The sequence below is a fragment of the Uloborus diversus genome, chromosome 1 (genome assembly GCF_026930045.1).
Source record: "Uloborus diversus isolate 005 chromosome 1, Udiv.v.3.1, whole genome shotgun sequence".
Lineage (NCBI taxonomy): Eukaryota > Metazoa > Arthropoda > Arachnida > Araneae > Uloboridae > Uloborus > Uloborus diversus.
Window position 1 is genome coordinate 211,642,091 of NC_072731.1, and position 142,354 is coordinate 211,784,444.

Consider the following 142,354-nt stretch of genomic DNA (forward strand, 5'->3'; position numbering starts at 1 on the left):
TGTAGTGTAGCGCACTACTTTTTAAAAAAAGTAGTGTAGTGAGTAGTTCGATACAAAAAAATAGTAGTTTGTAGCGATTTCTGGAAACTCCTTTTTAATAAAGTTTTTTTAAAATAAACAATTAGGTTCAAAGATATTATTGTTCCAATACTGTAAAAGCACCTATTTTTGCGAAAAGGAAGATATCGGTGATTTTGCGGGTTGAAAATTTCGTGAATTTTATATGAACAGACCGAAAGTTGAAAAACAGAAATATTTCTAGAAGCTCAAATTTTCGTAATTACCGACGGGCACGCGAAAATCACGAAAATTAAAGTATCGCCAAAATGAATACTTTTACAGTATTCACCAAATAAAGAAGCTACTGTAAATGTTATAGAAGAGGATGATATATTGAAGTTCCCTGGCTGGCTTACATTGAATAAGAGCATCACACTGATTTTATGATAACGAGCGTTTTTGGAAAAAGAGAAAAAAGAAATAATAGATAATTCTTAGTAATATTCCATGTTCATATGTGAGTTAATTTATCAATCTAAACTTTTGTTCGTTTAATCCTCTTACGGCGCCGCGCCTGTGTGTCTGTGTGTGTACATATTAGGGTGCCTCAATAAAATCTAAAGTTGATTTTTCAAGTCGCACACCCCTCTCATATTTTTCCTTTGACGTCAAAACAATTGTAAAAAAAAAAATCATATAATTTGAACAACGGCAATCAGTGCCAAATTAAAGAAAAAAGAAACTTTTTTTTAGAAACTCGAAATTTCTGTTGATAAAAACTTTTCCCCTATACCCAGCATACACCACAAAAACATTTATTCTAATTAAAAAAACATTTTGTTTGTTTGTCCCACAACATGGCCTTTTTTCGAAATTTTCAAGCTGAAAAATACCTACAGCAAAATAGTGATTAGCGTTAAATAGAAATTTTTGCTCTCCTGCAATATTGAAGTCTCCCGCATAATACTCAAAGATATGGATTTTTTCAAGGTTTAGTTTTTTTCATTTTAAAACATATTATTTTTTATTATTCATTTGCAAATGTTGATCTGAAAATGTGTTCGCTAATAATCTTTGAACTTGATATTTTATTTAAATTTATATGTATTTTTTTTTTAAGAAAAATTGAAAAAAAAAATCAATTTTTTGAAGAAAATTATAATTTTTAGGCCAAATGTAGGGTATCTTAATGCTTTTTAATTTGAATAAACATTTTTGTGGTACATGTGGGGTGTGGGGTATACGCGGGGCCAATGTTTTATCAACAGAAATTTCAAGTTTATTTATTTATTTTTTTTTCAATTCGATTTGGCCACGCATACAAGTGCTGGTTTACGCTTTCAGACGCAAGTCGGAACGGGATGCCGTTGTTTAAATAATATATATGAAAAAAATTTCCACAATTGTTTTTACATAACAGAAAAAATGTAAGAGGGTATGTGACTTGAAAAATCTGCTTTCATTTTTTGTGAGATACCCTAGTCTCACTCATTTTTTCGTTTATTTACTTATTTTTTCAAAAAGTAGCGAAGTAGCGACTACATTTCAAAAGTAGTTTGTAGTTGCTACATTTAAAAAAAGTAGTTGTAGTTGTAGTTAACTACATTTGTAACAAAGTAGTTGTAGTTGTAGTTCGCTACAAAAAAAAAAAGTAGTTTTTCCAACCACTGCATAAACAGTGGCGGATCACCGCATAGGCGCATGAGGCGATAGCTGGGGCCTCCATCAAAGCAGGGGGCCTCCGAGCAGCGAAGTGTTACATACTCAAAACCAAAATGTTTTGCTTTAGAATTTGCCATGGAAAGTCATAATTTTGAGCGCAAAATGCTCAAAACGCATGGAAATTGACAGTCACTGGATTTTAGGCACGGGCTCATTGCTCCCAATAGGGCCACGTTTAAGGGGGCCCCCGGGCTTCAGGTGCCTTTGTTTGGATTTTTTCGATTTTTTTCAGGGGGAAAAATTGTTCGTTTTGAGGATTTGTAATAGAAAGTCATAAATTTGAGTGGAAAATGCTCAAAACTCACGGAATCGACTGTAAGTCATGGATTTAAGGCGCGGGTTTGCTGCTCCCAATAGGGGCCCCTGCGTCTAAAGGGGCCCCAGGCTTCAAGTGCTCTTGTTTGAACTTTTACAGGAGAAAAAATTGCTTGTTTTGAAGATTTGCCATAGAAAGTAATCATTTTGAGTGGAAAATGCTCAAAACTCATGGAAATTGACAGTTAGTCATGGATTTTAGGCGCGAGCTGATTGCTCCCAATAGGGCCCCCCAATAGGATTGCTCCCATAGGGCAGCGTCTAAGAGGGGCCCCAGGCTTCAGGTGCCTTTGTTTGGATTTTTCCAGGAGAAAAAATTGTTTGTTTAGAAGATTTGCAATAGAATTAAAGTCATAATTTTGAGTGGAAAATGCTCAAAACACATGGAATTGTCAATTAGTCGTAGATTTCAAGCACGGACTGTCTGCTCCCAATAGTACCACCCCATGCGTTTGAAGGGGCCTCAAGCTTCAAGTGCGTTTGTTTGGATTTTTCCAGGAGAAAAAGTTGCTTGTTTTGAGGTTTTGCCATGGAAAGTGATCATTTTCAGTGGAAAATGCTCAAAACTCATGGAAATTGACAGTTAGTCATGGATTTTAGGCGCGGGCTGATTGCTCCCAATAGGGCCCCCTAATAGGATTGCTCCCTATAGGGCCGCGTCTAAGAGGGCCCCAGGTTTCAGGTGCCTTTGTTTGGATTTTCCCAGGAGAAAAAATTGTTTATTTAGAAGAGTTGCAATAGAATTAAAGTCATAATTTTGAGTGGAAAATACTCAAAACTCATGGAATTGTCAATTATTCGTGGATTTCAAGCACGGACTGTCTGCTCCCAATAGTACCCCATGCGTTTGAAGGGGCCTCAAGCTTCAAGTGCGTTTGTTGAGATTTTTCCAGGAGAAAAAATTGCTTGTTTTGAGGTTTTGCCATGGAAAGTAATCATTTTGAGTGGAAAATGCTCAAAACTCATGGAAATTGACAGTTAGTCATGGATTTTAGGCGCGGGCTGATTACTCCCAATAGGGCCCCCTAATAGGATTGCTCCCTATACGGCCGTGTCTAAGAGGGCCCCAGGTTTCAGGTGCCTTTGTTTGGATTTTCCCAGGAGAAAAAATTGTTTATTTAGAAGAGTTGCAATAGAATTAAAGTCATAATTTTGAGTGGAAAATACTCAAAACTCATGGAATTGTCAATTATTCGTGGATTTCAAGCACGGACTGTCTGCTCCCAATAGTACCCCATGCGTTTGAAGGGGCCTCAAGCTTCAAGTGCGTTTGTTGAGATTTTTCCAGGAGAAAAAATTGCTTGTTTTGAGGTTTTGCCATGGAAAGTAATCATTTTGAGTGGAAAATGCTCAAAACTCATGGAAATTGACAGTTAGTCATGGATTTTAGGCGCGGGCTGATTGCTCCCAATAGGGCCCCCCTAATAGGATTGCTCCCTATAGGGCCGCGTCTAAGAGGGCCCCAGGTTTCGGGTGCCTTTGTTTGGATTTTCCCAGGAGAAAAAATTGTTTATTTAGAAGAGTTGCAATAGAATTAAAGTCATAATTTTGAGTGGAAAATGCTCAAAACACATGGAATTGTCAATTAGTCGTAGATTTCAAGCACGGACTGTCTGCTCCCAATAGTACCCCATGCGTTTGAAGGGGCCTCAAGCTTCAAGTGCGTTTGTTTGGATTTTTCCAGGAGAAAAAGTTGCTTGTTTTGAGGTTTTGCCATGGAAAGTGATCATTTTCAGTGGAAAATGCTCAAAACTCATGGAAATTGACAGTTAGTCATGGATTTTAGGCGCGGGCTGATTGCTCCCAATAGGGCCCCCTAATAGGATTGCTCCCTATAGGGCCGCGTCTAAGAGGGCCCCAGGTTTCAGGTGCCTTTGTTTGGATTTTCCCAGGAGAAAAAATTGTTTATTTAGAAGAGTTGCAATAGAATTAAAGTCATAATTTTGAGTGGAAAATACTCAAAACTCATGGAATTGTCAATTATTCGTGGATTTCAAGCACGGACTGTCTGCTCCCAATAGTACCCCATGCGTTTGAAGGGGCCTCAAGCTTCAAGTGCGTTTGTTGAGATTTTTCCAGGAGAAAAAATTGCTTGTTTTGAGGTTTTGCCATGGAAAGTAATCATTTTGAGTGGAAAATGCTCAAAACTCATGGAAATTGACAGTTAGTCATGGATTTTAGGCGCGGGCTGATTACTCCCAATAGGGCCCCCTAATAGGATTGCTCCCTATACGGCCGTGTCTAAGAGGGCACCAGATTTCAGGTGCCTTTGTTTGGATTTTCCCAGGAGAAAAAATTGTTTATTTAGAAGAGTTGCAATAGAATTAAAGTCATAATTTTGAGTGGAAAATACTCAAAAATTATGAAATCGTCAATTAGTCGTGGATTTCAAGCACGGGCTGTCTGATCCCAATAGGGCCCCCATGTGTCTGAGCGGGCCCCCAGGCGCCTTTTTTTGGATTTGTTTCAGGTGAAAAAATTGGGACATTAAAAAAAAGTATGTTTTTTCGTATGTACAAGGTGCAAAGTTTCAAAATATATTAGTTTCTTTCCTCCGTAATGCTTCATCAAAACATGCAGCATATTTCGTGTAGTTCCACCGCAGTCATCACTTTTTCTGAGATCGGAGAGTTTTCTTCAAGGTCGTGTGTCCCCTAAAGAAAGTGGGGTGTTAGATAAGGAGTAACAAAAGGATGGGCATTATATGGCTCAAGTTCCACGTTGGGAACAAGAACAGGGGGGTTGACCTTGGGAAAATGACCGGGAGCACCGTTCTTCTTCCCTGCAGTGTTATCTTGTCTTGCAACAGTGGTCAGAATTTTGTTAGTTTAATGAAAGAAAAAAACCTTCTCCCTAATAAAACAGCCCTGGAAGTTAGGTGAGCAATCAAACTTTTTTTCTCTAATGCCTGAACTTACTTTTTAGTCCTAAGTTTACAAATCAAACTGTTTCAAAGAGTCGGCAAAGTAGTAAAATGTGGGGCAAAGTGAAATGTTTAAGATCACTTACTTTTTTCAATATGAACAAATTGGAATTTTGTTCTAAAATTTACGGCTCATAAACTAGGAACAATATATTTTATCATAAAACTTGCACTGAAACATTATTTTTAATTTTTGGCTATAACTTTGCATATTCAAAAACAGGTCGACATTTTTACTTTTTTTTCTATGGGGCAAAGTGAAAATTGAAAATTTTTCGAATGAAGTTTTTATTTTTATTAAAGATATCTTTGATCAAATTGAATAAGCAAATAAAAGAATGAATGAATAAAAAAAAAGGAAAGGAAAAAATATGCAAATAAAAAGTTAATTAGTTAATATACGAGAAAAATTAAATGAGTGAATAAAAAAAATTAATTTGAATTCTGAAATTTTGAATTCAAATTATGTGTTTCGCGCTATCACGAGTTGCGACACGACCTTACTCATTGGAGTTAGAAACGGCTCCTGTCCCCCCAAGGTCCCAAGCCTGCCCCTCCTCCTGGGAGATTACGCGTGCATACTTGTGTGTGTGTGTGTGTAAACGTGTGTGTATGCACGTAGGCGTGTGTAGGACATGGACGCCAGTGACCAGAAGAAGCAGATTCCTGGGGAAAGTGCTCAGGAACAGAGGAGCCGTGACTGCAGAGGACGGTGGGAGGTAGTGCTGCGGAGGAAGGCCTGGGGGGGGGGATAAAATCAGAGTAAGATCAAGGACAGTCAAATGAGAACAATAAGCAATCGTGATTGCTCAATAGTGAATGAATAAGAAAATAAATGAATGAATGGATAAATAAGGTAACTATTAAATGAAAGAATGTAAATGAAATAATTAATAAATAAGTACGCAAATGACTTTATGAAGTATTGAACAAGTCGACGAAATGAGCTATTTCACTTTGCCGCATCTACTTTGCCCCGCATGCACTTTAATAATTGTACAAATTATTTTAAACAAAAAATACGCTTAATATTAAACAAATAAATACTTTGCCGAATATTAGTAGATCTCAATTAATATTTAAAACGTTAATAACAAGAACTTTATCATCTAATAATAACAAAAATAATTTTTGACTTACAGCAAAATATTATAATATGAGTATATCAATTTTTGAAATTTGCTTTCATCATATTCATATTCTTTGATTTTTAGGGGTAACTTTATCTGTACTGAAATAGACTACATGTGTTACTTCTATACAGTTAAAATATTACCAGATAGGTGGCGCAAAGAGCGGAGTAAATATTTCACCATTTCACTTTGCCCCACATTCCCCTACTTCTTTTTGACGCAATGCTCGTACGCATCATTTTTTTTTTTTTTTTTTTTTTTGCGCACCAAAGTAAATTTTTGTAGTTTGCTTTCAACTGTCGCGTCTCGCGTAGGGTGCTCAAGTAATTATATCATATTAAGCCAAAATTTGTGTTCCTTGAATAGAAAGGCACGAGTTTTCCTAACAGAAGTTTCTTATATTCGCAAATGTTTTTCCCCGTTTCTGAGTTAACGTAATGAGGTTGTTTTGGTCAAGTTGATACATCGTGCGCAGATCAAGTTGATACCGAGTAATACTTAGACTCAAAATTTTTAAGGGTTATTTCCTTTTATCAGAAATGCTTAGAAATGACTCCTCCCCCCCCAAAAAAAGAGCATCTATCAGTCACATTTGAATTTCGACGGCTTGAATTCAAATTATGTTTTAGCAATCAGGAATTGCGTTAATACCCTACTTGTTAGGTTTCTTGTTTTTACAAATAAAATGGAATGGTCAAGAAATTTGCACCCGTCACCTTATAACTGGTGATTTTCTAGAATTGGTAACACGAGGCATATCCACAAAAAAGAAATGGTGATTAGGATGCAGTAATACAAATGAAGAATTTATAACCGATATCCACCAGTAAGTAAACTTATCATAAAGATTATTTGCAGCGTATAACGTTAATATATTTTAATTTCTTATCAGTCTTAAATGATGTGATAGGTAGACAGAGTACCAAGTACGTACCGAGTACCCGATACCACACTAATTACTGCTATTCTTTAACCACTATTCTAGAAAAATTTATATAATTATTGTACATTACTAATTCTCGTGGGCATGTTCTACGTAATACATTGTTTTAAGCAGCTCCCCCCCTCCCCAAGGCCATAGCGAGAGGAAGGGAGGTCAGGGTGTCAGACCCCCCCTCAAAATTTTAAAAATCTTGCATGCTATAAAAAGCTGTCAAAAAATTTTCACACTTCAACTCGAAAAAATTAAAGATGTCCCCCCCTCCCAATATTACCAAAGATCGTCTAAATTTCCGTTTTAAAGGCTTCAATTTCAAAAAAATCTCCGCTGAAGCGCCCCCGAAAATTAGCGAAGAAGCGCCCACAAACCCCTCACTATCATTACCGAAGATGTTCTAAAACATGCGTTTTAAAACTAACTTCAAAATTTTTTGCAGGAATATCTCACTGCCCCCCTTTTTGTTTCACCAAAATCATTAAACATTGTCTTTAATTTAGTTTTTATGGCTTACATTTCTAAAATTTTCCGGAGGAGGGCTTCCGAAAACTCCTCCCCCTAACAGCATTGAAAGTCAACCAAAATTACGTTTTCGGAGCTTCAATTGGGAAAGATTGCCAGTCCCCTTAACGTTACCAAAGATGATCTTACAATCGTATTCTGAAGATTTCAGTTTCAAAAAAATTCCCGAAGATTGACATCGAATCTCTCTCTTTCCTAACGTTACCAAAGATCGTTTAAAACTCCGTTTTTGCAACTATAATTTCGGAAATTTTCGGGGGAGAGCCGCCGAAACCCCTTTTTCGTAGCATAATAGGTGATAATTGACAATAACATTTTAAAGGATACAATTTCAAAAAGGACCAAGGGAGCGCCCCTGAACCTCTATTTACATTATCAAAAGTTGTCTAAAATGCATTTTTAAAACTACAAATAAAGAAAATTTTCGTTGTCGGGCCCCTGGAATCTCTCTTCCCCATAACATCACCAAATATCTTCTGAAACTGCGTTTTTAGAGCTATAATTTAAAAAAAAAATTCGGTTGGTGAGCCCCTGAACCGCCTTTTTATTAACATTAGAGATATAACAATATATATTGCGGTTTTACAATAATCTTCATACCTCTTATGCTTCTAATATTACCAAAGATCGTCAAAAATGCATTTTCAAGACTGCAAATCCTTAAATTTTCTGGGGCAGAAGCCGCTGTATTAAAAACACTTATGATATAAAAAAAAGAGGCCTTCAATTTCATACACATCCTATTTATTTTTTGACTTCAGAATCGCCCTGAGAGTCGGATCATGCCACGGCAGCAACTTCTAACACTTACCACTGGTCCAAAGGAGGGTTTTAATCCTTTTGACAAGATCAAAGCTAGACGAAAATTAGGTTTTTACGATCTTAATTTTGGAACATTTTCGAATCAGAGTCCCCACAATCCCTGCTATCCTCCCAAAAATCACTTAAAAGTGCATTTTCAGAATTTTGATTTTGAAAATTTGCGGAAGGACAGCAGCTGCTTTACCACCCCTTATGCCGTTACCAAAGAGAACTTTACAATGTGTTTTAAAAAGGGAAAACTCCTAACTTTCCATCTCCTTACCGTAAACTGACCCAAAAAAGATTTGGAATGGTGTTTTTAGTCTTATTGTGAATAACTTGAAATCCCCTCGAACCTCTTCTCTTCTCCACCAGCATCAGCAATCGTAGACCTTATAACTTCAAAAAATTTCCGAGTTAGAGCAACCACATCTACCTCTAACCATCTATGCCCCTAACATTTCAACATGCTTCTCAAAATTGCGTTTTTAAAACTTCAATAACAAAATTTCCCGGGGTCAGCCCCAAATGCGTTTTTAGGACTCAAAAATTTCCTGGGGAGCGTCCACAAACCAAACCCTTTTCCCTGTGTTTCTACCAAATATAGCCTGAAATTGCGTTTTAAAAAATGTCTTTTGAAATTGCGTCTAAAATGAGATATCAAACCCAATGTCAGTTTTACAAAATATCAAAAATACTTCTGGGTCTGCTTCTTTCTTATAAACAATAATTTAGGTGCTCCTGACCTTCAAAGCTCATGAGAAGTGATTGTTGGTTCATATTGTTATTTCATGTTCTAATTTGAGGGCCAATTAAAGTCCTCATGCCATTGGTATCTTTTTCACAATTGCGACATTTAAGACACCACACATCATTTTCTGTACCAACAAAACTTGTACATTATTGAATTTTGATTAAATGATATAATAATAATAAATTATTTGGAAAGTAAGAAAAAAAATCATTAAAAAAAAAAGCCTTCAAGACGGCCGAGAAGATAACCAGCAGTAACAGTGCATTTTTTTAAATAGTATAAAATATTTAATATAGTTTCGAAATTTTTGGAATAATGAGTGATAATCATTACTAAGGATCGCATTAAAACTTTATATTTGATATCCTAAAGTTATAAATAAAGATTCTCGATCCTGTTGGGGAAAAAAAAATCAGGACTGTAATTGCTAAGGGGGCACCTAGGCATATCAAAATGACCGTTACGTAACGTGTCAGAAGTTATTTATCAAATTCGTACTCCAGTTACATTTCGTTCTCCAGCTGAGCTTTAATTAGGCTATGATGTGCGCAAAATTAGAAACGCTTGTATCTGTCTAATATTAATTGAGCAAATTGTAACGAACTTCATCTTCTACAGAAGAAATGCTCTTTTCGATGACGTAAAATATTAAGGAGTGCGTATGTCAATTTAAAAAAACCAATTTTTGATATTTATATGTAATTACACTAGTGGCGCAATCAGAGGGGGGGGGGATCACAACCTCCCCCTCAGAGTGCTGAGTTGAATTTTTTAAAACTATTTTTTATTATTGAACTATTTTTTATTATTGAAGCGAAGAAAAGAACACGTCATGGGAAAACACAGTGATTGTTAAAAGAAAAAAATAATGATGGGAAAAAATCTAAATTTCTCTTTAAAAGAAATCTTTGAATTAAAAAAATTCAACAGTATAGCTTACTGTTCTTATCTTTCCCTCTTAAGTTTTAAAACTGCCACTTTTCTGAAGCCCCTCCCCCCCTCACACACACACACACCGAAAGCATTATGGAGAGAAGAGCGAGCATCTAAGAAATTCCGTTTTTGAAAATCTTCAATTTCACAAAAATTCCAGGGGAAAGCCCCCTAACAACATTTAAAATCGCTTAAAACTCCGTTTTTGGAATTTTAATTTCGAAAAATTACTGGCCCTAATGTTGCAAAATATGGTTTTAAAAATCGCGTTTTTAAGACTTGAATTTCAGAAAATATTCGAGCAATGGTCGCTGAACCGCCTTCTTCCAATGTCATAAAAAAATAAGTTTTTAAAATTACACTTAGAAACAGTTTACGTGGAATAGCCCCTAAATATACATGATTAAGTTTTTAAGACTATAATTTTGAAACAAATTTCCAGGGGGAGAGGCTCCAGAACCTCTTTTCTGTAAAATTATTTAGCCCGTAACGTTTGTCTACAATTACGTTTTTGAAACTTCAGTTAAAAAAATTGGGAAGGAGGGAGGAGTAATTGATTTCGATCTATTAAAAGAAAAATCGATTGGAGGCAGTTCCTGAGCTCAATTCTTTACCCTAACGACAATAAATATGGGCTATAATCGCGTTTTTAAGGCATCTATTTCAACAGCTTTCCGCTGAGACCCCTGCACGTTTTGCCCCCTATCATCAGCAAAGTCTAAAATTGCGTTTTTAAAACTACAAGTTTCAAAATTTTCCCAGGGGTAGCTCCCGGATCCTCTCCATTTCTTTATCTTCCCTATCGGATCAGAGGTTCCCCCCCCCTCTCTCTCTTTTTTTGCCAATCACGCCCCCCCCCCCCCCCCAAAAAAAAACTTTTCTCTGGTTGCGCCACTGAATTACGCGCATTGGAAAACTGGGTAATGCTGGGATTTTGCTAGAAGATGCCAGAAATCGGGGTCGAATCTCACCCCCTGCACTAACTAAATTACGAAAAAATAGAGAAGACAAAATTTTTCGCTGTAAAGTTTTTTTTTTTTTTTGACGGAAATGTCGTTTTTCTCCTTTTAAATAAGGATGTAACCGCCCCCCCCCCCCCCAAAGCTAGTTGATTCAAAAAATTTAAAAAGTTATGATTTTCTACATTGTTAATATTAGTAAACTATATCACTTTTGTCGTGTCAATTAGAGGGCCTCCGGATCAAGTTGCGCCTGGGGCCTCAAAATCGCATGATCCGCCACTGTGCATAAACATAATATAATCTACCTTTGATGACGTTTTTTTTTTTTTTTATGGAAACGGATGGAAGTCAAGATCTTTCCCTTGAGCTTAACCCAATTTTCCGCTAAAAGTGACGTAAAAGGAAGAGAATTCGGGGACCCAGTTCCTAGTGTAGTGTTTCCTCTTATCTCCTTGACTACGTCCCTTAGCCTTTTTATTTATTCTTTTGAGAAAAAATGTTTCGAGAAGACTTCCTCCAGCTTTTCTATTCCAAAAACCAATCATTTTGTTTATTTTCTAAAGATTTTTTCCAATTTCAATTTTTTTTCATTCCCTCTTTCCTTTGAAAAACAAATGTTTCAGCCTCACCGGTAAAAAACGTTAGACATTTCTGCCTGAATCCTGAATTCGCATTTTTCAGAGATACCTTTTAGGTCACTTTTCCACTTATCATTTATGCCAACGCGAATACGGGAGGGGGGGGGGAGAGGTTGACAGCTCATTACCCCACTTGAAGAAAAAAAAAATACGAAATACATTGTAAAAAAAATACAAACAAATTGTAAAGCCTTCTCCCACAGAATTTTTTTAAAAACAACTATAAAACCGTTTCTTAAATAAAATAAATTCAATTTTTTTTCTAAAAGGAATCAAACTGCAGTCTTTGAATGTGATAACCGGGCTGTCTGGTATATTGCATGTAGTTCTGCCTTAGCCCTAGCTTACGGGCGGTAACTTACTGCTAAATATTGCCTTCAATTCACGAGTCCAACCGCACCATGCTGCACACACTCGCTGGTGAGATAAATTTATTTTATACACCAGTTTGTTTGCACTCTCAGCTTATTAAGGTACAATTTACCTCCAGTCTCATTGTTCCATAATCCAGACTGATACATTCTAATAAGAACGAAACTGCAGTCTCTGGTTGTGATAACCGGGCTGTCAGGGGCGGATCCAGACAGAATTTTCGGAGAGGGCCATTTGGAAAAATATGATGCTTTGGAAATTTTAAAATTTTACAAATATCAATATAGCCCACCTTTTGACCAGAGCATTTTTTAGGAATTTTCACTAGGCGACACAAAGTGAACATAAAGGCTGTATAACCTTCCCAATAATTTTCCTCTTTTCTTAACGAACGTGTTCATATATCGTCGCCTCAAAGTGATATTCCTGTAATCAGTACTAGTAGTTTCTGAGGCAACTGTATAGGACTTTGTTTTAAGAGGAAGCCGATATGAAGCAACCGGAAGTAACTCCGAAGTAAAGGGGGTCCGGGGGTTCGAATTTTCGAATTTGTAGTCTTAAAAACGCATTTTAGACGATCTCTGGTAATGTTAGGGGAGAAGAGATTCGGTAGCGCCCCTCTGCACATTTTTCGAAATTGTAGCTCTAAGAATGTAGTTTTACACGATCTTTGATGGTGTTAGAGGGAGGAGAGATTTGAGGGCCAATCAAAGGAAATTTTCTGATTTGTAATCTTAGAAATGCATTTTAACTGTCTTTCGTAATATTAAGGGCTCGGGTGCGAGCCCTTAATATTACGAAAGACATTTCATTCCCCATTTTTTGAAATTGAAACCTTAAAAACGCAAACATTATCTCCAATAATGTTAAGAGGGAGGTGCGGAGGTTCTTTTTTTGCAATTGTAGAGCTAAAAACGCAGTTTAGTATGTTCTTTGGAGATGATACGTGGAGGAGATATTAGAGGGCCCACACAAAGAAATTTTTCTACGAGTAATTTACAATCTTAAAGATGCATTCTAGTTATCTTTGGTAATGGTAGGGGAGAAGAGGTTTGGAGCGCTCCTCCGGAAATTGTTTGAAATTGTAGCTCTAAAAAATATGTTTTAGACGATTTTTGGTGATGTTAAGGGGAGGAGAGATTAAAAGGCCCACCCAAGGAATTTTTTTCAATTTATAGACTTCAGAACGAATTCTAGACTATCTTTGGTAAGGTTAGGGGTTGAAGAGATTCTGAGGTTCACTCCCAAAATTTTTTTAAAATTGAACTCTTTAAATTAGAAATGTAGGCAAGCCATGATTCATGAGTAACTATTAGAGGACCAGCAATTTTTAGAAACTGAAGCTCCATAAACGTAATTCTTGAAAACTTTCAATGACGTAAGGACGGGAGGGGGGGGGGAGTTTTCCCTCGGAAACATTTTGAAACTCAGGCGCTTAAAACAAAATTTAGGCCGATCTTGAACGATGTTGGCGAAAAGGAAAGGTGGGGAACCCTCCCCTAGAAACTTTTACAAGATACTTTTTTAAACGCGGTTTGTAGACGATCTTTGGTAATATTAACAAGAGTGGTTTGGGGATTCCCATATTAAAAAGGGAATGAAGAATAATTACATAGCACAGCATAAAGCCAGGTTAAAACTTAAATCTAACTAACTTAATGCGCAATCATTAAATGTATTTTATTATTAACTTTTTATTAACAAATTTTCGTTCGTCTGTTCGGATGGAATATTAAAGCAGGTAGTATATCTATTGATAGGCTAGTAAAAAATATTTTTTAAATATTATATAGATAGAAAATGTTTCTTTAAAAATTTCTGTACAAATTTCTTTGAATCTTAAGCTAGGAGCTATTTTTATTTCCAATGTACATAAGCGTAGGTTATTAACCGACTTCAAAAAGGAGGCGGTTATCAGTTCATACCGTATGTATTTATTTATTTTTTTGTTTGTCCACTCACAGCGTCTCACCTAGTGAACCGAATTTGATGATTCTTTTTTTTAATGGATAGGGGATGGCTCAACTTAGGTCCCATTACTTTGTTTGATCATATTTGTTCTTTAGAAAAAAAGTTATAGGCGAGAAACAGTAAATTTTATGCAATTTCCCTATTAAATGATTAAAATGATATTGTATCGAAGTTCGCACTTTTCATCCGTGGATAACGGTGGCTCAGTGGTAGAACTCTCGCCTCCCACACGAGCGACCCGGGTTCAAATCCCGACTAGGACAAAGTGAATTTTACTAAAATTTCGTTTCTACTGTTTCCCGTATTTTCTCGAATGTTCTATTAATTTCTGTATCTTTCAAAGTCTGGAAAGTTCCAGCACTTTCTCAAGTTGTATATAAGGAGATGTAACGTTCATTCGTGGTTCTGAATAAAGATCTCGAGTTGAGACTAACGAGTATTCGCTTCATTTGGCTTTTACATTGTCTTCGCTATCTTCATCTACGCAACAATATGAAACTCATTGCTATAAAAGTCTGGTGCCATATAACATTAATAGTAATTGTAATGATAATTTTGAATAAAGGCTTTTCTAAAGCAATACAGTGATATAGAGCCGAACTTCTTACTAGGTAACTTCTTACTTTTACTGAAATATCTACATTTACACTAAAAAGAATGAAATAAAAAATTTTTGAAAAGAAAAGAGAACCGACTTCAAAATTGCTCTAAAAAGTGAAAAATAATTTATTCTTTAAACACCATCGATAATACTTTTAAACATAATTTTTGAAGTTGGCGCAAAAAGGATAGATAAGATCATTCACAGCCATAACTCAACTACAACTATAAGTTTAACCAGGCCTAGTTTCTTCATTACCACATACATTATGCATTGATAACAGCATATTTGAGTAACGATATAAATGTTTCGTTCCTAACTTTGGTTGATTTTCTGAAAAAAAATGAACGAAGCATCGTTACTCTGGATTTTACTTTTTGTTTTTGCGCCAACTTCAAAAATTATGTTTAAAAGTATTATCGATGGTGTTTAAAGAATAAATTATTTTTCACTTTTTAGAGCAATTTTGAAGTCGGTTCTATTTTCTTTTCAAAAATTTTTTTTTGCAACGTAAATTTGTAAGAAAAATTCATACTTTTAGTTTGAAAATTGGAAAAACTAAGTTTTTGAAATGAAACACATTTAAAATATGAAAAAGAACAACACAAAAGCGTTATATCATACAAAATCTTCGGATCTATTTGCGCTTATGTTTTTTTCTCAAATTGGAATTCCCTTTAGTTTCAACTTAGTATTGCATACGATATAGTTAATCTGTGTAGGTGTTAATTACTAAAATAATTTACCATTTCTTAAACTAATGGCTGAAAAATAGTTTTCGTTTTATCCAGTAGAGAGATTCGGTGGTGTGAATCTATCATATTTTTATTTCGAATTACATATGAAACTAGACAGAATTTTTCTCTAAATTTCAAAATCGTGGTTATTTTTTTTCTGACATAGCAAAAAAATATGCGTACCTTCCAAAGAGATCGGAAACCATCCGGATATTATTGCTCGCTTTGTGGGAGACAACACGGTCATAAGTGCTAAATGAACTCAAATATTTGGTATACACTTGATATTTTTGAAATTTTCGTGTGGTGGCCATGACTCTCCTCTGGCACTGTTTCCATTTCATGTTAGACTTCACATGAATTACAATGAAATGAATTTTTTTTTTTCAATTTAAGCGAGGAAAGAGGTTTAAAAAACTATACTTGAAACTTCCTCCAGTGTGGTTTTATGGCTTCTCGGCGTTGTTTTTATATTCATATTAGGACTTTGAGGAATAATAAGGATTTTTTTAATATTCAATTCTGAAAAAGGTTTTTAACTATTTTTGAAATTTTCTCAGAGTAGCGATGGCCCCTCTCTCATTGTTAGACTTTGTATGCATTATAAGGGAAGTTTTTTGCATTTATGCTCAAAAAAGGTTTTTTAAAACTATTCTTGAAATTTTCCCGGGGGGGGGGGTCCATGCCCCCCCCCTGTGGATCCGCCCATGCGGGCTGTTTGCTACTGTCTTACCACAGGCCTCTTACTGCAAAATTCTGATAGAGTTTTCTTCGTATCTCCCGCCCTCTTAATTTTGCTCGTTGTTATTTGCTGCACTAGATCTAGGGGCTCGTGACCCGGGTGTCAACTTTGGTGGGTGAGAATTTGACATAATCTCCCATTTAGAGACTAAAGAGAGGCTATATATGTTTATTGAAAATTACCTTTGTAGGACAACAATTTTGAAAGTTTTAGAGGAAAACCACTTTCCCGCCTCTTCTTCCCTAACTTGGTCAAACAGAGCCTAAACTAACGTTTTTTGAAATGAATCCCAAACAATTTCCGGATGGAATCCTCTCCCCCCGCTCTTGTCCAACATCGCTAAAGAAAGATTTAAAATGTGTTTTAGGTTTTGTTAGGTGTTGTGCTACAATCAAAGCGTTTTCTAATCTAACACTCCCTAACGCCCTAAAAATATGACTTAGATAGAATTGTATTTTTAGAGCCTCAATTTTGGAAACCTCCCGTTTCTTTTAAAACTCTCACTTGAAAGTGCATTTTCAGGCCTTCAATTTCAAAAAAATATCCAATTTTTCTATCCAAACCCGCTCGTTTTCCCAGCATCTCAAAATTATTATTATTATTATTATTTTATCATTGTAAGGATCTCAGATAGATAAGCAACATTTTTGAGTGGGGCCGGATTCCCTTAAATCCTGGCTTACTGCCTCGGGGCCTCCACAACAAAATTTTTACAAAATATCCTAACTTTCACGAGTCGAAAATATCGAATATATACATATACTAGAGGACCCGACAGACGTTGTTCTGTTCAAACTTTCTAAATTGAAAAGTTCAATAAACTTACTGAATAAACTATCAAGTGTTTGAACCAAATTGTTGATAAAAATAAGTAAAAAGAAAATGTTTTAAGCTGCTTGGCGTCAGAATGCGTATATTTATTACAACTTGATTTATCTCATGCCCACTGAACAGTTGTTTTATTAACTATTTTTTTCTCCAGTAGTTGATAGTTTGTTCCTAAAGTCATATTCAAAGGATAAAAAGCGTTCTCAGGTTATTAAGGGTAAAAAACTAACTACCCATCTAAAACAAACGGCAAATCCCGCTGCAACGTCCCCCATATGAAAAAGAGTAAAACAATCGAAAGGATATCATTAAAGAAAAAAAAAGTTTCCTGAATAATCTAAAACCGATCACCCTCCCCCCCCCCCCTCTCCCGATGTAAGATAACCATTCTTCAACTAACACTCTTTAAAAACCAAAAACAATTCTTTGCAATTTAAAATATTTCGCGAAATAAACAAAAATACAATAAATTACATTAAGAATAGCTTTAAAATGCAAACAAATAATCCCGCAACTCTACTGTTCATGGCCAAAGTCGTCAAGCCACCACGTTACTGTAATCCAGCCGATCAGTGAGCGAAACGAATTCCGACCGATTAGCGGTCCGATCTTTTGAGCGAAAACTTTTAGATCCTGCTCTTTCGCTCAGTAGTTCTCTCACTTACTATCTTTCCTTGCATACTTGAATAATCTTCATATATTGCCTAATTTGTTCTTTCCGCCAAAGATAAAAAATCTTCCACAGCACAGATCTTTTGTGTACAGAACTACCCTGTTGTAACTTATCTGGAAAAAAATAAAATTTGATTCGTCTTTAAATTCCTTCAATAATGTACTAATTAGTTTGATGATCTTTAAAGTATTCTTGCCACTGGTGCCAAAACTCGGATGGATTTGAGTTGAGAAACAAATGTTGCTAGGTACGGTACTTTCTGATCATTTGGTTAGTGAAAGAGAGAAACCTGGTTTCTTCCAGTACTCAACTGTAAAATAGTATTTCACAGGACCTAAAATCGCTGCTTTCAAGAGAATTAAAGGCTTCACTCTCTCATTCTACGTTTTGTCTATTCTCAATTGACATATCACAGTAGGAAATTTCATTAAAAAATCAGAGCTGGCTTTCTTATTGTCCTTTGGCAACAGGTTAAATATTTATTTCAATTCCTGCTCAGCAATAGGTTAAAATAAATATTCATTATTTGGGAGATATAACCATCCAATGTTTAAATTAATTAACAAAAACGTTTCCGATTCAATCATGCTTGCCACAACTTAATTACACACAAAAAATTTGATCAAAATCGGTCCAGCCGTTTAAAATCCTTATGGTGGCAAATGTCCACACAAAAGATTTTTATATATCAAAATATCCGGATACATATCAAAGTATTGGATATTTTTGAAAATATGTTGATCTTTTCGAACCCTGATTAGGGGCCTCCACTCCTTCGTTGCCCCGGAGGCCTCCACACTTCCAAATCCGGCCCTGTTTTTGAGAACGACATTTTCTCAATTTATAAACATTTTCATCAAGTCTTTGTGTGCCACTTTTACTGCTCTGCTGTGCTACACTGTGGCACGAGCACCATGTTATTATCCCTGATACAAAACATTAAAATTCTCAACACACTGAAAACAAAAAAAATTTAATTTTTCTCTTTGCCCCATGGAGAAAAGTGAAAATGTTCCACCTTTTTCTGGAGGTACAAAGTTACTAACAAAAATAACTTTAGAACAAATTACAATTTTTTCATATTGAAAAAAGTAAGTGAAGTGACCTTAACCATTTCACTTTGCCCCATGTTCCTCTACAAGTAACCCTGGTAGGTGCCACTATATAGCATGGTTTAGAAGGACTTTTCAATGATACCCTGCCTAGAACTGAAACTTTAAACATATTTTACTCAATACGTGAAAATGTCCACTTTGCTTCTCGCTGCCTCACTTGTAAATTAAACATTCATTTAAGTCAATGAGCGATCAAGAATTGTACTTTAGGCAAATAGACCAAGAAAATTCAGCAATATTTTGGAAATTTAACAGAAACAAGTAAAATTAACAAGAGAAACTTAGAATATTTTTAATAAAATTTATTTAGAATCAAAATATTTCTTGAATAACATAGAAACATTGAGAGTAATAACCAATTTATATCTTTGATTATTTGAAGAAACGTCAGGATCTAAGTATATATTCAAAAATTTAATGTGAATAAACAAATACATTTATAACAAACAGCCTCAAAAAGAGAGGAATATCACAGCAAGAAAATGACAACAAGTGAAAACCCGAAAAATGTAAAGCACAATTGCCCCATGAAAATGCTGTATAAGTACAGATAAATATAAAATAAGCCTCACAGTAAATGCAAGTGGAAAATATGTTTCTTAAATCCATGTTATAAATTCACGAACATTTTAAATTTATGATGGAGAATTTCATCAGAGTTGAGCAAAATGCATTTCTTGGACGAACAAAAATTCACTTTTTATTGATAACTCACTGGTGCCAAACTGGGGGGGGGGGGGTATGCAAAGTCTATGAGGGGGATGGCTAACTCGTGGATAATTAGTCACATTTGTATCATTAATAATAAGCAGTAAAAGTATAAACATTGTCACAAATTTACTTGAATTAATGTTCATACAATGGTTTTATTTATCTTTTTTTACATTAAAGATAAATTAAAGATCACCCAATCGTAGGTTTAAGTAGATAGCTATTTTAATGTAATTTTAACAAATAAATTTTTATCACTAAAAAATAAATAAGTAAAATATAACAAAAAAATGGAAAAGAGATAAATCCTGTGGTATACGGTAAGTGTTGAGCACACACCGTTTTCCAACAGTGTTGCCAGATGGTCAAATCCAGATTTCCCCAATTCCCTCCCAACTTTTCCCTAAAAAGCGATGTTTTCTATCAAAATTCCCCAAATACAAAAACTATTTTTCCACTAATATTTTTATAAAATGAATCGATTTTCTCTGATATTTTTGTCTCTTGAAATTTTTTTTTTCTCCCCAAATAGCCAAATTTTCTTATAAAATTCCTCAACTTTTTTTTCTTCCCATTTTCGCTTTTTTTTTTTTTTTTTTACTTTATCTTTTTTTTACCTTCTTTACTAATAATAAAGCTGAAAAAATCTCTCTCTCTCTCTGTAAGGATCTCTGACGCGCATAGCACCTAGACAGTTCTACTGATTTTTATGAAATTTGGCAAAGAATCAGTTTGTAGCACGGAGGTGTGCACCTTTAAGCGATTTTTCAAAAATTCGATTTTGTTCTTTTTCTATTCCAATTTTAAGAACATTTTCTCAAGCGAAATTATCATAAGATGGACGACTAAACTACCAAGTTATCATAATGTGGAACCGTAACATGGGCAAGCCAATTGGCGAGAAATTCATCATGCATTATTTGTAAATATACAGGGGAACCAAAATACCTTTTAATTTTCTACTACGGGCAAAGCCATGCGGGAGCCACTAGACAAGCGCCTGTCCGAGAGATAAGAAATAGCCAAAAAAAAAAATTTTCTACTCGCATTTACTATTCTGCTTCTGTATGTGCATTTAAACTATGATTTTTGTATATATTTATCCAAGGGCATTCTTCGTATACTTATTTTTTGCCTGTTTCACGTATCAACTAGTAACTCAAGCAAAACTATTAATGCAAATTCCGTAGCATAATATTCCACATAATACAAAATGCGAATTCCATAAAGTTGAGCAAAGCTAAACCAACGCTGCTTGAAAGTAACTACTAGATGTCAAGACGCAAATTTAATCAATTTTTTTCCCCCCAGGTTTTCCCCAAAGAATTCCCCTCAAAATCCATTTCCCCAGAAAGCACCAGATTTCCCCAAAATGGGGAAATTTCCCCCAATCTGGCAACACTGTTTTCCAATCACATGGCTGTATAACCCTCTTTTTAAATTTGGCTTTTAGAGTAATCCAACAGCACTCAAAAAAGAAAGAAAGAAAGAAAGAAATAGGTGTGTTACAAGGTTTCTGGTGTATAGCACTGAAGATCAAGCATACCTACATAGATATGAATGTGTATACAACTAATCTATGAACATTAAAGTCAAGCAGAACATTTGCAATCAGTTTTCAGTTTGTTGCCACTCATATTGTTGAGGACTAACATGAAAAGTCACTAACAAACGAATAACATATTTAGCCTCATATGCTTGAAAAAAATTGCTTATGCCTTTCTTAACAAGCTTTCACTGCAGTTCACAATTTTTACGCAAAGTAACTCTGTCAATTAAACTAAAAGATTAGTTTAATAACACTAGATAAATGACTACTAGATAATGCAATAAGCTTAGAATATGTCAAACATGTTGATCATTACAAAATTTTCTAAACACTCAAAAATCGTTTGACATTTTTATATTATTTGACAGCTTTAAGTATACGTTTAGGAAAAGAAAGAATATTCATCTTACAGTGAGATGACTTTAACACAGCCTAAAAATATCACATTGATTAAAGATGATCCTTGACTGAAGACGAGTGCAAACATGGAAAAAAAAAAAAAAACGGAAGAAACAGGGAATATAAAGGATGATGTCAAGAAAGGGAAGTATGAGAAGATACTAAATTACAGGTCAGGTATTTATCCAGAAAATAACTTTTGTAAAAATGTTAAACTTTGTAATTAATTCTGAAACTTGCTGTTTTTTGAAAAACATGATAGATAAATGAGCATATTAATGAATTCAGGGGTGCCAACCCCCCTAAGATCAAGGGCGCACCCCCCCTAAAAATGAGAAAAATTCCCTCTCAAAACAACCCCCCTAAAAATTTCAATGCCGCAGTCTGCACCATGACCTCCCTAGGTGGGCACCCCTGATGAATTGTAAAACCTTTGGAAAAGTTGATAAATGCATGCCAGCCTTAGCAAAAGTGGGGCCCCGATTGAAAATTTCTGGTGGGACTTTTTTCAGAATGATTGTATTTAATTTGAGACACAAAAGGAATTGAAGTGAATTAAAAAAATGTAAGACATGTTTAACACAGAAATACGTCAAGTAGTTGTATTTAGTGCTTTGACCAAAAAGTTAAATTTCAAATGCTACAAGACTGTGGCATAGAGTAGTCAGGGTGCCCATTGATTCAAAATGTTTAACTGGCCAGATATTTAAAAATTTTTTCCAGAAATTTATTTGACTCAAGTAATTTTGGAAATATATATTTTGCTAACTTTTAACTCCTTATGTTTTTAGCAAATTGAAAGTTAGCTAAAAGCTTCAAGAATCTCCCCCCTACCCCACTGATTGAACTAAAACTAGCTCCACAGTTCCAGATTAAACAACAGTTAAATATTAAATCTGAACTTTTTACTTTTATGCATTTTTTCATCTTGTTCATCATCTAAAGAGAAAATTTTTTTTTTTTTTTTTTTGCTTTTGGTCCCAATTGGGCCCAATCGGCCTAAGGCTGGCTCTGTATATGATGCATTAACATAAATACACATAAAATATTCTCCCAACATAAAACTATGTTTTTAAAAATGATACAATAAGGAATTTTAGGCATTGAAGCGAATTCATAATTTCATACAAAAAAACTACTAAACAAAGATAGAAATGATTCAAAAATGTACATAAACATATAAAATAAAAATTGCAATTTTAGCATCAAATTAGAGATTTAATTAAACTATAAAATGTTTTCGAACGCTTGCTTTGTTAAAACTTGAAGCTATAAAGATTTAAGAATCACACTGACTTGGTTAAATCAAAATAAAAATGAAACTTGATTAGATAGGTAGACAAACTGAACTTCAGCAATTGAATGTGGAGTTTGCTCGTTCAACTAAAGTGTTTCAGCTCTGAAATTTTCATGAACTTCACAATTGATGTTGAAAATCTTGTCCAGAAGGCACTCAATGATGACATCTTTATTGAGCCTCACAAACTTTGTCATTTCTACCAACAGCTTATCAGTATCTTTCTCTATTTTTTGAAGAGCACTTTCCTGAGACCCTAAATACTGAGAAAGGTACACAAGTTAAGAAATGTTATCAAGTGAACAGAGACAACACTAATAGATTTATAAAGAAAAACAAACATAATTTCATTATGCAATACACCAATAGCACGCTTATCCTTATCCTTGGCTCAACATTGTGCATAGGTGGCTGATGCGCAAAAAAAGTGGGGCATCAAAAGAGGTGTGGTGGTTGGGAGCGGTATCCCAAAAGTTGGTTTTCCCTTCCTGTTTACGTTAAATTGAGCTATATTGTTTTATTCGATTTTCACATTACTGATTAAGTGATCTTTGAAAAATGTGGAATGTGCCATAGGAAATCGGGGCAAATGACCACCCTTCATGGGCGCCCATATAGGGGGGCAAGTAGGGGGCTCAAGCCCCCCCCTTAGAAATTAGAACTTCCTTGCTTTTATTACTTTTTTTGGGCAAAAATGTAAAAAAAATTCTTCTCCAGCCATTAATGAATAAGTTATTAAAAATGTCAAATTTTAATAACTCTAATCTGTACTGAAATCGGTTTCCATGGGTGAAAATATCCTGCTAAACCATGGAGAAAATATAAGAGCCTCCTTAAAATTTTGCACATGGGCGCCCATGCCCCCTGCGAATTAAAAGTTAGTCTTATGCAATTGTGTAAGAAAAGTCCTCAAAATAAATCAATCTACTTGTAAAAAAATCATTTTTTAATTAATCATTAATTTTCAACTCTAAAAAGTGAGGCACAAGAACATTTTATTCTTGAAAGTGAGAGGGGGGCTGCCACCCTTGCCCTCCTGTATGAGTCGCCTATGACTTAATGCTTAAAAATAATTTCAATAGTTTACAAAAGGTTCTTATATTTCTAAGTATATTGTTTCCCTATTCATTTTTAGGAGAGTGTTGGCCCTATCAAAAAGGCAACCATTGATGCACCTTGCCCCTTTGAAGTTATCAACCCTTGGTCCCAAAAGTACATCTTTAGTTTTAAAGGGCAAAAATTTCGGCAAGTCTGATCCTTATAAATATGAAACTTCTTCATTTCTCTCGTCCACTAGAATGATGTGGGAAGACAATAATCACATATTGGTACCAATGTAATTTCAAATGCATGACCATGGACAAATAGCATCTGCTAATGTAAATTCATTAAGAAATAGTTTCTGAATATTAAAAAAAAATTAATAAAATAAAATAATAATAAAATAAAACCTATAATACTCTAGGACTTTCTTAAACATGAGTCATTCTGTAGTCTAAGCAATAGCCATGCTTAAAAAGATGAGGATTAACACACCTAGACATTAGAAAATTATAAATAAATTTATTAAAAGCTCAACAAATGCTATGGGTTACTTGCTGATCTAGTTTTTGTGTTGAATTAACATGCTTTGAAAGATATGTAGGTCCTTATTCAAAGTAAATTATTATACTGTCACACTTGTTTATTATAAAGCCATAAAGAACAAAGAGGGAGGGGAGATATTTGGACAGCACAGTTTTCCAAAGCTTAAAAAAGGTGAAAATTATGGAAAAATTATACTTCAATGGTAGTATTATGAACCATTTCCCAAGAAAATTTGAAGCAATTGGCAGAAGAAATTCCCCAGTTATGTCAAGCAAGCGGTTTTGAAAGATAAAGGAAATTTATGATGGATTTGTTTGAATGCAAATTAATGGATCTTTATAGAACATAATGAAAATTTAAAATTCTAAAGTAAATGGCATGTTTATAAAATATAATGATTTATTAATTAGATCTGCAAAAAAAAAAAAAAAAAAAAAAAAAAAAAAAAACTAGGCTAGGATGCTGGGTTTCACAAAACATTATAAACATTTAGCAATGGGGCAGAGTTGGACACTGTTTTAGGGGCACATATGGGGTGGAAATGTGTCCTTAATGTTTTATATTTATAAGAAATGTTAGCTTTAAACTTCATAAAATCTTGTCAAATTGGTACAATATGGCCTGTCTTATGTTCAAGCGAGAATGCTTACCTATAATTATGCAGAAGCTTTAGATAAAAAGTTTCCTAATGCTTGGAGAAATAATAGAATGGTTGATATCAAATTATGGAAAAAGACAAACAGCTACTACATGAAGCAATGCCCAAACTTTTCTTTTTCAAAACCAGAAAATAAAAGTTTAGCTAGAGCCTTTAACATAGAAAATATTAGTAGATTAAAAAAAAAATGTGCAAATGTTATGGCATGAAACAAGTTCATTCCAAGCAGATTTCTAAATTTTGACTAGTCAGGAATCCTAACATTCCTACTCAGTCCAAAAGTAATTTTTTCAGCAAAAAAGTTTAGTCAAGCACTTTTGGGAAAATGAAGAGAGCTTAAAATGTATGTGAATTCAAATCCTTGCCATTGCAATTATTAATAGGGGGATATTGGGTACGTTGGACTTTGTGGTACGTTAGACTGGTCTCAATTATTTTAATACGATTAATATTTTTTATTTTATTTTATGACCAACAAATAGCACCTATGATCCCACAAATCCTATAATGAAATCACATGGTAGTTATATTGAACAAATTTTACTCCAGAAAGTGTTATATCAGTAGTCCTGAGTAATTTTCAGAAAACTTTTTTTTCTTTAACGGGTCATTCCATATCAAATCAACCAATAAAAAATACATTTTGAAGGTCAATGTTTTGGATTGTTATGATTTTTTGTCTGTTTATTATACTTACCTCCAGGATGAAAAAAACTGAAGTTTCAAATTTTTTCAACAATTCTTTGCAAAGTTATGCATTTTTTAAATTTTGGAGGAATTTGAAATTTTGCATTGATTAAAATCTTAAGATGGCTATTATTAGAGTACTATTTGACTTAGAAGTCTACCATTGGTGCTGTTTTGTTCAGTCTTTTATGAGGTTTTCAAAAATATATAACAAAGCCCAGTTGCTAAAAAAAATGTTTTTATAATTTTTTTAATAAAAAAGTTTTTTTTAATTTGTAAAAATTCAAAATCGAAATTTTTAATTTTCTTGAAAAAAATATATGTTACTTAGCCTTTTGTTAGCAACATTTGTTCAAAATTTCAAGATGGCATTCTTTTGGTATCATGCAGAAATTTTTTTTTTTCCTCTTTCAACAGTGCTTTAATGGGTCATTCATGTCAAATCAACCAATAAAAAATAAATTTTTAAGGTCAATATTTTAGAATGTAATGATTTTTAATCTGTCTATGATACACACCTCCATGATGACAAATCTGAAGTTTCAAATTTTTTCAACAATTCTCTCCAAAGTTATAAATTTTTTTAAATCTGAAAGCATCATACATTTTACATCTTTTAGTAATCTTTAAAAGGCTATTATCAAAGAACTAATTGACTTAAAAGATTAAAACTTGTGCTGTTTTGTTCAGTATTTTAAGAGGTTTTAAAAAATATATAACAAAGCCTAGCTCCAAAAAAAAAAAAAAAAATCATTTATTTAAAAAAAAAATTTTTTTGTAAAAATAAAAATAAAATTTTTTAATTTTCTTGGAAAAAAAAAAAAAAAAAAACAAGGTACTTAGGCTTCTTTAAGCAACATAAATTCAAAATTTCATGATGGCATTTTTGTGGTATCACGGAGAAAAAAAAATTTCTCTTTCAAACAGTTGCTTCAATTTTATTTGTAAAAAACATTTGTTCTAATGGAAAGTAGTTAAAGTTTAAATCGGGACTATTGCGCAGAAAAACAAGTACTTGGCAGTATTGCAAGCATATTAACAAGTTCAAACAATTTTTTTGGTGAAAAAATATTTATTATTGAATAAAAAATCTAAATTTTATTTAAATTTGAAAACTTCAATTTAAAAGTTACTGAAGCTTTTTTAGCCATATTTTAAAAGCAAATTTAAGTTTTATTTATATATATAATTTAATTGCTACAATATAAAATTTAATATTTTTTTAAGCCCATTAAGAAGCAGTTTGAGATGTGTGTAACTCACTTTGCTACTATAGAACTCAATTTGTAAGTCCTAGTATAGATATACTTTCTTCTTATGTAAGATTTCAGTTGCTTTTCCCATCTCCTCTTTCGAGACTAGGTATGTTCTGCTTGTAGCAGTGACAGGATGTAATTTGCACAGAACAAAATTTTTAGAAAAGGTCAAAATGTCTGCTTTTCTTGGATAAATGAATGATGATGATGGTTCGCAAGAATGAAGGAAAGAAACCTGGATTTCTTCTTCTACCTGATCTTTTGAAATTACATATCCTATCCACCATTTGCTGTCATAGGCACAAGCAATATAGCCCACAATTTCTTCAAACTTTACATCCCCATTATGAGGGCTCATGAACTCGGGATCCTCTGTACTAGAGCCTGGTTTTGGATCTTTGCTGAACTCACTCATAGCATCATCGGTTTCAGGAACTGAAGAATGTTTTTGCTTACTTAATTGTATGCGACAAGCAGTACAAATTTTCATTCCTTCTTCAATGCCATATGTTAGTATTGTCATCCACAAGCTTGCAGTTCTTAGATCTTTTTTCACCCAATGTCCTTCCTTTTTAAATGGATTGCAGCAAAATATGCTCCATTGTTTATCCATTTTCAACTGAAAGTTGGCTCTTAACAACAAAAATATGCATACATTTAACATTAAAATAACAATAAAACTTGGAAAAAAATTTCTCAAAGAAAGCAAGCAGTAAAATTTAGAATGCCACTGTCCAAGAACATACAAAGTATTGAAGATTTCATTGCCTCTGTAGTGGGGGAGAAAGCCTAAGGGTTCGTTACAGCAGGCAGCTGATGAGTAAGAGTGGCTACTTAGGGGATGGGTAGCAGGGATGTAGGTGCTGAAGCATGACTCATGATGGTCAAGCTCTTGTACTGTATCAATCCATGAATATAGGATTGAAAAAATGTTGATTGGAGACCTTTGCTTTACTGAATTATTTCAACATTTTCGATTACGGACCATTTGCCATCGATAAGTAGACTAATATATTTTCAGTTAGTAAATTTTAATTCTTGTCTATTTAAAAAAACCTGCATATATATATATATATATATTTCTGTATAAATAAACATCTATATATATATATATAAAGGAATCAAGCCAAGGGTGCCAATAACACCTCCTCAAATACTGTACAGCCCCCCTCCCCCCCACAGGGATGAAACCTCTTTACAGAGAAAAATGCCCCTTAAACATCCCCTTAAAAATCTTAATGGCACAGTCTTTGCCATCCCTCCAACCCCTTTGGATGATCCAGCTGGTCAAGCAGTATGAATTGTTACATGAGTAAAGATGTTGAAAGAGGAAATATTTTTTTTCTTATGATACCACAATAATGCCATCATGAAATTTTGCATAAATGTTGCTAAAGTAAGATTTAATAACATAAATTTTCAAAAAAATTTTAAATTTCGATTTTGAGTTTTTTTTAATTAAAAAATTTTTTTTTTCAAAAAAATGTTAAAAAAAAGAAAAAGGAAGAACTAGGTCATGTCATATATTTTATAAAACCTTATTAAATACAGAACAAAACACTACCAATTTTAACTCTTTGAGTCAAATAGTTTTTTAATTACGGCCGTTTAAAGAAAACATGTCAGGAAAAATTTTCAACTTCATCAAAACTTCATAATATTATAACTCGAAAACAAATGAGTGAAAAAATCCAAAACTTTGTATATTTTCTCTGTTGTGGTAATTCTCCATTGGAACAAAAAATGAGCAAAATCTAAAGACATGACGTTTTGACCATTGGTTGATTTGATATGGAATTACCCTAACGGCTTTCATCAAGATTGAAGGAAAAAAATTAAAATCTTTTCTTAAAGTAAGTTTCTTTAGTTCATATTAATTGGCAATTTTTTCATTTTTTGTCAAAAAGAAAAACAAATATGACGGCACTTTTTCAGACCAAGAACTTGGGGTAGGTTGGTCCCTTCTTTGTGGGGTACGTTACCACACGAACCTACCCCATATAATTTAAAATCTTTTTTTCTTCTCTAAAACCTCAATATTTATAACAATAAGATAAATAAATACCTTTGTGCTGAACAGTAAAGTAAGGTTTTTTTCATTCATTTCATGTTTCAAAATAATAATAAAAACTTAGGGCAAAAAAGCAAAGATATGTATTATAATTATTGAACAAAAGTTATATTAAATTAATTTTACCAAAAGATTTATTTTATATCTGCACTTTTTTACTATTTATCTTTTCAAATATATACTTTTAAATTTTTGCAGACAATTGTTTTCTAAATATGTAATACATGCTATAACAAAATTCCTCTATTAAACAATTTTTTTTTTTTTTTGTGCTAAAAAAAGCATTCTACATAGAAACAAAATAAAACAAATAACTTTGATTTTAGAACACAAAGATATGCTATCTTAAAGCTGTCAATTTTATTTTACTTTTTCTATGAAATATATAGTATTAGTATGACAGGATTTTTTATTTTTTTAATTTTTTGTTGCTGCTGTTTAATGCAATGCAATGAAGAAAAAAAGAGTTTCCCTCATAGCAAATATAGATGTAACTTTGCACAAAAGTAACATATGAATTATCCTTCCAAACCCAGCCCAATAAAAGTGCTACTTTCAAAGCTCAAGAAGGAGCACTTTTACACCCCAGATATCATTTAATGCATCTTTAACTTTAATCTGCATTAATTGTCTCATAAGTATCCAATAATTGATTTTTCTTTTGATTTTTAAAAAATAATTGTGTACTAATGGTGAATGCTTACTGCCGTTTTAAATAAAGATGATTTATCAATTAAATCAATTTAATATGTTATTTTAAACTTTATATTTTGCACTCTACACACAAAAGAGAATAAGGTAGGAAACACATTTAAAACAATAAAATGTTATTTGAGTTATGCGGTCCAACGTGCCCCACCAGGCGGACCAACGTATCCCACCTGTGAGGTATGTTGGGCCACTTTACGAGGTTCCGTTCAAAAATTAATATAAAAGAAGTTTATCAATTCAACAATTCCAAAAAATATGCGGTGTTCAGAAATGTTTAGTGAAACTTATTGTAGAAAATCGATCAGCTCATTAAATTTTTTAATGAGACAAAAAATGATAAGTGAAAAAGCGGACTAATGTGCCCATCCTCTCTTTACTGATTTTACCTTGACCATTTCATATGTTATCGTGTTTTCAACATAATTTTCTGCTGGTCCATAAAAAAGGCTAGTATGCTTATAAAGTTAAAATATTTCGGATTTCATGTTATCCTTTTACAGAAAGTCCGCTAAATATGTTTTTCTACAAACAGATCAATATAATTTTTCATCTACAAGACTCACACACTTTTTTTAAAACTTCTATTTTTTTAGGATAAATTTGTTTTATAGCAGTTTGAAGCCACTCTAGAATATTTTTTTGTTTTATTTAATTATTCTTCGTCTGCAAAAGGGGTTGAAGGACTAGAGGTGCCGACTCTCTTGAAAATTTTGCGGAAGTTAGTGATGCAGTTTTGTCTCATCACATCATGAATTCATTCAATGTCAGATTTACTACCCGCTTTCGATGATAATATTGAAGAAATAATTGAGGGTGTTCCCACAGCTGATCAAGCGATCCTAAGCTCAAAAGCTATTTTTATTTGACAATGCCAGTTGAGAAGCAAATTAGTGAAAATTGTTAATACAGATTGTGTCACTTTCAATGCAGTCCTGATTGTATGTTTTCCCACTTGGAGCATTTTTTGTCACTAGTCTGATAGATAACTTAAAATTTGGGTTCTACTGTATTGTTTTATTTACGGTGTACAAATATGCCCCAAGCATGTTCAAACCTACCCCATGTATGGGGGCACATATGGATAACTTGTGTACATGACTTTCTAATTTTGTCAAAACCTTTCAAGAACTTTTTTATGAAACATTTTTCAATGGGGAACTGGGTTTACGTCATGGTGCCCCCTCCAAAAATTATTTCTAGATCTGCCTTTGTTTAAAACTTTTTGAAATGTCTTTCTGCCAAGTAAAATGAGAAAATTTCGAAAATGTGCGACTTATATTTTACTTTGATATTTTTCAAACAGCATGAAACAAATCTTTTTAAATAACTGCATACATGCATTCATATTTAAACTCGATTAAAAACTATAAAATTAAATTCAAGCTTTCCAGAACTACTTACTTTAGCTTCGTATTCCTTGAATTCCTTCTCTTTCTCTGCACGAAAAGCTCCAATTTCCAATTGTGCTTCCTCTTTTGCTTGCTTCAGACGAATATTTTTACCTGAAAATCGTAAACTTGAACTTCAATTAAAAGTTAATGTAATTAAATATTTTCATTGGTTGTAAGTTTCCCTACCATGCGAATATTCAAAATTGAAACTTGCAAATGAGAACTATTTTCAAGTATTGTTTCGGCTTAAAGAGATTCTAAAATATATTAAAAAATCATTACGACAGCTTAATTATGCGAAGTTGTTCGAAGGAGAGGCAGTTTTTACGTGTCTTACCCTCTCCAAATTTTGAATCCACCCATGAACTATTACCATTTCTAGCATATTCAGAGCTTTAAAGTCAAAAGCTCTGAAGTTGAAAATCATTTGAAAAAAAAAAAAATCATAAATGTTACTGAAGCTTGAAAAGATGAATTTTCAACCCTGTAAGTTTCGTATTAAGAACACATATATGTTTACAAAGCATTATTCAAATAACTTTCGAAAACACAATCTTACGCTTCCGAGCTTGCTCAATTTTTTCTGCTGCTCTTTTCTCGGCAATCAATAATTGCTTAATCGATTCGGAATCGTGAGTAAACATTTTAAATAATAACTTAAAAAATCCCTGCGATAAAATTCTCTCGAAACTTTAGAAAGAGAAAGCAGACAATCATATGATGGCGGACATTAATTACAGCTAAATCCTGGCGATTTTTACAGGGAAATTTACGGCAACCTTGACATTTGGCGACGCAATGGTTTGGCGCGCGAACAAACGGTAGATAGATACACGAGGGGTCCTGAGGATTTAGGTGATTGTGAGGTACGTTTTAATGATTAATTTGAATTTATGTTTCACAAAAACACAAATTAACTCTTGAAATTAGTAATGTTGCAAGTTTCATTTGTTATTTCAACGAATATTTATTCAAAAACAACCTAATGTCTTGCAAAATGGTTTCGCTCGATCTTGCATGTCATAAATGTGATTTGATGTCAATAACATGTTACAATGTATTTAATATTGAGCTATTGAGATGAAATGATTAATTTATGTATTTCTCTTTCTTCAAAATGATCTCGTAATGGTTTGGCGCTCGTGAACATGAGAACAAAGAGGATTTTGCTTTGATTCGTAAAGGAAACAAACAATGGTACAATTTTATACATATTTTAATTAAAGCATAAGTAAACTTAGATAACGGTTTGTAATTCAGTGTAGATTTCATATTAAATCAACTAATTTCTAAAGAAATGCATCTTAATAGTATCTTACAAAACGGTTTCGCTCAATGATGAACGTCGTTATTATGGATATGAAGTAAATAAGGATTTGATTTCAATAATTTCTTGCTATGGACTTAATACTTTGCTCGTTAGACGAAATGAGATTTCTCTGTTAACTAATAACTATTTCTGCAATAGTTATTATATTTAGCTTATAGTGTGTCTGTTTCATTTGAGTAAAATTGCAAAGTTACAGACAGGAGCAAAATGGTATTTTCTAGAAGAAAAATAATTTATGCATTTTTCTTTTTCAAAATGCAGGTGCCTATTGACCAAATTATGTTTTTAAACAGGAGTATATTCATCTGATGCAGATTCTTACCTTTTTGAATTATAAAACAGTTATCAAACAATCATTTTTTTCCTTCTAGCTTTTGCTATTTAATAGAATTCTGTGTAACGGAAATCTCAAATTAAATAATTCACTCATCATCCTTTAAAAGATCTGTCAATCATGCTTTTATTGCTGAATTGCTTCATGACTTTCAGAAAAATAACATGCAGATTTGATTTTCTTGCCAGTTCCAGATATTGTCACATGCTTAAGGATAAATACTGAAGTATTTAAATCAAAGTATCATGTGGGGTGCAGTAGCTGTGAGCAGCAACAAACGCTCCAGGTTAAAGTGCTTATATGTTGAGGATTTTTACTGCTTGATATTTGTTTTTATTCTTGAGATTTTTTCTCCATACGTAGAAAGATGTCCAATCTATTTTAATTTATTACAGTTCTACTTTTTGAAACTATTCTATATTGTTTATCTGTTTAATTATTCCTAGACTTATGAAACTTGATCCTCAACTTGAATTGGTTTTGTATCATACTATAATTTGAGAATTGGTTTTGTATCATACTATAATTTGAGAAATTTTTCCTGTAATAAGCAGGTCGTGCATTCAATTCTTGATGTAATATTATGAAGCTATCATAGTTGAAGTATATTTTTTTATAATAGATGGTCACACCTTAGTGTAATAGACAACAAAAAAAAAGTTAAAGAGAATAAGCTATTGATAACAGCTAGTTTATTATTGTACCTGTTGAAGAATGTTTTAATTAATAACATGTTGAGAAGCAAAATATATTAATTATTTTCTGAATAGGATGGATACCTATTTAGAACTATTGTATGCTATTCCATTATCATTGTTATAGTGTTGCATTCAAATTTTAAATTAAGTTTTTCCTCCCCAGAGTCTAAAAACTGTTTCTGGTGTCCAGTTGCAGAGGCTGAAAATTCCTGACTGAGTGGCACATAGTAGAGGGAATTGGTTTCATTTGCTGCCGTTTCCTCTGCTTATGCTTTTCGGTTTTTTCCGAGCTTGAAGAGTAATTACTGAATCAATGGAAGTGTGGGTATGTTTGATCTTTAAAATTGTTACTTTCTTATGGATGCTATTCTCTATCGTTAATCTGTGTAATTGGAAACTTGGATTACTCCCAGACTGTTATTAAACTTGATTCTCAAATTGAATTGGTTTTGTGCCATACTATATTTAGAGAATTTTCTTGTAATACACAGGCAATGCATTTAATTCTTGAACAATCTTTCGTATGAATGTGTCTTACTTCTATTCTTGATATAATCTATATTATGAAGCAATCATAGCTAAGTAAATTTTTTATATAATACATGGTTACACCTTGGTGTAATATATGACAAAAAAAGTAATAGCAAATAAGCTATTGATAACAGCTATTTTATTATTGTACCTATTGACGAAATATTTTAATTACAAACATGTTGAGAAATAAAATATATTATTTTTCTGAACAGGATGAAAAACAGGATTGTGTCCATTAGCATTGCATAATATTGTTGCTTTTAAATTAAGTTGTTTTTTCTTCCCAGAGTTCAAGAACTATTTCAGGCGTCCAGTTGCAGAGGCTGGAAATTCCCGACTGAATGGCACATTGTAGAGGGAATTGGCTTCGTTTGCTGCCATTAACTCTGCTTGTGCTTTTCGGTTTTTTCCTAGCCTGAAGAGTAGCTACTGAATCAACTGAAGAATGGGATTCTCTCTCTCTCAACACTCCAGGGTCATACTTACTACAACATGGAGATTAACCAGTTGGATGAGGCCTTGAAGACAGTTCTGGTTTTTTGATTCAGACCAGGAGCCAAGCAACCCCTGATCCAGCAGTCCCAAAAGTATCAATCTGGCATGGGAACTTGTACTTTAACCATGGATATATTTAACAAGCCGTGGTCACCACTAATCATCACTGAGGTCTTCAATCATCTGGAATAAATCCCGGAACACATTATTTTTTTATTTGTGTTATACAATCAACTCTCAATATCTCAAATATTCCTTGAGGGGCTGTGGTAACTTCCCATAACTTGAAGTTTGAACCAGTCTGAGATTTGAATGTATTATATATTTTCACTAAACATAATGAAGTGTAACCTAAAGTGTGGGGAATTAGTGTCATTGAACCCTTTAATTTCCAATGACTGGCACAACTAAACTTTTTTTGTGTGTGTGTGTGTGTTTTTTTTTATAAATAAGGGTTTTTTTTCTCATATCACTTCTTTAAAAACCTCTCTCTCTCTCACTTTACACAACCTTTATAGAAATGTATAAAGCAATTTTACCTCAGGTGTGGGAGCTTCTTTGAACATCCCATGCTTTGCTCAGTGAGTCATCATCACAAGTAATCCCTTTTCCTTGATACCTCATTGCTATTTTTTTTCATGTCCTGATATCTTACCCAAGGGTGCCTCTAGGGTCAGGGACTCAGCTGCATTCCATGTAGTTTAGTAATCAAAGCTGATGTCATTAACCCACATAATCCCTGATCTGGGCCAAAGGGAAAACCGAAGATTTTTGTATTGCTATACGGTTATCCTAAGGCTTCATGTTAAAAGTAAAGATGCTTTTGAAAAAAATAATGGCATCAACTGCACCACCTGCTTAGCAAGATTAAATCAACTTTATTAAAAGAGTTTTGTTTACAACCATGTATCAAATTTCTGTTTCATTAATCACAAAGTAAAGATTACATATTTTGAAATGTTTTGTTTATAACCATATAAAAAGAGTTTTGTTTATAACCATGTATCAATTATAACCATGTATCAAATTTCTGTTTCATTAATCACAAAGTAAAGATTACATATTTTGAAATGGTGCCTATATTTTTTGTAGCTATAAATAAAATTCTTATATCCAAGTCTATGTGTCTGTATATTTAGTTTTTTCGACTAAATGGTTATATTTTTGCAAACCCTCAAATTTGCTACTTCTGTGTGATAAAGTTACATCAATTTATAAACTTTATTTTTGCTATAAAGAAGAAGCCAGAAAGGGGAGGGACCATTTTAATCAGGTGAAGTCTGGTTGCTAATGTAGCAGATAAGCATTAGTTCAGTTATGTTTGATTAAATATGAGTAGAAGAAATTGTCTCAGACATACAGTTCATCAATTGTTTGTATATTTATATATTACAGAGGATATGTTTCTCTTTTGAAAATAAACACTAATAAAAGGTATAATGAAATATTAATTAGAGAAACTAAGCATCAGTTTCTGACTAATTGATGAGTGGGAGAAATTGTCTCAGTCAGGCAATGTTCATCAAGGACATGCTTATTTATATATTAGAGAGGATATGCTTTTCCCTTTTTTAAATCAATACACGAATTGTAAATAGAGCTCACTCATTTTCGCTTTCTCTGTTGTAATTTCTTAGTTTTCCAGATTTTGTTTATTTTCCAAACACTGGCAGGGTTTAATTTCAAATTAATACTTTTATTGATAAAGACAATGTATAGATTAAAATTAAAAACTGTTGTGTAACATTTGTTTATCACTTCAAATTTTCTGAAAAATTGAAAAAAGTAATATATTTTTATGGCTGTACTAACAAAGGGCATACCACAACTATGGAACCTGGGCCAAATTGAAAATATCAAAAAGAGATTAAAATTCATGATTGATATTTCTAAGTTCCACCAAAATGGAAGGGATCGGTGTAGTACATTCTGTCAAGAGGCCGCAAAATAAAGGATAAAGTATAATATAGTCAAATAGAAATGAAAGAGACTAATTAGTTAACAAATATTTTATTGATTTCCTCCCCCATTTTGGGGATTTATATGTCGTGTATTTTATTCATTTTCTCCCTTATGGAGAGAAAAAATTTTAAATATAAGTTTTTATTTATTTATTTAATTTTTTTTTTTTTTCTAGTGACTCAAGAATATAAATGGAATATCAACGTCATTTTTTTCCTGGTGCGAAGTAGAGATGCGACAATGCATTAGCATATCGGTCAGCGGCCACTTTAACAATTTTTTTCAGCCGATTTTTACCGATTAATCCGCGAAAAGATGCCACGAAGTGCCCACGGTAACATTCGTACACATATATGATCAATAAAGACTGGGATGCCTCGAAAAATTACATTTCTTCTAAGGCTGCCGCGAATTGAAAAAGTTTGGGAACACCTGCGCTATGGGATAGAATCGAAACCAAAAGTGAAACTTTTCGGAAAACGATGGTCCGCGTTTCTATTCCCTAGTTTTGAATATATGAAAAAGAAAAAAAGCTACATTTTAATTTAAAAATGTAGATTTCACATGTTAAGAGCATCTGTTAAATAAGTGGAGACAAAACCAGAAAGTTAGAAAATTTGAAGAGAATGATGAAATTTTTTCAACAAACACTACCTTTATGTTGGTATGATGAATATGATTTTTGAGACTTTGATACTAATTTATATACCTGAAATTATTTTCGTTAGTAAATATTGGGCAAAATTTGACTATATTTAAAATTAAGCTGCCCAGCCACCAGAAAAAATGTCAATGCTTTATTGAAGGTATTTAATAAACTCCTTTTCATAATAATCGAAGCTTTCTTTTTTATTACTAATTTAAAATGGAAATCTTTTCTTAGTTACTCCGTAAAATTACACATACAAATGTCTATGTATGCAGGCGGTCGAGGAGGGGGGCGGGGGAGGGAATAACAGTTGCAATTTGGCCTTGAGCTCACAGATTGGTCCTGTAAATGAGATGCCTGTTCAAAATTTTGTTTTGCGATTTGTTTTCTTTTTTTTTTAACTATGGGATTTTAGGAGTTTAGTAACGAAAATTTTTTCTAGCATTTCATTTGCATTGGGCTGCGAAAAAACAAAGAAATGAATGCACCAAAAAAAAAAAAAAAACTTATCTGATTAAAACAAAAAAAATATCTTCGTACTGAAATGAGAAATTTATATTAAACAAAATATAGAATAAGCAAATTTGCTATCCATTGCAAATTTTATTAAGGAACGGCTCTAGATGGGGACGGGTACCCCCCCCCCATTTGAGCTCAAGAAGAGCAATATGTGACACGACCCCTCCCCCCCTTTCTGAATAACCCCCTCTAAAAGCAGAAGTTGGATCCGCTCTTGATTTATGCATGCTCTGACTGATTCGAGCACTTTATTATGTAAGCATGCATGTATGTGAGTTTGTAGCAATGTGTCTTTTGTCCCAAAGGCCCGCCATTTCAAATTTTCTGGAATGGAGGGAGGGAGATAATGTCCCCAGAAACTTACATCATAAGTGCTCGAATCAGTCAGATTGTGCGCAATGCATCTAATTAAAAAAAAAAAAAAAAAAACCCGCCAAATTCGTACAAAAATGCCCAATTTCAGAAACATTTCAAAAATCCAGGGGGAAAGGGCAATTGAATCCCTGATCACCCATATGACGGGCATGGTTGTATGTGTTGGGGGGGAGGGGTCATGGGACAGAACTGCGCTGCCATTAAAATTTTCTTTACAGGTATTTTGGTTTCGTTCTTGGGGGGGGGGATCTCACTCTTGAAGGAAAGGGCACCCCTGCAGATCATGGAACAAACTTTGCCGTTGATTTTTTTTCGGGGGGTTGAGGAGTATTTAAAGGAGTCTTTTCTCTTTCATTTATGGTGTCTCTTTTTGGGGGGGGGGGACTTTGTACAGATAGCTCCAATGAGTTATTACAGTCCCTGTATGAAAAGTTCATGACCCTATATGACTCTACCATAAGTGTATTAATCAACTAACATATAACCAAATTTCACGGTGAAGTTATAATAAAACAAGTAACTGCATTTAAACTGTGTAACTGTTTGTTTGTTTGTTTCTTATTAGTGCTTGCTTTTCAAACGTGGTACAACTCGATTTTTTAAAAATACTTTTTCATATTTGCCTTTTTTTATGTGACATTAAAAATATTTTTAAATTAATTAAAACGAATTGGATGAATAAAACACAATTTAGGAATGGTTCTTAAGTTCAATTATAAACTAATATATTTAAATCATTAAAAATAAAAAATTGTTTTTGTTAAATGTTTTTTTTTCTTAACTGTACACCATTAATGAAGTAACTTAACTTGATCCGTAACGATTGTATCAAAAGAATTGCTTCATTTTGCTTATCGCCAAATAGGGCGATAAACAAAAGAATCTAGCAACTTTTTTCAAATATGGCGGCTGGATTTAGCTGTATTTAACGGACGGTTCATATGATGAATCTAACGGTCACAGTTTAAGTGGTTTGGAGGTCCTCTTTGCATTGAATTTGAAACTTTAAAAAGAATCGAAAATAAATTCCGAATCATATGCTTTTTAAAGTTAAATACAAGCTAAAATTTGATCATCCTATGCAGATGTTTTTTCCCCCTGCCTGATTGCTAGAATAATCTTCAGTTAAAACTGCTTTAGCTGTAACCAAAACACGACTTCCAGATTTGTTTATTTACAAAAATAAAAATCGCGCGAAACTTGGAAGAAGTTCTTACATATTACTGTAAAATCTAAGTAAAATTGCAAACATGGACGGATTTAATACTCCAAGGGCCGGCACACCTCAACGAACAAAGTATTTAAAACTTTTTGTGCTTAATTTTTACGAAGGAATCTTGTAACTTATTTGTTTACTTCTACTTGTTCGGTTAAAGAAACAATAATCACTTATAATACAAGTAGCATTGTGAATGGTATGAAATAAAGTAATATTTCATTCCATACCACTATGAGCTGCCATGAATATACCAGGTATACTCCTGAATATTTGCCAGTGAAACATTCTGTTCATTTGATTATCAAGGAAAATTTTGTTCTATTTGACATCTGAAGATCATAAAATTTCACAAAACCTACATTTTGCGATCAACAGCCATATGCAGTAGGGTGGGCCGAAAAATATTTTTCTGATTTCGATGATGGGTAGTGTGGAAAAGTGGCCCCTGCTGGCTGTAGGAGCAATTCACACACAAAAAATTTGAAATGTTTTGGACAATTTCTTGATCTGCCGCAATCGCGTTGAAGTTTCGACCAACTACTGCTTTTTGATATTTTTACCAAAATTAGTAAAAAAGTTTTTAAAAATTTTTCTTCTGCTTTTGATGATGGGTTGTGTGAAAAGACTACCATTAGTAGCACTAAATTACCTAGGGCTCGACCGATGGCATATTTTGGCCGATGGGCCGATGCCGATTGTTGGCCGATTATTCAAATATGGCCGATGGCCGATTGTTTTCCTCCAATCCGATTGCTGATGGCAAGAAAAAAAGAAAAAAAAAAAAAATTTGAATTCTGGTATTTTTAATTTAAATTATGTTTTTCGCAATCACGAGTTGCGACAGGACCCTACTCATTGGAGTTATTGTTTCTAGAAACTGCTCCTGTCCCCCCAAACCTGCCCCTTTTCCTGGGCGATTACGTGTGTATAGTTGTGTGTGTAGGCACGCATGCATGTGTACACTTGTGCTTGCGTAGACCTGTGCACACACGTAGGCGTGTGTGTCTCTCCCTGTGTGTAGGCGCTTGTACATGTGTAGTCTTGTGTGTGCATAGACTTGTGTATACACATAGACGTGTGTGTGTGTGTGAATGAGCGTGTGTAGGACATGGACGCTACCGACCAGGAGAAGTGGATTTCGGGGGACATTGCTCATTTCCGGAGGAGTATCGCCTGCAGAGGATGGTGGGCGGGAGTGCTGCAGAGGGAGGCCCGGGGGGGGGGGAGGTTAAATAAAATCAGCGTAACGTCAAGGACAGTCAAATGAGAACGATAAGCAATCGTGATTGCTCAAAAAAATCTAACAGAAACAAACTGATAATATTGTCAGGTATTTAAAGGATCATTGATTCAACTCACTTTACTTCTTATCTACGAATAAGAAATTGTAATCATAAAAAAAAAAACAGATTTTGACCTAAATTTCTATTTTACGATCACCCAATTTAAACTTCACTTGTTTTTTCGGCACATCTGTACATGCATTTGTACCTAAGAACATATAGATTACCGAAATATCCATTTTGAACGCCTCCTTAGTTAATTATCACAAATTCTCTTGTGATGTCTTCATGCGCATTAACTTGCGTCACTCAAAAACGTTATGAAATAGTAAGTTGAAAACTCATACGTACGTAGTATAATGTAAAAGTTCGAGGACAAGTTGTATTAAACCTTACCCTGAATAGTTCACATTACCGAAGTACATCTATCTACAAAATAGTCACCTTGAACGACTATGCACTTCTGCCAACGTTCGTATAGCTTTTAGGAGGACTCCTGGAAGACATTTATCGCAATGTCCTGTAAGGCCTCTTGCGCTGCTGCTTTAACTTCATCGTGGGGAAGAAGGTGACTTTCATGTTGAGGATGCACGGTTCGATTGGTCAATACTCTGATATGGCAAACAAATAACATAACGTTTCGTCCGACTTAGCTCCGTGTGACTTTTAACTGTTTCCAGCAAAAAAAACATTTGCATTGGACGCCGCTTTCTTCCGTCAGTAGAAGATAAAGCTGCATCACAGAAGGTAGTGAAAAATGGCTTCAAGGAGTGTTTCCAAAAGTTATATGAACACTGGCAGAGGTTCATAGTCCCACATGGTGACCTTTTGAAGGTGGATGTGCTTCGGTAATGTGAACTATTCTGGGTAAGGTTTTATACAGCTTGTCCCCCGAACTTTTGGATCGTAGGGGAAGCTGCTGTACCCACGGACGGTTGTACCTACGGACGTTGGTCGCGAAATTCCGGGTATTGTTGAGAGAGATCCTAATTGGGGTTTAAAGTGTGTGTCAGAGCCCTCTCCAGTACCCCAGGAAGTTTCAACACCATCAAACGAACATTTAAGATTCTATCACATTTTTTCGGTTTTAGTAGGACCTAAGTTTAAAAAAAAAATTAGCAATTTCTTTTTTTTTTTTTCGTCCGTCGTGGATTGTATTATTCATTTTTATTGTAGGTATCATGATTTCCTATATTTTGAACGTTTTGTTTCTGATATTTAATGTTTTAAAACTGTGGTCTTGTCGATGTGACTGGCTTGCAAAACCAAAATGGCGTACCTTTGTACCCTCGGACGGCAATTTTTAGTCTCTTTTGGTCACACCAGAATCTTCTTACAATGTGAAGTATCTCAAAATGATGCCTTTTCATCAACGTCCGAAATTTGCTTTGAGCAATGATGATGAATTTGAAATAGGGCTTGAAGATATAGTGTTAAGTAACCTCCACCTGTTGTATTACTGTCATTCATATTACAAATACCAAAAAATCGAAAATTACCGTCGGTTCAATGGGAATCTAACAAAATGAAACAAAACCGGTTTCGACATCTCATATTTGTTTCCATGGTCTCCAATTCGTCAATATATCAACAAATGATCGTCAGTCTGAAACGCTATATTAGTTTTCCATTGAAATAAGTAATTTATAGCCACAAAAAAATCAGTAAATAGGCTTTTTAGAACACTCCGATCGAAAACAAAAAGGGAAGTGCACAACTGGAAAGTACACACACCCCACATGCGAAAATTTAATCTTCTACAGCTTACCATTTTTGAGTTACGACTTATGAGAGATACATACTTATGAGAGAGAGGTACATCCAGCCGCAAGAAACAACGCAATAATTAACTTGTTTGGTACCTAAATGCAGTATTAAAAAACTCTTTCAGGGGTGACTAAAATAGAAATTCCTACTGAAATTTAGGTAAACAATTTTATATAAAAAGCAATAACTCCCTTTACTTTGTATTAAAAAGTAAAACAACAAAGGTCTTTTTTTTTTCAAAAACATCGGCCAATTCCATCGGCTTTTCGATGTTTTTTAAGGCCGATGGACCGATGTTTCCTGCAAGTCAGCATCGGCCGCCGATGCCGATGGCTAAATTGTTGAACCATCGGCGCCGATGCATCGGTTGAGTCCTAAAATTACCATGAAAAATTGTGTATGGTATTGTTCTTTACTTTGCCTGATATGCAGAGAAGTTTTGATGATTTTCACTTTGTAACATTTAAATTAACCCTTAGCAAGAGACTTGCGGTCTCACAGATCGCTCAAAAGCTCATCCGATCACCCCTATTTCATTTTCAGTCTGATTGAATGGTTTTCCCTATAGCTTTTCGTTGTGTGACCATGAACACCTCCCTTGTTTATCAGTTATCTTTAGGCAAGTACATCTGGTTTTAATTTCATTACATTCTTTAGAAGCAGTCTGTAAGACCGCACCTCCCCTTCAGTGTTATAATTTTGGCAGTAGTAGACATGGCTCTTATAACTTTTGAACCACGGATATAGGTTCATTTATCTTATCCGCGTTATGCGAAAGCAATGCAAAATATTCTAGATGAGGTTGAGAGTTGTTTGAAATGTTCACAAACGTTACCCAATGATGTTCCAGGGACACTGAAGCCTGAATTATTCCTCGAAATACAGCGCGAAACACTAATAGTTAAAGGGCTGTCAAAGTTTTCCCGTAACGTAATGTAATCGATTTTCTGGTACTAAAATGCTCTTAATATTAAAGAACTAAAATGAAATCATTAATAAATGACAGGTTCATTGTTATTATGAGCAGTTAGTTAGTTACCGAAGCATATGATTTTCTCGAAAAATCTTAAGACTCTTGCAAAATTTCCTCGGAAAAGGTATATTTTGATTTAAAATTCAAAAATATTTTTTACCCATGCTAATAAAAGTTTAAAGAACATCTAAGGGAAATTACAGGAATGTATCTTAGATACACTATTTAAAAAAAAAAGTGAATAGAGCGGTCTCTGAGACCTAACGTCCCCTGCCACGTCCAAATTTTTCACCTCCCATGTTGCGGGTTAAAGTTTGTCAATTAGTAAAAATTTTGTTTTTGCCACAGAAGTAATTATATAATTTATCACACGTGATGAATTTTTAGATGCTTAGTATATTTTAATTAATGACTTAAAATTTTTAAATTTGAAATATGCTTTTTGAAATCTTAGTTTCGCTCTCTCTTTTCTTTGCGTTCAAAGCCAACGGGAGTAACTCAGAACTCACTCTTAATAATCACTGGGTAAATATTTTTAACTAAGAACAAAGTTAATTTCTTAACTAATAGCAGTCGGAAGCAGGGCCATCCAAAGAACTGACTGGGCGAAATTTTCCTGCCCTTAAATATCTGCCTTAATAATCACTGGGTAAATCTTTTTAACTAAGAACAAAGTTAATTTCTTAACTAATAGCAGTCGGAAGCAGGGCCGTCCGAAGAGCTGACTGGGCGAAAGTTTCCTGCCTTCCCCCCACACACACTCACAAAAAATTTAGTTTGTTATAGCATCAATGCATAATACATACTTATTTTTTTTTTGTATATTAATGAACCGAACCATCAAAGAGCTAGGCATAATACAAATTAAAACACAAGCAATGAATCTGTTTCGAATATTTGTAAAACATTAATGCCCCAAAAACTTTTCGAAAAATGGAAATGTTGAAAATCCGAATATTTATCTAGTAAAATGTTATCCCACTAGATAAAAAACAATTAGATGTTATACATAAAAAGTAGTCGAAAACTTTGTACTGCATAGTGAATAAAATATAACAACGTATATAAAGTACAAATTCAAAATGAAAAAAGGTTAAAAAACCAGCAAACAGCTGTTTCGGCACTCTAAAATACAAATGCCATCATCAGTGCAATTAAAAACGAAGACAGGTTCAACCCGACTAAAACACAGTCGAGGCGAACATTGGAATGAGAGACGAGTTGTAAAAGATATGAGAGCAGTACCGGAAACGATGACGTCAAGGTTACGTCAGAACTACAGAGGACAGTTGCACTCAGGAGAAAACGTCACGGACAAAAAATAAATCAAATAACAGACTTCCAAACATTAGGAAAAGGGGGAGTGCTAGACAAATCATTGACGATTAAATTAGCATTTTTCCATATGTAATATGACTCCCAAAAATCTAAATCATGAATGGACGAACACTCGTGAATAACCTTGGCGGAAGAAAAAATAAAATTATGGCCACAAGACCAACAATGTTGAGCAATAGAGGAGCGTTTGAGATCCTGTTTTTTGACGTAGTTTTCGTGTTCTTTTATCCGGAATTTGAGGGATCGTCGAGTCTGCCCAATGTAGGCCAATTTGCACTGGCAGGAAACACTATAAATGCCCCACTTGTCAAGGTTCTGAACAGGGTGTTTAAGCTGTGAAAATTTTAATTTATTAACAGGAGAAAAAGTGACGGAAAAATGAAACTTTTTTAAGATTTTGGCAATTTGTAGACTGATTTTAGGAAAAAAGGGTAAGACAACGGAACTCGAATAGTTCACAGGAGCAAGTGTTTGATTTTTGTTAGCTGAACTACATAGCTTCTTATAAATGGTATCAATAATATCTGATGTGAATCCCCGATCAACCGCAATACCTCGTAGGTAATTCAGTTCTGATGAAAGTAAATTGGAATTTGAACAAATGGCTAAAGCACGGTAAATAAAAGATCTAAAAGCAGCCAATTTTTGTTTAGGAGGGTGAACGGATAACTTGTGGGGGGGGAAGAGAAACAGCAAAGGGTTTACGGAAAACAGTAGTTGTAAACATATTGTTATGACGAGTGATGGACACATCAAGAAAAGAAAGATGATTTCCAGATTCCAATTCAACAGTAAATTGAATATGTGGGTCAATAGTATTTAGGATGGATAAAAGGTTATCAAGGTCACTGGCAGACGAGTCCAAAAGCACAAAAATGTCGTCAACGTACCTGACGTAAAAATCAAATTGTATAATTTTAAATAATTTAATTTCGAAATAGTGCATGTACAAATCACTTAGAATTGGACTCAAAGGGTTGCCCATAGCAAGACCTTCCGTCATACGGAAAAAATTACCGTCGAAAACAAACGTGTTTAGTTTTAAGCAAGAACGTGTTAAATTGCATAATTCATTGATCTCTTCACTAACGTGCCTGTTGAAGGTGCGTTAGACTGCCTTAAAATGAGATTAACTGAACATCACTTTTCCGATTTTGAGATCAATATGTTTACAACTACTGTTTTCCGTAAACCCTTTGCTGTTTCTCTTCCCCCCCACAAGTTATCCGTTCACCCTCCTAAACAAAAATTGGCTGCTTTTAGATCTTTTATTTACCGTGCTTTAGCCATTTGTTCAAATTCCAATTTACTTTCATCAGAACTGAATTACCTACGAGGTATTGCGGTTGATCGGGGATTCACATCAGATATTATTGATACCATTTATAAGAAGCTATGTAGTTCAGCTAACAAAAATCAAACACTTGCTCCTGTGAACTATTCGAGTTCCGTTGTCTTACCCTTTTTTCCTAAAATCAGTCTACAAATTGCCAAAATCTTAAAAAAGTTTCATTTTTCCGTCACTTTTTCTCCTGTTAATAAATTAAAATTTTCACAGCTTAAACACCCTGTTCAGAACCTTGACAAATGGGGCATTTATAGTGTTTCCTGCCAGTGCAAATTGGCCTACATTGGGCAGACTCGACGATCCCTCAAATTCCGGATAAAAGAACACGAAAACTACGTCAAAAAACAGGATCTCAAACGCTCCTCTATTGCTCAACATTGTTGGTCTTGTGGCCATAATTTTATTTTTTCTTCCGCCAAGGTTATTCACGAGTGTTCGTCCATTCATGATTTAGATTTTTGGGAGTCATATTACATATGGAAAAATGCTAATTTAATCGTCAATGATTTGTCTAGCACTCCCCCTTTTCCTAATGTTTGGAAGTCTGTTATTTGATTTATTTTTTGTCCGTGACGTTTTCTCCTGAGTGCAACTGTCCTCTGTAGTTCTGACGTAACCTTGACGTCATCGTTTCCGGTACTGCTCTCATATCTTTTACAACTCGTCTCTCATTCCAATGTTCGCCTCGACTGTGTTTTAGTCGGGTTGAACCTGTCTTCGTTTTTAATTGCACTGATGATGGCATTTGTATTTTAGAGTGCCGAAACAGCTGTTTGCTGGTTTTTTAACCTTTTTTCATTTTGAATTTGTACTTTATATACGTTGTTATATTTTATTCACAATTAGATGTTATTGCATCAAATACTTGAAAGTTTTAGGAAGAATGCCACAAATACTCAACAACATCGAAAATCGCTCAGAATAGTGTTTTTGGAGCTCTAATTTCAAAAAATCACTGGCACTAATATTACAAAATATGGCCTTACGAATTACATTTTAATACTTGAGTGTAAGAAAATATTCATGCAAGGGTCCTCATGCCGCCTTTCTTTAATATCGCAAGCAATGGGTTTTTTAAATGACATTTACAAAAAATTTAAGTTGAATAACCCCTAAATGTAAAACATTGCTTAAATGTTTTGAACCATAATTTTGAACAATTTTCTTGCCAAATGCTCCAGATTCTCCTATCTATAAAATCTTCAAAGTTTGTCTAAAGTTGCGTTTTTGAAACATCAATTTCGAAAACTTGCAGGGGGAGAAGGAATTGATTTCAATCTATTTAAAAAAAATAATCGATCTGAAACAGTCTCTGAGCCTTCTCTCCCTTACCGTAACATACATAAACATGGAATATAATCGCGTTTTTAAGACTAAAATTGCGTTTTTAAAACTAAAAGTTTCAAAATTGTGACCGGACAGCTTTTGACCTTTTTTCCTATCCAATCAAAAAGTTTTTTTTTTTTATTTTTTGAATATGCTCATTTAAAACTTTTTTATGGTTACGTCACTGCACGCAGGGGAAGAATTCAAGCAAATTTAGTGAGAACTTGACAAAGGAGAAGTGCCTTTTGTTTCATTCTAAACAGTTATATTCTCAGACATTGTATCGCTTCAATGATACAAAGGAAATGAATGTTTAGGAAACTTAGAGAGAGGAATATTTTCGTGCCCTGGGAAAACATAGAAAATCATTGCAATGATTCTATGTATCTATGATACACGAAATGAGGGCGCCTCTAATTTTATACAATCGGGGCATTTAATACGATGAGGGGCGCTGCAAGGTGCCCCTTGTGAAAGTGTCGCCGTGTTCCGTCGAAACAAGGGAGGCTTTGCGGTGCCCCCTCGTTTCGTGGCGCCCGGGGGGATTGCCCTGCTCGACCGCCCCCCCCCTTGAGTTCATGTCTTTGGGACATGTTCTCAGAATGCTGGCAATAGACTACAATAACTGCTCTCACGTGGACCCCTGATGGCAAGAGGAAGCCAGGGTTGCCACACACAATGGAAAACATGGAAAACTTGGAATTGTCAGGGAAAATGGAAATCACCAAAAATGGCCAGGGAAGCGTCAGGAAATATCACAAATAGTTGAAATTTCTGGAAATGTCAGGGAATTCCTTTCCAATATTTTCCATCTGATGGGTGAAACTGCTGCGCCATTCAGGCAAAGATGTAGTACAGTAAATGTCACGTTTCAGATATACGAATGATCCTGATAGTTGAGAAAAAGAAAATTCAAGCTCATTTTTGAAGATTGAATCTGATAAGACTACAAAAAGTAAAAAAGAAAAAAAACCATCCATACAAAAATCATAAAGTTCTGATCTAATATCATTACATTTTATTTTGCTTCTTCTGAAAAAAAAAAAAAAAAATCCAAATCATGCTTAGCTAGAAATTACTAATGCTTTCCGCTATGCATCTGTGTTCTTATTAGTACCTTAATAGCCTTCATTACACATTTTTTTTTCATAAAATGAATAATGATTATAAAAATTTTAAATCTTTTAATTTTTGCTTTTATAGGTTAAAATGTTTTTTGAAAACATGCCAACATTGAAACTGGCTTTGCTGAAAATTGCTTATGCGTTTGAGATTTCAGTCCTTTTTCAAAAAAAAAAAAAGGTGCAAGTTAGAAATTGCTGATCTTTTAAAGCATTTCTAAGAAATGTAATAAAATTTTTTGTTTATCTTAACTTAACCTAACTATTAATTACAATTATTGATATTTTTAAAGCTTTATTTGAATCATAAAGGAGGTTTATTTGCATTAAGAATATGTTTATTGGTATTTAATAGCGTAAGTTGACATTCAGTAACCTGAAATTTTTTCTAAAAGCAACTAGAAAACCTGGAAATGTCAGGGGATTTCATTCTTGAACTTTTGTGGCAGCCCTTGGAAGCGCGGGCGTCCAAAACAAACCTGGCGTCAGACGGTTTAAACGGTCAGATTTTTTAAACCTCAGTGTCACTTTTGGTGCATCTCCGAAATCCCGACTCTTTTCCTTACACGTCATTAAAGTCAACCAAAAATGCATTTTTAGGACATCAATCTTAAATCATTTCAGAGGGAGGAACCCTCAACCACCACCCTTTCCCTGACATTACTTACCAAAAGCAGTCTTAAATTTCAGTTTTGAAAATTTTCGGGGGGAGATCCCTGACCGTCACCGACCACTTAACATCGTCTGTCTTTCTTTCTTTCTACACATGCACTTTTTTTTTCAGCTATCTTAGATAAAATAAGTTTAGTAGGTAGTTGTTTTTAGATGTTTGGGTTATAATTTAAGTCATTTGTTCTAAACTACTTGCACTTGTTATGTTTATTTTAAACCAATAAATGCTATTCTTAGTAGTACCTAATTATTTTTATAATTGCAAGTTTTTGTATGATTAAGTGGATCAAGTTTTGAAATATAATTATTACTTCAAGTCATGTTTTAATTTTTTTTTGCAAAAAATAGATTATAAAGTAATAGATCATATTAAAATTTGTTTTAAAACATATTTTCTGTGAGAGCTTTGTACGGCAATACTTGTAGCCATTTTCTCTTTCAAGCACTTGCGTATAATACATTAAGTATTTCAGTTATGATCGTACACTTAATTTTATGTACAATTTTGTATAGTTGGATAAGTTATCATTGAAGGCAGATGCTTTGTATATTATTTGCAAGGTTTTTTTTTTCATAAAATGGTATTTTTGTTTTCTGCCTCATTAAGCTATCAGACAATACTCTTCTGTCACTTATTCATCATGCAAGTAAAAACATTAATTTCGTAGATATTTTTCTCTTTTTACAGGGTTCGTACTTCCTTAAAAAACCCTTAAGAAACCCTTAATTTCATCAAGCAAAATTAAGGTCCCTAAAAAACCCTTAAAAAGTCCTTAATTTTCTGAAAATTTCCTTAATATTTTAACCACTGTATCAAGTTTGGTCCCCTTTTTCTTATTTTTTTCGTTTTTACCCCTTCAAATCTTTATAATCCGCGATATGTGCCGAAAACGTATGTTTTGGAGACATGCCGACCACGTTAAACACGTGCTTCGCCGAAAATTGCTTGCCTTGTTTGAGATTGCAATCTTTTTGCATCCTGCAAATATTTCAATCTTTTTAAATGTTGGAAGGTTTTTTTACAATATGCTACTTTATATCTGTTTATTTTTTTCATTATTTCAATAATATTTTTATTTCTTAAATTTATTTTAGAAAAAATGCAAAAGACTATCGAAAAAATATGGTCCAACTCCCAGTCTCTGATTGTATTTAAACTTGTCATGGTTACTATTTTTATGTATTTGAAAAAGCTTTCAATATATTTATGGTGAATCTCTAAAGGTTTTGGTTAGGCTTTACAGCCTGTAAAATTTTTTGGAATTTAAAGATTAAATAAAGCAACTTCAGTTTTTTTTTTTTTTAAATCGTGAAATAATATGAAGTTTTTTAAACCAAACTATGAGTTCCATTGCAAGGAAAAAGGATAATCAATTATATATATATATATATATATATATATATTTATTTTCAAATGTTTTTTTGTAAAAGAAATGTTAAACTCCCTCTCCCAATATATATATATATATATATATATATATATATATATATATATATATATATATATATATATATACATATATATATATATATATATATATATATATATATATATATATATATATATATATATATATATATATATTATTGAGTGATACAGCCAAGATTGAACTCTGGCTCCATCAACCGCTTTATTCAAGGACTCAGGAATTAGAAATTGCTTTCTCTCTTTCAAAATTTAAATTTATATAGAAATAAACAAACTTGCGAGAAATAGTATGATATAGCAAATTTGTTCGAAATAGGATTTTAGTAACAATAACAGATCAAAAGCAATAATAACAAAACACTAGTTTAAATATCTTGAAGAAAAAAGATTTTAGTTATTTTCCTTCAATTTGCCTCTCATTCTAATCATGTATGCTAAATGATAATGCTTTAATATGCAACTAATTTTCTACAGCTATCCCCATTTTCCTAATCTTTTTTATGACTGAAATTTGAGAATTAAATGTTATTTTTTAAGAACAATATGTGCTATCTATTATATTAATTACTACCCAATCATTTCAAGCCTAATTAATAAGGAAAAACTTTCGTATTATGTTTGAAACTGGTTAATTCGCCATTTTTTGTTGAATTTTGGAATGTCATGGACTCAAAGGGCACTCATGATCTCATCTCATTTCTGCTTGATTTTAAGAACTCTTTTTTTCTTGGGGGGGGGGGGGGGGTCTCCATTTTCCTCTTGGATCACTATGATGTGAAATTTTAAAATTTTATTCACTGATAATGGGACATCCCAGTTGATTGGGCCTCTCCCTGCTTTTTGGAAACTGATGCACTTGTGCATGTGTATATATATAATATGTGTATCATATACTTTGCCCCCCCCCCCGGAAAACTTTAAAATGGTATACGCAAAGCTATCTAGTTATTTTCCCGATAAGTCCTTTTTTTTGAGAGAGAGTCCTTAAAAAGTCCTTAATTTTTACTTTTAAAAATGAGTATGAACCCTGTCTCTGATCACTCATCCCTGTGATGTATGAAATTTTAAAGTATAGTTCACTGATAATGGGGCATCACAGTCAATTGCGTCTCTCCCTACACTTTAGAAATAATGTTATGCATTTGTGTATGCGTATATACGAGGGTCAGTCAGAAAGTTAGTTGCACTGCTCAAGAAAACAAAAAAAGGTTAGAAATTCTACATTAGCTTTATTGTCTTTCTAAAGTTTCATTCAAAATCTACTTTTTAGTGTAACCACTTCTGTTATTAAAGTATTTGTCGAGGCATGGTACACGGTTTTTGATGCCTTCTTGTAAAGAAATCCTGACCAATGTCCGATAACCATTGATGGGTTGCAGCTTTCATTTTGTCATCCAAATAGTATCGTCACTTTGAAAGTTCTTGTTTCATGGGAGCAAAAAACATGGAAGTTAGGAGACGAAAGGTTTAGGCGGCTAGGGAGAGTGATCCTACACTTCCCTCCTGAACTTGGTTTTATCTCTCGCTCAGCGTCGTCAATATCTATACGTCCTTTTTCAAACATGTTGCACCATTTCACTATAACTTGACATGGTATTGCATTTTCACCATACACTTCATGCTACTGCCCATAAATTTCAGTGTACCTGCATTTTTTCCCCCACAAAATCAAATCACTGAACGCATTTCCGATTTGAACGCTACTTGTAGCTGTTGAGACATGTTTGTGACTGATTATCAGAAAAACTAAACTCGCCTTGAGAAAGCCGCTGTGTCACACAATAAAGGTATTTGTCTGAGGTGTTGCCACAGAATTTCATGAAATTTGTCTCAGACAAAGCATATTTACAACGTAGTGCAACTAACTTTCTGAATGACCTATTTATAATATGTATCAAGTACTTTGCCCTACTGTAAAACTTCGAAATCGTGTACCGAAAGTTGTCTAATTATTTCCAATGAGCCCTTAAAAAATTTTGAGAGTCCTTAAAAAGTCCTTAATTTTCACTTTTAAAAATGAGTATGAACCCTGTTTTAAAATCGTGTCCAATTCATTACCATCAGTGCCCATTCAACCTCATAAGTGGGGGTGAATGGAACAGATGGATTTCTTAAGTTTTCTCATTATTTTTCATTAATCATAACGTTATTTTTCTTTTTAAATTTTGGAACTTTTAATTTGTTGCTGGATATGCAATGAAATGTTTCCGAGTGTTTAAAACAAAAATCTGATTTATAGAAAAAAATAAAAAAATTCCAATTCATTAAAACTCTCCCCTACTGTTTTTTCAGATTCAGACGTTTAGCAGCTTCTACCTCACCAGCATACAGAAGTCCTTTAATGAGCAATGCAGTAAGTTTGATTTAATTTCAATTACAGTTGATTTGAGTAGGTGTTTTAGCCGGACAAAATGACTCAAAAAGATTCTACCTAGGTTGTAAGAGGATTTTCAGATTTGTGCAAAGGAGCATCATAAGGAGCTGGTTTAACTGTTGAGATATATCAGAAGGAATTATGTTGGTGAGGTATCTACACTTTAGCTGAAACGACCTAGACTTAACCAGTGTTCAGTCATTGTTTTGAGCTAGTTTAATCTCAACCTAATTTCACATACTCATAATTTTGTAATTAGAAACCCTCTACCTAATTTTTTTAATTAAAAAAAAATACTATTTCAGCAGACTTGTAAGTAAGTTAAATAAATACCTTTGTGTGAAAAGTGAAATAAGAAATAACAAAGTTCAAAAGCACAAATTGCAGATTGCTGCAGACACGTGTTTCAGCGTATGGAATGTATAAGCTCATCTCTTTTACATTGAAAAATGCGTTCCTTATAACGCCGAAACACGTGTCTGCAGTAATCTGCAATTTGATCTTTTTGACGTTATTATTTCTTATTTTGGACTTGTACGTGTTTTGAATAATTTACCTGAATGTATGGTTGCTCTAGATGTGTTGAATAGTTTAAAGGTAACTTGATTTTCATTGGGGATTGCTTGGCATACAAAATTATTTATTTCCTATTTTAGTTGCCATAAACCTGTAGTATCAGTTTTGGAATATAATGATAATAATAATAATGAAAATGACGTAACTGAGTAGGTTTAGTTTTAAAGACTAATTTCGCATTTAGTTAAATTAGTGTTCAACTCAGGATTCGGTGGGTTGTGAGTTACGTTAAGTAGTAGATTATAGGAGGCCCCGACTTCAAAAGGTTATTCAAAATCAAGAGATCGTATATAATTAGTTAGGTTTTAAAATAATTAATCGTATAGTAATTAAAATCAGTGTTTATTTTATAATTGGGTGTTTAATTTAGTTTATTTTTGTACAGGAATCGTAAAATAAATGTGATGTATAGGTTTGGGTAGGAAATTGTATGTAAGTATGTCCAATTATTTTTTAACCGACTTCAAAAAGGAGGCGGTTATCAGTTCATACCGTATGTATGTTTTTTTTTTTTGTTTGTTTGTCCACTCACAGCGTCTCACCTAGTGAACCGATTTTGATGATTCTTTCTTTAATGGATAGGGGATGGCTCAACTTAGGTCCCATTACTTTGTTTGACCATATTTGTGCTTTAGAAAAAAAGTTATGGGCAAAAAACCATAAATTTCATGCAATTTCCCTATTAAATGATTAAATTTTGTAACGAAGTTCGCTCTTACCTTCCGTGGATAACGGTGGCTCAGTGGTAGAATTCTCGCCTTCCTCGCGAGCAGCCCGGGTTCAAATCCCGACTAGGACAAAGTGAATGTTACTAAGATTTTGTTTCTCGAATGTTCTACTGATTTCTGTATCTTTCCGATTCTGGAAAATTCCGGCATTTTCTCAAGTGGTAAAGATACATTTTTAGTGTCAATCGCTTAAAGTTTAAGATGTGCTTATAGTTTTTTTTTTTAGTATGTAACATTTTTAGGAAAAAAAAGGGTAAAGTTTCATGATGGTAACTTCTTACTTTTACAGAAATATATACATTTACACTAAAAAGGATGAAAAAAAAAATTTTGGAAAAAAATAGAACCGACTTCAAAATTGCTCTAAAAAGGGAAAAATAATTTTACTCTTTAAATACCATTGATAATACTTTTAAACATAATTTTTGAAGTTGGCACAAAAACGATAGAACAGATCATTCACCGCCATAATTCAACTACAACTATAAATTTTACCGGGCCCAGTTCCTTTACTACCACATACATTATGCATTGATAACAGCATCTTTGAGTAACGATATAAATGTTTCGTTTCTAACTTTGGATGATTTTCTGAAAAAAATATGAACGAAGCATGGTTACACTGGATTTTACTTTTTGTTTTTGCGCCAACTTCAAAAATTATGTTTAAAAGTATTATCGATGGTGTTTAAAGAGTAAAATTATTTTTCCCTTTTTAGAGCAATTTTGAAGTCTGTTCTATTTTTTTCCAAATTTTTTTTTACTTTTTAGTTCCTCCGTTTCTTGAAGTCGATTTTTTTTTTAAATTTAAAAATAACTTATTTTTTTCCTTTTTAGTGGTGTAAATATAAAATAAATACTTAGGGTAGAGTATGGTACATGACGGCTGGGGCGGATCCAGACAATATTCTCGGAGGGGGCCATTTTTGAAAAATGCGATGCTTTGGAAAAATTTTGAATTTTACAAATATCAATATCGCCCACCTTTAACTAGAGCATTTTTTAAGGAATTTTCACTCGGCGAATTCAAGTTTAAACATAAAGGCTGTAACCTTCCCAATAATTTTCCTCTTTTCTTAACAAACGTGTGCATATATCGTCGCCTCAAAGTGGTATTCTTGTAATCAGTACGGTTTGTTCTGAGACGATTGTATAGGACTCATGATTTAAGATGAAGCCGATATGAACCAACAGTAAGTATAATATTAACTCCGAAGTAAATGGGGCCCTGGGGTTTCTCCCACGGAAATTTTTTGAATCTGTAATCTTAAAAATACGAGGAGAAGAAGTTCGGTAACGCTCGCCTGTCTATTTTTTGAAATTGTAGCTATAAGAATGCAGTTTTAGACGATCTTTGATGATGGAGAGGGGAGGAGAGATTTGAAAGCCTATCTAAGGAAATCTTTCTGATTTGTCATCTTAGAAATGCATTTTAACTGTCTTTCGTAACATTAAGGGCTCGGGTAATGGCATGGGAGAAGAGGTGGAACGCTCCACCCGAAATTGTAGCTCTAAAAAGGCTGTTTTAGACGATTTTTAGTGATATTAAGGGGAGAAGAGATTAAAAGGCCCATCCCAGGAAATTTTACTAATTTATAGACTTAAAAACGCTTTCTAGACTATCTTTGGTAAGGCTAGGGGTTTAAGAGATTCTGAGGTTCACTCTCAAAACTTTTTCAAATATGAACTCTTTAAATTGCAAATGTAGGCAATCCATGATTCATGAGTAACTTTTGAGGATCTGCAATTCTTCGAAATTGAAGCCCCAGAAATGTAATTCTTGACGACTTTCAATGATGTTAGGCCGTGATATACTCCGTTGTGTGGAGTCGTGTTAAAAAGAGACTTAGGTTACGAGTACAAGCGTGCCGCTGGTACGAAAAACAAAGTACAAAAATTTCGGTGAATGACAAAGTCTTTGGAAGCAAGCGTTTGCTACATATATTTCTCAAAATACCACATTTTTATATCGAATTACATATGAAACTAGACAGAAATTTTCTCTAGATTTCAAAATCATGGTTATATTTCATTGCCTTAACAGCAAAAAATATGCATACCTTCCAAACAGAACGGAAACCATACGGCTATTCTTGCTCGCATTGTGGGAAACACCGCGGTCATAAATCTTTCGGTTGCTTAATAACACATATCCCTTTACATTCCTCCATGGGGGAAGTAAACACATCTAACAAGACGAGCCCATTATGCTAAATGAACCCAAATATTTGGTGTACACTTGATATTTTTGAAATTTTCGTGGGTTGGTCATGCCCTCCCTCTGCCATTGTTTCCATTCTTGTTAGACTTCACATGAATTACAATGAAGTTTTTTTTTTTTTTTTTTCAATTTAAGCTAGGAAAGATGGTTTAAAAAACTATACTTGAAACTTCCTCAGTGTGGTTTCATGGCTCCCCGGCGTTGTTTTAATACTCTTGCTTGACTTCGAGGAATAATAAAAGAAAAATTTATATTTAGGTCTAAAAAAAGGTTTTTAATTTTTTTTGAAACTTTTTCAGGGTAACCATGGCCTCCCTCTCATTCTTTTCATTATTGTTAGACTTTGTATGTTTTATAAGCCGGGGTGCCCACCTGATGGACACCCCCGGGGGGGGGGGGGGGTTCATGGCGCAGACTGTGCCACTAAAATTTTTAGGGCGCTGTTTTAAAGGGTCTTTTTCTCCTTTTTTTTCGGGGGAGAGCTCTTTCTTTGAGGGAGTGTGCCCTTGCCCTTAGGGGGGCACCCCCTGTTATTTGCATTTTTGCTCATAAAAGGGAATTTTAACTATTCTTGAAATTTTCTTGGGGGGGGGGGGGCATGGTCCCCTCCCTGGATCCGCCCATGCATGACGGAGAGGCCTTCCTTACGTACTTCTCGAGTTGGGATGAGCACAATAGAGAAAGAAACACAGCGTCTCGGAGACTTCGGAAGACTGCAAAGAAAAGCTTTTTCAAATGTGCAATTATTTACAAAGAAAATTGTCTTCATCATGAGTTCAACTTTATCAAAGTATGTTTCCGAAAGCAAATGCACAAGTCACTAAAAAACAACAGAAATCGCTTTAACTTTGCCCATAAGAGTTTCCTCGATTTTTAAAGGATCCCATCTTCTGATGCTGACCTGATGATAATGGGATCACCTGGGAAGTATACCTTTTCAAACAAAAAGAAAAAGAATTTTCCAAATTGGCCTATTCGTGTTTGAGTTATATGCGGACATACATAAAAAGATTCCGACGAATTGAGAACGTCTTTTTTGAAGTCAGTTGAAAAAAAAAAAAAACTCTGCAGACAAATACATAACCTCCTTTGAAGTCGGTTAAAAATGTAATTAAACTTAAAAACGATGTTTTAAAGAGAATTAAATTTCAAATAACAGGTCACCGAAACATTTTCAGATCATCATCAAAACCAGTTTAATACAGCTGCTTATGGTTCAAATCAAACTTAAAATAGATTGCATAGTTGTACATATAAATGCATAAAAAGAGGGCAAACAAATCGGCATTTGGCTTTTGCCAAATGTCTTTTCATCCATAAGCTTACTTTTTTTTCTTTATTTTTTTCGAAATGAGCCCCAAATTATCTGGCATGCCTCAAAATTCGAATTTTCCGGCATGCTGGTCAATCTCACGGCATGTCAGTTCTTTTCGGCATGTCGGCTAAAGAGGGGTAATACAGTAAATTGATTACGTGGAAAGTTCAATATGTGTATTGTTTATTATTTTCATGCATGGAAAACTGAATAACACAAACTAAGAATTTATTTTCAAATATTTCCTATGTTTGCATCAATTTTTACTTTATAAACGAACTGGATTAAACCATACCAAAATGTATATAATTGATGTTCGAATAGCTGGTAAACGCAAAAACTAGACTAGCTAATATTTTAAATTTACAAATTAAAAAATTTTAATTTTTGAAACTACAATTAATTTTAAATGAAAATAAACACACCACATATGCACACACACCCACAAACACACACACACACCAAATTTATTTTGAAGTTTTAAGTTTTCTCTTCTGTCGGCAGTTCCATTAATGCCTTTTTTTTAAAAAAAAAAACTTCAATTTCCCAAAATGCGGTAAAATGTTCCCGAGTTTTTTCTGAACTTGCTGAAGTTTTACCTGTTGTATAGAATGTTCATTATTACTTATAAAAGAAAACAAACTTATACATATTTTAAAGCATTTTTTTCAAACCCTTGAAGTTGTAAGTTTCGAATTCTATGCAAAGTTTGTTTCTTTCGAGTTCATGTTCATTCCCTTAAGAAATCCTTATTTAAACTTTGAAAATCCCTTGAACTCTCAATCTTTTGTGCTTAAATTTATTCGTGCTAAGTTTTCTGAATTTTATACCTAAGTCTCCCTTATTTTCATTTTTCAACATTAACAGCTGTACCATTCAAAAAAGTTACATCAATATACCTACCGTATAAGAGTAAGAGACATGTAAGATAATTTTTCATAGTGACTTCAGTGTTTAAATTGACATTGTCTTAAATCTATAGTTTTAAACGTAATGACTTTTATCTGAACGCCGACGATGTACTGTCTAGTTAGGATAGCTGCAAAGCCCAACGAATAGTAAAGGGTGTTTTTTTTTTTTTTTTTTTTTTTTTTTTTTTTTTTTTTTTTTTTTTTAGAGGTATTAGAACTTTAAGTCGGGAACACTGTTTGATCTGTGGGCCATTTTGATGGTTGTCATTTTTTTGTGTTTAGTCTGGTTTGCCATTTCATCATGAATAGACAACAGGACGGTGCAACACGCCACACAGCGCGTGTCACAATTGATTTATTGAAAGAAACTTTCGGTGAACGAATAATTTCGCTTAATGGACCCATGAATTGGCCTGCGAGATCATGCCATTTAACTACGCTGGACTATTTTTTGTGGAGCTGTGTGAAGTCTCAGGTCTACACCGATAAGCCACAGACGATTGACGCCTTGGGCAAGAACATTCGCCATATATCACTCACATACGGCCCCCATTGCTGCAAAAAGTGATAGAAAATTGGACTTCCCGATTAGACGTTCTCCAATTCAGCCGAAGTGGCCATATACCAGAAATCACATTTAAATAAAAATGGCAAAGAATCATCTTTCGAATAAAGCCAAATTCATGGCGATTTATATCATTTAACGGTGTTTTATTTGAACCTAAAGTTCTATACTTCTAAAAAAAACACCCTTTATTAAGCTAATTAAAAATAACAGCATCTTCCTACTATAGACCTTTTCTGCCTGGGGTGGTCTCCTGTATCTATTTGAATATTATTTCAAGACGTTTGAAGGCAGATTTTGATTAGGGATCTTAAGAGAGTCCTTCTTACCACATGATCATGTGATTTATGTGGATTTATTTTTACTGAGCGACCGCTTCCCTTATATTTTCAAGAAGTTCTGAATTTTCTTATAGCTTTATGAACAACTCTACTGGCTGTAAACTTATTTCACATTCCGAAAAACTAACTAGGTTTGTCCTGGGCCATATTTCTGCTCACATTGCAACAGTAAGAACTCTTTCGCCTATTTCAAGGAGTACTTGATAGGATTCTTAACGCCGAAATCCAATAAATTAGCGATAAAAGAACAGATGCTTGTATTTTAAACATATTTAAGCGTGTCAAACATGGATTATTAAAAAATAATTATTTAGAGGGGAGGGGATTTATTTACAAAATCTGAGCTCGCTAAAATGGATCTTTCAAAATTATTAGTCTTGGAAACATTCTCGTTATCTTCGCAAATTTCTTAATAATATTATTTTTTATGCTTATCTTCTTAATGAGTTACAGTGTGTTTTCTATTTCTGATTTTATGACCTATGCTTGGCATTTTTCATTTCCCTTGCCCCCCTTCTCCCTCAAACACACTTAGACACAAAATTTACAGTTCATGAAACTAATACCTTTTTCACAAAAATAATTCAAAATGCACAAAAACAGCCGGCTAAAAAGGGCAAAACTTTCTGAATAGACCTCTGTGATTATTAAAAAGAAGAGAAAACGTGGAAGAAACTGAAAATATGTTAATGTTATTTAATAAATTTGTTTAGTCACCTGTGGTTACAATTTAATCAATGCTATTCGTTTTGTAAAGGGTGTGCTTTAAAGCTCAGTAACCTGTAAATAATTAACTATTTCTATTGTTATGTTGCGAAGAATCTCCCTTATGAATTGTATTTTTTTTTTTTTTGGTGAAAGAGCACATTTCCTATATGTAATTAATTGAAAGGTTTCTATAATACGCAATATAAAAGTAAACGCATTCTGAAATGTAATTCAAAGATGTTTTTACAGTGTCATTGTATGTAAAAATCATTTTTTGTATGACAGGTTAAAAAAGTGGACCCTAAACCTGAAAGCTTACCATTGGACGATTTGCGAAAAGCAACAAAGGAATTATTTTTGAAAAATGAGAAGTTGAAAACAGACATACGTAGTCTAGAAGAAAAGTATGATGACTTTTTATTTTGGTAGTTGTGTATAGTTTGTGTGGTTTATTCAAAGAAGTTGAAAAATCATGAAAAATAAACTTAAACTGCGCAGTTTTTAAAACTGAATCAGCTTTTTACTAAGTTAATTTGAATACCGACAGATAAGAATTTAGAATAATGTGTTCAGTATCATTTTTAAGCCTGAAATTTTGTAAGGTTTTTTCGGGAAGTAATGTTAGTGAGTCGATTAACTTCGAACCCAGTAGAAGGGACCTACACGGACTCCTCGTGTGGTACAATGTCAGGCGTATCGCTAAAAGGTGGGGTAAGGTGGATAAAAGTTATTATTCCAGCAGTTTCGCTACGCTTATAAGCGTAATGTTTCAAAATAAACTTCTTCAATACATCACTTCCAGCGAGATTTCGAAGCATTGAACCTTTGTTGCACAATTGACCTTTTCCGGAATGTCCTTTTGAGCCTTGGTGGAAGCTTCTTTTACTTTCTCAACTGTTTATTTGTTTATTTTTATTTATTTTTTTTTAAATGCTATCTTTTCTTATTTAATTTTCAAGTTGGGAAACAGGAAGTTGAGTGTTGTCACGTCAGGAATTGTTGACACGCTTTGAAACGGCAAGGAGGCTGGTCACCAACACTTTCCTCTATAGAGGTTGTTGATGGCCTTCCAGAGCATTCTTTATCGGTGACCTGTTCACTGCCATGTGTCTGCCAATTGGAAATAAGCATTTTTTAAAGAATGAAAATAATGTACAATCTCGAATTCAAGAATGAATGTATACAATATTTTTTGTCTTTCACTTTATTTTGGAAATGTAGAATATAACTTTCCTTAATCAAATCCTTCTTTATCATCCTTTATGACAGTCCAAATTGAGAGAGGAAGGCTAGAGCGGATCTTTAATGTTTTCACCAACAGGAAATTCCAGGACAGTAATCTAGTCCTAACGTAACCTAAACGTTTTGGCTCAGCAAAGAACAGTTTTTGAATGTACTACTAATTTTTACTTCCTTTTACAAAAAAGGAAGTATTGTATTCGCGAAAACATTTTCACTCAAAAACCGACCTTAATTTCCATTTTGCTCACTCCCGAATGAATGTTGAGTTTTTTTTTTTTTCGACTCTACCACACGTGGATAAGTGCCTAAGAACGTATAGACACGCGAAATATCCATTTTGACGATTCCCGGGTTAATTATAACAAGCTTTCTCGTGACGTCTGTATGTACGTATGTATGCATGTATGTGCGTATTTGCATATGTATGTCGCATAACTCAGGAACGGTATGTCCTAGAAAGTTGAAATTTGGTACGTAGACTCCTAGTGGGGTCTAGTTGTGCACCTCCCCTTTTGGTTGCATTCGGGTGTTTCCAAAGGGGTCTTTTGCCTCTTTTTTGGGGGAAATCATTGTTAATTTCGATGTAAACTCAAGTGGTGTTATAATTTGGCAGACACTTGGCGATATATCGCCAGTCCTTTGGTCACCAAGTTTTGTTGCCAACTTGGCGACAAATTTGGCGCTTTTTCCTTTTGGTTTCAATTTGGCCACTGTTGCTGATATTTAAGAAATAAATTATTGAATCACATTAAAATTGCCAATAATGGGAAAATGACATCAAATTGGAGTAAAAAAAAAGTTATGTAATGCACACATCAGCTCGTGTATTTAAACATACTTTTGAATAATTTTTAATATGTTCGGGTGTTCAGGTAGAACTTTTTTCTCGAAGATCATTTTATTATTATTATTATTTGTTTGCAGAGGCTATAAAGAAGAAGATTTGAAATGGTACATTGACAAACTTCACGAGTACAATGAAATCAAGGATGTTGCTCAGATGGTTATGGGAAGAATAGGTAAGGTTTATTGTAACAAGTATCGGCGGAACGATTCAGACAGGATTCAGAATTGATTTGATCTAGTTTGATTGTTTAAGATCATGCTTCTTATTTCAATTTGCTCAACAACGTTTCAAGTTAGTGATGCGACATCGATGTCGGTGTTTTGGAAACATCGATGTTTTACTTTCGATGTTTTTGGACCATCGATGTTTTGGTTTCGATGTTTTTTCGATGTTGATGTTTTTGCATTTCAATTGAAAATTATCATAAAATTTGCTCCAATTTTCTCGCTAGTTAATTATGTTTACTTATGGAGTTGCCAAAAAAAAAAAAAAATCATTTTTTGCACCCACTTTATAAGATTAATTTTTCTGTGTAGAGGATGGTTTTTGGGAAGATCACTACAAGATAGTAGAAGATGAACTAAAGAGTGAGGTAGAGGTCAAAGCTATTGGATGAACCTGACACTGGTAGTCTTGTGCCAAAACTTGCAGTCTTTATCAAGGCTCCAGTTCCTAAACTAAAGGAAAATCCTATATGTTACTACGGTGAAAATTATAGCTTTGAAAATTCAAAGCTGGTAAAAGTTGCTTTAAAGTATTTGATAGTGATGGCAACTTCTGTTCCATCGGAAAGAGATGTTTCTCTGACTGGTGGGATAGTCTGCAAAACGAGAAATGCGCTTCGGGGAGACAAAGTAAACACACTTCATTTTCTCCAAACTGTCAGCACCAATATTCGGGGAGACAAAGTAAACACACTTCATTTTCTCCAAACTGTCAGCACCAATATTCGGGGTTACTTATCGCCTTCCACCAACAAGTCGTCCCTCTATTACTGACAATTTGTGTTTAATTATTAACTAACAGTAGAACACATACTGTCCACCACTGGCAAATTGAGCTCCGCTGTCCGACCGATTCATCGATTCCATTACTTGAAATAGGGGTGAGAAAAAACGGCTTATAAATTTGTGGAATTAGTTGGCAGTGTATTGCCCATTTGGCGAACCAATATTACTATACCTAACTATTAGCAAGCGGTACAGGATTTTGTCCCCAATAAAAGGGTTGCAATGGTTGCCCAACCACGCCTAACAATGCCTCTTCATACCGATTGCTCTCCCTTGAAAGAAATGGACTTGTTCAAGGCCATTGCTCAATTTGGCGGAGCTGAACAGTATTTCTTGCTCTTAAAAATAATTGTTAGAATCACGGCCGGCTCTAGTCGATTTGCCGCCCCAGGCGATGTTGACAGGAGCCGCCCCTGGCCTATATGTATTTTTTATCTTAAATCATCAAGCATACTCTCGCGTACTGCTGATTTTGAGCTACAGAAAAAAAAGGAACTAATTTGAGCTTTTCATTTTCCCTCTTATTTTTTTGCCTCTTTACATTTTGTTATTATGAAATTGGTCGCATCTAAACTCTGCCGCCCTACGCGGTGGCATAGGTCGACAGCCCCAAGAGCCGGCCCTGGTTAGAATTAATTTTATATTTTTAAAATAATTAACACAACTTTTTCTCATTATTCAACTGACGATAAGTGCTATTATACATTTTTTCTTAGATTCTTTTATGATGTAAATTTACTTTTAGTTTCATTTAGTTTGAAAATATTTCCCTATTACTATAACTAGTTTGTATTAATCAGCGTTTGTCTTATATTATCAGTTTTTGTCCTACTATAATACTAAGATGTTGCGAATTTGATCTTATTAAATTATATTCATGGTTTGAAATTCAGTATTTTCAATATATTCGTGGGTTATGTATTCTTTTGTATTGCTTAAATTAGTGTAGTATACTCAAAAATGTATGTTATATATTAATAAAAAGATCGATGTTTTAAAACATCGATGTTTTTTGGTCGATGTATCAATACCATCGATGTTTTAATCTCTAACATCGATGTTTTGAAACATCGACGTTTTGCCATCGATGTCGCACCACTAGTTTCAAGCATAAAACATGCATTATGTATAATCATTCATAGGATTTTTTCTTTTTTTTTTTTTGTCTGTGCGCATTGCTGCAAGAATTTTAATGAGCTGTTTGTGGAAATATATTAATTTTTGCACAAAATTGATTCACATCAATAAAAAATAAATTAATTTATTACTTTAAAAAGGTGAAAGTTTTTATCTGATCCTAGGAAATTGCGTTGTTTGTCATTTTTTAGGAAGGTATTTATAAGTGCTTATCCATAAAACTTGCTACTAGTTGTTGTTTCGACTTTGTTTTTTTCTTACAGCAGATCGATAATAGTTGTAGTGTGGTTTGTGTATTGTTGATTTTTTTTCTTGTTTTTCATAAATGTGTATAAATTTTAGTATCTTGTTCCTTTTTGAACTTTTTTGTTTCTGAAATTAAATATGCTTTTCTAAAAAGGTTTATTAATCACAAATTTTTCTCCGTAAAGTTATCTGTTTGTACAGTCGTCTCTATTTATAGCCAGTTTAAAAGTACCAGCATAAAGATGGTAAGGCTGTAACCCCATAGTTTCTGTTTTTGAAACACTGCTCAATGAAGGTTGTGTTGGTAGGTTTTCAAGAGATTTCAAATCGAAGGCATGAATTATGTTATTACTTATAACCTTTCCAAATTCTATCTCTGTCTGATTATAAATTACAGAGGAATTTACAACTAAGCACATAAATAATTGTGAAATTTTGCCTCACAAAATTAGTAAAGCCCTGCAGTGTGGGGGGGGGGGGGATCTCCCAATTATACTCCGTTTGAGACAAACAGGGATAAGAAAAGTTGGCTACGTAAAAAATTTCAAGTGACTGTCAAGTGAAGTTGACTCTGTCTGACCAAATAGAAGATTAGACACAAAAAAAAAAGTATTTTTTTTATATTTTAATTCGAAGTTGTTCTTTTAGTTTTTCATAACTGTCATTCCTTTATTTCCATCGTTTTCCATCTTTTACTTTCCTCTTTTCAGCCATTCTCACTCAAACTACGGTGAGAAAAGTTCACGAGAGCTTCGGGATGACGGATAGCGATTGATTACGTGATTGGGGGTCCCAAGCAGACAGAGTTCTGGAGCAATCGTGCAACCGAAGACAAAGGACTTGATTCGTTGTTACATTTCATAACTTAAAATTTATTTAGATTTGTGTTCACCTGGTTGTTTCAAGCTCATTAGTTTGCTGCTCTCGAACAACTACTTCTGTGATATTTGTATGTGTATGTTTTGTATAATTAAACTTGTTGAATAATAAGTTATCGTTATTTCTAAAACTTGTTGTAACTATGTGCATTTGCTTTATTTTTCTGGTTGCGGTAGTGTAATACTACATCCTATGATGTATATAGCAAATGGCTCATCACGTATTCAAGACTTAATTTTACAAATATAAATAACTAAATATTATTAATAATAATTTAAATTGGTTCTTTTAACCATGGGTTAGGGGAATGACATGTGAAGCGTATTTTACATAACATTTATTCCATCGCCTTGTTGATTCCAAAGCCATCAAAACATACGCCCAAACGGAATCGGTAAACATTGTTCAATATCAGCAATGCTTCATATTCCTTTTCTTCATTATGTGACATTGCTGGAACATTGGACGTGCCTTTTCTAATCAAATAAATACCACCTGAGTGTTAAAATATAAATTACGCTTCTTCAGACCATAAAGGATAATTTCTGCTGTTTTGAAATGAAAATTTGGAATGTTAGTGTTTAAAATTTATTTCCCTTTATTCAAATTTAACATAAAAAAAAAGTTTAACTGATCTTCAAATAATTTTCAGCGTCTATCATTTTGTTTGAGCGGTTTCATTTAGTTAAACGTTGCATTTCATGTGAATTCCTAATCAAGGTCTGCCGTTTCTGCTATCTCGAGCAAGTAAACGTCTAGGTAAAAGTAAAACTTAAAAGCTTCAGTATTAAAATCAAATATCGAATTCAGAACAACTAATATTTTTGGAATTGGGGTTTCTCCATGTTGCTAGTGATAAAAATGTGATAGATATGATCTACCGAAATTTAGACTTGCAATCAATTTGCATTTAGTAAATGAAGTTTTCACACATTCAGTTTACGACTACGAAAAGTTAACAATATCATTAGCTATACTTCTCAATTCAAATTCATCTCTGCATTGTACCTTGGTTAAGCATATCATCGGGAAACCGTTTGTAAACATAGGGACAGAGAAAGATGTCATTTCTGACTGTGCGTCTTTTGTATTCCAAATAAGCACATGAATGGTGCTGGAATCAAAACAGTTTATTACCACAAACATTACCACAAAGTATTTCTATAAAATAAACGCGCAAAATATCAGATCCAGGTCTCATCCTTTCATTTGTTCTTTGGTGCAAGCTGCAGCTCCTCCTCGCTGTGCCTGTTTTCCTGCTCGCTGGCTGCCACTTCCTCCGTTACTTTGTCGATCCATGACCTCATGCTCTGAATGTTGGTGTAGTAACCATAAGTGTTTGGCTGTCCACACCCAATGCCCCAGCTGACCAGTCCGATCTCCGTCCAATAAGTGTTTCCATCATCGTCCATCTGCTTACGCATCAGAGGACCTCCGCTGTCTCCACGGCATGTGTCATTACCTACAGAGAAAAACAGGAGTGGTTAGATTCGACATTATACTGTCTCATACCTTTTCTCTTCAATTCTGTACCTTCTAGTACTAAGCTGTTAGCGCATAATTGTAAGGGATGTCTGGCAAGAAATTTAAAGCCATTAATTTACCTGCTTTTAAGGTGTTCCAAAAAGTTTTTCACGATCTGAAGCCACGATCTTTCTACTTTGCTATGACGACCGCGAAATACGTTGTTGATGACATCCCGGCGGCCATTCTGATTGGTTGTCAGAAAAATCTGATACCATATTTCAGAAAAAGTTATTCAAATTGGGACAATATTCTTCGAGCAATTTAGCAGTGGAGGAAGGGGAGGAGTCAAAAGGGAAAAACTGGTTAGACGAAATAGATTTTTTTTGTTCGAGGAAAAATTGCATTTCAGAATTTCTTAATATGTTCTTCGGTATCACCTTTTCCGTCTCCAGCGCAGATCATTCTCTCCGTGAACATCCCACGCCCCTCCGCGGTCTGCCTGCAAGTTTTCGAAGACTGGATGGGCATGAAAACTTGTTTCAGGTTCTCGATGGATTTCAGCGACACCTTTTCGTAATCCTCTACCACTCCTTCGTGGCCCCATCCGATAGCTACAGCCGGCTCGCCAGGTTTGTAAAGAGTACTGCTGTCGTTCAACACTGAAACGAAACAAAGGAATTTTGTTAAAATTCTTCAAACGTGGTAACCCAATTCTAAGGATCTATGGTAAACTCCAACTCTAAGGATCTATGTTAAACTCCAACTCTAAGGATCTATGATAAACTCCAACTCTATGGATCTATGGGTAAATTCCAACTCTATGGATCTATGGTGAACTCCAATTCTATGGGTCTTAACTGCAACATATACGTGTAACTAAGGCTCTGTACCACGGGGCACAGGCGAAAGAGTTGACAAAACTCGAAGTCGCTCGAAATTTTAGAAACTTTGAAAAACTCATCTAAAATGTCTGAAGATTCAGAATCTTAGAATCGCCTAGAGGACTCTCTTGGGAATATCCGAGTGGAGAAAGAAAATGGCTTCTATAGTAGCTCACGTTCTTGCTGTAATTATAACTTCTTGTTGAGTTATGGTTCTTTTAATAACCACAAACAAAACTGTTAGTGTAGTACAAAGATATTTTCTGCTCTAGTGATAATTGTTTTTTCTTCTCTAAAGTAACGCTTAGGTAGGGTCGATTTTATTTTTTCCGTGATAGTTCGTCGAGGACAGAAAACGGGAGAATTACTTGTAAGCTTATGCCTTGACATAAATTGTAGCTGCATTAATCAACAATTTAATTTTTCCTCATCCGTCTGTGAGCTCTGTTTTACTTTTTCTTTGGGCTCAGAAAAATCTTGGAGTTTAAAAATTCAAGTTGGACATTACCGGGGGGGGGGAGACGAAAGCAAGCGTACATACCTATTGGCGGCAAGCAAATGGGTCGAACGTAAGCAGTGAATTTTATCTTCTGGTCGAGCTGTAGAATAGCTATGTCGTAGTCGTAGCTGACACCATCTCTGTAACGAGGGTGAATAAAATATTTTTTCACTCCATAATTCTGTGCGTAAGTTTTGTTTGTCACATTCGTCAAACCTAGAGAAGAAACATCAATGAGGATGAATGAATGAATAAATAAATGAAATGTGCTAAGCTCCAAAAGCCACTTCTCATTTAATTTCTGCTTCAAAATTAAGTCTGAGCTTAAGTTTTACACGACTGGAAATTTACGGAAAAATATTACACAAAACAAAGGAAACTTTAAGAAATCATTCTGAAAAATTTAAGTGTTTTCTTCTGTGTTGTAATTTTTTCGTTTTTAGAAAAGAAAAAAAAAAAAGTAGCAAACAAATGTTTCTAAATAAATGTTTTTCTGTGTGAGAAACGAAATGTTTTTTTTTTCCGTTTTGCAGATTACTTTTAATTTTCTTGAAAACAAAGGCTTACCCTTAGGTAAACTGATGTTTATAATGAAATCTAAATTTACATATTTTGTATGAAAAGGTTTTACGCTGTAAAATAAATAAACACATTTTATGCGGTTCTCAAATCAAAAGATATAAATTAACTTCACTAAAAACAGTTTTAAATAAATATTTTTAGACATCTCTCAGCTTGAATTAAAAGAAAGACTTATTTACTTCATATTAAAAAGAACCCCGATTGTTATATTTTAATTCACGTACTTTTCTTAAATTACAAAGCAATTAAATCCTGTAAGTTTGACATGTAACATAATATACTTATTTAATGACACTTTCTATTCATCTCGAAAAATACCCATTCTTTTAATTTTAAAATTAATTTTTACTGGAAAGTATTTTTTTCCAAGAGTAACCTAATGATTTTTTTCCTTTTTACTTCCTTTTACAAAAAAAAAAAAAAAAAGAAGTATTGTATTCGCGAAAAAATTTTCACTCGAAATTCAGCCTTAATTTCCATTTTGCTCACCCCCGAATTAATGTTGAGTATTTTTTTTCAACCCGACCACACGCGGATAAGTGCCTAAGAACGTATAAAAACCCGAAGTATCCATTTTGACTTTCTCCAAGTTAATTACAACGACTTTTCTCGTGACGTCCGTATGTATGTATGTGCGGTTATGCGAATGTATATCGCATAACTCAAGAACGGTATGTCCTAGAAAGTTGAAATTTGATACGTAGACTCCTAGTGGGGTCTAGTTGTGCACCTTCCCTTTTGGTTGTATTCGGGTGTTTCTAAAGGGGTATTTTGCCCCTTTTTGGGGGGAAATCATTGTTAATTTTGATATATACTCAAGTGGTGTTATAATTTGGCGAACACTTGGCGATATATCGCCAGTCTTTTGGTCGCCAAGTTTTGTCGCCAACTTGGTGACAAATTTGGCGATTTTTTTTAAAATCTGGTTTCGATTTGGCCACTGGTAGTGATATTTAGAGAGTGAACTATTGAATCACATTAAAATTACCAATAATGGGAAAATTACATTAAAATTGGAGTAAAAGGAAGTCATGTGATGCACACATCAGCTCGTTTTTCTGTCAAAATGGCTCTTAAGGAAAACACATTTTTATGCCGGCAACTTATCGTCTGCTACGTTGTAAATGTACTTACCCAATTTCACAATAGTTTCGATTTCATTTCTCTGACCTAGTTTTGAGAACATGCAATGAGCAGCAGTCATCACGAGATTTTCGCTTATGATGGAACCTCCACACTGAAGCTATGTAAAAAACAAAGCCGAAAATTTAGATCCAGGAAAGTAAAAACTATATAATTTAGCTGGGGAAAATATGTGGAAACTGGGAGGCTTGTCTTCAACGAGAAATTTTCTGTTAGAAGACGAGGCAGTAATTCATTGAAGAGTTTTTTTTGTTTAAAACATATTTTCTGTTAGAAAACGAAGCAGTGGCTTAATTGTTACAAATGTTATATTTTGAACAGGAAGTAGACAAAGCATAATATATCCATTGAAGAAGTTACTTTTACAACAGGACATAATGGGGCTGTTTTGTATCTGTTGAAAGAGGTTCCTTCTTAACAGGAGATTTTCTGTTATGAAACGGAGTAGTGAGTTTGTTTCCAAAAAATGACTAAAAATGGAGGAACGCTTTATGCTTTGAAAAGTCTTGTTTACAACTTGAAAAATTTCCACTGGAAATGAAGAAATACATTTTTTGCATAAGGCTTATGTTTAGCAAACACTGATCACCTATTTCTTATTTAAATGCAAAAGATTATACTAAGGCTGTGAATCTGATCTCAATTATAGTACAATTTCGTTGAAATGAGAGGAAAGCCTTGTATATTGGATATACTGATTTTAAGGGATGAAAACTGGAGAACACACTAATTTCTTACTTATTCTTACTCATTGAAAAGGTTGTTAACAACACTGAGAGAATGATTTTTCCTAAAATCTTTGGAGTTCATCATTCACTGGACATGCTGTGATTAAAAAAAGAAAAATCTATTGTGGACGGAAGATTACTTTGTCCACAGCAGGAAGCGATGTTTTTAATAGATTTTGTATTAGAAGATGGGTGAGCGTCTTATCCGCTGGAGAAACACTATTTTTGGTAGATTTTGCTCTTGAAACAAAAGTGTTTATTTTTTGGGGGAAGGCTTCGTTCAGAATAGATTTTGTGCTTTAATCAAGAGTGAGTTTTCTCCACGGAAGAGGTTGATACCATTAAGAGGAGGATTCGTTGAAGAAACCTTTCATATTTCATTATTTTAATTTGAACGTCCGAATTCGCTAAACATAAAATTTTTAGCGAAGGAAAATCAGGAATCAACTCAGATTTCCTTTTCCTACTCCTATAAGGATAATACCAGAATTATATGTTCAAGAGGTGAGAGGGTTGATAAAACTAATATAGTAAGAGTTCTATTTTAATTCATAGTATAGAAAAGATACGTTCAATTTTTTTCATAGCATGATTTTCACGCAACCACTATTCAAACACATCTAACTGGTTCCAAAATTTAATTAATATGGTATAAATTTGCATGAAAATAAAAACGGGATGCCCATCAGGTACGACGTGCTCAATTCTAAAGCACAGTTAATCATCTTTTAAACGAAGTAGAGATATAGAGATTGACTAATTATGGAATATAGCCACTAGCATTTTTGAGCGTTTTAATAAAATTCTGGAAGATTTTGTGTCTAAGTCAGTTGAATATTGTAAGTTTAGCACTTTGTTTATTATTACTGTTTTCAGTTCAGGGGATATGTGCAAGTATGATGAGTGAAAGGACTCAACAGGTAGACAAATCATTGCGCAATACCTGAAGCAGAAAGATAGTGTTTTTTTTTCTGGCTGCCAGAGATAGACTGTAGAGACTTACCGACCATACCGACAAACGACTCCCAGAATAGTTTGTATGACCACATAGTTTTGACTATACAAAATCCCTGAGGAAAAAATAGCATTTCGTCATCTGGCCGAAATACAAAAATCAACTCTTCGGCAAACAGTAAATCGCATTTCATTTTCAAATGATTGCCTTTGTTGCAGCATGGAATGTTATTTGAACCACATTTCTTCATCTACATCTTTCACATGACAAATGTCAATTAAAATTGCCAACTTAAGAGCATTTTTTAATGCTGATAAATTTATATCCGGCGTACCTGATGGGACTTCCGTAACGGATATCAGAAAGAAGTTTGGTTTACTATAGCGCTATCGCGGTCCCTTGAACCTGGTTCAGTAAAGTAGAGTGCGGCTATCCAGGGCCATGGCTCACGGGCACTTGCCCCGCCGATGATTCTGCTGCGTTCTATCCGGCCCCAGCTTTCCTGCCCCAGACCACATTGTGAATAGTCTGAAATGCAGAGAATGTTAAAAATATACATATAAAATAAAATAAAAACAATTCTTTCATATTTTCGTGGTATACTTCAGGTAAATGTTCAAAGTCGAATTTTTTCGATACGATTCACTTTATAAAATGCTTAAAGAATCCAACAATCATGCGTTCGGAATGATTCGTTTTCAAAAAGAATTGAGATTAGCTATTGGCACTTTCGTTAAACGGTTTTCCATTTTCGAAAATATTAAGGTGTCTCATAGTTATGTGTCAAAGCATTTCATTTGCGATAAATATAAACGACCGTCAGGACTATCGGTCGGACATTGGAACCACAGAATATACTATACTATACAATATAGCAATTCGACTTCAATTTTGAAACTGTCTAGAATTAGTGCACACCTTGAAATTCAGAAGTTAATATTTATCGGACTATAAGCAGCTACATGTGCAATGGCATAAAAATATTGCCAAATACGTAAGACTACGGAGGGAGAAAAAATTAACATGATGCATTGATACAGTAGTCTCTACTTTATCTGATCCCGGTTTATGTTGTCAATCGCTTATTGTTATCAAAAATCATTTGATCCCAATTTTTTCTATTGATTTGTATGTTAAAAATATCGCTTAATGTAATCATTAGGTCGTTTGATGTCGTCAGTTTTAATAAGGTTCTGGTTTCTTCTGAAACAATCCGAAATTGCTTCGCCTACTCAATATTACAAGAGTTGAAGGAGAAATGCTTGGAAAGTGTTGAAGGGCGGAGTGCAGCACCGATCCGTTGGCTTACATTGATCACGAGCACTTTATAAATGAACTAAAAAATTGTTGTCAGTCAACCATTGATTATACTTTTAAACTTCTTTACTAATAATAAAGCTGAAAGTCTCTCTGTCAGGATCTCTCTCTGTCCGGATCTCTGTCTGTCAGAATCTCTGTGACGCGCATAGCGCCTACACCGTTCGGCCGATTTTCATGAAATTTGGCACAAAGTTAGTTTGTAGCATGGGGGTGTGCACCTCGAAGTGATTTTTCGAAAATTCGATGTGGTTCTTTCTCTATTCCAATTTTAAGAACAAAATTATCATAAGATGGACGAGTAAACTACGAAATTATCATAACGTGGAACCGTAACATGGGCACAAGCCAATTGGCGAGATACGAAATTTCATAACGTGGAACCGTAACATGGGTACAAGCCAATTGGCGCGAAAATTCACCATACATTATTTTGTAAATATACAGGCGAACCAAAAGACCTTTTAATTTTTCTATTAGGGGCAAAGCCGTGCGGATACCTCTAGTATTTCATATTTTTATAGAACTTATAGTGAACTTATAAGAGTTTTTTTTTTCTTTGCATTTTATTTTGAAACTCATTTTTTGGTAAACTTATCTAATTTCGTGATTCGTTTATCTACCGTTTATTGTCATCAAAACCATTTAGAGGAGACTACTACGTGTAACATAAAATGCCGAACTCACCTATGCTGCCACTCGTTATCTCCTGCATAAGGAACTCGAGGGCCTGGTAATTCTGCAGAATGAAGACATGCTCCTCTTTAGGGTCGGAAGCGATGCTGTACAATCTCTCCTGCATGATATCACCGGTGATGCCGACACAGTAGATCTCCACGCCGCCTTGTTCCTTTAAGATCCTGGCCTCGTGTTGTGGGTCGCCACCCATGTTCGCCTTGCCTGAGGGCAGAAATTAAATATGAAACCATCCAAAATGAAGTTAAAAAAACACTAAAATAAACACCCTAAAGATTTCATTGTCTGCGCCATGAAGCTCCCCCCTCCTCCACCCCATAGCACTGCTTAGCAGAAGAACAGTACGTGTGTGCAGTAATATGTTCGAGGTAAAAATGAGAGAATTAAACACATTTTAAATGTAAAGTTTGACCACGGAGAGATGGCGGATGACTTTGAAGCGGCAAGATAATTTTTTATCATTTGTAATAGGTTGCTTGTTATAATTTTGTAATAGATAGGATCGGTGAGAGCGCGCCTCTTATAGCTCAGCGCTTTCTAGCTGATTCTACCTATTACAAATGATGTTTCCACTTCAAGGTCATTCACCATCTCTCCGTGGTCAAGCTTTAGAATATAATATACATCGATACACCCAAGATACGCGAACTGCTTTTTTTTAAGTGTAGAATCCTGTACTAAAACTGGTATATTGAGGTATTAGTAGCTACATTTTTATGTATTAACAATAGCCACTAGTGTAGGCCTTTCCAGCAAAGTTGTGCGTAGTAAGTACGTGATATATATAGAAGTGCATCTGTGGTTTTCGAACGTATTCGATAAATGACAGAAATCCTTTTCTCTTCTCAGTGTAATAACCTTTAATGAAGTTAACTCTTTAGTACTTTCACAAAGGTTATGTATTTCAATATCGTGTTACTGTCGGATTTCGATGTTGCTTCATACTTAGTATTTTTATACAGTTTTAGTTGAAGTTCTCAGCAAATATTTTAACAAGCATCAATTTAAAATGTTCAACTGAAAATCACGTGTAAATATTGTATTATTTTACATATTAAGCTTTCAGTTAGCATTTTAGTTCTAGATACACTATCCTATGTACTTATAATGGAGTGAAATGAAAAACCTTTAATTACATAAAACAATAAATATTGCTTTGAATAAAAGAGTAGTACTGTAAATCAACTCACCATCTGTGAGGATAAAGATGACAGATTTCATACCCCTCTTGCCTAGAGAGGTCTGTGTCGTTGGAATGAGGACGGTTCTCACTTCCCGCAGAGCAGACGATGCTGATGTGCCACCACCTGCAAAGAAATAACATTGAAATTAGTTAAACAAACTGAGGTCTCAAGAATGATATTTGTTATCCTTTATTCTGTAGAATGATCAACGTATATTTCAAGCAAAACGCTGTTCATTTTGCGTACTTTGAAAACAATTCGCAGTGTCCATACGCAATTCATATATGCCTGCATAAGAATATACTTTAAATATATGTTTGTAAAGGTTGTGTCACTGGTTAAATTTCATTTATTTTGGAGAGTTTCTTTTTTCATTATTTCCTAAATGAAGACGAGCACAAATTGGTGACACTTTTCAGAATTAATTAATGCCCTGTGATTTGTTATGGGGCACAAAATTTCAGCTAATATAAGTAAATATAGGCAAAAAAAAAAAAAAAATCGTTCCTGAAAAATCTCATTCTTTGTCTGGTATGCCAACTTGTTCCAAAAACAAATTTTTGATGTGTTTTGGAAATAAAAATCAATTTATTTTATTAGTTGATGGAAATCATGACTTAAACCTGTAAGTAATAGGTAGAAATAGAGAAAGACTAACAATATAATAGTTAGAGAGTTGATTCATTAGTAATCGTGTAATAATGAACGCTCAAGAAACGAAAACTTATGAGTGGCTACTTCGAATGCTGACCTGTATAGTTAAGTGCATCCAAGGCATCTAGGACTTGATCTGTAGTATCATAGTCTAGGGGCAAGAATTTCACTTCCGCCGAGGAGCTGAAAGTGAGTGCTCCGACCCGAGCCCCTGCCGGTGATACATTCACCTGAAATACAAGGAAATTCCGTTTCAGAAAACTCTTGTACCGTATTCATGAGCTTCACAAGAATACGAACAGTAAAATCTTATCATAACTGACTGCTAAATGAGATATTGACTGTTAACCAGCCATAACGCTGTCTGTTTTTGAGTGTGCTGTTTATGATCTCGGCGATGGATCCTGTCGCAAAATTAGGCCAAAGACTGTCTCCGCCTTACTTCATCAGTCGCCGCATAGAGGCACCATATCATATCATACAGTCTATGACATGAGAGCGAAAGACACGATGGGTGAGCAATAGCAATTTGCAAATTTGTTACTTTTCCACAGAAGCTTGGATTTTTTATGTGGCTAGTTCTGAGCCTAGATAAGGTCGCCTAAATCTGGGGAAGATTGCGGGAACAATCCATAGCACTTAGCGACGTACTACACATGAACTGGTGGGATCCTCTAAGAGGGGGTTTATTTTGAATATAAACAGTGAGTGAATAGTGTCAGCAGTTCGTTTTGTATCAAATGTTACAATTACAGATTTCAATGTCTCATAAATTTTCTCGCCAAATGCACTTTTATTCATTACCAATTGTTTTCCCCTTTTTTCCTGGTCCTTACAAATTGTTTTGTGATAGTTACATTTTATCCATTGAATTGTCAACATACACTTACATGAATGAACGTATCAGCAAGAGATTCCCCTATATATCTTTAAAAACCATATATACGTATATTGTAAAGCAATGTTTTATTATGATATCCTTAATTCTTGATTTTTCCATAGTATTCTACGGCTCACATATGTAGCAAATGTGAATGAAATGCCCAATAGAAGATAAGTTTGAGAATGACCCCTATACAGCTAAAGTAATTTACATGCAAGTTTTCGGCATGTTACTTCACAAAGCTACTGTGAAAAGTATCACATGGGCAAGTACATGTCTAAATTTTAATTTATTTAGCCGTAAGGTACTTTAAAATTCGATATGTTAATTTCAGATTCTAGATTAATATTCATTCTTGAACTTAAGCAGTGACACTTTGCTTCTGTTGCTGCTTAAAACATTTGAAGACAACTCAGTAAATGATGGAATCTTTTTAGTGATAGTTTGTGAAGTCACCATCCTAACCACCATTGTTATTATTTTCAAAAAGGTTGTGGTTTTTGTATGGTGATCGACAGGTGAAATACTTTTTCTCAGTTTCCTAATAAGTAAGTAACTCATCCTTTCAAAACGCTACAAGGATCAACTACGACAGATACACCAGATATTAGACATTACATTGGTAACTCTATTGTTGTCACGAGTACGATTGATTACCGTGTTATCGTATTCCCGTGTTATCTAATTGTAAATATTCGTGCAAGTAGATGATTCATTTTGTGAGATGAAGTAGAAAGGTTGCAATACTTGGTGAATCATGTCAGCCAAGCTTGATTATTTTATGCTTGTGAATAAGTTTGGATTTGTAGTTCAGTAATGTTTTGTATAAGTTTGCACTTTGGGAGTAAGTTCGAGTAATCTTGCAGGGGTCAAGATAACATGTCAATTGTCAGCACAGCACGTTTGGTGAAATCAGCAGAATGAAAGGGAGAATAAACTTTTTGGAAAATCATTCCTTCCCCCTCTAATCTGGAATAGTTATCATGAACAGCAGTATAACCAGTCCAATCACTAGTATGAATTACACATTTTCTTTTTCAAAATGCCTGGGATTGCCACAATTATGCTAATGTTATAAGTGTATCCACAGCATCCTGGTATATATGTGACTATAGCGTAGGCAGCGTACTTGGCTTCTTTCTTACCAGCATATAGCCCTCACTTCTGACATTCCAGAAATAGTTCTCTTCGGTGAACACAGCTTCACCTTCAATGGGCTTTCCCTTGTTAACACTGAAGTCGCAGAAGCAGTAAATTGGCGTTTGTGGCATACAGAGTGCGGCAAAAAACCCGGACAAGCAATTTTCCATGTAAATTTAATAATAATAATAATAAAAAAAAAGAAAACAAACCCACAAAAAATCATAATATGAGTATGCCTTTAGCTATCAATAAATTTAATTGGTTTCAAACTGGCCATCTTTTGCAGTGATACAGAGATGCAACTACTTATTGCAATTTTCAGCCAATGGCCGCAAGTCTTTTACCTTTATTCAATCCTATTCTTTCTAAAGCAATTGGTTTAGAAAGTCCTAACTTTTGTGTAGTTTAGGGTAGACTTTTGACTCTTAAAATAAACCATACAGTGTAATGAATGGATTGAGGTCAAGCGAGTAGAGCGTCCACTCTACAGATAGTATTATGTCAAAAACAATGCGCCACGAACCACTCTTGCCTTTTAGGCCATATGAACTGGTGTGGAGTCTAAATGAAAGGTCCAATCAACATTTCTGAAGTGCTCTTAGGTCCACAGAAGTACAACAGCTTCTAAAATGCCCTTCTGGTACACTTTTTGATTCATTTTACGGCCCTCATCCCCAAAAACCAGAGATTTTTTGTCGCTTGAGCGGATTTCATCACAGACCAAGCCTGACTTCGGATTTTGGAGATGTTAAAAATTTTCTGAGGTCCTTGGTGCGTCTACAGACCAAATCCTATCGTTCTGGGGGTTATGAGTTGGTTGAAAGGAAAATCAGTGGAAGGTATATCTTCCAGTGCGGACTTGCGGCCGTCTCATACGCTTTTGGCATCTTTTGAGTCATAGAATTTGCTTTCTTCAGCAAAAGGTTGAACTTTTTGGAACTCGTAAAGCTTTTGTCCGAGCTCTGTTTTTGCCCTTAGTCGCACTTATTAGTCACAAATTTCCGTCTCACGAACGACTTTTCCTGTCGAAACCCAAGCATTTCATTGAACTCGCTTTTGGATGGCCTGACGATTAACGGAATTGTTCATTGCTCATTTTTGTACTCTTCCTGGACGTCGACTGTCCTGTCCAAGCCACTTAATACCTCATACTAGAACAAATACTGTTTTGCTGAGGCACAAAAAACAAACGAACTGTCGTTCTCCTTGTTTAAACAACTTTGAAATAGTAGGTCTTTTGTTTAAAATTCTAAGAAAACCGAAAAACAATACTAGGAGATATATTGTAAACTATTTTCTAACTAGCTGCGTGCCCGGCTTTCCCCGGTCTACTTTGAAAATTAAAATTGTGTCAAGTGACGTATATTCAACAATCAGGCTTAAATAAATAAATAAAAAAAAACATCCTGCAAAATTTCCCTCCCAAACAATGACGACAGATGTTAAAATACTGCTAAGAAATTAAATCGAGAAAGATTGACTTAAAAAGTTTAACCATGGAAACACAAAATAAAATAAGTTTAAGGAATTTAAATGCGAAAGAAAATGGTTAACAATTTGAATGGAAACGAAATTTTTTGAATTTGATTTTTTTAAAATCAAGTTCAAAAAATTTCGTTTTTTGTAACTTTTAAAGTAAAACTGTAAGTATAACTAAAGTTAAGTATAACTTAAAGTATATCTGTAAAGTTTGTAACTTTTTTTTCCTTTCGAGATAAAAGCTTAGTTTTTCAACCGTAGGTCGAAATGGATCTGGAGCAAAACATATCGCTTTTTCCAATGGTGTCAAAAAGAAAATTGTGGGACAATTTCTTCACTTTTTATTGATAGATTTAATGAAGAAAGTAGTGTATAAATTTCAGTTGGGCCTAAAAAAATTCAAGCTAAAAACGCAAATAACTCCCGCCGTAATTAAGTTGGAGCATTGAAACGAATTGCGTAGAAAGCGGAAAATTCTACCATTTCCAACGATATGTAATATTAATATGTGCAAGTAATTTTTCATCCCCAAATAAACCATATTTTTAGAATTTATATGAAAATTGGCCCTAAATTGGAACAAAAAAAGAACTACTCATCGATTTTTTTTTCGAACCGGTCTGCAAACCTTTCCGGTGCTAAAAGAAAGATACTGTGAAAATTTCAGTGAAATCGGCCAGGTAGTTCTCGAGTTTTGCGCGTTCACACAAACAGACGCTTTTAGGACACTTCATTTTATACTATGTAGAGATAAAGTGAGAGACAAAAATGAATAAAGACACTCATTAAAAAGAATTTAGTTTACTTTTACTCGGTGATGCAAATTTTGTTAGAGTTTTTTTTTTTTTTTTGCCGCACCCTGTAAATGCTACAGAGCGTATGGCTTCGAAGTATCGCTTACTAAAAATCCATTTGTTACATTTCGCTGTGTCAAACGATGTCTTTAGAAGTGCGAAATTTGCTATAGATGTTGTATGAGTGAATCGATTTCGGTGGTCTTTCGTATTCGTGGCCACGGGGGTACCGAGGTACTTTCATTAGCACATAAAAACTAAAATTAATACAAAAATGCCTAAAATTTTATGTTTTTTGGTTCCTTAATTTCATAGCTCATGCGCTTTAAAAATGCTTTTTAATTCACAACTTTTGAAAGTATTCCTTGTGTGAACCCTTGATTTTTGATTAAAAAAATCTTACTTTTTTGGTTAACGCTTTGGCAAACTCGACACTTCTGGCAAAATTTTTCTGCTTGACGCTGCCTGAAGCATCAAATAAGAAGTACAGAATAATCCTTCCTTCACTGAGATCAAGTTTGCGACCCATAACGCTATTTTGTCTTGCCATTTTCTCGTATTTTTGACTTTCTTCAGCTTTTTCTTCGATTGCCTGCTGCAGAGTAATCAGCACTCGCCCCGTATTATCGTAGTCGTACGGGCCTAGAAGAAATAAGTTGACAATTACTGATTATGAGGCAGAAGTTCAAATGATTGTTTTTTTGCCTTACATTCAGAAATGAAATAGCTAAGGTTCTACTGCAATCATTAATGCCCAAAAAGTTTCTTTTCTATTGGATTCTTTAGAAATAATCCCCTCCTTTTTATTTATCAAACTGCTCTCTGTTGATTTTTCTGTTTGTGATTTCTTGAAGAATGTTTACATATTTATCATATTTAATCTATCCACCATAGATACTTTCATTTTTATAGTTAGTTACATATAAACTGAGTCAAAATACTATTTTTGCACAAATAAACGACACAAAATAATAGATAATGCATGTGTACAAAGAAAAATGTGTGTGTGTTTTTTTTTTTTTTACAATGTTCAATCGAACTTCCTTTAGTTACATATAGGTGTGTTCAAGTAGCGTGTATATAGCTACCAATCACGTTGTAAAATGCTACTTGCAATTGAAAACAGCAGAAGAAATTTAATGATTTTTTAATTTTTCTTGTATGTGTACTCTCACATAAACTAAACTTCAATTTTTCTATTGTACCATAAAACAAGGCGATAGTATCATCAGGGCAATTAAGGTCAAATTCGGAGAAAATTGTTTAAAATTTTACAAAATTTCAATAGTTTAAATTATGTTCAAAATACTTTCAGTTGTGCAAATGTGACCTAAATAAAATTCTAAAAGAATTATGTTACTTCTAATACTGGTAACACTGCTGTAGGGTATCTAAGTAACCTATGTTGGATTCAGAACTGCTTGCAATCTCTGCAAAACTTAAGGTTTAAATCAGTGAAGGTACAGCGTATTAGTGTTTTGTTTTGTCTCCCCCCCCCCTTTTAAGTTAAATCTGGTCAGGTTTGTTTAGTTAGAATTGTTAAGTATACAATAAACTTTTTTGACTGATTTTTTAAATTTTCCAATTTTGGATTTCGTAAAAAAGGAGGAGGGGTAAATAAGAAGCTTTCAAAAACTAGAATTTTCTCTTTATTATCTGCATAGAATATTTTTGTTAATTTGACAGGTAATAAAAGTTAATTTGTTACTTTTTTTTCGAAGTCAGCAGCAGCATGCTGAGGGATTATAAATCTGATCCTCGTTGGAATATATACAGTAAAAGATCAACGGAAAAGTTAAGTCGCTTTTAAAGCGATAAAAAAAAGAGAGAAGTGAGGGTGAATTTTGCTTTAAATTTCAAGGGGTTTTTTTTTTTTTAATGCTTTCACCCATTTTGTGCACTCATTGATTTTTTATTTCATTCTTTTTTCCAAGTCTTGTATGATAACACATTCTTATAAATGCCTAATGAGCTTTGCGTTCATTTAAAAAAATGAATACAAATTTTAAAGTTGTAGTGTTTCCTTTGGTCAGTTATGTTCATATACTAAGATAATTAAAGTAGCAATATCATTTTATAGTTATGCAATTTCGAAGCCATACGTTTCAGAATGTCTTCTCCTCAAAAGAAATTTTACTGTCTAAATAGGCTAAAAAGAGCTACATACTGATGCACTTGACTTCCTCTCCGGCCCAGGTCCTGTTCTCTAGGCACTCCCGGATCTCTGTTCCCAGAAGTATATGTCCAGGGCTGCATATGAACCGGATTTTCTCCCCCAAGTCGTACCTGCTGCTGTTCTTCATCCCGTTCACCGGGATGCCCGGGTCGGGACAGTAGTTGCCTGTAAAGAAACAGTCACGTGATTCGTGATGCTTCATTTGTTACATCTGAAGAGAAACTCTCGTGAGTTTTCTGTTGCTTTAGCGTGTCTATAAAAATATGGCATATTATTATGGAGGTTTCATAGCATAATATGTGAGCTTCCCAGGGCACAACTATGATTTTGAGCATGCTGGGCATGAACTTAATTTGGTGCCCCTTAAAGGAAATTTGAAAAAAAGAAAAAAAAAAAAGCACGCAATGATAAATTTTTTGCCAAACAATTTTTTCCTTTTTGCTTGAAAAGCATGTCTAGACAAACACACATGTTTATATAGGAATCATCATTTCGAAAGGTATAACAAGACTAAGAAGAGTTGGTGGGTGAATTGGAAGCGGAAACAAGCAGATTTTGCAATAGGTAGATTCAGCAAGAATGCGCAATTAGTGACTTTTTTGCTGTCTGAGCGATCTCAGTGACCCTACCTGTTTAAAAAAAAAAAAATGGTCCGTTTCCGCTTTCCGTTCACCCACCATCTCTCCGTGGTTAAGCTATAGAGGTTATTACGTGAAATTAATACACATGTTTTTTTTGTTTATTTACGCATGCGCATTGTTTTGTAAATGTAGATGATCTCCCACAATTACCGCTTTTATTCAAAATGCCGATATGCTCCCTCCTTACATCACACAAACTTTCAATTTGCATGTACTGCATTTTGTCTTCCATTTTGCATTTCAAATGCTTGGCAATTTATAATTAATGCAACGATGTCTCGAGCACGGAGGGCTTGTAGCATAGTGGCCACTCACTTTCCAGGTTGCAGCTGGCGAGGTCCCCGCTCCACTGGCCATTGGGCATGCAGAACCGCTCCATGGAACCGAGCAGATCGAAACCAGAGAAACACTGGAAGATCACCTCACTTCCGATTTCAAAAGAATTCCCCTTCCTGTAACCGTACTCGGGAACGCCAGGATCCGGACATCGGATGGCTAGTGAATAAAAAGAAATTCATCTATAAAATCTCATATTATATTTTGCACCAGTTTCACCCTATTACAATTTAACTCGATTGTTTCATGTGATTGGAAATTTTTCGATTGACTGAAATAAAAGGAGAGAATTATATTCCTCTTGTCTTTATTGAGTTTCGTTTCATCGACACTTCTGCTTACCTTACCTTTCACCATACTTTTTTTACAAACTTTTCAAAGTATGCCGAATAAGTTATAGAAATACTAATACCAAATCGCAAATAAATAGCCACCTTAAATTAAGTTAAATTGTCCGTACTAATAACACTAATCTTCACTCAAGTTATTATTACGGACACTTAAAGATTAGTTTTATTATTACAGACGATTTATCTGAATTTAAAAAAAGGAATAATAATAATAATAATAATAATAATAATAATAATAATAATAGTAAAAATTAATACTAGTATAATTATTTATTTGTTTTCGTTACAAAACCTAATAAATTATGTTAATAAATACTATTTAAAATTTTGAAAGTAGTCTTATGAGCTAGAAAAATGCCCCTCCCTCAATTTTGGAAAGAATTATCTTATTCGAGCAAAATGTTTTCGTGCGAAAGATCATGTTATTTCAGTTCTAAGTTTTTTTCGCCCTTTTAACTGAGAAAAATCTTTTGCTCAATTTTCATCATTTTAAAAAAGTTAACTTTTGGCTGGAAAAAGAACTTAATTCAAAAAAAAAAAAAAAAACTTACAAAATAAATGCAGTTAAGAAAGGTTATTGTGAATTACGCATTCACAAAATTTGTGATGAATTGCTTTAATTTATTTCTAGAATGTCTATAGTATGTGTCGAATGTAAAGATTGAACTGACTCTTAATTGAATAATTGTGCCATAATTTTTGGACATGATAAAAAGCGCTTCATATAGTTCATATGTTATTAATATCATACAGTATATACAGGGTGTTTCGTTTTAACCTGCAGACGAACTTTATTTTCTCAACCGTTATTCCTAGATGCATACTTCCAGTAGCAAAAATGTTCAAAATCAGATGCATGGTTAAAATATTGAAAGTTTGAAGCAAAAATAAAAATGAGTCAAAAAATACGAAATTTAACTTTTTATACGGGTCCACTAACTAATATTTAGAGAAATAATCTCCATTGAAAACTATTACCAACACATGAACTTGACATTTGTACGATCAAAACTCAAGGAGATATTCAAGTTTAAAGATTTAAGAGACCATACAGAAGATGAGATCGGAACTTTCGCTCTGTCAGAAGAATGACAGGTCGTCAAAGTAAGAAAAACAAGGTATTTATATTTTTCATTGCTATTCAAAAATAAATGCAAATATTATGCCGTGATACGCAAAAACACACTACAAAACCTCAAATAATTTGAAAACTCACTCTCTATTCACACATGTAATTTTAAAAAACACTTGTTAACCACTATATTTTCCCTCAAAAGTGTTATTGACGGCGAGTGAAAAGTGGTGTAAGTCTCAAAACGCTGCGTTTCATATCTCGGTGAATATTGGTCGTACTAATTTCAAACTTTTTGTGTTGGAATTATTTTTTTAATGGAGATTATTTCCCTAAATATAAGTTAGGGGACCTGGGGCCCGTATAAAAAGTTAAATTTTGTATTTTTTGACTCATTTTTGTTTTCACTTCAAACTTTCAATATTTTAACCCTGCATCTGATTTTGAACATTTTTGCACCTGGAAGTATACATCTAGGACTAACGGTTGCGAAAATAAAGGTCTTGCAGGTTAAGACAGAACACCCTGTATAAGAAGAAAATTTTCTCATTAATCTAACCAGTAGTTGAAAATTGCCTGTAGATCTATGTATAGATCTATCCTTCTCTCTCTCTCTGATTTATATATATATATATATATATATATATATATATATATATATATATATATATATATATATATATCTTATAATGCAAGTTATCATCTTTTACTTTAGCAGGATATCTTTAAATAGGTTTTCATATGTTGATAGGAATATACAAATATTTTTTGATAAAGAAATTTTCAAACTCGTGGGTTAAAAAAGAAATATTTTACTAAAATTCCATTTTCCTACTTTTTTTTTTCATTTTGGGAAATTTGATTAATTTTATAACTAAACGTAATTTAATTTGCTAAGTTTACGCTGTGTTTCTTCGAAAAAATAGATAGAGAAAAACAAGACATTATCAGAAATATTACGTTAAAACTTGGCCTATATGCATTTAAGTATTATGAAAACCTTTTTTTAAGGAAATCCAGATTGTTGGCATTCAAGGAATTATTTTTATAGACATGAATATGCATAATATCTGTTAAGGACCGTTTTTCCAATTTTAAGTTTTATGAAGAATTCCTTTTGGAGCGCAAAAAAAAAGCACCTTAAACAAACTTTTCTCCCAATGGCGTCTTCTTGATACGTTAAAATATTTTCATTCCGAAATCTGCTCATTGTATCACACTGGGAGCCGTCCACAAATGATGTTGCGCTTTGGAGGGGAAGGGCGTTTGCGAAGTTGTGACAATTATAGTCCGTGGAGTTTGTGACAAAAACACCCAAAACATTTCACTTCCGGATACCAGTCTGAAATTTTGCACAGTGCTTATGTACATATCTAAGAACAAAAATCCGCCGGGAGGCATTTGATCAGAGGTCATGAACCCCCTGTGATGACGTCATCAAAATGGCCGCTTTATTAAGAAAAGTGCGTTCGTTTAACTGCTTAGAACTCTATTATGGATCTTAATATTACGAAATTAAAGTATATAATTTAAAAGCACTTTAAAAGAGCTATTTAATAGTGATTGACTTTTTTCCCTATCACAAATAGTTTTAGAGTTATTACAATTAACGTCATCAAACTGGCCGCTTGAAAAGGTAAGTACGTACGTTTAACTGCTTAGAACTACATTACAGATCTTTATATTGTGATATGAATGCATATCATCTGAAAGAGCTTTAAAAGAGCTATTTAAGAGATATTGATTTTTCCTAATAAGACAAGTAGTTTTAGAGTTATTAAAATTTCCGTCATTAATATGGCCGTCGCGGAAAGGTGAAAAGTTTCGTTTAACTGCTCAAAATGCCATTAGAAATTATTCTTCTGTAAAAAATAGCTACACTAAATAAAATCTCTAAAATAAACTATAAAAATATGCATTTCTTCTCCCCCCTCCCCCTCAGTAAAGAGTTTAAAAAATTTCACTGCAATAACGTAACTACATGGGGCGGGAGGGGGGGGGGCATTCTCATTGAATTGTTCCAACTGTTCCGCCGCATCTAACCCGCACTGAAACTTTTAATTAAAAATTCCTTACCGGATTCAATACACATATGTATTGTCACATAATAATTCACTTCTCCTGCAAGTGCGAACGTCTGCCGTCTAGCGGCAAGAATCAGAACGACTACTCGATTTTTTCCCACCAATAAACTGTAACTTTGGATTGCAGTCCACCTAGCTCGTTTCTTTCCAGCTCTGCTGTTCTCAGCAATAATTAATTCCATAGTGATATGTTTATTATTCAGATATAATTTTCAATAACTGAATATTTGACTGGTTAATGCTGTAGCAAATAATATCAAATAAAGATCAGTCATATAATTCTGTTACGGTTTGAAATCGATAACTTCAATTGTTGGTTCCATCTAGCATTAAAATTATCATATAGCTTGTATTCATTTCTTTATGTCCTTTTCAATAAACAAAACGTATTTAAAATTCGTAATATTTTTTAGAATAAATGTTTCTCCTTCATTTGGTCCATGTGACCTCAAAATACTAACCTAGCTTGCATCATTTCTTTCATGTGCTTTTGAAAAAGTAAAATATTTAATGAATTGAGTGTTTGTAATCAGGGTCCCATCTACGCCCTGCTAAAATCTATTCAGTGGGCTATGCTGAATGAGTATGGCGAAGATAAAATGTTGGTCATGTCAGGTGGTCTCCACATAGAAATGGCTGTTTCATTTGCAATAGGTACATGGCTTGAAGGAAGTGAATGAACTGAACTTCTAGTAGAAGCTCATGTAACAACATCGGGAAGAGCAGAAAGAACACTAAAAGTTTCGCATATGAAGAGAAGTTCGATAAGCTCACGACTTTGCAGTAACTACTCTCCAAGTTCTGTTAGAGAAAGCGTATCAAAATCGAAAAGATACAGAGGAAACATTTACAGACTGGGTTAAGCGAAGATCAGAAGAATTGCCTCAGTTTAAGTACTGGAAGATCACCATGGAGCTAGAATGTATATTTTTAAATCTGGTGCGCACTATTCGTCAAGGAAATTTCTCAGATTTTACTGTCTCTCTTGAGAACATATGTCCATGGATGTTTGTTCTTGATCATACGAGTTATGCCCGATGGCCTTCAGTATTTCTGTTCAATTGGAAGCAGTTACCAGAAATGCATCCAGCTATTTTTCAGGAGTTTCATAGGGAAAATTTATCTGGCTCCAAAACTGAGAGGAAATTTTCCAGGATGGCACACGACCATTTGCATGAGCAAAACAACAAATTGATTTAAAAATCATCAACTAATCTATCACGTTTAAGTCATGAGGCGTCATTAATACAGTGGATGGTTGCTGGACAAGAAGTTGTGCGCATGATTGGGGAGTTTGAAGAAAATCAGAGCCTGAAGTCTGACGTCAATACTGAAAAGCTAGATACTAGATACATGAAGATACTAGAAGCTTTTGTATTCGGTATGAAACTCATGTTTCCAGCCTAGTTGAAACATTTGAAGAACACGGGAATCCTTTCGAAGATGACGATTTAACTACAGTAAACAGCAACAAAATTGTTCTCTCGGAAAAAAGTGTCATTTCTGTGATGTCAGCGCAAGCCAATTCAATACATTTGTAGAAGATCGCTTAGTGTTAAGAAAATTATCCATACATGATGTTATTAAAAGAAACAATCTCCTCTTGATGAGCAGAAAAATATATCTGTTCAGTCCAAAGACAAGCAAAACATTGTTGATTTGAGGAGGGACAGCACTCTTTTTACTAAGCTATATGTTGCCTGCCAAGTAATTCAAATGGATGTAAAAGAATTTTTTCTCATGAAAACAGTTCGTGTCCACCTTCTATATCCAACCTCGGCAAATTGAAACAAAGAAAAAAGCCCGACGTAGTTTCTTGTATCGTGCAATCAACTGGACTGGTTTTGACAGCTATTCCGGAAGCAATTGTCCATTTATGGGGCTGCACTGATTCCATGCTTGTTCCTCAGTCTACTGGAACTGTCCGACAAAATTGCGATCAGATTGTGAATATTAATGAGACTAAAAGCGTTCATAGGGTAGATTTAGTTTTTGACCGGTATTCAAAAGGAAGTTTGAAAAGCGACACGAGACAATAGAGAGGATCTGGACCAAGAATGAGTATTAAATCCAATGTTTTGATACCAAAGTCATTGACTAAATTTCTTGCGAAAGATGAAAATAAAGAGGAGCTTTTCAAATTGTTGGCAGAAAATCTCGTGAAGATGGATCTACCAGATGGAAAGCAGGTTGTATGCTCCTACAAAGACACTGTAATTGCTTGAGTCAAGAACATTTTTGAAACCATGCCTACCGTATCCCACGAAGAAGTCGATGCGAGGCTATTCCTTTATGTGCAGCATGAATACTCGAAATACTCAGGTCATGCAAAGATCACCGTGAAAACTGTTGACAGTGATGATGTAGTGATTGCTATGTTCCGAATTCCGAAACTGCAAGAGCTATGGGTGGAGTATGGAAGTGGAAAATATCTGCGGTATCTTCCAATCTACGTTTTGCACCGTAAAGTTCCACAGGGTGTTCCAGATCTTCTGCCTTTTTCCCATACCTTTACATGAGCACACGGTGTCTAGTTTTACCAGCATTGGTAAAACTAGGTACTGCATGGAAAATGTGAATGGCAATTAGAGATGCTGACAAAGTTTTTTTGCACTATACTAAAGTACCTGAGAGCATCAATGAAGACGATGAGCATTTCCTACTTATTCAGCGCTTCGAAGTCCTGACGTATCATTCATCAAGCTCAATGGAAACCGCAAATGAAGCTAGGAGAATTTTCTTCACCCAGTAAAACAGACCAGTTGACTGTATTCCACCATCTAGCAATGATCTTCTGCATAACCTTAAGAGAGCAATATTACAGTGTACTACTATGGACAAAATGTCTTCAGCAAAATTTTCAGCTCTTGGATCCATATCAGTGGGGATGGGTAAAAATCGGTGAAGAGTTTGAACCTCTTTGGTATGCACACCCCGAAATAACAATGGAGAAAATTCAGGAATTTATATCAGGCAAGTGCAAAGAGATGTCTACACGCTGTCGATGCGTCAGATCAGATCTGAATTGTACACTTCTTTGTAGTTGTGAGGGTCAGTGCAATACGTAAAACGTTCTTTAAAAAAACTTACTACGGTTTTTGTTATAACAGGTACTTTTTCTTTGTATTAAAACATGTAATTTTCGTCTATTTGTCTTATGCTTAAAATGAAAGCATTTTAACAAAATTGTTTTATTATACGATAGCATTAATAATTAAGTTCTCGATCCATTTGGGGCGGTGACTTTGATTATTTCTGCATTTTAACCTTTCTTTCCTTCAATATAAAAGTAATATACTGACAAAAAATGTTAAAACATGAAGTACAAATTTAAATTTAATGAAATTGGAAAGGTTCTTTTATAATGCAGGTATGACAGTAAAAATTTTACTCCAATATCGCAGAATACAGGGAAGTCATTGTTTTCCTACCAATTTTCACGTTGCTATTGTAATAATAATTAAACTATTTGTCTTCTTTACTAATAATAAAGCTCTAAGTTTGTCGGGATATCTGTCCAGATGTCTCTCTGTGACGAGCATAGCACCTAAACCGTTCGGCCTATTTTCCCAAAACTTGGCACAGAATTAAATTGTAACATGGGGTGTGCACCTCGAAGCGATTTTTCGAAAATTCGATTTTGTTCTTTTTCTATTTCAATTTTAAGAATATTTTACCGAGCAAATTATCATAACGTGGACGAGTAAATTACAAAATTATCGTAACGTGGAACCGTAACATGAAACAATTGTTGAAAAGGCCAGGGCCCACCCAGGGCTGTAATACACCCGAGGAAGGAAGGAAGGAATCGTAAAATGGCCAAGCAAATTAACATAGCAAATTGAGGAAAAATTCATCATCCATTGTTTGTAAATATACAGGTGAATCAAATGAACTTTTAATTTTTCTACTACGAGCAAAGCCGTGCGGGTACCGTTAGTAGAAAATATAACTAAGCACTGTTGAAGAGCTTTTTTAAACTGCTCTCAGATAATGTATTTGAATTTTACAAAATTATGACCAATTATGTAGTTTTAAGCAGTTAAACCAACGTGCTAACCAATACATGGCTGCCATTTTGATGACGTCACCACAGGGGGGTCTTGACCTCCAATCAATTGCCTCCCGGCGTTTTTTTGCTCTCTTATATGAACATAAGTGCTGTACAAAATTTCATACTGGTATCCGGAAGTGAAATGTTTTTGCACAAACTCCACCGACTATTAGTGATAAAGAGAAGGGAGAAGGTAGCAAAAAGTGTGACACACATCATGTATTTATTATAAGAACATGTTTATGAAAAAATAGCCTGAGATATGACAAGGGGGAGGGGGAAGGTAAGGTAAAGCATGAGACTGTACAAAAGAGGTTAAAAAAAGGTATAACATCATTTATGGACAGTCCCTGAGATGATTAAGTCTTAGTGTTGGGCTCAATGTGTGTGCGATTAATGTGATACTTCTCTCTGATTTGGTATTTCGTTGCTATATTATGAGAAAATGGTATTCATATATTTTTTTTTTTTTTTTTTGCATTTGTTTTTGTAAAAAAATTGATAAAGAAATTCAGGAAACCTATTTATTTTACTTAAACCACTACCGAGATAAAGGAGATGAGTCTCTCTAGTCTGGACTTAACTGGAAATCCTTACGTTTACATCTGGGTTTCTTCCCGGACCATCCTCTAGTGCTGCAGTACCGCCAACTGTCCCCAACAAGTCGAAACCCTTTGTCGCAGATGTAAGTCAGCTCGAAATCGTAGGGGAAACTGCTGTTATCGGATTCCACTTCCGGAATCGAACCGTTCTCCAGAAATCCCGGATGATTGCAGTAGAATTCTGAAAAGGGAGAATTAGTTATCAAGTCATAATCCTATCAGTGGTTCTGAAAGGAAAAGTTCTTCTTTTTGGTGTTGAGTCGTTGTTCTACAGTAGTTATACACAATTACCGAGTAACCTTTATTTGCAATAACCACATTTTTAAAATTTACTCCATTACAAAGTGTCTTTCATTCGATCATTCAATAGAACCTTTGTAAATTAAAAGTTACTCCACAATCTAGCAGCTTTCATTAGATCATTCTACTGATCCATTGCAAATAGGGATTGCAATACCGGACTAAAAATTCAATACCGGTATTCGGTATTTTTAAAACGTGATACCGGAATACCGGTATTTGAAATTTCTCAAAAAATACTTGAAAACATATTGTTTCGTTGTTACATTTCATAATTTTGTACAAAAAATGCATTATTTATGAAAACGTATGGTGAACAAAAGTAAAATAAAAGAACAAATGTCATAATAAAAAATAAATAATAGTAAAAAACATTATTTATCAATTGAATTGTTTCTGAGCCAAGAACTCATTTAGATACTTTCCAACTCCTAAAAGTACTCTTTCTGAATTCAGGCAGGTCGGTGATACTGTTATCAATGCGTGTCAAATAATTCTGTCTCTTGTGTGCTATTTTTGGATAAATGCTTTTGTGTTTGTGTGTTTCTTTTGTATTGTGTATGTGTGTAGCGCTATTTTTTTCCCTAAATTTATAACAAGTTGTAATTTCTTTCCGAGATAGGATACTATTCCAATATTAACATCATTTTCTCTTGATTTGTGTTTGATTTTTATTATTAGCCCTTTGGTTTGAAATTTACGATAAACTTGACTAAATTTAATTTTGTTAGTTTCTCTTATTCGTTTTTGCATTCTTTTCAAACTTCGTTACAGTTACTACTATGTAAATATCTGAAAATACGTTTCAAATGATTCTGCTTAACCTCTATGCAAATTTTCTAGGCACTAACTAAATATTATCTTGCTTTTAAATATTATCTCGCCAAGTATAAAACGAGACATGACAACAAACCAATACCAGTTGCAACAAATTACCGTCTGTTTTACTAACAAGAAAAAGGCTTTTGCCAAAATTCAGTACAATTGAGACAAATATTTAAAGAACATATCATAAAGTATTACTGCAATTGATGGTTGGAATAAATTATTCGTAGAACTAATACATTCGAAATTACACTCGAAATTAACTTGCACAAAAGGGAAAATGAGTGATCAGGGAAATAGAAAAAATAAAACATGGTGCACAAAAACACACAAAAATGCGATTCATCTCATCATTTAGTAATGAAAATATCATTTTGCTATCTTTCCGATACTTTTGTTTCATGAAATTCTATTACATAGTTCGTGAATTTGAAACCAAATTTTTACATCAATAGATTTTGGTTCTGAATCATGGAAAAAGAAATGTACTTACACTGAAAATGTAAGTAGATATTTAATAAAATCAAATTAAAAATTCATTAATTAAATCTACTTATTATTTTCAGCTAATACCGAAAATGCCGGTGCTTCACCTCAGCAATACCAGTATTTCGAAATTGCAAAATTGCTCGAAATACCGGTATTCGGTATACCGGTATTGCAATTCCTAATTGCAAAGTATTAATTACGAAGCACAGAATCTCGATAACCCATTTGAGATAGAGTTCTGTGATAGTAGAGTTACTAGCTCCAAGCTCCCTGTAAATTTAACGTTCAATGCGTTGCAGCTTTTATTTATTGTCCAATAACAGTGCTTAATTTGCATGGCAGCTCACGGGAGCTCAGCTCCTGTTTTTATTTTCAATCTTATTTGAATTTTCTCATATTTAATGGAATTTATCATTTACGAATTTAAGAAAAGTTTTGAAAAACATGGAGCCACCTCTTTTGTTAGATACAGTAGAATCTCATTCATCCGGACTTACAGGGGACCTAGGTGGCCCGAATTAATGAAAGTATGAGATAAACAAAGTTATTCCCGTAAGAGAAAATTACAGAAATACATCACAAACATGCAAAATACGGCCTACAAAAATACATCATTGCGCTAATTAGCCTTGTATTTATGCAGTATGTACATCTAAATGGCTGTTCAGTTTAATAGGGTTTGGTTTAATAAGGGCTTACTGTTTTAAGTACTGGTTACAAGTTTAACATAAAACGCGATGTTAAGTATATTAAATATTCGACTTTAGATAAATATTCAGTAACTAACTTAACATTTTTTTAAACTTTCGTATCACTAAACTAATAAAACAGATTCTTTGATTCTGCTTCTGCATTTTTTTACGCAACAGTAGATGCTTACTTCTTATCCTGAAAGGGTTTTAACTTGTTTTGAATAAATAAGTAATTTATCTATTTTTTTCTATATATATACAATGTGAATGCAGAATACCTCACAGAAAAATAACTTTATAGGGAGTAAAAGCATCAACTTGTTCACCTTTTAATTCTTAAACATATGTGTCTACAGTTGTAACGATCGTGTCTCTACGGATGAAAGTTTCATTTGCAGCGCTTGTTGTTGCAAATTCCAGATCTCAAGAAACCATATTGTGAAAAATGCACCACTGTTTATTTGTTCTTATTCATACGCAGTAAAAAATATATGTCAGGTTTATCTTACTTGTTCTGATTGCGAATTTGATCTGTATGCGAGTATAATGCCAGATCGATGCAACGAGCGGAATCACTGCGTTATGATATTGTATTATAGACACAGTTCATTGGACTGTGCCGCTGACCAGGACATTACTCCAGTTCAGTCTTCTTCCTAAGTAGCATTGTGATTAGCATAACAGAAAACTTTGCATTCGAATTCCTGTTTTTATATTTCCGTTTTTCTAGATATTTGGAGTGTCACTGAAAACTTAGGAACTTGTGCAATAGGCACAACAATTGCAACCACATTAGCTTGTTAAATACGAGAAAAACATCCGGAAAGTAAATTACTTTTGAAATAAAAAATGAACAAGTACAGATACAGCAAAGAAATTTAGTGCACAAAAATCTACTATCCTTGCACTATTTTTCGATGTAGCTCCCGTGAATTTCTAGGCATTTATCATAGTACGGTACAAGTTTTTGTACACAATCTTCGTAGAATGTTGCCGCCTGAGAAGCGACTCTTACAGGGACGTTTGTAACCATTCTCCGTACAGCCCCGACCTCACTTCTAGCGACTTTCATTTGTTTTGGCACCTAATTCTTTTCTTGGCGGTCAGCGGTACAACAGCGATAACGAGCTGAAAGTTCATGTCATCTCATGGTTGACTATATAGGCGGCAACATTCTACGAATAGAGTACACCAAAAACTTGTACAGTAAAACCTGTGAAGTTAACCACCCTTTTAAGTTGACCACCTGTCTAAGTTGACCGCTTTTTTCAGGCACAGAATTAGCCCTTATCATATAAATCAACCTTTGTAAGTTGACCACTAAAGTAGTGCACTGCGATTGGTCAACTTACACAGGTTTCACTGTACCACGCATGACAAACGCCTGGAAAGTCACGGGAGATGTGTCGATAGTTGGTAGATTTTTGTGCCAAAAATTTGTTTGCTGAATCTGTACTTGTTTATTTTTCATTTCAAAACGGAACTTAGTTTCCGCATATCCCTCGTACTTAAGTCCAAACCACTGGACATCCATCAACTCATTCAACTTCAAGTTGAACCTTTTCCAACTCAAGTAAAGTTACTCACCAGTGCATTCTCCGAAGGGAGCGTCCCAGCCAGTCTCTTCCTCACATATCACATACTCGGATGATTCGCTGTACTTGTAGCCAGGCTTACAGACAACCTGCACCTCGTCTTCTGGGAGATAGTAATCCCCTTTCCTCTCCCCTGTCGTCAGTCCATTCTTTATGGGGGGAGGCATCTCACAATGCTCTTCCTCAGCTAGGAAAGAGAAGTCATACATGTTTTGAAATTTCTGATGTCCGGTAAGAAACTCAAATTATAGGGTAGACCGGGGCACGTTTAGGCATGGGGTACGCAGTACCCCTTTTTCAAAACGAGTTATAAAGGGAGAACCAACAGTCATACCAGATTGATGCTACTCCCTAGAAAATATTCTCACAAGTTTTTGAGCATCAGTTGAGCTTCGGTTTTGCATGTGAATAGAAAAATCTGTTTTCCACCGAGCAGAGTAAATTTTGTGTTGTACATTTAGAAGCTTATTGTGAATAAATAATACTTTGTTGAAAACAAATAAATACATACAAAATAGCAGAATATTTTCTTTTTCTTGAGAATTGTATTTATGTGGGCAGAAAAGTTATTAAATTTTGTTGCACATTAAAAATAAATCCAAACTTGCCGACGCGACGGGGTACGTTTACGTATTTTCATCGGGGCATATTTACGCACGTTCTTACTGTGTCTTACTACTCTTTCTTACTTCTAAACGGGCCCCGCACGCTTTTTTCGCTCTGTACTGTCCCAATTTTAAGTATTTTCAGGTTACTAAGTTTTGAAAATCACCATTCATGTTTAATTAAGTAGCAGATTTGTATCTTATTGCTTACAATCATATAGTGTTGTCTTCACGCCTGTTCAGCTTTAACTTTATACACTATTCAGCCTATAATACATTTTCTTTATTTTAAAGATGGTAAGACATTACGTTCAAAACACTAACAGAACCACGTTACATGTCAAAATAATGAAAGGGCTTATCGATAATCCAAGTATTTCTCCCACTAGACCATATGGACTACCCCAACAGAGACCATTTGAAAAAGTAGGACCAAAGCTTAGGAACCAGGATAGGATTGTTAGCATCCTCTTCCCCCCCCCCCCAACTGATGCTATGATTACAAAGAATCCCTCAGACAAGAGCAGTTAGAAGCTACAAAGAAAAAAAACAAAATGGGCAAAAAAAAAAAAAAAGAGAAATTACTTTAAAATCCACAAGTATTTATTGAAGCAGAAATAGAAGACATCAAAGAAAAAAAGTATGAAACCAAAACTTGCGACAGGGAAAAGTTAGTACACTCTGTAAAAAGGAAATTAATGAACGATTCTGTTTACGAAGTAGAAAATCGTGCTTGCATCTATTGTTTGCACACAACCAATCGAAAAAAGGATAAGACAGGGTTCAATTTCTTAGATGTCAAAAAGCAGTGCCATGCGAAAAGAAATACTTTATTTTTGTTAGTAAAATCTAACAGTGATGAAGAAGATGACAAAATTGTTTCTGTTTTTACTTAGCAATAAGCCCTATGATTTTAGTTGCCTATAAATTGTTCTTTAATTAATTATTTGTGATCTTCTTATTTTCTAAGTGTTTTGAGAGAAATAAAACATTTTAATTTGGTTAAATATCTATATCACTTACTCTTTGGTATCATTTTTCTTATGCATGAACGTTCCCCACTCGATGCGTAAATTTGGACCGTGTTCGGGGTAAGTTTACGCAACCGACTTGGACTTAAAAAATATTTTTTTTTTTTACTGTTAAAAGCACAAGCTGAGCAACAACTGAATATACAAATTTTGACTTCATTAACTGTTCAGTAAAACCACAATGGCTAAAACTTTCTAGGTTCAAACATGAAAATTAGAAAATCCATTGAAAAAGATACTCGTAAACGTGCCCCAGTCTACCCTACTAATAATAATATTGTAAGACTCCGGGCTGTTGTGCCGTAGTCTGAGTGTTGTTACTCCAAACGTTTCGACTGCATCTACGCGGGCCATCTTCAGTGTTTACGTAGTCTAAGCTTCCAGGGAAGCGACTTCCTAGCAACTGATGCAGATATCGAAGTGTTGTCATTATTTATGTAAAAAGAGCTAGCTTTTCCTTCGTTTTGGGCCAGGATTGGCTGATGAACGTTCGCACTCATTTCTGGTTGGCTGAAACTTGAGCTCTTTTCATTCTGGTTGGGGATTGGCTGCTGGACGTCCGTCGCTGTTTCTGATTGGCTAGAAGTACCTCTCGGGGTAATCCGTCTAAGTGTATCATGCCAGAGTTTGTTAATCTTAATTCCTTCTTCCTTTTTGTTAAAATTGATGGGATGACAACACTTCGATATCTGCATCAGTTGCTAGGAAGTCGCTTCCCTGGAAGCTTCGACCACGTAAACACTGAAGATGGCCGCCACAGATGCGGTCGAAACGTTTGGAGTAACAACACTCAGACCACGGCACAACAGCACTGAAAAAAAAAAAGTAACCCTACTCCGTAAATACGGTGGCAGCATTTTGCACTTTGTGTAACCTTATTCCGGTGGCTAGCTTCCTCCATAGAAATGGAGTAACTGAACTGATAAAACTGGTGTAAGTCATGAGCGTTACACCAGTTTATCAGTTCAGTTACTCCATTGCTGTAGAGGCAACTAATCTGCCACCGCTCTTATGGTGTAAGGTTACACATTTTTTTTACAGAAAATCTTAGAGCATTATTGACACCGGCCGTGAAAGCCTTCATTCCGAAATTATACTCATAGACATACCAAACTAATTTTATGCTCAACCTTTTCTGAATTTGTGATTTCAATTCAATTCAATTGATCCTCCGGAAAATTCCAATTGAAAGTCTTTGAAAGAAGTATTACGTTCAAGAACAAATAAAGTTTAGTTTTTTAAAATTAATCGCTACGCCAAGTCGTAAGTTTTACTTAGTAGCGATAGTTTATAAAATAAAAAAATATGTATATAAGAGTCTACATTGACATAGAAATTGATTAGATAATGTATTATCAAAATATTGTTGTTGTCTTTCGAATAGAAAGCATCACTCCGAGAAGAGTCTCTTTATGCAAAGAAATGCTTCCCCTGGTAAAGATCAAGACATGAAAGTAGTTAAGAACTATATAAATCCCAATTTTGTTTATTCGGCAGTACAAGAATCTTTAACAAATTTTAAGGCACTGACAAATATTGTGTAGGTCTTACTAACCGATTTATCATTCAAGACTGATTTTGGTACAAAAAATCATATTTTTTAATAATTCTGGTATATTATGTCCTGCAATATTTCTTTTAAAATAAGGAATGTCCTAAATGAATTTTAAGGGTATCATTTTTCTATTACTAATTCTTTGAATAAATTGCCCAATTTCACTTTAAAATTAAAAGCAAAATTCGTAACAATTAATACATCACACTAATAAAATTATTCAATTTTATTTGCAGATGAAAAGTAATTTACTGCAAACTTGTACCTAACTCAAAGAACTACATTTGTAACACATACTTCATATCTCGGTCAGGTACAGTATGCTAGAAATCCGAATGGGAAGGTAAAGCATAAATAGTTCTGAATAATGTATCCTCTACTAAATTTTTAATACATAATCGAACCATTAAAGAATTTTTCTCACAAGTGACTTTTCACTTTCGAGGTTTTGGCATGGCATCGAGGATATCTCCTGTTGACATGAAATTTAGTGATTACTTACGCCGACATCGAGGTCTCTTGGATGACCATCCCCCAGTGGGAAGACACTCAATGATGCTCGATCCTACCAACTCAAACCCTTCTTTGCATCCATATTCTACCTGATCTCCGGAGTAGCAACACCCTCCTTTCCTCCAACCATCCGGAGACTTTCCTGGATCCGGGCAGGTACCTTTGGCTGTTTGGAAAAAAAGGAAGAGGTAATAGTTCTTTTGTCTCTGGCCTTGTGTTTGATGTCCGCAGCCACTTCAGGATTAAACAAAGAAAAATGACCACATACTTACGGATACATTCCGTCAAGAATGGACCTTTCCACCGCAATAGGTTGGCTTTTCTGTTCAGTAAGCACTGCATTGTGTCCAGAGAATCATTTTCTAAGCGATATCCGTCATTACAGAAATATTGAGCCACTGCGTAGATTCTGTCTACCCTTGTTGTGTTCAAGACGTATTCACCATTCGGTAGTCTTGGAGGATCAGGACATTGCATTTCTAAAAACAAAGCAAACATTAAATAATTATATTTGCATCTATTGATATAATTTTTTAATTGTATCAATGAATTAGTATAAAATTTGTGCAATTTCGTTTGACTAACCTATTCAAAAAAATTTTAACCAGAAAGGAGAAATAGTGATTTTTTTTTTTTTGTGTGTGTGTGTAATGAAAGCTGTATTGAATTTAAAGAACAAGGCGTAAGAATGTGAGAGCAAAATCAATCTGTTTTTCTCTGTGGTTAATGAGAATTGAATGGCATATATACAAAGTATTTTTTCTGAACTTTGTTTATACGATTGTTCTGTTTAAATGAACAAAATAGCATAAGTACACTGAAATTGCAAATACGAAATTATAACTCATAAAAATCATTTGGTTACAAATATTCGAAATTCTTCATTTTTGGAACACCCTTATAACATTTTGCATACTTGTTATAGAAGAGAAGGGGGAGAGTTAGCTATATGGGTAATCTTTATTATTTTCTTCATTTTTGATTGTGATGGCAGCAAAAGTTTCAAGGTACATTTTCCCTTCCTTACTATAGTTTTGTAGCATTACCCATATGCCGTGAACACTTATGGCTATTTTTCAATTTTGCATTGTTGAGTAATTTTTTACTGCTACTTTCATTTGCTGATCGCAAACACTTATTTTATTAATTGTAACTTAACTTGCGCAGTTTTAATAGCGTATGATTAACTTTATGTCATTTATTAAAATTGCTTGCATTTAGAAGGTTATGTCTGCTATTTAGCGAAGAAAGGTATTATGAGGCTAGTAAAGGCATTGGGCATTTGCAAGTTGGTTTGGTGCGCTAACTAACCCCTTTACGATTTCCCCAGTAATGTTATCTAATTCATCCTTCTTGATGAAGCAATTACTTTTTAATACCGAAAGCATGCATATAAAACGTGGTGGGGTAGTAATTAGTTTTGTATGTCAACCAGGATCCAAGCTTAGGTAACTGGGCATGGGCAAGATTTACATCAAAGAGATTTCCTGCAAATGCCCGTGAAATCAGTACCTAGGTTATTTTTAGCATTACTCATTCCGACTGAACAATTCCCATTGGACACTTAAAGCTCAGAGATATGCAAAGATGGACATCCTTTGGCATGGACGAAATTTAACTGAACACTTTCGAAAAAAAAAGCTATATGAATAATCAGGACTATAAAACTTAATTATTTCATGAAAAATAAAATCTTACTAAATAAAAGTAAAGAAAGATGAGATCTACCTATGCAATCTGAGACTGAAGACGTCCAGGCGCCATTGAAGCACAAGACTGAGTCTTTGTCAATGGTTCGGTATCCCATGTGACAACGGAACTTTAAGACATAAAGATTGGGAGCCATTTCATTGTTTCGATCTCCTGTTTTCTGATAGACGAAGTATCCATTCTTTGGTTCTTTATCGGGCCATCTACATGCTGTGCAGGAAAATACAACATTTAACATGGTGACAAATCATTTGACAGAAAAGGCAGTATCACAGTCGATTATATGAATATTCTGTAATTTGTACAGTAACTTTTCGTATATTTTGTCTATCACCGCGACTGTAACCATATCAAAAATTACTTCGAGCTTTGAAATCGAAACTTTTTTTGATCACATGAGCCAAGTAACCAATAGAAAAGGCTCTGACAAATTTCTGCGGAGCAAAACGGTAGCAGCAACACGTACGTGAGTAAATAACGATACCATCATCTACAATCGAACCTCAGCGGCCGAATGGATTGAAAGATGGTTTGGTACACTTGATATGCGAACTAACTACCAATAAGATCATTGCAAAGACATCAACAAGACTCAGAACGAAGCTCTATCGAGGAATGAAAATTCAAAAGGATGGCACAAGAGCATACCAAAACTGTAGGAGCTGCCCCGAGCAAGCATTAAACCCGGCTCACATTTTTTCCTGCCCTGCCATCTAAAGAAGGCTAAAACAAGTTACTGAAAATGAACACGCAGATTTTTTCTATGAGGATAACTGCACTGAAATTGCCGAGGATGTCTGGACCACCTTCGGTTCAATTTAGACCTTCCATGGACAAGCCAACAACAACAACAACAACACTCCACCCTCATTCCGATTGAACTTTCTCTTCTTTGGACTGTATAATTGCTTTCATGTAAATATGTCAATAAAATTGACATCCCGTATGTAATGGAAGTGAAGAGCTAGTACGTTTTTATTTCATGCACAGTAGCGAGGTGTAATATTCAGAGCACTGTTAGGAATAACACATTGAGAAGTTTGAAGCAAAAGTTGCTACTAGCCACGGTGCCTGTAACTGGTGCTTCAAAATACATGGATTTTATTTTTTACAGCATGTGTAAGCGATAGTATGTAACGGTTCGTCGGATACATCAAAAATCAGATAGCATGTGTTAATATTTTTTTCTATGGTTCATATCTCTATATTTGAATTGGGTTACAAAGAATCCTAAATTCATAATCTGTTTCCCGGAATGAAGCAAAGAACAGTTGAATAGTCAAAGTTCACTTTTGCACGCACACTGAGCAAAAGTGAACTTCAGTTGTTTTTTAACATTTGGCTCTAAAAGTTATAAAACGACTTTGTGCAGCACAAATAGCAAAATTTACTGCATATAAGTGTTTCAAACACACGCAGTTGCCCTTTTTTCTGCAGAGAAACGGTTTAAAATTCGGGTCAATGCCGTCCATGTAGCATTAACTATGTAGATTGACTGCTGCTATTGTCTGAAGTTCAAAACAGTTTCTCGTGAAGAAAAAACAACAGTTTGATAAACAACAATTCTTATTTGCGTGATAGCAAATGAGCATTGTGCATTATTTTTGTAAAAAAAGCCGTTGAAGATCTTTCACTGCGGTTAGTAGTATTGAATTATCTTGAAAGGATTAAAACCAGACTTGTGTAACTTTTAAATGTAACGATTTACGTCATGAAGAAAAAATCTGTTAGAAGCATATGATATAAACAATTAGATACTTTTAAATATTAATTAAATCTATATGTCACCCAAGACATGAGGATTGACGCGAACACAAAGGTATAAGGTTTTAGTAAAATTGAAAATAAAAATCAGTAATTTGTGAGTAGTACTACAAAAATCAGTACGGTTTAGTCCTGAAAATGAGAAAGAGAGAGAAAAGGTTTCAGTACATGAACTTTAAAGTTTCATGATTATCAGTTTTAACAAAAAAGTACATTCTGATCATAGCGTATAATTGTTTTTAACGATTTAATAACTAAAAAAAATATTATTTATTTCCATTAAATTTACGAAGAATGAGGGAACTATGAAAAATTAGACTTTAATGCAATCAATTCTGAACGAGTCATTTCATACGTAGTTTAATAGGGAAAAAAAACGTATTTTGAAACTGCCACTATTAGTAATTTACAGTTTGATGAAATTCATTAATTGTGTTGAGAAAGTGGGAGCCACCTATATCCATATTCTCTCTACATCGGCTGGCCTTATGTAAAAAGTTATTGAAATGACTGAAAAATAAATAAAAAGTTGAGAGGACAAATTACATTAAGAAAGTTTTCGAAGGAAACTTAAAATGTCATTCGTTTTTATGACAGAGGAATTTTTTCATTAGTAAAAATATTTGCTTAAGATGCAACTTTTTTTAAGATTCTTGCCCCCCCCCCCCCCCAAAAAAAAAAAAACAACAACAACAACATCAGCAACAAAGAATGGAGACCTGCTTAATCAACATACCCCTCGGATATGTCAAATAAATTATCATGAAAAACAAAACATACTCAACATGTTGATGATTTATGTTTTGAAAAGTGAAACAGCATTTAAGGAAATGAGGCTTACCGGCTAATGCTGCAGTACAACACGTTGTCCACAGCAACAAACGAATGATGCTGCTCGCTAAGACTTGTCGAAGCATGGTGCCATCTAAGAGAGAGACACGTAAATCAGAATGTGTAGGGTTTTTGAAAGAAGTAAAAGCAACAGAGGACGAAACCAGAAAAAACGAAATATTATACTAATCGTAAAAAATTGGGAAATTTTGAAATAATTGTGGAAGATTTTGCATCTAAAAGATAATCAGAAAAATCATGGTGAAGAATTTTTATTTTTATGCACTGTGGAAGACAAAAACAGAGAAACAGGGAATTATACTGATCTAAAAGAATTAGGGGTTTCCAGTAAGAATTAGAACAAAATAATCAAGAATTTTTTCTCATTCAGTAAAGTACAAAAAATTGCTATCGTTACTTTTATTTATTATTTATTGATTAATCAAAAAGATTGGTTAATGACCTGACTTCGTCCAAAGGACGAGGTCCTATTTTCCTATGTATCTATATATCGATGTCTTCGTGATTAGTAGGTACTAAACACGTGAGCCATTGCGAAAAACCTTTACGGATGGTAGATAGCGAAAAGGGGAGTTTGTTTACAGTTATTGGTTTACGTTACATTCTCAGTGTATTCTCATGTGAAAAATCTGATACAATAAATATAATCCGTATGTATGTGAGGGCAAATGAAAAAAAAAAAAAAAAAAAAGCCGTAACAAGCGGGGAAAGATACAATGAATAAACAAACATACAAAAAAAAAAACCTTTTGAATTTTCAAAATTAATTTGAATTCTGGAATTATGAATTCAAATTATGTTTTTCGCAATCACGAGTTGCAACAGGACCCTACACATTGGTTACTACCCCACTCGCTTGTTTCTAGAAACGGTTCCTGCCCCTCCTCTTGGGCGGTTATGTGTGTAAAGGCACGTGTGTGGATGTGTGTGAGTGTGTATAAGCGTGCGTGTATGTAGGACATGGACGCCACCGACCAGGAGCAGCGGCTACTGGGAGGAGATGCGCCTGGGGGCAGTGGACGGTGGGGTTGGAAAAGGAACCGGACATCAAGGACGGTCAAATGAAAACAATTAGCAATCGTGATTGCTCAAAAAACTATAAAAATGTTCTATTACAAAAAAAAAAGAAGAAATTAATTTGAATTCTGAAATTTTGAATTCATATTATGTGTTTCGCAATCACGAGTTGCAACAGGACCCTACTCATCGGAGTAATTGTTTCTGGAAACGGCTCCCGTACCCCCAAGCCTGCCCCTCCTCCTGGGCGGTTACGTGTGTATAGTTGTATGTGTGCGTAGACCTGTGTGTACGCTCGTAGGAGTGTGTATTAGGGTGGGTTGATTTTGACTTTTTTTTGAAATCGAAAACGCCTGTGGTGGGAAAAGTTGTGTATTGGCATCAAATTCTCGTATAAATTTTTTTTTTGGAAATCAAAATATATTTAGATCCCCTGCCAGCCCCTTAAAATTTGGCCAAATATGTAAAAATTGACATTTTTTAATTTTTTTAAAAAAAATCTTATGTATAATATTTTTAATCGCCTGTGGTGGGAAAAGTTGTGTATTGACATCTAATGCTCATATAAATTTTTTTTTTGGTAATCAAAGTATATTTAGGTCTTTCACCAGTCCCTTGAAATTTCACCAAAAATGGAAAAATTGAAATTTTTTTTTTTTATTTTTTAAATTTCTCATGTTTGATTTTTTTTAATCACCCGTAGTGAAAATGATTGCCTAGTAAGATTCTTCACTCATAAGTAATAATAATAATAATAATATTCAAGCTCCACTCAACCGGTGAAATTAGGAATATTTTCATGGTTTTTGAAATTTTGACGTTTTAAAGCAAAAATTTTATCCAACACTTTTTTTTAAAAAAATTTAAGCATTTTTTTTACTTTATTTTTCTATGATAACACTATAGAATTCTTTAGGATTAAAACATAGGTAAAAAAGATTAAGGTACCAGAAGTCCGTCGTCGCAGTTTTACAGCAGCTCTTCGCTCATTTTCCCGAAGTATTAGGGGAAAATTATTAAGAATTCACCTCGGAGTTTTTTGTAAGAAAGAAGTTTTACACCTTATACATTGCTTTGTTCTCAAATTTTGGCATTAATTTTCGGGAAGCCAAAGTTGTACGTATAAAGCCATCATGGTGTGTTGCTCCACAAACAGATAAAGATGCTTCTGTCACCAACCTAACTGCTCTTTCTACCGCTTGTGTATGACATCGTCAATTCCACAACACACTTTCAATAACGTCACCCGTTTCAGCTACTTTCTCAAGTTCCGCATTGGGTATATGTTTGGTGAGTGGAGGGTCTGTAAGGGCACAATTTTGCCAATTTATCAATTCTGTATCGACTTTTGCTTGAAAATTTAGAGGTGGAATGACAAAATCACGAACAGTTTCATTAGTAAGAACTCGGGCCTTCAGGATTGTTCTGTAACCTAATCTCCTTACTGAGGATCGCGTGCCGTTGATCATGGCTTTCAGCAAGTTTTCTGGATGACCAATAAAACTATTTCTTTAGTATCTATTTCTAATCAGTAGTAGGGTCAACTACTGATTTCAGATCTTCGCTAAGATATTTTGAGTAAAGGATAACTTCCCAAAGATGCTATGCACCGGCTGTGCATGAAGGCTCAGTTTTCATCAAAAACCTAACTTTTACATACACTTTTATAATGTATTCCATATATATTACCTATTTCCAACGATGACTCTTTTGTACCAATATACAAACGAAGTACTCTGTTTGCTGTTGTAAGTCACCTAACATGAGATAGCTTTCCTGGTGATTTGGTGGACAGTGATGTTGAACAATTTCCTGAACATATTGCTTGACATATTTGATACCAGTATTTTTGGTCAGTGCCAAGTCCGTCTGTATCAACTGTTGACAAATCAAAAGCGATTTTTTTTAAATTGACAATTGGTAGCTGCTTACATGTGCCAGGAAGCTTCCCTATAGGACCATTATATGTAAAAGGACCTGTAGCGCTTCCATCAAGATGCCGTAACAGATAGCATAAAGGTAGCTCATTGGCGTGCAATTGACATATGAGCCACTGCAACGGCCTTTTTAATGCAGCTCAAACAGTCTTATTACACCACCTTTCACACCAGTATTGACTGCTGATCCTACTGCAATTAAATCCACAGTAGATACTTGGGTTGTTTTTAAATAGTCTAATATGCTTGATAACACTTCATTCGCTGTACCAATTTTTCTGCTCTGAGTTTTTCGTTACGATTTCTATTTGGTTCATATATGCTTGGCTAAGTGCCAAGAACAGGCCGATTTGTCAAACTGGGGTGGGTGATTTAAATAGTTTTCACAGAGAAGAAGAAAAATAAACATTTGGAGGAATCACCTCATCTGTCTCTTTGATAGTTAAAACTAAGCAGAAGGAGCGAAGAAAGAAGGCAAAATGCGCAATTTCAGGTTCCCGGCAGGGGTGCTATATGTAATTATTTTGTTCACAAACAAAGGGTCTTACTATTTACTATTTACAACACAGGTGATTAAAAAAAAACATAAGAAATGAAAAAAAAAGTTTAAAAAAAAGTCAATTTTTACATATTTAGCGAAACTTCAGGGACCTGGCAAAAGGTACAAATATATTTTAATTACCAAAAAAAATTTTTTTCATAAACATTAGATGTCAATATACATCTTTTCCCATCACAGGCGAATAATATATATATATATATATATATTATACATAAGATTTAAAAAAAAAAAATTAAAAATGTCAATTTTTCATATTTGACCAAACTTTAAGGGGCTGGCGGGGGATCTAAATATATTTTGATTTCCAAAAAAAATTTTATGCGAGCATTTGATGCCAATACACAACTTTTCCCACCACAGGCGTTTTCGATTTCAAAAAAAAGTCAAAATCGACCCACCCTAGTGTGTATGTGTGTGAAGGCACGTGTGTACGTGTGTGAAGGTGTGTGTGAGTGTGCGAGCGTGCGTGTGTGTAGGAAATGGAAGCTACAGACCAGGAGAAGCGGGTTTCGGGGGACAGTGCTCAGGACCGCGCCTGCAGAGGAAGGTGGGCGGTGGTGCTGCAAAAGAACCCTGGTCCAAGCTGAAAAAGGAACCAGAGCTCAAGGACGGTAAAATGAAAGCAAGAAGCAATTGTGATTGCTCAAAAAAAAAAAAAAAAAAAGCATCTAAATTGAAATAAGCGGCCTATTTGAACGTCTATAGAACAACACGGATTGAGATAAAAATACGTCGTTTGTGGGATTTTTATTAGAGGATAAATAAATTTTCAAAAATATATTACGTTCAAATAGTTTCCCAAACAGTCAAATTCCAAACTGTGTAGTTCTTACATATATACATTCAAAACGCCTCACTAATTTAATGGACACACTATGTATACAATTAATGACAATAAAATAATAATAATAATAATGATAATAATAAACAAATAAATAAAGCAGCAAAGTTATTTTAAAAATTCTGCATGAAAGGAATCGAGTTTTTTTAGGTTTCGAATTAAAACCAGAATGCTGGTTTTAAATTGTTGTTTGCAAATTATTTATAATATTTCATTAAAATCTTACGGAGGTATATATTAAAATAAATAAATAAATAAATAAATCTTTTAACTAAAAATATACCAGCCACGTCAGAAAAAGAACAGTCACCAGTGCTTGTGAATGACGCAATTTTACACTCCTGTTCATTAGTGTTCTTTTCGAATAAAATAAAGTATGAATACGTAAACTGCAATTCGTGTTAAATTATAATGTTTAGAAACAGAGATAGTAATTCTTGTCTGCATTTGTTAATTACAAAACTTTAATATGTCAGAAACGAATTCAAGTTATTTATTTTTTTATTCATTAATGTTATTTTATTATTATTATTATTATTTTTAATTACGTTCGTTGTTGCAGCAAGGAAGGAAATTGAGATCCTAAACCTATCCTACAAATATCTTTCTATGTTGAACATCTGATCGTGAAGGTGTGCACGTTATACGTTATGTATGTAAAATACTAGGTGGAATATTGAAATTTGTGTTATTGGCTAAACGTTTATAATTAAATTCAAAATAAATAAATAATACAGTTAAAAAACTTACTTAATTTTGTTAATTAACTCAGATGCTTAGTATAATCCAATCACCAACCTTTACTGTCTACTTTCTCGCCAATTCATTACTTCCTTTTTTACAACACTTTTCCAAAGTTGTGTTCAGTATTTTCACTTCCGTTCTAAGAAAAAGTTAGAAATTCAACCATAAAACTCTTTCAAGACTTAATTGTTTATATCGTTTAAGATGGTTTCATTTTCGGTAAGGGTTTTTTTTGAGCAAAGTTCAAGGCTCAGTTTGCGAATGATGCGCTTAAGAGGAACCGGAACAGATGTTCGATTTGATATCCAGTGCTCGGAAATTTACGTGTTGAAACGTCGATCAGATACAACCGGAAATTCAAGGAATTCCCTCCCGTAGCGCAGATACTGAAATTAGGAATAAGTTCTTTTCTAACATTTCCTATCACTCTTCAATGTTTATGATTTTTTTTTCGTCTCTCTTCATTACAATACAAAATGATCAATTTGCAAGCCAATCTGTGGGATTACAAGGGCTATATGTTTTTAAAAACAAAACAATGTTGGTATAACGTTCTCGAATAAAAAAAAAAATTATGACCACCAGTTTGAAAATGATCAATGCTCAATCAGTAGAGATGAAACGTTTCTGACGCTACCGCAGAATTCCAGATTTTTTTAAGTAAATATCCCCGGAATTCTAAGCTTTTTTAAAAATTATTATTTATTTTTTGTACAATGAGTATGAATTCCGGAATTCCAATTTTTTTTTTTTTTAAATGAAAAACACCAGAATTTCACTTCTAACTTTTAATCAACCGATCCCGTCACCCTGGAAAATAAGAATTAAAATTTTCAGTAATTTTTACCTTAAGTTGTCGATGGATATCCAAAGTGACTGGTATTAAAGATATGTATAATTTAACTTCTTATAATTATGTAGAATATAATAAATTGTTGATGGTAGTTATTCTCCAGTATACATATCAGATTTTTCTTTTTCAGAAAAAGACCGAGATTTTTTTCTACTCAGTCCTTCCACTGGATGACCCATTTTTATTTACAGAAAGGATACAGGTTATCATCATCATCATTGTAATTTAAATCTGTATCACCTAATTTAAATGTGAGAAAATTTTAATTCTATTCAAAGTTGTTGAAGATGTAAATTTTGGTTTCAAGTTTCCCAAATTTCCGTCAACATCAGTTTGAGTATATTATAAAGCAATCATCTTTTGGAACAGAGTAGATTCCATTCAATAATTTGCTGTAGCTACACACAGAAGATGTTTTTTTTTTTAATTTCAACTTTTTTCAAAATTTCTGACCTTTAATACGAAAGCTCCGAGAGAAATTTTAAAAATAAATGCAAATCAGAGACCATTAACTACATAAAGCGCTAAATATTTGAATGAGTTTTTGGGATGTATAGAATATTTTGAAAATGTTGGTTGTTCAACAGATGTTTCATCAAAAAAAAAAAAAAAATATTTTCCCAATGAATCCAAGAACTCTAGAGAGTTAAATTAGTTCTTTACTGCACTAATTATTTATAAAGGTCTTCAAAAATAACTGCTAAGCTCAAGCCGGGTTTTTGGAATAATATTTTGAAAATTATAAATAACCAATACTAATAGGCTATCAGTATAATTTGTCCAGCATAAAGCAGAGAGAGTGAGGTTTGCCCCAAAATTAATCAGTAAAAATAAGTGTTTCTTGTATGATTTCCCACTGCTTTCCTGAAAATTTAGACATGATTCATGGACTTTCCAACAGATAGCAGCACTGGAAAGTTCCCGCCGTTGCAAGTCTCTCTTGTAAAATAAAAGTTGTATCAAATCACGCATGTTCAACAATCAAGCTGAAATAAACTTAGATCATACCAGGGGCGGATCCAGAAATATTTGTAAGGGGGGGGGGTCAAGTTTCAATGGGCGGCGTTATATCTCCTATGCAAAAAAGCTTCTTTTAAGCAGGGGTGCTCATCCCCTCAAGGGTAATGGCGACCCCCCCCCAAAAAAAAAAAGAAATGAAAACCCATTCAAATCCCCCTCCCTAAAATTTTTCAATGGTTGAGCTAATTAGAGATGATTATGCTTTTGAAAAAACAAAAACAAAACAAAAAAAAATAACTAAATAAAAATAAAAATAGCAATAGCCCATTTAAACGAACCCGTCAATCCTTTAAACTGTGACACGCTGAGAAGAAATGTTTTACATAACGAAGCAAAAAACAGGTTAACATTGATAAAAATCATGATAAAATTCTTGTCACAGGGGGGGTCAGCTGACCCTTTGACCTTTCCCTAAATCCGCCCCTGATCATCTCAATGGTCTAAGGAAATAAAAAAGGAGGGGGGAGAGGGACTTGTAAAATTTCCTGTCAACGTGTAGTAAGTTGCAAGTACACTGTTTGACAATTGCTAAGGAACAATTACGTTTTTTGGAATAGTTAAGAATAGATAATGATTAAAGAAACAGAACGAAATATATAGTTAGTAGGGAGGATATGCCTTTATTATAAGTACAAAATAATACAGATATTACTGCATTAATGAAGTAAAAATTTAAAAATAAAAAAATAATCCTGCTTCGATGATTTTTATACAGCATCAAAAAAATGATCTAGATCAGAATGATGGAGACATGAGTACCTTAATATGATGTATGATTACCAGGGACACTGATGCACAGTTTACATATGTTTTCCATACTCTTCAGTAATTATTGAGGAGTGCGTGGAGGATGTTTTCCCTCTCCTCTCTCAATGCGGATTTGAGTTCTTGTACTGTTCTGGGAGGGACGGTTCTTCGCGCAACACGTCTGCCAAGAGCCTCCCAGGCAAGTTCAATTGAATTTAAGTCGGGAAAGTAAGCAGGCCACTGCATATAGAGAATGTTTTCACTTTGCAGTGTGTCTGACACTTCAATGCTCCAGTGTGGCCGTGTATCGTTGTCCGTAAAGAGAAAATCTGGACCGACAGCGCCCCTAAAAAGACGAACATGGTCCAGCATAACATCTCTGCAATACATTCGCGACGTATCGTTTTCTTATTCAAAAATGTGAAGCTGTGTTCTGCCATTGTGCACGATGTCTGCCCACACCATGACGCCTGGGCCGTACCGATCACGTTCGCAAACAAATTTTTGTGCATAACGTGTTCCACGCTCTCTCCACAGTAGTTGGTGACCAGAATCACTTGTCACACTGAAACGAGATTCGTCAGAGAACATCACTCTAGACCAACTTTAATGATCCCACCAACATGTTCCTTACACCAGCATAATCTCTCTCGACGATGGCGTGTTGAATGTACGGGCTTCCGTGCATGTACGGGCTTCCGTGCATAAAAACTGACATTATTTTCTCGCCGTGAGATGGTTCTTGCAGAAACATGCGTACCGGTAGCGGTTGTTAGATTTGCAGCTATCTGTCCAAGAATGAAATTTCTGTTCCTTTTTGCCACGGAGGGCTACATAGCGATCTTCTGAAGGTGTGGTGCTCCTACCACGACCCCCCGGCATGCTTTTGCAAAACATTTCCACCTTCAGCGGCCGTCTTTAATCGGGAGACGGCACTTTTTGATACACCCATTGCATCAGCCACAGTGGTGACACTTTGACCTGCTTCCAGTCAATTAACCGCTCGTCCAAGATCGTAGATACTCAAATGATGTCTTGCTGACATTTTACTCTTAAGTATTTCAAGAACCAAACAGAATTTCAGAGAAAAACCTTTTTTAACATAATGCAGTATTTTTGTTAAAAACCAAACAGCGTAAATTTTCGTACGAATTTTGAGCGTGTATGCATTGTCTTTTATACAGATAACGAGTCTTGAACTACCACGCCATCTGAACTTGAATTTATTTCCATTGGCCACGTGGTTGAGGTACAAATTTGCATAAATCACTTGTTCCTTAGCAATTGTCAAGCAGTGTATACTGCCGTGCTTTGCGCAAATGTCGTAACCGTAGCCAAGTTCAAAATGAGAAATGGCCTTTTAATTTTTTTTCACAACCATGCATTTGATTCAGATGCAACTTTTTTCAGAACTTCTTAAAGTATTTCCCATCGACAAATGACCATAAAACATTGTATTGAGCTGAAATATGTGACAACGAGCCACGTGGTGACCGTAACTCGATTTTGATAAAAAAAAAGTACAGATACGACTTTTGTGCTTAGCATGGCAGTATTTACTTAGTGTAAGTGTACTTTTTTTTTTTAACCTTATGGTTAAATGCACTTCTTTGCTTCATTTTTGTTCTAAAAGCTCATTTCTCGTTCTATTTATTTCTTTCATTTTCCTGGATAGTAATGCCTTCATCACAGTAAAGATTATGCAGGGCAGCATTACGCGTTTTTTTCAAACTAAATGTTTGACATTCTTAAAAAGCAAAAACATAACAACAAAACCATTTAATTATTTTCGTTGTAATTTATACAGCTCACTTTTTTCATTTCATAATTATAATCAATTGCGTTTCACTGTATTTAATTCCAGATCTGTAAATAATGTGTGTGAGCATGTAATAAATTTTTATTTGTAATCGTAATCAAAATAGTAATTGGCATATAATAATCATAATTGATTACGTTTTTACCAACTGTTATTATTGCTGTAACCGTAATTATTTTTTGGCAGAGGAACGCAATCACAATCTCTCATTTTCCATGGGATGTAATCACAATCGTAATCGATTGCGATTTCTCGTAATTGGCTCCAAGTTTCGAGTTTAACTTACTCAGAAGCAAACATAAAAACGAGCCTTAAGTTTAAGATCACTTGTGGCTGCATTTCACCAAGCTAAAGCGGAACATTGATAAACTTGGCCAAAAAAAAAAAAAAAAAAAAAAATCAAGCCCAGAGTTTCTGCTAATTATTTCCTTGGATTTTCTTAGTTTTACTTCTAAAGAATACATTTTTTTCAATCAAGCGTGCCTTAAAGTAAAATTTCTTATTTTCAATTTACATTTCCCATTTGTAATTAAATTTTAACAGTTAAACTTTAACTAATATGTTATATATTTTAATAAAACTAAATTGTTTTCGTTGGAAGTACGCAAAATAAATGATACATCAAAAGAGGCACGTTGGTAGAAAGGTTAAGAAGACTTGAAGTAAGACAGATATTTAGATAACTTTTTACTGAAAGAAATTGAAATATCATATAAATATTGCCAAGAAAAGATCTTACAATTTGAGTTAAAAAAAATCTGTTCCATCTCAGAACAAATATCAAAAGGCCTCAAACAAAGGCTCACGGGAGGAGCATTTTCTCTTCCCATCGGATCGAGATGGAACTAAGTATCTTCGAAAATAAGAGGGAAACCTCAAAATCCCTGACGATGAGCAAGGTCAGGGGATCTACATGCCACGGGGAGAAAAAGGAGCGGAAATCGAAAAGTCGAAACATGCGAATCTTTTTGAGCAGCAAAGTGAGATAAAGGCTGTAGGTACTTGTAATGCATGCCTATACTGCACTGCTAAGCACAAAAGTCGTATCTGCACTTTTTGTCTGAATTGAGTTGTTGTCACGAAGTGGTTCATCATAAAATTTTTTACCGATATACAGTTTTTATGATTATTAGTGATTGTTAAGTATATATCTTATATTATTTAAAAATGAGCGTATGTACCTATGTAAGCAACGATGTATCTATGTAGTCATCTACGTCTAAGTTTCTTCTCCCGAACGACAGTGAACTGACCATCGAACCATGCATCGAAGGATTCGTAATCTTTCCGTCTTTATGTTTGGCTATTTAACATGATCCTCCGATAATAATTAGCGGAGATATCAATTAAAAACTATTAGTTCTGACACTTAGATTTCAACATAAAATCCCTATTTTTCGAAGACTTTCCTCCATTCAAATTAGTAATATTCAGTGCTTCATCTCAACTTTCCGCAACAATGCTTTTATTAAAAATATAGCGTGAAGAAAATCATTGAGACAAAAGATCTGTTGCCATTGTTTGTCTCGAATATGAGCAAATAAAATTCTGGGTTTTGTTTTAAAGGATTCTCCTGTAATCGGGGGATTTAAAATGCTTACTTTTTTAATTACTTTCCCGAAATCTGCCGCAATTTTTTTTTTTTTTTTTTTTGTTCATGCCTGATTGTTGAACACGTGTCACTTGACATAACTTTTATTTTCGAGGTGAACCGTGCAAAGCCGGGCGACGTAGCTAATATTTTTTTGGTTTTTGGAAAAAGGGCCCTGAATCATGTGTACGGAGGCGTAAAACTTTAAAGAACATTTTCTCATTTTGAACTCAGCTGCAAATACAACTTATGTGCTTATCATGGCAGCATAATACTTGCCGAAATAATCCATTTAAGTTTGTACAGTTCGTTGGAAAAATATGGAAGTTGCCTGTTTCCTGGCTTCCTGTTCTTTCTACTCTGGTTCAGAGTGTCGAGACCTTTTCTCCTTATTAACGTTTTATTCATTCAATTGTTTGACTTTTTTGTATGTGTGTTTGTGTTTTCTTTTTCTAATTCATTGTTTAATTGATTGTCTACTATGCTCATTTTATTTTATTTTATTTTATTTTACTTTTTTGTACTCTTGTGCGTTTTCTGGCCCCATGTGATGGTATGTGGTGCATAGGGAATTTTTTTTTTTTTTTGTGTGTAATAAAAAAAGATATGCTTTTTTTTTTTTTTTTGAACATTTGAAGTTGTAAGCAAAAGGAAAAACAATAGATTTATATTAGTAGATGTTGCTGATACAGATTTATCAGCAACAATTTTCACATTTTTTGCATATGGTAATGTATGCACTGATTAATCGGCAGTAATCGGTAATCGACTATATTGCTGATTAGCTATGATCGGACCCTTTTTTTCCGATTAATCGGCTGAAAAATAAATTTTGAATTGAGAATTTTTCAAGTCTGCCTAGAACATGAAACTGCACTGAATGAACTTATAAGCAATCTGAAATGTAATTTTTTATTGTTAAAAAAAAGTAGATGATTATGAGACGATTGCATGCATGTCTGTCTTGGTTCTCTTCAATTCCCCTCAAGCTTTGTGGTACTACTATTCGTGAGTGAGTAGGGTAAAAGGGGGCTCATGTGAACATGGTATGTTTTACTAAGATCGCATCAAGCTAAAAATCTGGAAAATTTCTCAATTAAGTACAGTACCAGTTGTACTCCTTGGACAAACATTTAGAGTAATGAGCTATTTTAAGTTTCTGTGGTCGCAACATCTTTGTTTTCTCAGGCGTGGAAATTTTTTTATTGCTGTCTTCTTCATGTGATAACATTTTTAAAACTAACTGCTAATCTAAATCTAACTACTATGAACCATTGCATGATCATTCAAGTCAATTTATGACAATATTTAAAAATTTTTATTAAATTAAAAATTCTTTATTTTTGCGAATTAGCTCTAAAATAGATGGTGGGGCACTTGTGAACATAACATCTAGGGGCACAAGTGAACAGTTCCCGTAGCCGCTCTCCTTAATATTATTATTAGTGTAGGGTATTGTAAGTTAAAAAATGTGTAAATATTTATAATTGTTTTTTTTCTACAATCAGTTTGTAAACTTATTTTCAATTGTTATAAATATTAATAAACATAAATAAATAAATATTTAATATTTTTATTTTTAAATTTTTTTTTTTACTAAATATTTGATCCATAATTTAGTGTTATATAATACTTACAGGAAATAAAAAGACACAAAATATTTTCATTTAATTAAAAACTGAAGTTCAAAATCATTTTAAAATACATTATCAAACAATGTATGAAGCTTAAAAGCAAAATATATATGGAGTAACCCTTACATTAAAAAAGTTATTTGTATTATGTAGTTATTTAAGTTTTTGTCTAATCTATTCAGTGATAAGAACAGGATACGACACTTCAGAATTCGACAGTGCGCAGTTATATATTCGGGAAAAATATTTTCTTCGTCAAACAATAACTGTACAGTTCAAACGGACGCAGTATATGTCACAAACCCTTCAAAGTGTTTGTTATTTAGGTATATGTTTCATATTGAAGAATTTTCCTTTAAAATATGATGCTTCTCCTGAATTTTTTACCCGTGTTCATTCATATGTGCCTCGGGCCTGTTCACATGTGCCCCCCTGTTCACATGTGCCCCGTAAGGGCACATGTGAACAACTGCAGACATTTTTTAAAAATACCATAAAGAAACATTTTTTTTAAATCCCACAAAAATCCATGACAGAAAAAAAATAGTGCATTCAATCATTGATACATTTTTGCGTTGAGAAATTAATACTATTTTTTGAAAAATAAAGAAATGGAAAAAACTGTTCACATGTGCCCCTTTTTCCCCTACTACTATTCGAAAAAACAAACTTTTTTTTTCTCATTTTTCAGTTATTGCATTCAATGTTTATTCACATAACTACAACGTGCATTTTACAATTTATCTTAAAAGCTGATATTTTTTCATTCAACTAAAATGCTAATATTGTTTAAAATGTGTTTTTTTTTTTTAAAGCATGATTAAAATTTTGTTTTCATAAATAATAGTGGTTGAAGAGAAGTTAATTTTTTAAATCAAATTTCACTACTTTATATGGTAAATAGTATGAATAACTATTTTCTACTACTCTAAAATTAGCATACTGCTTTATGATTGCCCTATAATACGTTCTCATAGAAAATAAAAGACCTGAATTAAGTAGTTGCTAAAAACTAAACAAATAGCTACTAGGTTAAAAGTGTCTTCTGACCATGGGCAACTGGCTAAATACTTGAATTTTCATGTCTAGTTTACGGAACATAATTTTACGAACTATAATAACATAATTGACTTACAGAATTTAAAGAAATTTTTAGATATTTTTTTAAGTATGAAAATGGAAAAAAGTAAACCATCAGTCACAAAAATAAACAAACTATTATTTAATTCTTCAAATGTCGACATAATAAATTGGAAATAGATTTTGTAAAAGGTGATAGAGAGGTAGTAACATTAAATATTATTATCACTATAATCAATTGTCTCCCAATTAATTGCTAATGGGCTGATTATCCTCTGCCGATTAATCGGCACTTGGTCAACTCGCTTATCGGTGCATTCCTAACTATTATCATTATTATAACTGCTATTATTAAAACTGAAGCTGACTAAAACACTGTTTAGACATGAGAAAGATGCATCGATCAAATGTTGTTTTTCCTTCGCAGATTAAAATCATTTTTTGCCTAAAATTTTAAAAACGTATTTAAGGTGTGAAATAACTCTCAAAAAATAGTAGTGCTCCACAGAAATTCATTGCAACTGCTTATGATACAGTTATATCTGTCAAATACATATACATAATAAATTGGAAATAAATTTTGTAAAAGGTGATAAAAATGTAGTAACATTAAAAATGTATGAGAAGAAACTTTTCCTCAAGAAATTTTAAGATATTTTTTTCATTTTTGAAATAAACTTTTATGATTATCAAAAGAAATTTGACAAACTGCACTTGTACCATTTCTCTTCTTCCTGCAGTGGTTAAAAGTAACACTGAAGAAATCTGGTATAAAAACGGGATTTGCGTTGCCATGGTGTCTGAGGAAGACGGATAAAACAGGGGCAATAAATTCTTCTACCCCTTGGAATTAACGAACAGAAGACTCTTTAAAATTCCAATACCACAGAAGTTTTCTAAATATTCTTTTTTAGTTAAAACTGAAATATTTTGTTGCAAAAGGAAAAGTGTACTACAAAGCAGAGAAACTGAAAATTCTGATTTTAAAGACTACAATAAAATCTTTTAGAGAAGTAAAAGAATTTCCAGTTACAATTAGCAGCTTTTTATATATTTTAAATAATAAATACACCAATAGACCATCAGCTGTCAAAAAAAAAAAAAAATGTTATAAATACTTACTTTCATTAATTCTGAATTGCTTTGTTTTTAGAATATAACATTTCAAATATTTTTTTCACCATCATTAATACAAAAACCAAGTTGGTGTGTTGGTTTTCATTCTTTTACTTGCTATAACCATTGAGTAAAATTTTCATCCTGATAAAAATATTGCGAATAAAACGTTTTAATTTTCAGGTGAGACTTGACGCTATCTTAGGAATAATATTAAAATTATCAGGGCGCCTTGTCAGTTATACTAACTTAGAAGAAACGGAAGAACTGCTCCAGAGTACTTTTTCTTCTAGTAAAACTGGAAAATAAAAATTTAGACACATAATGGGCAAAGAAGCAGTAATCTACTTATATTTACAATTTGGAAGTGAATATCCTACTTTGTACATTATATTTTTGCAAAAAATATTGGAAATAAGTAGGTGCAATGATTCACAATTCTGATTTCTCCATTGTTGTTATAAAATCTGCAGTTTTGAACAGCTGCTTCAGTTTAGACCCTTTCATGCGTAAAAATTTAAAATATTGTAAGTATACCTTTTTCAAAAACATCTCATTCATGAACAGCGTCTTTAGCTGGCCCACAGAGAAATTATTGAACTTTCATAGAATGAAAACATGGAGTATCAATGTGATGATACCGTAAAATAAAATAATATTGAGTATCAATGTGATGATGATGTCGTAAAATAGAAACATGGAATATCAATGGGATGATAATACCGTAAAACTACCGTTTCTTCGAAAACATGTTCTGGAAGAAATTGTTATTAGAGTTTTAGAATTTTTGACACAAAAAATATACATAAGAGGGTTTTACACTTTTGATATGTTAAGTTTTTTTTTTTTTTTGAAGAGATCGAAAAGTTTTAACCATAACGCCTACAGGAGAAATCAAAACTGTATTTTACAGAAAAAAAGTACAATTAGTACAAATAATATTTTAGCATCAACAAACCGAAAAAAAAAATTGCAGCAATTCTGAGTTATATGTTTTGTTTACAGAAACAGAAAGAAAATACTCAATGAAAACAAAAATGATATTTTCCATGGACTGGAAAATATCCAGCGATGGAAGTTAGAGATTAATTTATTGAATCGAAATGAAGTGAATTCAAACCGCAAATGATTTTAAAGTGTACCTATGTAAATGATTTCTGGTCTGATTTTTATACTTTCATTCAAAAGTTTGAAAAAAAAAAATATATTTATTTTTGTGAACAAAATAATAAATAGGAAATTTCACATAGAGCTAAACGAGTCTACTTTTCCGTACATCGTATGTTTCGTTTACTTGCATGTGTAGTTTTTCCTTATTGGAAACAGGAAAATAAATAAATAAAAAGCCAAATAAATTCACACGTAGACTTAACATTAATGATGATAATTGATTGTTAAATTACATAGTCTGATTCAGTGTTAAAAGCTTTTAATTTTATCGTAGAATGAAGCGCTTCAAACGACTTTGTTCTTAAGGGATCTAAAGACCCTTAATCTTCAAAATTTTCGACTTTCTGGAAAAAAAAAAAAAGTTATACATAATTTAATTCTGAACAAATCGAAACCTTATTTATTACCATAAGCAAAAAACTTTTCAAGTTATCGTAAAAATTAGTAAACTTATCCCATAGAGATTTATGCTTACAGCCGCTGTTTAAGCCTCTTTTTCTCAGGTGCCGGTTTCCTGTTTTGCGTGCGTGATATCTCATGAAGTTTCTTATGTATTTGCATAAAACTTTTCATACATGTTTGTCTTATTTATTAATATGATCTGAACCTAAATTTTAACTACGAAGGAAAGTTAGTATTAAAAAGAAATATATTTTCACCCAAAATTTTGGAACATTTTGATATTAACTTATAAAATTTCAAATAATAATAATAATAATAAATAATAAATAAATAAATAAATTTAGGTTCAGATCATAAAAATAAACCAGACAAACATGCATTAAAAGTTTTACGGATATATATAAGAAACTTTCTGAGATATCACGCACGCAAAACGCGAAACCTGAGAAAACGCAACCTGAGAAAAAGAGGCTTAAACAGCTGCTGGGTCATTCCATTTTAAATCAACAAATGGGGTGTGCATCACCATTTTTGATCTGGATGAAAATTTGCATGTGCATTCCTTTTATTTTCTAGACCTCAAAAAAATAAATATTTTACTTTTAAAAAATTTACCCTTTGATATATAGGCCATTTTTGTTGTTGGCAACAGCAAAAATAGGGCATTTTGATGCTTTGTCTTATGAACAATAACTTTTTTTCTATCAAAGCTTTTGAGCTCAAACATAGCTCATTGGAAAGCTAAGAAAAAGATCTTTTCATACATGATATCAATACATTTCAGATTTTAAAAAAATACCAATTTTTTCAAGGTCAAAGTTCGCGATGAAAAACTATTTTTTACCACTTTTGAAAATTACAAAACCGATGAAGGGTTTAGTATAACAAGCCCTATTTTTCATCATATATTTATATGCATGGGGTTACTTATTGTATATAAAAAAATTGGCTTGTTACTCCGCCCCCTTTATGAGATATGCTCCCCCAAATTTGCAAATTTCAAAAAAATCCAGTTTTCAACGCTAAAAAAATGCATGTGGGGGGCAAGATAAAAATTTTTTTATTTGTGGTATTTTAAGTTCTTTTTACCAGCTTTCTAACAAAATAAAAGTTGCTCTGTTATTCAAAGGTGTTTGGTAAATATAAGGGTCTGAGTTTTCAAATAATTGCACTGAAACAACGCAATTTTTTTTTCACTTTTTAATCTTAGTTTTTTATTGAAATATGTGCTCCCCTTGCAAGAATTATAGGTTAAGTGTTGTGAAAAACTTGGAACACCTGAAGAGCCACAATTTCATTGCCAGTAAGCAAGCAGAGTTTTTAAAAAAATAAAAAAAAGACGCTCTGGATAAGGGCATGGGTGCCTATAGGCAAAATTTTAAGGGGGGGGGGCTCAGATATTTTCCTCATGAGTTAGTAGGATATTTTCTCTGTAAAAACCGATTTTAGTACCAATTAGAGTTTATAAAATTTAATTTTAAAAAATAACTTATTCGTTAATGGCAAAAGAAGAAATGTTTTTACATTTTTGCAAAGAAAAAAGTACTAAAAGCAAGGAAGTTCTAATTTCTACGGGGTGGGGGTTGAGCCCCTACTTGCCCCTCCCCCTCTTCTCATATGGGCCCTTTTGGATAAGGTAGAAGTTTTGGTACTTGGAGACTTCTCAGAAAATTTTTCTTGTGTTTTCCAAGATGAGATCCAGACCTAGCACTGGTCAGGTGTTCAATGCACACTTCATCCTTTTGTTGTATACTGGGAAAAAAATGGAAATGTTCAAGCTTTAGGTTTTTGCTTTGTAAGTGATTACCTGGAACCCCTTATCCTTACTGCAAATATCCTTGTTGAAAAAATTAAGGCGGACTACTCTTCAGTTTCAAAATTAACTTACTTTTCAGATGGGTCTGCTGCACAATATAAAAACAGAAAGAACTTCATTAACCTCAGCCACCATGAAGAGAACATTGGTATAAAAACATAGTGGCATTTTTTTGCTATGTCCCATGGGAAAGGCCCATGCGATGGGATTGGTGGAACAGTAAAGAGGCTAGTTCGAAAGGCTAGTTTACAGCGCCCAATTAATAATCAAATCATAAATGCATTAGATGTACATGATTATTGCACCAAATATATTAATAGTTTAACATTTTTCTATGTTTCCTGTGATGATGTTAAGACATTAGCAAAGGATCTGGAAAAAAGATATAAAGCATCATTGCCATTACCCCCCAAAGTTTGTCTTTTCACAGCTACATCCCTATCAACAGACATAACATTCATGTGAGACGCGCGTCTGTTCCTTCAGATTTTACAATTTTTTTGGTCATGAAAGACGAACCTGCTGAACAAAACGCAAGAATCCGAAAGAAATTATCAGATTATGTTTGCTGTGTGTATGATAGTGACTGGTGGCTAGGAGAAGTGTTGGAAGTAAAAGTATTCAAAGAAGAATACAGGATCAGTAGCGCACACAAGGGAGGGGTCCAGGGGGTCCAGACCCCTACCATAGGTCTTGTTTTTTTCCCCGATTGATTACGGTTGTATGTATTTTGTACGTAAAATATTTCCAAACAAAGATAACGATAATTTCAGTTCTAATAAATGAAAAAATAAAATCGTTATGCTAAAAGATTTTCAAAAATATTGTGCACTTTTCCTACAACAAATGATCTAAAAAAAGTAGAATGGTGATTATAAATGAACACACTATAATAACGATGTTTTTAGTTTTGTATTTATAGATTAAAATGAGTGTCTATGAACTTCTATAACAATATGGTGCTTCTACAAAGATGAATTTGCTTTGCTGAATCCATTTTTTAACTATAAGAAAAGTAAAAGCGTAAAATTATTTTGCTTTCTGGTAATTTGTTTAAGTATGTTTCATTACAAAATGCTAATTATTTATTCAATAGTTTATTTTTTACTGTTTTCCGTTCTCGCGAATCGACAAAATCAAGTCAATATGTTTAACGACGTATTATGAAAATGAGGCTTTTGATCTTGGACCTTCCTTTTGCAAAATTCCTGTGTGCGCCACTGTACAGGATCCACTTGTTCATCTTAAAGGGCCTGGAACATCATTTAAAAAATCAATTAATAATGACCAAACTTGGGTTCAGTTGCAAGACATTTTTAAAATCCTGATTGCATCAGAACTATGGTCTGAACAAGGAAGAGGTCACAATATCACACCAGTGATGAGTGATTATTTATCAACTCTTCTCCGCGAGAGAAAATACTAAAGAAAATAGCATTGAAAGATTTATGACCCTTACTATTAAAAATGTTAAATTGTCTTTTTAAAGTTCAAATGCAGTACGTCATAACTCATCTTAGTCTTTTTTTTTAACCATTTAAAGCAAAGACTAAGGTATATAACTACATTTCAATAAAAAACTAAGATTAAAAAGTGAAAAAAAAAAAAAAAAAAAAACATGCGTTGTTTCAGCGCAATTATTTTAAAATTCAGACCCTTATATCTGCCAAACACCTTTGAATAACAAAACAACTTTTATTTTGTTAGAAAGCTGGTAAAATGTACTTAAAATACCACAAATAAAAATTTTTTATCTAGCCCCCCACATGCATTTTTTTAGCGTTGAAAACCGGTTTTTTTGAAAATTTGCAACTTTGGGGGAGCATATCTCATAAAGGGGGCGGAGTAACAAGCCATTTTTTATACAATAAGTAACCATGCATATAAATGTATGATGAAAAATAGGGTTTGTTATTCTAAACCCTTCATGGGGTTTTTAATTTTCAAAAGTGGTAAAAAAATAGTTTTTCATCGCGAACTTTGACCTTGAAAAAATTGATATTTTTTAAAATCTGAAATTTATTGATATCATGTATGAAAAGATCTTTTTCTTAGCTTTCCAATGAGCTATGTTTGAGCTCAAAAGCTTTGATAGAAAAAAAGTTAGTGTCCATAAGACAAAGCATCAAAATGCCCTATTTTTGATGTTGTCAACAACAAAAATGGCCTATATATCAAAGGGTAAATTTTTAAAAATAAAAAATTTATTTTTTGAGGTCTAGGAAATGAAGGGAATGCACATGCAAATTTTCATCAAAATCAAAAATGGTGATGCAACAACTTTTTTGAAAATTTGTTGATTTAAAATGGAATGACCCTGCTGTTAACATAAATAAATCTCTATGGGAAAAAAAGTTAGCGCATTTTTTCGATAACTTGAAAAGTTATTTGCAGATGATAATAAATAAGGTATCAAATTGTTCAGAATTAAATTATGCATAGCATATATTTTTTCCAGAAAGTCGAAAATTTTGAAGATTAAGGATCCTTAGACACCTATTCTTAATACAAATGAGTTCTGAAGTTGAAATCTTCTATTTTCCTTGTTATACTTTAATATTACTATTTTCCTTTTTCCCAACGGTTAGAGATTTAAAAAAAAAATGTTTCTTGTGAAATAAATAACCTCAACCGCAAGATTATCTTGAAATGAAGCATTGGAGAACGTTGTGTAAAAATTTTGTATATTTTCAGCCGCTTTAATTGTTCAGTTTCGAGATTGTATGTTAAGAGCAATTTCCGTTTTAATTTAATTCAGATTGTTCTTTCTTTCCTTTATTTTATTTAATTTTTACATTTGTACGCCTACAAATTGAGAAAAGCTGTTTTATTATTATTTTTCCTATTAACTCTTTAAGGACCTAAGTTTTACATAAAATCTGAATCTGTGTGTTGTTTAAAAAAAAGGTAAAATTTTTAAACAGTAACATTTTTGTTGGCTATTATCAAGTCTAAATAGCATGGGAAAATGTAACTAATTATCAGTAGTGAAACATATTTAACCCTTAGTAACTATTTCCCACCCATATTTCGTACATAACAAAACGATTATTTGTAAAAGATTATAAATAGTTTGTTTTCGTCAAGAAAGTGCTTAAAAAAGTAAAACAAATAATGACTTTTTTTTTTAACCCGCTTAGAAATAAATAAATAAATATTTCGTTTTTACAAACGTTGTTAATTTCCTGAAAGACACTTTCTCCGCAAGAGCGCCTTTAAAATTCGTTTTTTGTTTATTATCTAACTGTTAATTTGGGAAATTTTTATTCTTTTCATCCATGGATATGCTCATTTATTCCACAACACGTTTTTCTTTTTCTCTTTTTCAGCAATGCCGTATTTACAAATTTATTTTCTTTGATTTTTTTTTCTTTTATTCACAAAAACTCTTTCACATACGTTGATAGAAACAATAGCCGGCAATTAGCGTTGTTCGGGTTTCTTTGCCATTGTTAGAATTTCTGTGGTTTGAGCAGTTAATTCACTTCAAATCTTTTTTGCTGCGAATCTTAAAAAATTACAAAAATAATGCGTTAAAAGCGCAATTAATTCCATTGTAACTTCTTTGTTATTCATTCTTAATTTTTCTCCTTCTTGTCTTTGCTTTTAATGTAGTTCATTATATAATGTTTTACCTATGCGTATTTCGAAAAGTTTTTTGTTACCAAATTTAACGTTTTTTTATCTCCGCTGAAGTCACCTGATTGCTACTTAGTTTTGAAATCTACATTTATTTCAGCCTTTATTGAATGCTTGAGGTTTGAAAGAAACTACTTCTTTTGTGAATGCGGTAAAATGCGCTGAAATGTTTTATAAAAAAGGTCAATTTTAAAAAGTTTTCACCGGTTGAATAACTGAAAACGTCTATCAACTAATTAAAGTAATATGTATGAATTCATATTTTATTTTATTTTTTTGAAAAATAACTAAAACTAGGCTAATTTTTTTTGTGTAGTTACAGTACCGACATGTACATATTCAAACACAATTTATATAATTGCTTGTAATGAGTTTCATGTAATTAATATAGGGTTTTGAACTAGGGATGAGCCGGTAAGCAAATGGGCGGATTACGAATGAGTCGGCGGGGCCAATTAATGGTCATGAGGATAATTAGTACTTCAATTGCTACTCCGTATACGTTTTTTTTTAATAATATTTTAAAATTTCATTCCATTTTTTTGAGCAAATTTTCATATCATTTTTACTAATAACAAAACTGAAAGTCTGTATGACTGGATCTCTGTCTGTTACGCGCTTAGCGCCTAGACCGTTCGGCCGATTTTCCTGAAATTTGGCCCAAAATTAGTTCTTAGCATAGGGGTGAGCACCTAGAAGCGATTTTTTGAACATTTGATTTTTTTCTTTTTCTATTCCAATTTTAAGCCCATTTTACCGAGCGAATTACCATAATATGGAAGAGCAAATTAACATAGCGTATTGGCGAGAAATTCATCATCCATTATTTGTAAATATAAAGGCGAACCAAATGACCTTTAAATTTTCTACTACGGGCAAAGTCGTGCGGGTACCGCAGTTGTTAATAAAGTTATATTAACTGAACATTAAAATTTAGTTAGGTGCCTACATTTGACACACGCTTTAAGCTTAATATAGCTACTTTTTTACATGTCATAACATTGAAAATACGCATTTTCATTCAAAACCAAAAAATTAAATTGACAAAATTAACATTACCTAAATCATCATTTTTTGAAGGAAAAAAAACTTCAATCATGTACATGATATTTTTAAAGATCAAGTGATTACTGAAATAATAAAATGAAGATTATTTAGCGTGGGAGGAAAGAGACACATTAACCAGCAAGAAAATGTTTATGTTCTGACAATCTTGAAACACTCATGATTTTGCGTTGCAATTTAAAAGAACCAAGATCAATTCTTCATATCAGTGTTACTTGAATGTGAGGAGTGAGAATCAATTTTAATATTTCATTCTCTTTCACGGACATTTTTCATTGTTTGTCTTCATTTTGGGCAATGCGCTTTCATGCTACATGTTATACTTATGTTGCAGAAAATTGCATTCCTTTATTGTTAATATATTTGTTTCAACTTTCTTTTTCGAAGAATATTGAAGGATATAATATTTTTAAAGAAGTATTTAAAAAATATTTTCTACGCCGATTAATTGGCAAAATTTTGCCGATTATGAATAATCTTCAAAGCGATCGATTATGTCCGATTAATCAACGCATTACATTACTATTTTGAACTGGCTAGAAACAAATGAACTCAATTTTTTGGGGAGTGAAGTAGAGAGTTCCCATTGCAATGACCATTTCTCTCATAACGTGCTATTAGCTTCATGTTACGGAAAGTCTGTTGGGGTTATAAACCGCTACCACGAATTCTGAGTCGCGTCTCCGGCACACCTCGGAGAGAGTTATAATAAACGAAAAGGAGTAAAAGGAAAGAACAGAAAGAAAGGGGATCGAAAAAAAGAACCTCCCCCTCTTCTTCTTCTAAGGAAGCACATTATGCGCTCATTAATCGGGACCCGGGATGCGGCTTTTCTGTGGCCATCATTGGCGCCATAATGAGCTGTCAAATGTGCGGCGGACCCTCATTAGAAGCTTTTCTACTCGCTTTATGTTCGAATCCATTCTATTAAAACAGGAATGAGAGAAAATACTTTAAAAGGAGCTACAGCCACCATTACGCTTTTTTCCTTGTATTTGTACCGTCTTTTCAGAGGGCGCCATTTTGTTTCTTTGTGTATATGGCGAGAGAGGGAGAGAGAGACAGAAAGAGAGAGGCGATCTCGCTAACGAGGGAAGTGGTTTTCGACGAGTGGAGAAGACAGATTGCATGTTTTGACAGTCGCTCCTGATTTTCTTGACCAATGCCGAAAGCTTATGAATTCTGGAATTAAGAAATGGAATTCTTTCGGTCATCGGATTGGTTGACGTTCAAGTTTAATGTACACGGGTACGAATGGAAAGCAAAACAACAGCTTCAGAAAAAAAATCTGATTTTAAGTAGCACATTTCATTTATAGAGAATTGTTGGAATTTAACAAGACTTCTAGACGCTAAAATATATTTAAAGGAGTATGGCGAAATAAAAGAAATTTCATAATATTTATAAAAATAGCTTAGTGGTTGCTAACTGTGCTAAGGGTGATATCGTATCAGTTATTTTGAACAGAATTGAGAAAATGGCTCAAACATAAACATTTTATCACTGATCAATTGAAATAAACCTGTTCAAAATAAAAACCATCGTTATCAAAGGAACTAGCATTAATAAAATTGAAGATACTTGTTTTAGAGCAACAAGGAATTTCTTAATCAATGCATAAAATGTTGAACTTGAATGTGATGAAAATATAAAGTGGCTCTTTTTTTTTTTTTTTTCGAAAACATATTTGCAAAGAGAACTTGCCGCATTTTGAGTGTGAGTGATGTGAAACGTTTTCCACACACCTAGTTAAAGCAAAATAAAAATCGAGACAAAATATGGGTAATAATAGTAAGAGCTGAAATATATAACATCTACAGTGTTCTCACTAACGAAGAATTCCTTGAATTACATCCTAATGTGTAAGAGTAAAAATAACTGAAAAAAATAACCAACGTATCTGAACTTCTCTTGAACGGTGAGTTAGGTTACCATGCCCCTCCTTCCTCCAAATACATCTCTGCTCGTGCATCATTAAAGTTTAAAAAGTGCTTAATCCTACAGATATTTTTCTTGCTTAATTCTAGTTATCTTTTTTCCTTGGTGATCAAACACGTTTAAGCCAGTGGTCATACTCCCAAAATGTTTAATGGTTTGGTTAAAAAAATATTAAAAAGCTTGCCAATTAATTTTGATATTAAAGAAAATTATTCCACATAGAAAATAATAGGAAACGCGCTTAAGAGTGTGCAAGATCCGAACAGGGTGAAACAACTGAAATAAAATCCTAAATAGATTACGTAACTCGTTATAAAGATTAGGTCAAAAAAAGAATGATTTATGAAAGCGTGAAATATAGCATAAAAATCAATTTAATGGATACCTCAATCAAAAACTGCATAAAAAAATATAAGCTATTTTTAGTAACTTTCATTAAATATTAGGAGGTCAACGGGCTCGTCATCGTCTTCTTCAAACTACTTACTTTCTTCGGTGTAATAATGCATGTCAAAACCAAATGCTTAATTAAAAGTAGGGGAAAAAACATTTTAAATCTCTTTTAAAGTCTTAAATAATTTTCGCTTTTTTTTTTTGGAGAAAATTTTCAAATTTCCAATTTGCTAATATCATTTGGGAAGCATCAGAAAATGAAACTCTTTTCCGAATTCAAAACTAAAAATAAATAACTAAATTATATTTAAAAAAAAGAAACGAATTATCAAAACCTAATAAAAGTAACGCACACCAAATTTTACAGGTAAGGGTAAAAATCTTCTTGTAGATATTCATTTACACCCAATTATTTCCATCGTACTTGGGAGTTAAAGACGAGTTTCCAATTTATCCAAAATAAACTTATTTCTGTTGACATATCCCATATTTTTTCTTTTTACTGCTAGGGCACTACAGTCACCATATAACCTGTTCTACAGTGAAAGAGAACTTAGGAGACGGTAAACGAAAAAATGAATATATTGTGGAAAAAATGACCGGATGAACGAGTTTAAATGAAAGAAACATTATTTCGTGAGCGAAAATTTAGCAAAATATATTTACAAAGAAAATAAAACAATTAATAAATAAATTAAATTAAATGAAGGATAAATTATCTTTTGCTAAATGTTCCTGCATCTTATTTTTAATGCTAGAGCAATGCTTTTAACGTATAATTCATTCTAAGCTAGAAGAGAATGTATAGGAAGGAAAATTTAAAAATAAATATGATGTGAACAAAACAGCAAGAAGAAAGGATTTAACAGGAAAGAAAGCATTTTTTGTCTGCAAAAATTCAGCAAAATGTCTGTTTTCATAGAAAATACCTAAATAAAATTTTTAAAAAGTAAAATCAATAAAAATTAAACTATTTTTGCTCGATGTCCCCATATCTTATTTACTTCTAGCGCACTACACTCACTATATAATCCGTTCCTGTAGTAAAAAAGATTTTATGAGAAGATAGACTACACAATGAATATGTACAAAAAATAGCGTAATGAAAGGATTTAAATGAAAGAAACAATATTTCGTTTGTTAAAATTAGCGAGGAAAATGTTTTCAAAGAAAATAGAATAAATAACTATAATAAATTCAACTAAATATGTTCCTGTATCTTAACTTTGCTGCAAGCACACTATATTTGCCAGATTGCACAAAAAGCACTATTATTCCGTTTGCTTAAATATAACAAAATGTAGTTTCATATAAAACAAACAAATAAATGAACAAATAAATAGAAATAAATAAATAGAAATAAATAAAGTAACTAACATTTTAAAAAAAATAACAAAAATTATTTATCTTTGTTAAATGTTCCTATATCTCAATTTTGCTGCTAGCGCTGTAAATTTACCGTATAATCCGTTCTACAGTGGAAGTAAATTTGTGTGAAGGTAAACGAAAAATGAAAATGATGTGGAAAGTTTTGCGTAGTGGAAGGATTCAACAGAAAAAAAACATAATTACGTTCGCTAAACGTTAGCAAAATGTGTATTTCAATAGAAAATAAATAAAAATGAATAAAATCAAATTAAGAATGAATTATTTTTTCTTAAATGCTCCTTTAACTTAATTTTACTGCTTGCGCCCAACATTCACCATTCTACAGAGAAAGATAGCTATTGAGAAGGTAATTGAAAGATGAATATGACGTGGTAAGTATAGCATGATGGATTCATTCAATAAAAAGAAACATTATTCCATTTGCTAAAATATATCAAAATTTATTTTCTTAAAAAACTAACAAACAAATAAATTAATTAATTAAAAAGAAGTAATTGAAATGTAATAAAGCATAGCTTAATATTTTGTTAAATGTTCCTATATTTTATTTTGCATCAAGGGCACTATATTTACCGTATAGCCCGTTCTGCAGTGGAAATAAACATGCGAAACTAAACGAAAAATTAAGGGGGGGGGAGGAAGATTGGCGTCTTCGAGGAGTTTAACAGAAAGAAACATAATTACGTTCACTATACATTAGCAAAATATATATTTTCATAGAAAATAAATGAAATAAGTAATTCCTAATCAAGAATAAATTATCTTCTGTTAAATGTTCCTGTCCGTTTCTTGCGCCCAACATTCACCATATTATCCATTCTACAAAAAACCAGAACCACAATTTCATCTCGATAACTCGAAGCTTATAACTCGAACATTTCTTCATCTCAAAGTTTTCATCGGATCCCAAACTCTTGAGACTGTTGTGGAAACTTCCCATAACTCGAACTACCAATAACTCGAACGTTTTAGCCGGTTCCTTGGGGCTTCGAGTTATTGAGTAGTATCGAGACTATATGGGGAAAGTAAGCAAAATGAACAAATATCAAAAAACAATGACAAAAAATGAACAAATATCATAAATATCACGTGGAAAAAAAATCGAGATAGAAGAATTTAACCACAATGAACATTATTCCGTTTGCTGAAATTTATCAAAGTATGTTACGTCCATAGAAAATAGATAAACAAATAAATTAAACTAAGTAATGAAAATAAGGAATAAATTCTCTTGTGCCAAATGATCCTGTATCTTAGTTTTGCTTTCAGCATACAAGATCCACCATATAATCGTTTCACGGGGAAAGACATTTTATGAGAAGATTGACTAAACAATTAACAGAATGGGGAAAATAAAGTGACAGAAGAATTCAAAAAAAAAAAAAAGAAAGAAAATTTATTTTGCTTCTTTCTATTTCCCAATATACATATTTTCACAGAAGTAAAAAAAACATAAAAATAAATAAAATAAAATAAATAACAAGTTTTCCTTTGGTTAAATGTCCATGTATCTTAATTTTTTACTCGTGAACTACTTTCACTGTACAAGAGAGAAAGAATTTATGAAAAGGTAAACGAAAAATGAATATGATGTGAAAAAATTAGATTGATGAAAGAATTTGACAGAAACGTCATTCTGTTTTGCTAAAATTAAGCAAAATCAGTATTTTTATTAAAAATAAATAAATTATTTAAAGTGGATAAAATATAAAATAAAATAAAGATTAAATTGTTTTTGTTAAATGGGGGGGGGGGGGGTCCTGTATCTTAATTTTACTACTAGCATACTATAATCACCGCATAATCTGTTCTACGGTGAAAGACTTCATGAGAAGATAAAAGGAAAGGAGTTATATGACGGGAAAAAGTAGAGTGGTTGAAGTATATAAAAGAAAGAAACATTATTGCGCTTTTTAAAATTTAGCAAATTTTTTTAATAAAAAATTAATAAATAAATAAAAGTAAGTAAAAAAATAATAATAATTGAATTCCTTTAGTTAAATGCTCTTGTTTCTTTATTTACTGCTAGCCCACTACATTCACCCTTCAGAGGGTGTTTACACATTTTTAGTACGATTTTAATTAAGAATTTACAAAAACAAAATATTTTTCACGGTGAAAGAGCTGGCAACAGCTTATAATTGGAAATAACTACTATCATCTGCTATATTTGCATTTTTTATTCCCTCCAAATGTTGCACGTGAACAAGCTTTGGATAGAATGATACCGTTTTTCTTTGCTTGATGAGAAATATTTATGTTCTGTAATCACCGGAGGCATCACGTCCTGCTGCAGACACCACGTTTATCCGTGCATTTCTATTATTCGTGTTTTTATTTTTTCCAAACATCCTCCAGTAAATTTTTGAACCAGTGTAAATAATCCTAGTTTTTAAAGTACTATTAAATTTGGCTTCAATCGAATTTGAAAATTTAGTTTCAGTAAGATTTTCTTAATTTTTAATTGCGTAAATAGGTCTAAAATTAATCGTATTATTAATAATAAATCTATCTTCAAAGTCAAAGGAGGCTAATGCATATATGCAAAGATGTATCTTCTCTCTTTTTACCCTCGCTCCTTCGACGAAAATTAAATTCGCCTCCAACATCTGCTTTTTTTTCTGCCTTTAATCTAAAGTACGTATGGTTATATTTTATCTTATTAAATGTAAATTGCATTACTGATTTAGGCAACACTTGTTGAACAAATTTATTGTTTAAAGTCATATATAATTAGAACATAGTTATCTTGCTTCTTACAATCCATAGTTAAAAGTTTCGTGGTCACCTGATGGCCATTTTCAAATCGCTTTTTTTATCCGAATTTTTTGATTAACCAAAAGGGGCTTGATCCAGATCACTGCGGTTAATCCATGTTCTACTGTATTTTAGCAAAAAAAAAGAAGAAGATGAAAGAAAATGGAAGAGGGGGGGGGGCTTTTGGCTAAACATTCCTGTTGTTTCATTTTATAGCTAAAGGCCTCGCCGAAAAATTCATAGCACAGTAAAAGTGCACTTTTTGAGAAAATAGAAGAAAAAATTAATATGATGTGTATTGGGATGGGTTTTAAAAAAAGAAAATTTAATTCACTAGTTTAAGAAAGTACGTATTTTTGCAAAAAAAAAAAAAGAAGAAAGAAAGAAAAAGGAAGATATTTAATTATTTTTATTAAGTATTCCTGTATCTTCGTTTTACTGCTGGCACACTACATCTACCGTAGAATGCGTTTCACAGTGAAAGTGCAATTTTAGAGAAGATAAAGGAAAAAAGAAATATGATAGCGTTAAAAGAAAAAAAAAAATTGATCCCCTTTTTTAAATTTTACTAAGTGCGTATTTTCACACAAAAAAAATAAATAAATAAAAGAAAAAAATAAAAGAAAAAGAGGAAAAAAAGGAAGGATGAAAAAAGAAAAGATTTTTCCTTTCTGTTAAGTGTTCCCGTATCTTTGTTTTACTGCTGGCACACTACATCCTCCGTAGAATGCGTTCTACAGTGAAAGTGCAACATTTGAGAAAGTAAAAGATAAAAGCAATATGATATGTATTAGGATGGGTTTAAAAAAAAAGAAATTTTATTTCACTTGTTTAAGTTTAACTAACTATGCATTTTCGTGAAAAAAAAAAGAAAGAAAAAAAGAAAAATATTTAATTATTTCTTCCTGTATCTCCATTTTACTGCTGGCACGCTACATTCATCGTTGAATGCGTTACACAACGAAGCTGTGCAATGCAAGCAAAGATAGCAAAAAATGAAAATAAAGTGGAAAAAATAGCAACTTGAGAATGGTTTCATAGGATAGAGATATTCCACTGTAAAATAACATTTAGCTTTTTTTTTTTTTTTTGGCTAAAATGAAACGTTGGTGAATCCATTTATAACAAACACTCTGTTTAAAAAATCTATTTATAAAAAATTTAATTCCATTTCATTTTCTAAAATGAAACGCCGATGAATCCATTTATAACATACACAGTATTTAAAAAATATGTAATAAAACACTTAGTTCCATTATGCTGTCGAAATGAAATGCCGATGAATTATTTTATAACATACACTATATTTAAAAATCTATACAAAAACTTATATTAGTAACAAAAATAACATTAGTAATCTATACAAAAACACTTGCAGTGAGCCAAAAAGTATTGCAAGTCTGAGAAATGTAGGTTTATCAAGAATGAAAGAGAGAAAGAAAGTAATATTAGTATTTTTCAACTTAACTGATATTTTTTATTTCAATATATTAAATTAATTTAAGACAAGACATATGTTTAAGTTATTGAATAAAATAATTATTTACTTACTGAAGAACAAGTATACAAAAAAAAAAAAAAAAAAAAAAAAATCAGAGCATCTCAGAAACTTTTTACTCCAGAGTCCCCCGTACCTACCACTATTTGTGGCTTAACCAGTTGGATGGGACACTGGAGACAACTCTGATACTTTGAACCAGACCAGAAAATGAGAAATCCCTGGTACAGCATCCCCAGAGGTATCGTTTCACTTGGAGGACTTACTGACCACGAGCATATTTAACGTCCCCCAGTCACCATTAATGAAGACGGTGGATCTTCGACCAGCGGGGATCGAACCCGAGACACTCCGGTCACAGGTCTGACGCCTTACTGATCGGGCCACCACGGGGCCAGCATCAGAAACTGGAATCAATTTCAGTTCTCCCAGAATAAAATGAAATAACGAAACAATTTCAAGTTCTTCTCAAAAGAAGAGATAATAAATAGGCGCCGTTGAACCAAAAACCATTTAGTATGGTTTTGGCTCGAGTTTGGCTTTAATCACAACAACTTTTCTCTTAGGAACATAATCCACGAAGTTTTACAACACTTCTCTTTGTTCATGATTCCAAAGTTAGTTTCTTTTAATGTCTCTACTACATTTTCACTTAAAGAAGATCTGTTTAATTGAAAAATACTATGGTTATGGCCTTATCTTGTAAAAACATTCGCTTTCTCTAGTGGTTGCAATGACTCATCTTACAACTTCTCTTTCAGGCATGTAATCCACAAAGTTTTACAATTCCTTCTGTTATCCATGATGCCAAACTTAAATTATTGTTTCTTTTAATGTCTCTACTACATTTGCACTTTAAGAAGATATGTTTAACTGAAAAACATTATTATGGCCTTAGCCTGTAAAAATGTTAGATTTATCAAACTTACAATACTTTTGACCTATAGCAAAGATTCACTTTATTGTTTAAAATGAAAAGCGATGAGCCCTATAATAACTTACACTTTATTTAAAAATCTATAATAAAACACTTATTTCCATTTTACCGTCTAAAATGAAATGCCGGTGAATCGCTTTATAAGATACTATGCTATTTAGGAAATCGATGAAAGCTTATTTTCCATACAATATATTCAGAGCATTAAAACATTGAAGAAAGTTGCTTATTTTTATCTTGTTAAAACTTTTATTTTGTCGTGGGCGGCTTGCTTTCGCTTTCGCTTGCCCACTTCACGGAAACGCATATGCCACAGCAACATCATTACGACCAGAGTTAGCAGAAACGCGGCGGTAAAACGCGAAAAGAACCTGAAGGCACGATCAAAAAAAGCAGGCGTCAAGTACGTCATTAAAAACGATATCGCTAACAGCCAATGGTGAAATTGCGAACTTACCGTCTGTTTAATAAACGATGTTTCACGTTGAAAGATATCAAGACACCGGTGTTCCTTTAATTTTATTCTTCAAAAGGTGTGAATAAACAATTTGTTGCTAGTTTACTGAAACCGCTTTGTGTTATGCGTGTTTGTTGAATGATGGCAAAAAAGGCAGAAAGTATTAAGTCTTTATCCCTTACAAAACTTAAAAATATTAGAAAAATTTCTTAAATTGGGAAAATATTTTTTCGTCTGCTTTTTTTTTTTTTTTATCTAGTTGATTGATTCGGCATTTTCAGGTTGTTCACGTAAGTTTTACTAACAATAAAAAATCAAAAATATGTTTCAATGTATTTCACGCAAGGACAAGAGAACTAGACAAACCTCCAAGAAATATGGTACAATTAGTTTGTTGCATGTGGAGAAGAAAAAGTATCTTAACACGATTTCCCAAAAGTTGGTTTTGTTCTCCTTTCAACTTTATGATGAAATTTCACATGAAGAGGTGGAGAAATTCCAGCACTTCATTTATTTAGTACTTCAAAGCACGGAAAAAATAGTGAGCTGAAATTTTCTTGAAGCTAGAAAAGTAATTAGAGCTCCAGTAATAAGCAATTTTAGCAATAAAAATCTTTGTCTCTATGCATTTTAGACAAAAAGTAGTCGATTAAATAATCTTTAAAAAATATTAACTTTAGGCAAAGACGCATGAAATTCAAATATTCTTTTAACAAACAAAAAATACGTGTTTTTGCAGTCCTGGTTGCCAATTCAGATATGTATACAGTAGTTTTGTACTCAGCACTAAATTCATTTTACTCAATATCCTAAACGAATTTCTCATTTTCAACGAATCTACCCAATCTACGATGGTACCACTACCAGAGAAAATGGCCCTATAAAGGGTTGAAATGAGAATCAAATAACAGCTGCAGGTTAGAAAACTTTGTAGTACAGTTCAAAATATTTCTCTTAATTTATTCGATCCTGTTGATGATTGATAGCACTAGGCATGATCAATGTCGTTCGTTTAAACGATCCGTTCATCAGATGCTCCTTACTATGGGTCTGGTGGGCCTATATCTCCCGGAAAGCTTCTAAATAATTAAATACATTATTAACAAAAATTGTTCTGTATTTCAGTAAAAAAATATATTAAATATATGGCATACAACAGATTTTTCAGAATTAGGGCATGCATTTATCATATAGGTATATTTTTGCCATTAATAAAGGTATTTAATATCCTTTCAAGTAATGTGCCCATAACTGAACAGTCAAAAGTCGGTACTTTAGCTATGGGCATATGTGTTCACGATACATTTTTTGGTCATTCTCACTCAAAATTATTATTTAGGTTTGATGGTAGACCATAAGCTAAATTTGGCAATTGATAAATAAAAAAATGCGGAAGTAGAAATATTATGTTTATTTGTTTTATTTATTTATTTATTTATTTATTTTTGTTGTTGTTGTTGTTGTTGTTCTGGTTCAGACGAACCTTTCAAAAGTGATTTGTCAGTTATTCATGTTGTAATTTTAGTGATGTTCGAATTGGTATATCAAGAATCAAGATACTTATATTGTACGAAAAATAATTTTTTTTAAATGCTGTTGAATATTTTTTTGTGTATTTCCTTAAAATAATTGAATTCAGCTAGCCTGACCATTACGAGAATTTAGTATGACCATATCCAAGCGAGTGGGACCATAACGGGTCAGGTAAAAAAATATACATACATCATAATTGAAAATTAATAAAAAATATCACAGCTGTAAAGTTTCTCCGTGAACTGGAACTGCAACACTTGTATCAAAAAAAAAAAAAAAAACTCTTAAGCATACTCATAACTAGTCATTTACCCAAAATGGTCTTTAATTCGAAGGTATTTAATTTTCTCCCAGAAGGTCCTGCTGCAGACTGAGCCATTGAAATTTTAAGGGGGGGGGGTCAAAGGTACAGGGTCTTTTTCTTTTTAACAGTCTGGTTCCTTAACGTTTGAGGAGGTGTGCCACCGCTCTTGGGAGATGCTTGAAGACTCACACTCGGACAAATTTTCAATTTATAATCTTAAAAACGCATTTTAAACTGCCTTTGGTCAAGATAATGTTAGGGGTTGAAGAGGATCGGGAACCCACCCCCCAGAATTTTTGAAACAGGACTCTTTAAAACGCGTTTGTAGACCATCTTCAGAAACGTTTACAGTTCTGGCCAAATTATTAGACTAAGACTGTTTTAAAAGCAAATTCTTTATTGATTACATAACTATAGACACATTAATGAACAGTGAAATAATTATCTAATATTTAGTATGCATTCCCTTGTTCTTGATGAGCATTTTAAGTCTTTTTGGCATATTTTTCACAAGGTTTACACCATTTCTTAACTTTTTAACAAAGGAGGTAAAAAATTGTTTATAATCACTATTATATATACTCACATATACATACTCACTAATTACCTAAAACTAACTTTAAATATATCAGAACACACTAATAAAAAGAACTAGTGTGAACTGTTTAAGCTGATTGAGGTTATGTTCCTGGTAGGTAGATAAACAAAGAACATACACAAAGCAGACAGTGCTGCCACCTGCAAGCATTAAATTACGCTAAAATGACGTAATAATCAGTGTACAGTATGTAATGTACTTTAACAGTAAAATAAATAGTATTTTAGTACAAATATTGTACAAAAAACAAAAAAAAAAAAAACTCTTTAGTCTAATAATTTGGAAAGCACTGTAAAGGACCGACAATTTTTCGAAATAGAAGATCTAAAAACGCGATTAAAACAACTCTCTAGAAAGCGGAGACAAAAAAGAAAACTGATTTAACGAATAACGACTAATCCGTAAATCTATACCTACAGTTTTAGAAACGTTGCTCAATTTTTCAGAAACTCTTAAACGCTTTTTGGGTGTGTCCCCCCCTAAATGAGGTCAGAGAGTGCAATGCCCCTTCCCCCTTTATTGGAGAAGTAGAGCTTGAAAACTAATAAAAGTAAGAACGAACGAAGTGAAACAACTGTACTATTAAAAGGAAATAACCATACCTGTATTAAACCATTAAAACTAACCTACTAGTACTATTAAAACGAAATAACTGTAACCAACGTTTTACCGCACAAGTGCTACGAAACGTTGGTTATTTCATTTTACTTCTCTGCACAAAGGTATTTATTTATTTATTTCTAGGTGGTACCCGCACGACTTTGCCCGTAGTAGAAAATTAAAAGTTATTTGGTTCGCCTGTATATTTACAAATAATGGATGATGAATTTCTCGCCAATTGGCTATGTTCATTCGCTCTACCATTCCACGTCATGATAATTTCGTAATTTGCTCGTCCATCTTATGACAATTTTGCTCCGGGAAATGTTCTTAAAATTGAAATAGAAAAAGAACAAAATCGAATTTTCTAAAAATCGCTTCGAGGTGCACACCCCCCATGCTACAAACTAACTTTGTACCAAATTTCATGAAAATCGGCCGAACGGTCTAGGCGCTATGTGCGTCACAGAGATCCAGACATTCAGACATCCTGACAGAGAGACTTTGAACTTTATTATTAGTAAAGAAGAGTACTATTAGTTCACCAGTACAATGATCCAAATCCCAACCGTTCAAAAGAACGGTCGTTTATTTTTATAAAGATCGTATAGATTACCGTTCTAAGGAGTGAATCTTTTTTGTCAAACGTTCGTCGTTCACGAACTTTGTCGTTCGTGAACGACACATGCTTAGACAACACAATGAAAAAACTACATAAACAAAGTTTCTAGGCACTTGCGATCGCTCGAACCACGCGGGCGCATTTCCCCGCAAATCTCAGGATCTGAGTTTAATATAGATATGCAAATGGGGCGACTTATCTGCAGAGGGAGCAAAAAGTGGGTAATGGGGCGACCACACTTCCCCAGGGCGATTCCTTTTAAGTCGCCTTCATTAGGCTAATGAGAAGGTCATAGCGGTCCAGATAAAAGGGGAGTTTTATGACGAGTGAAGTTATCAGTTAATTTCAGCACCTCGTCGCTGCCAAGTGGCTAATTAGAGGGCGAACAATCATTAGCAGTTCTTTTCGAACCAGACTCCAGTTTCAGAGAAGAGGATTTGTCGCTTATTTTCCCCTCGTCTTCCAAGCGTTATTTCACGGGGGCCTGTTCGATCTCGAGAATTTCGTTCCTTGCGACGCTTCTGGGAGAAGTTCCTGTGCCACCGCTTTTTCGCTTCCTGGTGGGCTCAAATAAACTTAGTTTCTTTTGCAGAGCTTCAAAAACTCTTTGATGGTTTTTGTGATGATTATTTAGTCGAATATATAATCTATAGCTGCAACCTGAAAAAGAAAAAAAGTTGTTCGAGTTATACTTTAAAAACAGTTTCAATTGATTTTTTTTTTTTTTGTTTTGAAGCTATGTTTTGATTTCATTAACGATTAAATTAAAATATACGATGATCATTTAGTCGAATATGTAATCTATAACCAAGGCTTCACTTGATACGCGTATCAAGTGAAGCCTTGCTATAACAAACAAAGTAAAAAAGTATGTAAATGTTTGTAACAATTTTACAAAGCAGAAAAGTTCGAATTATACTTAAAAAACAGTTCCAGCTGATTTTTTTTTATTTGAAACTATATTTTAATTTCATTAACGATTAAAAGTATATTTCTTATTTACAACTAATAAATGCTGTTAAGACAAACAAAGTAGGATATGCCAATCATCCTTACTACCCTAATGTGTAAACTTGAAATGAAAATAAATTTTGTTGCTTTCAATAATCAATAATTTTATTTTCAAAATAAAGCATCGGTAGTTACATATATGCAAGAAAATTAGAATTTACATAACATATTTTGATTTTAAAACTCATAGGGAACTTCAGGCTCACACTCCCCGCTGGGTTAAACACCTCAATAATTATTTTTACAGTGCGCTTGTGGGCGCATTTTCAGAGAGATTAGTAGTTTCCTACCGATAATAGGGGTTTTAAAACAAAACTTAAGGGAAGTGTGGCATTGTTTAGCATATGATCTAAGTCAGTAAATTTAATACTAAACAATGATCGCTCCAATATCCTGTTGATTTATTAGAATAAAGAGTAAGAGATCATCGCAAGGAAGGCCTTGCTATATTTATTGGTCAAGGTCAATCTTGAATCCGGTCACATTCGCTTGATGTTTGAATACTCGAGGGTGGGGCAATACCCTTGACGGAAAGGATATATAAGGCAGTGAGAAGCAAAGGGATGCAAGTGACAAAATTAAAAATTTGGTGATAACCAGTACAAAAAGTAGGGGAACCTCTCCCCTGTCTTGGGACTAGTGATAGTACTAGTAGCCCTGGTAGGTGCTGCTGTACAGCATTATTTAGAAAAAAAATCAATGAAAGCCTAACTAGGACGTTATCTTCAAACGCGTTTTACTCAAGACTTGAAAATGTCCACTTACATCCCTTTGCTTCTCACTGCCTCATATGTCCCGCTTGATTATAGGTTATTTGTCCCCTGATGAACGACAGGATGATATGCTTACTTTTTTTTTTTTTGAGTTGAAATAAACCAAAGATTCAAGTTTGTTTACTGTATTTGGAAAGAGCACTGTAAAGTAGTGATTGTTTAGGTATGGGATGGCGTTTTTCTTTTTTTTTCCTCTCTAATAGAAAATTTGAAGTAAAAAAAAAAGTAGAAAACTGTTTAAGTGTATAATTTATTTGAATTCTGATATTTTGAATTCAAAATATGTTTTTCGTAATCATGATTGCGACTAACTCATTAGTTACTACTCTATAGAAACGGGTCCTGTCCCTCCTCTTAGGCGGTTACATGAGTACAGTTGTGTATATGTATGCTTGTGTGTGTGCGTAGACCTAAGTGTATGTACGTTGGCGTGTACGTATGTATAAAGGAGCGTGTGTGTATGTGTATGTATGCGTATGAGCGTGCGTGTGTGTAGGACATGGACGCCACCGACCAGGAGAAGCGGTTTCCGGGAGGAGTCGCGCCTGCAGAGGATGGTGGGGTTGAAAAAGGCACCAAACATTTAAGACGGTCAAGTGAAAACAATTATCAATCGTGATTGCTCAAAAAAAGTCTTCTAAGGTACACAAGGAATGTTCCGTAATCTTCGAAGCGGGAGTTTTTCACCTGTGGCGAGTTTTTCATCACAAGAGAACAAAAATAAACTGGAAAACTGCAGCAGACAAGATTTTGACAACATAAAAAAACTCAAAGAAAAGTAACTATTCAAAAACTCGCAATTCTCAAGGACGAATGTAGAAACAAAATACAAATGAAATTCTTGCTGATTAACCTGAACCCTTTATTACACAATGAATAAAATTGTGCTTGGAGTCCTCAGAAGATTGCTATTCTACCAAGTCATCTGTCTGCTAGACAAATTATATAGACTGCTTTGGCTGCCCGAAACGTTTCGTACGATCAAAGATGCAAGTGTTATGAAAAGATTAAAAACAAAATCATGTCAAGGCTATTAGTATATCACTAAATTTTAAAAAATATGTTAATCTTTAAGCTCATTTTTTAATATTTAAATTTAATCTTTTATTATTGTGTTATTTATCTATAATGATTTGTAATATTTTTTTTAAATTAATACTTCTTTTGTTATTTAGATGATTTGTAATGTTATTTAACACACTGCAAATAATCTGATGGTTGATGCAGTGGGGTGGTCTGATTATCACGCTCCGAAGTTGCAATTTTATTTTTCATAATAATTTATTTCGTATTTGTTGCTACTGATGTATAACCCTACATTTGGACCTACTTTGAGAAATGTATTAGTTGTTATCTTTTATTTTTTATGAAT

The 142,354-nt window shown here is 33.6% G+C and overlaps 3 protein-coding genes across 3 annotated transcripts; 1 reads left to right on the forward strand and 2 right to left on the reverse strand.

Annotated features, from left to right (window-relative positions):
* Positions 1-21,441: 21,441 nt before the first annotated feature.
* On the reverse strand, positions 21,442-31,701 carry LOC129224705 (V-type proton ATPase subunit G-like). Its single transcript, XM_054859258.1, has 3 exons — positions 31,556-31,701; positions 31,007-31,107; positions 21,442-22,898 (listed from the first exon to the last, which is right to left on the reverse strand). The coding sequence occupies exons 1-3, from the start codon at positions 31,638-31,640 to the stop codon at positions 22,722-22,724; spliced, it is 363 nt and encodes a 120-aa protein (XP_054715233.1). The 5' UTR covers positions 31,641-31,701; the 3' UTR covers positions 21,442-22,721.
* A 7,368-nt stretch (positions 31,702-39,069) lies between these two features.
* LOC129224717 (DNA repair protein SWI5 homolog) lies at positions 39,070-65,532 on the forward strand. Its single transcript, XM_054859267.1, has 5 exons — positions 39,070-39,189; positions 52,661-52,721; positions 60,393-60,511; positions 62,274-62,368; positions 65,300-65,532. The coding sequence occupies exons 1-5, from the start codon at positions 39,143-39,145 to the stop codon at positions 65,362-65,364; spliced, it is 387 nt and encodes a 128-aa protein (XP_054715242.1). The 5' UTR covers positions 39,070-39,142; the 3' UTR covers positions 65,365-65,532.
* Positions 65,533-66,583: 1,051 nt separating this feature from the next.
* On the reverse strand, positions 66,584-108,361 carry LOC129224726 (complement C2-like). Its single transcript, XM_054859278.1, has 18 exons — positions 108,227-108,361; positions 103,109-103,192; positions 100,522-100,713; positions 99,066-99,272; positions 98,783-98,959; positions 95,082-95,276; positions 91,184-91,369; positions 83,006-83,185; positions 82,041-82,214; positions 80,277-80,515; positions 75,672-75,804; positions 74,927-75,043; positions 73,728-73,940; positions 72,103-72,251; positions 70,032-70,140; positions 68,358-68,531; positions 67,373-67,594; positions 66,584-66,930 (listed from the first exon to the last, which is right to left on the reverse strand). The coding sequence occupies exons 2-18, from the start codon at positions 103,182-103,184 to the stop codon at positions 66,674-66,676; spliced, it is 3,000 nt and encodes a 999-aa protein (XP_054715253.1). The 5' UTR covers positions 103,185-103,192; positions 108,227-108,361; the 3' UTR covers positions 66,584-66,673.
* Positions 108,362-142,354: the final 33,993 nt, after the last annotated feature.

Excerpts from the sequence above, each read along its gene's own strand:
- LOC129224705 (XM_054859258.1), bottom strand. The coding sequence starts at position 31,640 with ATGTTTACTCACGATTCCGAATCGATTAAGCAATTATTGATTGCCGAG. Across the intron at positions 31,108-31,555 it reads AATTGAGCAAGCTCGGAAGC|GTAAAAATATTCGTCTGAAG; the intron begins GTAAGATTGTGT and ends TACGATTTTCAG. Across the intron at positions 22,899-31,006 it reads TCAAGGAATACGAAGCTAAA|TATTTAGGGTCTCAGGAAAG; the intron begins GTAAGTAGTTCT and ends TACCTTTCTCAG.
- LOC129224717 (XM_054859267.1), top strand. The coding sequence starts at position 39,143 with ATGGACGGATTTAATACTCCAAGGGCCGGCACACCTCAACGAACAAA. Across the intron at positions 39,190-52,660 it reads GGCACACCTCAACGAACAAA|ATTCAGACGTTTAGCAGCTT; the intron begins GTATTTAAAACT and ends CTGTTTTTTCAG. Across the intron at positions 60,512-62,273 it reads ATACGTAGTCTAGAAGAAAA|AGGCTATAAAGAAGAAGATT; the intron begins GTATGATGACTT and ends ATTTGTTTGCAG.
- LOC129224726 (XM_054859278.1), bottom strand. The coding sequence starts at position 103,184 with ATGCTTCGACAAGTCTTAGCGAGCAGCATCATTCGTTTGTTGCTGTGG. Across the intron at positions 80,516-82,040 it reads AGAGGAAGTCAAGTGCATCA|GCCCGTACGACTACGATAAT; the intron begins GTATGTAGCTCT and ends TATTTCTTCTAG. Across the intron at positions 75,044-75,671 it reads GGATGCACTTAACTATACAG|GTGGTGGCACATCAGCATCG; the intron begins GTCAGCATTCGA and ends ATTTCTTTGCAG.